The sequence below is a fragment of the Cinclus cinclus genome, chromosome 10, assembly GCF_963662255.1.
Source record: "Cinclus cinclus chromosome 10, bCinCin1.1, whole genome shotgun sequence".
NCBI classification, from domain to species: Eukaryota; Metazoa; Chordata; class Aves; order Passeriformes; family Cinclidae; genus Cinclus; species Cinclus cinclus.
The window spans coordinates 3,766,457-3,910,635 of NC_085055.1; the positions used below are offsets into that span (position 1 = coordinate 3,766,457).

Sequence of the window (144,179 nt, forward strand, 5' to 3'; positions counted from 1 at the left end):
GAGAGAGCCAGGTCAGCGGGCACATGGAAACCACTGGCAGAGGACACACTGCCCTCAGGCTGGAGTGTCACCTGCTGGTGGGAAAACCTTTATTCCAGCAAACACAGGGCTGGGGAGTGCAGGAGGTCCTGAGAAGTGATTCTGGGGGCTGAGCCTGGGTGTGGCTTTGTGAGCTACTAAACCCTGTCAGAAGGGGCTGCCTGCAGAGAGACTGTACTCTTCATGATTTTGCTTTTACTTCTCACACCTGGGCTTCCCACACCTGTGTTTCTCACACCTGGACTTCTCACACCTGTGTTCCTCACACCTGTACTCGCTTTGCCCTCTAAGCACAGCCCTCTCTCCTTTTCCAGTGCACCATATTCTCAGTGGCCCAATTTTAAGAAAAGGGACGATGCCCCAAGTGTCCATGGGATCCAAAAGTGTTTTCATGAGTCTCCAGCCCTTCACTGCCAGAAAAAAAATGGTTTTTTTTGTCAGTACTAGGAGAAAATAACCTGGTGGTAGAAAATTGCCCTCATTTGTCAGTCTGAGCTGATGACTTTCCCATTTCATTTCCTCCTGTGTAATGTTGCAGGGGACATATATGAGATATTCAGCAAGGACTGAAGCAGGGAAGTCTGCAGGAGTGTTTAGTGGGAGGTCAGGAATTTTTAAGAGGTATTATTACAAGGCAGTGTGGTTTGGGTCATGTTTCTTGTAGACATCTTGTCAGGAGACTTTTTGAATAATAAATTATAATCTTTTTATATATTGTACAAGCTTATTAAATTTAATCTTCAGACATAAAACTGAATTTTGAAAATATCATCAGACAAGCTCAGAAACTAAACAAACAACATAGAAACATAAAAAAAAGAAGAGAAATAAAACATATGCTGGCCAGAGTTTTAGAGACAGTAGCCACAGCACAGCAGATTTTAATTAGCAGCTACCTGCAGTGGCAGTGGCCTGGGATGAAATGTTTTGATGTGTGTAAATGTTCTATAAAACAGTTGAAGCTTTCTTAGATCCTGTATCATTTTTTCCCTGAGCTTTGTGGTTTTCCAGCATGGACATTTCACAGACTGGGATCTCAGGAAGATCTAAAGTCTTTGCTTTCTTTCTTTGTTTCTCCAATTGTAAATTGAGGATACTTACATTTATTTACTATGAAAGTCTCTCAGTGCTTCCAAAAACCCAGTATTTAATGGCTGGGTAGGACCAGCAGTTGCGGTAGCAATAGTTGAAGGCACAATCTTGCCATAAATCCTGTTCATACTCAGACTTGAAAAATAACTCCATATTTAGTGATACAGAATTCCTCTTTGAAAGATTTCTGCTGTGCTATCTTTTGTTAAAAACATTCTTGAGCTTAACCAGCACCATCCTTTTCAGAAGTGTAAAGCAAGCAAATTCTGTTCATTCTGCCAAATGCCTGATGCAAGTGCCAGGGCACTGCTGAGTCTGACTCACCCAAGGCACGTCACAAACAGAATCCTTAAAGGTGACTTGGTGACAAAAGCTCCAGTACTGCAGGGATTTCCTCTTGGAAGGACCTCATCTCTGGTTTGCATGTGGGGAAATTTGCTTTATCATCACCTCTTCCCATCCAGATGGGTCAGGACCACCTGAAATCATGGCAAAAAGCAGTGATGGAACTGCTGATATCACTTTGTGTCCCAAAAAGACATGGGATGATGAGGTGGGTCTTGAAGAGCTTTTGGAGAAGGAGAAGATGCCCAGCACCATGCTCATCCCTTGCTCATCCCAAGGGACTGATTTCATGGCACAGAAAGAGATGGAAAATCTGGACCAATGCAGTCTGTCAGTCAGGACTTTATGGTAAGGGCTGATAATGTCTGATAAAGTCAGGAGAAAGTCCACCTTCCTGAGCACAGCCTGATTTATATAATTTATAAAGGCTGAGCTGTGCTTGGAGTCCTCTACATAAATGCTGCCCCTAGTCAGGAAGGTGGCTTCTGATTCTGCTTAAAGGAGTGCCCGTAAATTACTGGGATATGCCCTAAATCATGTGCACTGTGGATCTAAATGGAAGAGACAATCTATTTAAGTATGTGTATGTGTGCCCCACCTCCTATGCCCATGATGGGCATTTCTGGGCTTGTATTTCTGCCCTGAATTCTCTGGAGCCCAAAATGCAGGATCCTGTCTTGCATCCACAGTTCCACCCACATCCCCAGGGAGGTCACCCCATACCATGGAGTCACCAGATGCAGAGGATGGACCATGTCCTGCCCTGATTTACTCCCTACACAGTCCAGCCTTGCCCCCAGCTGGCATCTGGTGAGCAGATAATATTTATAGAGATATAAATCACGGAGCCCCTTTCCAATGTAAATAGTACCAAAAGGATTTTACCCTAGGTACTAATTTCCTGTCTTAATCTGTAGTCTAATAGAGTGTTGTCATAAAATTCAGCTTTTCTTCAAAGGTGCCTTTTTTCAAACTCTTGATGGAGGTCGGTGAAGTGATGGATTGTGAATCTCCAGCCTCAGAGTGAGGGTGAATGTGATTTGGGTAATTATGTTCTAGGCACTGTGACATATTAGAGATAACTATAGATTTGTGTTATCTGCTGTGTCACATTTCATTGGTGGCTCTCGGTGTCATGTCAGAACTGAAGACACATAAAGCTTTTTAGTGGGAAATCTGGTCTCACCTGGTGTATCTTCTGTCTGCAGTCATTCTTCTCTATCCCAGGAAATACTTCTATTCATCAGTATCACAGCAGCTCTTGATGAGAAAAACCAATATTCAAGTGGTCATGAGGAGGTGCTAGAAGGCCTAGGATGAATGGGTAGATGGACAGGACAGTATGGGGGATATCAAGGAACCAGGAGTTTATTCTCTTGTGATGCTAATTACCTGTGTTTGAATTTCTGTCCATTTCTGACTATTTTTGTAAGTTCTCCAAGATACAAAGAATTGCACTGTATTGATACAGGGATGGCCATTTTGGCTCTTGTCTTATATTTGGATCTGTTGGTCTTCCTAAAACACAAATAATAACTATGGAATACTACCAGACACTGGGGATTCTTTAAAAAATTTATTTCAAAGTGAGATCCAGATCCAGGCTTAGAACAAGAATTTTTGGCACTGGCACAGAACAGGAAAGGGAATTGTATGATGCTTTAATTAACCATGGACCAGGCAAGGTAGGTTGGCAAATCCTACTGAGAAGCTGCTGATTCTAGCAATGAGCTACAAGGGGATCTTGCATTCTCCTGGAGGAAACATCCTTCCAGCTGCACCACACAGCTCATCAGCCCCGCATAACTGGCTGGATTTATCCTCTGCAAATTCTCATCCCCATGTACAGAGTCAGTCCAGTGTTGTTAAGCTTGTGAAATTTGATGGGCTCACAGCACGAGGCAGTTTAGCTGCTGCTATGTAAGCTCCCCGTCTGTGTTCAGGTTTATTGAAAACCTCATGTCCCATCTGTTTCTAGATGCTCCTTTCATGTTCCTCATCTCTTCAGGCTTTATTTTCCAAAGAGCTTGCTGGATCCATGTGGACTTAATAAGAGGTTTTGGTGTGTGCATATAAGAGCAAGGACCAAGATGTCTTATTTCATAAAAGCCTGCACTGATTTATTCTTCCTTCTGCTGCCCTGCTTCCTGTTCATTTCTCCTCGCACTTCCAGAGCAAGGGACGCTGTTTACATTAAGGATGTTTCTTGTGTTTACAGATGGGGCAGTATTTGTAAATGATTCCAAAGAGGAGTTGTTTCCAAGGAGCCTCTTCAGGCTTTCAAGAAGGGCTCTAACCATGTTAGTGCTTCATGCTCACTGTTTGTTTTAAATTTATTTTATATGTCCTAAAAATGTCCCACGGGACCAGCCAACTCCTGATGCTGTTATAACCTCCCTCCCCACCATCTTCTGGACAGCCAGGAATGCATGTGGACACTGGATCCAGCAGCATTTGTCTTCTCCTTGAGTGGAATCAAGTGTGACACTCGTTGGGGGGGTTCAGAAAGGCACCATTCCACCTCCCCTGTGTCCCCCACGTGTGTTGAGTCTCTACATCACAACTGGGAGCACTGAAGTTTTATAAAAGCACTGCTTTTTCTTTCAGGAAAGGGAACAAAACCACACTAGTTTTGTGTTTCATTTCTTTGTGTTCTCTGTCATTTGAGCTCTGCTTGAAAGACACATTTGTTGATTTGGACATTTTCAAGATAATTAAAAATATAGTCCAGGAATAGATCAGCCAGAGGCATGGCTCCTCCTGGAAGTCCTTCTACCACTCATGGTGGAGTGTGTCCTTCTCTTGACATCTGAACCGTAGAGGAATGCTGGAAATAAACACATTTATCAGCTAGATGTGCATGCACTTGTCATGGAAGAGTGGATACGAATTTTAATCGACTGCCATCCTTTTTATCCTGGGGTGCAGGAGGATGTATTTTCCCTACCATCTTGACACAGTTTTGCATAACCTAAAATAAAAAGCACATGTTTGCATGAAAGCAAAGTGCACCAATATCTAAACTGTCAGAGAGGGCGACCAAGCCAAATGTCTTTGGCTAAATGAGACAGGAATTCAAAGCTGAGCACTATTGATGAAGAAAATGCCAAAGTAATTGTCATTGCTTGTAGCTTTTTATAAAAGAGGAGCATTTTTGGCTGATCTCAGCAGGCAGATCTAACCTGAAGCGTTGCTGAGGCAGTGAGACCTGCATGTGGCAGCTGGCAGAAAGCAGCTGATGGCTTTTGGAAAAACTTCCCCTGACCAGGAGCATTTCTATGTCTTCTAAGTCATTCATTCAGCTCCTACTTGTTGAACACCTTTATTTAAATTATACTAGACCCAGTTTCTTGGATGAGATGTAAAACTGAGGTCTTAACGTCCTGTTTTACCATTTTCTTTTTCAATCTTATTTTAAACTTTACAATGTCCCAGTGTTCCTACTAAATTGCTAACACTTATACTCAGTCGAGTCCTGGGGGAATTCTTTTAACCATTTATTCTCCAAAATAAATTCTTCTGGGAGGAATTGAACTCAGTAGAAATATTTGTCTGAACAAGCACACTGGGAGAAGTTTTAAGACATTGCCCTTGCTGGAGCTTCTTATGCTTGTGAGAACTGTGGAAAGTAACTAAAGTCACTAAATAGGTATTTGAAACCTCAGTTTTAGCAAAAAAAAACCATCTCTATCTGGAGACGTGTACAGAGAAACTGTTGCAACCTGAGGCATGGAGGAGTTACGGAGTTTGTTTACTGAGGAATTTTGAATTAAACACAGAAACCTGCCTAGTTATGGGTTTAATACACACAATTTCAGTTTTAAACATAATCCATGAGCGAAATTTTAGGTAGAGCTGTTGCTGCTGAAATGTTATCCAGGAAAAGGTCTGAAAGGAGCTGATACTTCTGTGACAGTGCAGCTTTGGGTACTTCATTATCCTTTCCATTTCTGCTTTTACTATGCTCCATTACCAGTAAAATATGCAATGTCAGTCCAGCTCTACCAGTTTTGAAGTGCTGCTTGAGAATTGTAGGAATCTTTTGGCAGGAAAAATGTATTTTTCATATGAAATTCTATAACTATCAAGATAAGTTTTAAAAATATTTTCTTTCTCAAAGGACTGCAGATCAAGCACTGCTCTGCAAACTGACACTCTTGATGAAGCAATGAGCCCAAGCTGCCCGAAAGCAAAGTGAAAAGGCTACAAGTCCATAATTTTGCTGCTATCTGAGTGTCTGTCCAAAAGGTACTTGAATTGATTTGTATTCCTGAAAATACCATTTTCTGTGTCAACACCATAGGGTGATGCTGCCAGAAAGCCCCTCATCCTTCTGGGGAAAGTGGCAGTTCAGATGGGGATGTGCCTGAATTACACAAGCTGTTATCCCCACTTTTGTGTGGCTGCATCTCCCTAGAAGCTGCCAACCTTTGGGATTCAGTTCCTGCTGTAATGGATTTGAGCAGGAGGTCCTTAGAGAGCCAGTTTTCAAGCCCCCTTGCCCACCCGTGCCTCGAGTTTTAATATTATTACTACAAGCTCCTCTGACATAAAGCACCTTTGGTGTAAAGGGAAAGTTGGGTTTTCTCTCAGCCATTATGGGAAGTATTATCCTTCAAAAGAAGGGCAGCATTTACATCTCTAAAGAAGTCAATTCAAGATCAGAAACAATGACTTCCAATGCTATTTTTCTTTCAAGTTTTCAGTACCCTGAGCTATCTTGAACTCACTGAATAATGGTGATCACTTCAGCTGATCAGTGTCTCAGTAGCCTCCACCAAGATGTATTTGGGTAAGGTACCATGCAATATTGTTTTGGAGTGGGCAATTTTCTGATGTTTGATTGCCCTGGGTAAGATATTTTTGGTGAATCATTATACCAAAATGCAAAGAAGGTAACTTGAGAAAGATGCTTATGTTTCTGTAGCACTTTGCAGCAGATGTCTCCTATTTACTGCTTTATTTTATTGCTTAATGACTGGATCTCAAGCAATTGAGCAATTTGACAGATATTTATTTGTAAAACATGATTCATTTAGTCAGACATTGTGAAACAGTTTCATGCCAGTTCTAGATATTTTGGTAGAACTTTCTAAAGATGCAAACATTCAAGTAAATTGCTCATGTCAGTAGCACATCCACTTTTTACTGTTCTTTACTGCGCACAAATATTTGAGTTGACAAAAAAGCACTGGTGAGCAGACTACAGGGACTTCTGAACTTTAATCAACCACAAGCACTGGCAGGGTTCAGAAGTAATTTCCTAACTATGAATCACCTGCAGACAATGAATCACATTCTGGAGAAGATTGCCAAATAAAACAAGCCATCATGTATAGCTTGCATTGACTGGACTATGGAAAGGCCTTTGATTCACCTAGCTGAAAGAGAAGATGTGATGAAAGGACTGAAATAAAGGCATAAAAGAATGTAGGAATCCCAAACCACATCTGCTAGCAGTGAATGGCGACATTTAAGTTCGACAAGGAAGATAAAAGAAAGCAAGACTAAGAAAAATAGCAGGCAAGGAGACACTATCTTACTGGAAAAGACTTGCCTGGAGAAGAACTTCACAAAGCATTTCTGGGAAGAAGACCTTAGCTTAACTTCAACCATATGTGCAAGCTCAGATTTCGGCTGTGATGGAGCAGTTGTCTCTGCTGAACTGGCCAATGATCTCCAGGCGATTTTTAGGGGAATTGAAGTGGAGGGAGAGCAGGGAAGACAAATAGCAGGGGAAGGCTGCGGGAAGAAGACGCTGTCCCAGTTCGTCTGGTGCTTGCTGAGGTGAACAGAAAGCTTCTCCAGGGATGGCACTGACAAAACTCCTGCTGCTGGAGAAGACGTGTTAGGTTTCCACCTCAAACAGAAAGTGGCCAAGATTTTGGGTGCTAACAATACAAAAATCATAGGATCATGTATAATGTTTTTCAGAGAGAGTTCTGAATAAAGGGATAGTGAAACAGGAGAAGAAACCGAAAACTTCCTAGAGACTGCAAAGGATCACATATAAGAGTAAGTCCTACCACAAGGAAAAGAAATAGAAGAAGGGATAAAATTGACCTTTTTTACTATTTTATTTCTTTTGAGAAGTCTTTGGCCATGCTCTCCTGAGCAGTGAGACAATAGCTGGTGAAGCAATGACAGCAGAAGCAACGAGAGCCCTGCAATTATCTCCACTTTGATGATTCCCCTCTGGTTGTGCCAGCACTCAATAAACCCTCAAATTGCATGCTGTAGCAGGAAAGTGAATTTACTGCAGCCAAAATCATATGAGTGCAATGAATCAAGACAGCCTTTCCGCACTGCTCAGGTCTGGCTTGTGCGTTCCGCTTCACAGACTAACATACATTAAAAAAAAAAAAAGGAAATATGAATTCCAAAATCCTAACACTACCTACCAGCTAACAGAGCAGCACTGCCAGCATAAGGAGATAAAAATTGGTACCTCTGCCTTGCTTTATTTCCTGGGTGTTTCTCAGCTTCTCAATCAGGCAAAAATGAGGTGAAACAGAAAAGAACTGTGGTAGACCTGTGCTGAGGTACTGGGCTGTACAGGGGACTTTACAGACATCCAGCCTGAATATCCAGCTGGCGGCGAGCCCTTTGCTCGGATTTGTTTTCAAGAAGTGCGTTCTGAGCGGAGGGACCGTGAGCACTTCCCCGCTCAGCCACGAGAGAGCAGCCGGCAATTAGGGCTGGAGGGCTCGGCAGCGCCGGGGGCACATCCATCACCCGCAGAGCTCCGGGAATCATCCCTGAGAGCACACATGTGAGAGCACACATGTGAGAGCACATCCCTGTGAGCACGTCAATGTCAGCACATCCCTGTGAGCACATCCCTTAGAGCACATCCCTGTGAACACATCCCTGTGAGCACATCAATGTCAGCACATCCCTGTGAGCACATCCCTGTGAGCACATCCCGGTGAGCACATCAATGTCAGCACATCCCTGTGAGCACATCCCTTAGAGCACATCCCTGTGAACACATCCCTGTGAGCACATCCCTGCTCACCCGGTGCTCTTTAAACACAATCATCAGCAGCAATGCAAGCCTAACTAAACCCTGTTACTCGTTTTTAGCGCTGCCGTGGGTTGGTGGCGCATGGATGGGGAGGAGGCTGTGGATGCTGCCCCGGAGCTGGGGATGGGGGACTTTGTCCCCTGGCTTTGGGTATTCTTGTTCAAAGCCAAAGGCTGCCTAATGACTGCTGGCAACTTCAACAGCTCTGTCTCAGCCTTTTCACTTTACCTAAAAGTCTAAAAGTTAAGTTGTCCGTTTTCCTGTGCGCTGAATAATACACTCAGGCATTGGCTGATCAAAGCGCCTGCCCCGTGAAACGCAGCTGAAATAAGTTTTCCACACTTTATTTCTCACATATTAGATACACTGATTGAGGCAAGAAATGTCATGTGGGCAAGCAGGCATAGGGAGGGGTCTGTGGGGGTCTCTTGCCTGCTTCTGTCCCTGCCAGGGCACATTCTACTGAATCTTAGAATCATTTAGGTTGGGAAAAGACCTCTAAAATCATCAAATCTGACCATTCCTGAGGCTCCTGTGAAGAATTGCAGCCCTCCCAGAATATATTAAACTCTTGGTTATAAACTCAAACCCTTTTTTCAAAGAGCTTCTCTGCCACGAGGTTTGGGGTGGGCTATCAAGAAAGGAACACAAATATTGTCAATAATAGAAAATTATTTATGTGCCTGGACAATACTTTCAAACATGGATAATATTTAAGAAATGCAGAAATCCCCTGAAACCTCAGATCACATATGAATCATGTAGTTCACGAGGCACATGTTTACTTGTGTGGTTACTGGGGTACATATTTTCACAGGCATGTAAGAGCAACTCCTGGGCACGAGTCCGGGGCAACGTGCCCAGCCCAGAGCTGGGATGTCCAAGGCTCAATCCCATCCCACTGCCAGAGCCTTGCACACCTCCAGACATGGCCTGGCTGTGCCTGAGCAAGGCTGGGATCAGTGTCCTCCCTAGGGCAGGGGCACAGTGTGTGTGGCACAGTGAGGACCCTCAGCAAATGGGCTTTGGCTCTTTGGTTTCAGCTGTGGGGTGTTCCTGAGCTGGGGTTCCATCACCTGGGGGAGATACTTTGCTCCCAGGACTTTCTCTTGGGAGAAGGAGGAAGAGGAGGAGGAGGAGGGACAGTGGGCCTTAGGCTGAGGAGTCTGCAAGGGGATTTTAGTGCTTTGTCCCACATCCCCAAAGGCACTGAGCTCCCAGTGAGGAGCACCAGCCCACTCCCAGGTACTGGGAGCCTTACAGCAGAAGTAAAAAACCCCTAACAATAAACAAAAAAATAAAGTTATAAAACAACAAAGTAATTAACCAGCAGTACAGCCCTGTGTGTTTTTTTCTCTTTGGCAGCCCCTTGCAGAGACGGTCTGGCTCCAGCCATTCAAGCAGTTTCCTATCACTTGACTTCAAAACCAAACATAACCACCAATAACCAGCAGCTCTGCCATTACTGACCTTCACCGACCCTGGGACAGGACACACACAGCCCACCCAGGACAGGTGGGTGAGCCCCCTCACCTTTCAGCCAGGGGAGTTTGAAGGCACCTCCTCATTTTCCACACTCATTGTGTCTGCCTCTGTCCCTTAGGTGAGCACTTTCTCCAAATTACATTAATGTATATGCAATTTAATGCAATACTTATATAAAAGTACCTATTAATATATACAATATATGAGTATGTAAAGTACATAAAATCAGAAAGGAGTGAAAAGCAGCAAAATGAGTTTGAAACCACTTTAACTCCAAGGATATTTCCAGCCCTGCCTCAGAGAGTCAGCCTAATTCAGCAGAGGCTTCCTTCAAGTTATGCTGTTGTAGGAATACCACTAATTAAATCTATACTTATATATCAGAGAAATGGTAAGAAAACGAAATCTTGCTTTATACTTAATAATCACTGAATATTTAGTAGTTACTAAAAGATTTATGTCAATATATTCAACTGAGAGAGATCAGATAGTTGGTTCAATAACCCTGTGCTATGAAATGTAGTAGAAGGTGCCTTGAAGGACAACCACAGTGTTTGGTGGGGAAATGAAGAAAATCCTCCAAGTGAAATACATAATGGATCTATTCCTCTAAATAAATTTGGGGTTACTGATGGGCAATAACAGCCACTGTGTGGTGGTACCATAGGAAAAGCAGGGCCAAGCAGCCAGTGCTCAAGTTAAATTTTCACAGTTTTCTCAATCCCTTCATTTGATCATCCTAAAATGTTTTCAGAAGTTGGAATTTTTTCCTCCTGTGTTGTACCCAGTAAATGTTGTTTATATCGACTGCAAACAAATCTTAACTGAATCTCTACAACTGATGTCTGAGCTCAGCGAACAAAAATAATCATTCCAAGGAGTGTTTAAGGTGAAATCAGGCTAGAGTTGCAAAAGGCTGGTGGAAAACATATTGGATGGCATGGGCTGACAGTCAGGCTGCTAAAAACACCTTCTGGACTAGTTTTAGGAATTGCTTATTAACCACTTTAATAATAAACAGAGAGGCTAAGGGCATGCAATTAAAGAAAATCCAGTGGATATTTCACTCAATATCCTCAAGCATGACACATTTATTTCATTCAAAAATTCCTTGTTGTTGATTCTGTAATGCGATTCAATGTTTACTTCAGCTAATGATTTTTAGGGATCTTTCAGTGGCCTTTTGGGGGCTATAAATGCAGTGAAGATCTGCAATATGTGTAAGGGTTCAGTTTGTTTTTGAAATATAAACCATATCAAAGGAAGTTAAATTACTAGTTAACCTTCACCAAAAAGTTTCTGGAACACCATACACGCTGAAAGCATTGTACAGTGACACAGTGATGAAACATAGCAATGGGCTCGATGCTGCAAGGCAAAAGAAGAGTTTTATTCCCATGTATGTCTTCATCTGTGTGTTTGGGGTCAGCAGGAATGGCCCCAGAGGTGGATACTGCTCTTGGAAGATGCTGAGCAATTAATTACTTTCAGGGCTCTTCTGTAGTAGACACTGACTCCTAAGTGGTTTCTAGTTAATCCCCTAATGTGTGGGTTTAGAAGTAAATATGCCTATTTCCAGGTTTTTTTCTGAGGGAAATATTGTAGTGTATTTAAGGTTCAATTTGACTGCATTTCTGAAAGTCACATTACGCTAAGAATGGGCTGCTGGGAAAAGACAGACCAAGAAGTTGATCCTTCAAGAGGTTCTCATTTCTGCTCTGAGCTAAAATTTACTTCTCATGGCAGTTGGAAGCAAGTGAATAAAATGCAAGCAGTTAGCTCTTTTGTCATCCTTAAGAAAATAAGTTAGAGTGGGTCCTTGCAGTTTGCTGATCCAGGATTGTTTTAAGATACAATTGTTATACATGTTTTAAAAAGAAAAAAAGATCTTTCAAGAGCTCATTTCCCAGAACATTACCAGTCAACAGCCCTAAATGGGCTCACACCACACAACAATTGTTGACTAATACTATGTGCTTTGCAAAGAAAAAAAAAAAAAAGAAGAAATAAACTGTTATATGTTTTTTGTTGAGATATATTTAGAGAGCTTTCTTATTGTTAAGAGCTTTAGGAACAATAATCAGTGGTATGTCATTCTGGTATTGTTAGCAGAGTCCTTTCTATTGAATTTTCAAGATGTTGTAAAGTGAGATTATGTGAGTAGCACCTCTGGACACTTTTTCCCATCATTGTGTTGGTATCAATCGCTGACTTCCACTGTTTCTCCTGGTATTAAATGAAAATGTTGTTTCCCACTACGCTGATTGGAGGCTGTATAATGCATGACATAACTGATAACCCTACTGAGATTACACATTGTAAGATTCGAACTGCACGAGAAATTTGGACAACAAAGTAGGTGGCCACTTGGACTGGGAGATGAAGTTTAAAAGAAAATGTACCAGGATCATTGTTTCAGCTGAAATGAAGAAAATTATAAGTGGATAATTTACGAGGCTGGTTCCTCAGGTTTTGGGAAAATGCTTATTTTTTTCCCCCTTGTTGTTCTGTGGGGACAGTAGCTAGAATATATTTTCCAAGGGCAAAGTGTTGCCCTAAGGCACTTCAGCCTCGCTCACCCCTGGCAGAGCTGTATTAGAGCAGAAACCCACACCCTGCTGAGACTCCTGACATTTTCCAAAGAGGAAATATTAAAAATTCAGTGGCAGAGCAGAGGAGGAATAAGTTATACTTTGGAATAGTGGCGAGCTGGGAAAGCCAGATTTTTCAACTCTATAAGAAAACCCCCTGAAAATAATGAAAGGTTTTGAGCTGATTTCTGTGTTACACCCCACCAATATCTGGGCAGCATGAAGAGCAACACAGGGAGTTCCCTCATAGCAGGTTCTGGCTGGTGGCATTTCCCTTACACCATGTCAGGTTGTTTTGGTCCTACACTTGTGCTTCAGAAGGATTTTTTTTGAGATTGAGCTGGTCAATGCCTCTGTGCCATCCTGCTGTTTGCCCATGCCTGCTTCTTTTCTCCCACCACCATGACAAGGTTAGGGTGGTTCAAGATTTTTTTTTAGGGGTTCGTTTTTGTTTTTTTTTTGGGTGGGATTTACCCGAGTCCCTGCTCTACTTTGTTCTTCACACAGTGGCCTTCTGTCCAACTTTGCTGTTTCCTAAGCTAACAGAGGGTGGCATGTTTCGAGCTTGGCTTATAGCCAGCACGAGGGGAAGGAAAGGTCACTGGCATCCTGCTCCCTGTCCATCCTTGCAGGCAACAGAGAAAAGCATGGGGGGAAACTCAGCTACAAGCCATTCTCCTGCCCTTCAGCACATCTCAGCCTGGTCTCTATGTTCAGCCAGGGCAGGGACAAATTCAGACCTTACTCTGACACTCCTCAGCTGATGGGGTGTTCGGTCCAAAACATAGCTCTTGGTCTCCCATTCAAAGTTTTTATGGATGAGTGTAAAGCTGGAGGGAGTTGCTCCATGCAGTGGTTAAGGTTTTAATAGCTCTTAAGTAATAAAAACATCAGAACTGCTTCCAGGGAGTACCAGGGAATCAAGTCTAAATGTAATAAAGGTCTCTCCATCGTTACGGTGGGTTGCGAAGTGTTTTGTGGCTTGTGGTTACACAGAGCAGAGGGGCTGTGGATCCTTCTGAACCAAACACTTATTACACCAGTGTGATGGCAGTTGACTGAACTTCACACCTCTGGGAGTGCCTCCTGAGGAAGGGAGACATGGCAATGTACTAGGACCTCTCATTAGCTTGAGAGCAGCAAAGATTTTCCTCCCTAAAGACCTGACCCCGATGCTGGGTGCTAGAAAATATCCCTGGCCATGCTCAGACAAGAGATGAATTCAAGATAAGACCCACCAGACTGGTGCCCAACAGGCCCTGCAGCCACACGGGGCAGGGGACAGACTCTAATGGGGCTTGTGCAACTGGACAGGGAGTGATAGTTTTAAACTAAAAGATGATAGATTCAGACTAGACGTAAAGAAGAAATTTTTTTACAATGTGGGTGTTGAGGCCTTCTGGCTGCCCAGAGAAGCTGTGGCTGCTCTGGTCCTGAAAGCGTGCAAGGCCAGGCTGTGGAAGGTGTCCCAGCCCATGCAGAGGGGCTGGAACTGGATGGCCTTTAAAGGTCCCCTCTAGTCCAAACTATTGTATGACTCTATGAAATAGCTGGGTACAGTAAAACACTCGGTTCCCTAATTAGGAAGATCAAATCCTTCAAATATTTGTAGGAATCAGTTTTGAATTAGACCATTAGATTTTGTCCTCCAATGTTTTACTTTCATTTGGATTATGGATGACCTGATACTGAGTCTGCAGGGATTTTCATATAAATTCCTCTGAAATTCAGGGGAGGTTGAATGTTTAAATTAATTTCAACATCTCAGCTCATGTCTAAGATTTTTTATTTTTTTTTCCCTAGTGTATCAGTAGTTCAGATGTCCAAACAAGTCTTTTTAAATTTTGGAGTGGAGAAAGAAGTGTGGATGAGATCCTTGGAGGATTCTGATGTCAGGTTTGCATTTTGTGTGTGGAGAAGGCAGTTCACCACCTTTCTCTCTCTTTTGATGGCAACTTTAATGCAGGAGACCCCACAGTGAGCTGCTGCTGAGCACCCCAAGCTCTCATATCCATGCTGAAGTCTCTCACCCCACTTGTGAACTTTTCCAGGAGATTTTCAGCAGTTGCTCCACTGGCAACCCTTGGGAAGACAGAAGGGCTGGTGTGGCCTGGACAAAGGGGCTGCTTTGCTGCAGGGCCTCCTTACACCCCTGCATACCTCACCCCAATTAGCACGAGCCCGCCTGGACCTTAATTGGGGCTGACACGCTCCCGTTGAAAGAGATTCCCCAGGAATTAAAGCGCTACTTCTCGAGTTTGAGTTGGCTGGTGATGTGAAACATGACATGGTCTTGGAGAATTTTCTGTGCTTACCATGAAACGAGCCTGCCACAGGTATCAAGCGGGCTTTGTGTTGGGGCTATAATCAGATTACAAATTGAACGCTTCCACATGTGCGTGCTGGCACATCCACCCTCGGCTATCTCACATGTATCTGCCCCAAGGTACAGATGCTGAGGTCTTGACATAGCATAATATGGATCTAAATATATTTTCCAGATTGCCTTAGCACATGCTAATGAAAATGAGGAGTAAAAGGTCCGAAAGAAGCAGCTGTTTAAAATTTCCTCCAATCCCCGAAAATCAACTTCTTAATTACTGATAATTTAAGCATCAAAATCACCACTAACCCTCTTCTCCCACTAGACCCTCCAAAGCTGGGAGGCCTTCTTGAAGACTCCAGGGCAAAACTTTTTCTTAGAAGTATAGCATTTCATCAAATTTCTTTTACTTTTCTGGAATTAATTAGTATTAAAATAAAGCAGGGAAAAGGCAAGTGCCTGCTGGAGGTGCTTTCTCTCAGACCCCCCGCTTAGACTGCTAAATCTCCTTGTCCACAATACTTTCATATTTCCACAGTACCTTTCATAATAAAAGGTTTCCCAAACTTCCCCAAATAGATTTATAGATATAAATAGCTTCAATTGCCTTTAAAATGTTCACCCTCTTGGATCAAAAAAAAGCAGGCTTTGCTTCCACCCTGCAAAAGGATCTGTGTTCAGTCTGGTTTATGTTCATACCTAGGAGGGCAACCAGTCCCAAGCAAAGTTTAGGCAGCAGTTCTGGGATAAAGGCTTGCAAGATGTTCCATGAGTTCGTGGGTCGCTGTGTGGCAGTGAGGCCTCTTTCCAGGGATTATCTAAATGTTACTCTTCCTAAAAGCTAAATTCTGGGATAACTTTGCTGAAAATTGTTTTCCACTAGCAGCAAATGAGTTTGAATCGGGGAAAAAATAATGGAAAACAAGAGGGACACAGTGCTTATATTTTACTTATTATTTGATATTCAGCCTCTCTCCAGACTTCCCTAAATTACTCTGAACTTGAGTTGAGCTTTTCCTAAAGCTGGCACCATATTCTGTACAGAAACAGAAGTTGAATTAATTTGGCTCTTGCCAGCCCCAGACTAGGTGTACTCCCAGACCTACAGAGACAGTCAATGGTGGGAGAAAAGCTGGTTTTGGCCAGGCTGCACAAAACATTTTCCTGCTCACTGGAGTCCTGGCAAGGAACATGGGCTTTAACATGGAAAAAGGGGGTTTCTGTTTGCTGCTGGATACCTTTGTTTCGTGTAAATCATTACTGGAAGCATCTTTAAAACGGACTTTTCCACACCACTCTATGAGTGAGCAATAAAACCACAACTGGGACTAAATATAGCTGGAAGGAGGAGAGAGCAGCAGAGCCGTCCAGGAGCTCACAGTAAGCTCTACATGTGAGAGACCTGACAGAAAGTTTTAAAGCTCAAGACACGCATGGAGCAACAGGCCAAACTGAATAGCTGAGCAAAAGCAGCCCTGCAAATGCTTTTATAATAACTTCCCCTCCCATTACTCCACAAATGTACCCACTGGAAACAGCAGCTGACACAGGAACGGTGACTGAGCCCCACAGGGGTATTGAGGAGCTGGGCCAGGGTGAAATATTGATTAATCATCTTGTCATGCTAGGGCTTTGTTCAGTTCTGTAGATAGAAATTGAGAGGGTAATGTGCAGCTCCTCCATCTAGGAAGGCTGCTGGATCACATGGGAATGATTTGTTGACTTACAGAAAACTACTACAGAGGGGTGAACAGTAGGATGATGCTGAAATAAGCTGAAGGGATTTTTGAAAAGTATTGACTTTTTTTTTTTTTGCCTTAAAAAAATTTAAATCACTGTGGCAGAAAGCCAGAAACATCAGTCTTCACTCAGCATCTGTTTGCATCTGGACAATTGCACCTGTGTGGTCCATTGGGGAGGGTATGACACAAAGACAAAAAATATCCCCTTTTCTTTGCTTGCTGGGGGATGGGATGAATAATCAAATCTGGGTTTGCTTTTCAGCTATTCCTCTGGGTGAACAACTCTGGCACTGAGACAAGGCAACGAAAATCAAGGTCATGGTAAGGGATCTACATGGAGCTGAAGAACTCGTTGTGATATTACACAAATACAGTTGTCCCCTCTGGGTGGGATGCTGTGACAAGAAAATACCAGGTTCCAGAAAACCAATGGGAAAATCAGGCCAGGAACTGGTGGCAGTCACTCCCTAATGGTCGCCAGAGCTGGTTATGGGCAGGTTGAAGTAACCCCGAGTCCAGCTCAAGGAGTACATTCCTAACAGGTCTATGATCCGTGTGCTACTGTAACACAGAACATTAAACCCAGGGGACACTGCCCCACCCTTTCTCCACCTCCCAAACCCTCTTTCATCTAGGGCAGGTGAGGGCAGAGCTGATAAGTATTGTCATTGCATCAAATTAAAGGGGAAAACGATCTGGAAAGTTGTTTGCAGATAAAACTTGACTTGATTAATCTATTTGTTCTCTGTATTTGGCAGAAACCTAAAACCAAGTTTCACAGTGACTTTAACTGCACTAAAAATAATAGCCTATTTATGCAATTATCTGCATGTACCTGACCATTGCCTCAGGCCAGTGCAGTACAAGAATATGCACGCAGGATTTTTATTTTTCCTCTATTTACATTTTTTTCTAGGTGGGATTTAGGTCCCTGTATGAAAACCACTGGGGTGTAGGTCTCAGCTGGCCACCAACTTGTGCAGAAGGCTCTCAAGATGAAGGAGCAAACCAAACAAGCCTACACCTGGGCTGAAGACAAGACTGACATATACAGGTTATTCTGAAATATAACTTAAATATCTTATGAGCTACGAGAGGTCTTTGTGCACTAACACAGGCTGAGAGAGGAGCATCTTAGCCCTTCCATCTCTGCTGATGAGAAAAGCAGCAAGATAGGCATTCCCTAGGAGAACACTGGCTTTTCCTGACATCCCTCCTCCACAGGTTGCCCAGAAGTGGGGGTTTGGGTCTGATTTCAAAGGGAACTAATTAAATGCTGTCTTTTTTCCCCCTTTTAAGACTCTAAAAGGCTCATTTTATGCAGCTAGAGCCTCATTTAGCTTCTCAGCCATGGATTTTGATCGTTCTGGTAAATGAATATTTCACTATGCACCAGGCAAGCCACTGATCCCCAACATTGTCCCCACATGCAGCAGCGAGGCAAAACACAAACTCAGGGCTCTACAGCACCTTTAAAGGTGACCCTGCACCAACCTCCTCTATGAAATGACTTAAATATCCCTCTTTTCCAAGGTAGTATTTTGAAACTTAAAGGACTTAACTAAACCCCTCCACCAGTTGGTCTATTGAGAGGCTCTGGCTCATGTCCCACATTTCATGGCCAAGTCCAAGACACCTCCCAGTGCCCCATCCTCTGGTTGCCCTCACAACCCCACAGATCCATCTTTGCTGCAGAGGAAATGCTCATTTTTATTTTGCCCCAGCTCAGACAAAACCAAGACAAAAAGGAAATAAATCCCTTCAGTTTTGTAGTCCTTTATTATTTTTTTTAAGTTGATCCTCCCATAGTAATGTACTGAAATGCGTAACAGTTACATTGTACAAAGCATTTAAAGAAAGTACCTCAACTTGCCGATTATTTCGAAATGAGATTATAAACAAAAGGAAAAATAAATCTGGTCCCTCACTAAAGGCCAAAAAAAACCCCAAAAATAACTGAATACCTTCCATTATTTATTTATTTTTTAACATAAATTTGGAACACTTCATCTTACAAATAGGATTAACATGAACATAACATCACACAAGCTCGCAGACAACCAGCATAAAATATTGGGTACAGTTTTTTTTAATCAGAAGAATCATGCTTTCATGAAGAAATTATAACTGTTTATACAATCGAATCAATTTACTGTATTACAAAAAAAAAAAAAACAGAATAAAACTAAGTCGCGTCTATTAGTTATTTAGTTCATTAAAAGGCAAAAAAAAATAAAAGAGGAATGTAAGAAAATTTCAAACACTGTTTTGCACTCCCATATACACATATCAGTTCACCTCACTTTTTTTTTGGAAGTACATGGGTGCCTTACATCATAACGCAGTGGGGGACTGGAGCAGTGCTGTTTGTTACAGGAACAGTGCTATTGTAATCAACAAACAATCGTTTGCCAACAAATAAATACATGGTACACACAACACAAAGGAGAAATTAAGAGGGTAGGGGGAAAGAAAACAATACAACAAAATAGTGACGTGATTGTCGAAAATTAAAAATCTCCTTACAATGATTCAAACTAGTGGTGCTGTCGATGAACGTGGTGCTTTCACGGAATTATCTGGATGATTTAGCTTCTTGGAGTAGTGAACATTCATAGTTTACAATATACACAAGCCTCTTATGTATTGTTTCTCAGAGTTCGTTCTTTTTCTGTCATTTTTTTTCTCATTTTTCCTTTTTTAAACAATGCAGTTGAGAAGGCAAAAGAATTACGGAGAGAACAAAATATTCCCTGTTACTTCTTTCTACATTTACGATGGATAGTGTGCATTTGATAGAACTATTTTCTTTTTTTGAAGGGCTAAAATGCATAAAGCTTTAATGAAGATTTCTGTACATAAAAGCAACTGTTCCAAATCCTGTGTCAAACTATCTTATACAAAAAGAAAATCAATTCAGTTCCTACTTTAAAGGAGTGCCCATGTGTGTATCAATGCAGTCTTAACCCTTCTGCCCCTGCCCCTCAAAGCCGGGTGAACTGGAAGACACTTTTTCCCGGCCCCATTTACATAATCCACTGAAACTTTTTTTTTTTTCTCTTTTTAAGTCGCATTGATCCTCCAGAAGTCAGCAGCTGCCTTTGCTGTGCAAAACAAAATATTGAGAATAAATAGTTTCTTTCTTTTTTCTTTTTAAAATTATTCAGTTTAAGGTCACCAGACTTTAAATGAGTGACCCTGCAGATTTATAAGGCATTCTGCTCAGCAGTCTTTTAAATAGTCATATATGAAAGAGCCATGCTACTGGTTTGGACTTGGTCCCATCGTCGGAAGGACTCCGCACTGTCATACGTGGCTGATGGACTGGATGGCACTGGATTCTGCAGCGGCTCTCGCCATACTGTGCCACATGTTGGGAGAACTGTGGGATGCAGAATGAAGGGAGTCCTTGTCGGAGAGAGAGAGCATCATGGCATAGGCCTGGATGGGGACAGAAGAAGGACAAGGAGGTCACACTGCCACGGCGGGGATCTGAGCCTTGACCTGCACCACCCCCAGGCTACAGCCACTGGGCTCCACTTAGTTAAAAAAAACCAAAAAACAACAAAATGCTTTAGGTAAAACCACTGTCAAGCCTTTCACTGACACTTTTGACTCACTAATAGTAATAATAATTTCTGCTTTCATCTGGTTTCACAAAGCTCAGAGAAACCTTTGATAGTCGACAAGGCCCCAAAGTCTCCTTTGCCTTCAGATTCTTGGCACAGGAGGCTCTTTTCAAGAGGCTGAGGCATCACATTATCCCTTGTCTCGTCCTGTATTTCACCAAATATAACAGTCTCCTTTGCTGACCTTTCATACATGCATATTCTGCAGTTTCTAAAACAGGAATCTTTTAAAGGAGATAAAACACCCCCATTTTAATTAACTAATGTTTAGAAAACTGCAAGATATAGCACAAGGATACCATTTCAGTTAATGCTATTTGTAAAACATGCTGAGGACCTAGAGGTGGTACCATCCAACAGGCTATTAAAAGAATACCAAAAAAAGCCAAGCCAGCCAGAAGATCAAGTCACATCCCTGTTAAGCTGCAGCTAAACTCCACAGCATCAGTGTCAGCAGAGTGGGACTAGTTCTCACCATGGAATTTCTGTGGGCAGCAGGCAGAACAAAAACAGTAAAAAAAGTAAGAAAAAAGTATGGGAATCCTCTGCTCTCAGGGAGCAAAACCCACTACCAGGTCTCTGGGGTGCAGTGGGACGTTGGGTGAGCCTGAGGTTTGTGGACATGGAGCACAGCCCTGTCTGACAAAGCTGGAGCAAGCCTTCCTGACAGACTAACAGCTTAATCCTGCAGGTATTTGGTGACAATAACATTTTAACCGAGTTAAGCTTTTACCTGGGATTTGGATTTCCTGTACAACGGTTGCTTGAGATCCTCTGGCAGCTGGGAAGCATTGAAAGCTGCCAATTCAGCTTCACTGTATTGATTTTCTTCCATTTTCCTCATTTTGAGGCTATCTGTGAAGTGCCTTATGTGGTCCAAAGCTGAAAGTCCAGTCTTATTATACTCCTCTTCTTTATACCTACAGAAACACCATAGAGGTTTTAAATGTCAATTAAATGATCCTTTCTGCATTCCCTCATCTTCTCAGATTTACACATCTGAGCAATTTCCCCCTTTTTCATGTTCAGAAACCTCCTTGCCTGATGGAATGGTGATCCTGAAAAAAAAAGGAATTCCCTTTCCTTTTCTAAAGAAAGGGCAGCTGAGTGGGGGAGGAAGAGTTTGTCTCTCTCATGGTGTCTCCACAGCCTTTCACAAGGCCATTATGAGAGATCCAGGACGGTTCACGGAGCAGATAATGTCTCTCCCATGGAACTGTCTCACCCTGCTTCCTGTCTCACCCAGAACCTCACAATAGCTCCCCAAGCACAGTCAGTTTTCCTAACAAGGGCTCCAGACTGCATGAAGAGGCTGAAAGCAGGGCTGGTGTTGACCCAAACACAGACGCACGTTGCTATTGTGAGTGGGAAGCGGCTGCTCCAGACCGGTTCCCACAGCAGCCGGTTTGGTGCTGGCACTCTTGTATGGTTTATTGTTTTTATTCCACCCATTGGGCACACCAATACTCGGAAGGAACCAACCTGCCAGGGGAACTTTTGCAGTTCATGTCCAAAGTACTCGTTTCCTCATAATCCTCCTCGGGAGTGCCCTCATGCATGTCACTCGTCGCAGGCTCTTTGACTGCTTTCCCTGCCATTTCGCTCTCTTCATCCTCTTCATCCATCATTACTTCATCTTCTGCCTCCTCGTCATCCAACAGATCCGAGTTCTGGCTGGCTATCATGGCTTTTTCATCCTTAAAGTGGCTGCCATTCATTCTGAAAGTACCAAGACAAATGCAAGCTATAAACACAGATCAGATATGAAAGCTTCTCATCGGCAGTTTCCTGGAGGCAGATCTGAAAAGCATCTATCCCAGCAGAATAAAGTGATATCTGTATTTTATATCTTGCTTAGCTTCAGATATTCAGGCAGCATTTGAGAAAATTCCACGCGGAAATCAGTGGGACGTTGCAGCACCATCATGGGATTTTCCTGTTATCCTACTAAAACTACTGTTCTAACAGAGGCATATTCAGATAACCATTCCAAATTTTCTCATGAGTTATTTCATCTCAAGTTTCCAATCATACATGTAGTCTGGGCAAAACAACTCACTGCCTTTTAACCGAAGCTGTAGGGGCCAAGAAACTGAAAATCAGATATGACATTTTTAACCAAAAAAGGCATCCAATATTGCATTCATAGTTTTAAAGTCAAAATTGCATGCTTAATTAATTTTGCAAGTTACCACCCCTTTGAAAGCCATATTGCTTCACTCTATGTATGGATTTCGTACATGGGAACCTAAGGGACTTCAGCTGAAGACCTGAAGAGTGGCCTCCTATATTGCCTCTGAGCTGAACTAGGTTATTGACTGATTTGAAGGGTAAAAAGCAGTGAAAAGAAAGGTCATATGGCAATTTAAGTGCATTTATTCTTATTAAATGAGTAATTGCAGCAATACACACATGGAAAACCATTTGGTCTACACGCTGTTATTATGCTGCCCTTTGCTCTCAGACAATGACTTCTCTTAACTACTTCCTACAGGATTTTTATCAAGGACATAATACCCACACTGAAGTAGGGGCTCATTTGGTAATGGTCTCAACCCTGTAGGATTCAAAGCATCCGGCACTGCACTGTGTCCATCACATCAAATGAGAGCTAAAGAAATTCATCACCACGGCCTCAACAAACACCCAAGCAGAGGCACAGTGATGTGAATGAGCTGCACCCAGTGGAGCCCCCCCCCCCAAATTCATACTACCACTGTATCTGCCCCCACCACATCATGTAGCACAGAGGCCTTGATTCATCTATTGTTCTCATTGTGCAAAAGGTCCTTAATTCTTCCAGGAATACAGTTACAAAAATGGAAACCTTATTGTCCGCACGCAGTTTGCTTCAGACACCGTGTGCTTCAAACTGTGCGGGACAATATGGGATAGACCCAACGTTGGAGCAAGATAAGATGAACCCTCACAGCCTTGTTGGTGTTCAACATTTGACTTTCTGCTGTAACAGATGGATTTTCTGAGGCGAAAAGGTGGTTTCTGCCACAATAATAGCATCATTTTCCTAAACATATTAGTTTCATCTATGTTCTGAGCAAATTCCAGCTGACTGCCATCAGTTTAGTATTGCATTGAAAAAAATGCTCTAGGGAACAGTCTGTCTTTAGAACAGTATCAAGAAATCTGAGGTTGTGCAGAGTAGGGAGAGCTGAAACAGCCACCTCCCTCTAAGATCATCAGAGAAATATCTCTTTATCATCTTTTATTTAAATAGGCAGAAATAAGAAATAGCTGAGCACAGTTTGGGCTGCCAGCTTACTTGTTATGCTCAATTGAGGCTGCTAGAAATGAAAGGGAGATGGACTACAACCAAAGTAACAAAAGCCATGTGATTAAGAAAACAGATTCTCTAATTATGCTTTCAAATGCAACAATTTGCCAGGGATAAAATATCCGTCAAGAGCAGTCTGAAGTGCCAAATTTAGAAAGGAAACACTGAACAACCCAGCAACCTTTCCACTTTGCTGACTTCCTGTTGGAGGACATGTTGAGACCAGATGTGCAAGAAAAAAAATCCCAAGCCCTCATTGCCAATCAAGATGGAATGAAATTTGAATATGCATGTAATCACTTAATCCAATACTTTTGTGGAAATTATGTTGTGTCCACCCTTTTTATCCCTTCACTAAGGCATCTAGAAATTGAGGAGACAGCAAAGTTTGTTACCAGCAGTAAAAATTTTTTGATGTTGATAATGTAATGCCAATTCAAAAGGGAAAATAATGCATAATGCAACGCCTATCCCAAAGATATATGTGGGGCTCCATCCCACAGCCTTTTCTGCTTAGCTGTACTTTTATTAACTGAAAATATTTAGAAGCGGTCTCTCTTCTGTTAGTTCAGAAGAATTCAAACACCCATATACTTAATAAATCTTAGGAGAAAAAGCTCTCTCACATGCTGGAGCACTGTGGACTCCCAACACCCACCCACAGCCTCACAGGCTTTTGGCTACTCAGCATCTTTCTTGGGATTGAGTTACTTATGGGAAAGGACTTTCAGCTACAATCTTTAATTTGATCCAAGAATTTAGCTTGGTCTACTTTATTAATTACACAATTAAATTGCACTTAAATCCTAAGGCTCCATACATTCAGCCACAGGATGTAGAATTCACCTGTTCTGCCATGAATGTAAAGAGAAGGAATTTTTCAGCAGACTTAAATCAGCGGTGGGAGCCTGAAACTGAGAACTCCAGATACAAGAAGAAATGTGTTCACAGATGGAATCTCTTGTCCAGCATCTGCCACTTGGAACATCTTTATACAAGGTAGGGAGGGAATCAACACATTTCCTTTCCTAAGACACCAAGGTGGTCACTGGAGCAACCAGATTCTAAAATAACTCTGGAGCCAGGCCTCATCAAAGATGAACAATCAGGTCTGCAGACCTGGAAAAGGAGCAGTGGGCACCTTCTGAAGGCAGAGCAGACACAACTCACCTCTCCTCTGAGTTTCGGGGGGATTGATTGTTGTGGTTGCTGTTTCCAATAAAATTCCTAATTTCTGTGAAGTAAGAGTCTTCCTTGTCATCTAGGATTGCCCCTGTGCTTTCCAGTTCTGAGTGAGGTGACGATGTTGCAGTACCTTAAAACAAAACATACGACATCTGTTGCTGTTCCTTTACATTTTCTACATTTAACAATTTATATCAAAATGAAATTGAAATTCTAGTTAAAATGGCTGAGAGCCAAAAGTTGGTCAGTGTGAATTATCAGCTTTTGGCCATAAAACCATTAGTAATTATTCATGGGCAAAGGTAATTTCAAGCCAAAATGATCTGGTTGCATGCTGGGTACCATTTGCATGATTTATCATCACTTTTGCCATGTTCCTATTTCAGCATCTCCTTCCTGCTCCTTGTGATTCCAAGACTGTCCATTGATAACTGTCCTTCTTGGACCAATAGCTCAACTGAGCAAATGGAACTTAATTTTTAGCTATCAGTTATTCAGAATTGTTCAAAATATGGAGCAGCCATTGACATAATAACCCTGGTTCGTTACACTGAGAAACCAGTGTCAGATGCCTTTCTCTGAGCACTGGGGAAGGGACAGCTCTACATTCACTGCCTGCCCCTGGTTATCTCCATTGAGGCAAAATGCAGACTGAAAGGACTGCAGAGAGGGTTTTCATTAAACCCTGCAGACTCCCAAACCAGCCCAATGCCATCCCCTCCTGCCACTGCTGTGCTGCTGCACTGTGCTCTGCAGTAACCAATTTTCTTTGGGGCTTGAGAGGCACCATTAGCTCCATAATAGCCAGCACTTTTCAGCTCCTGACAGTGGGAATATTTCAGAAGGTGCCAGGAAAATCTTTTAGAGTGCCCCCTGAGACTCTAAATCTAGGACTCCTATTGAGAGCCAAGTGATTGCAGAGATGGGATTAAACCAGTTTTCCCAGTCTGTTCCCAAAACACTATGGGTTGGCTTAATTAAAACCAAAAGAAAAGACATCATCCAGTGGTCTTACGTTATACAAGGGGAGAGTTTGTGCTGGGATTTTCAAAGCACTTTAAATGTCAGCAGAACTTAGGCACTTACATATTTTGCCACCCCCCACCTGTCGGAGCAGCATGTGCCTGTGGACACTCAGCAGCTCTGACAGGGAATGGGCAGTCCCTGAACAGGGTGACATGGGGCAGGCTGGGGACGGAAGAGACAGGAGGGAAAAGACAGGACATACCAGACATGTTCCCGTTCTCGTGCTTTTTTAGATGTCTGTCAAGATTGGTTTGTTGACCAAAACACCTGTCACACAAGTGACACTTGAATGGCTTCTCTTTATTGTGGATGTTACGCACATGTCTCTGCAGGTTAGAGGATATGCTAAAGGATCTGTCACAGTATTTGCATCTAAAAAAAACCAACAAAACAAGTGGGTAGGAAAGAGTTTGTTAGTAGCTGGAAATGTAAGATTTGTCCTAAGATACATGAAGAGCCTTCTGGGCTCAGCGTCAGCACTCGACCCCATTTCCTTGTTCCCTACTGAGGCTCAATCCTCCCTGACATAAAGACAAATTCTGGCTAACTGGAGAGCTGTGCTCTTGGAATGGAGACATAACTTCTATGGTGGGGTTTTCAGCTTTAATTCACATTAGATTTTATATGTTAAATATTGCCTCTAGGAAAGAGCATAATATTTCTGAGCTAATGGCATCAAATTAGCTATGGTAATTGAGTCCCATGTTTTTAAAAATGTTGCATGCAAACTTGGGAAGTTTGAAAACAGTAGAGCAATAACTCTATTGTTTCATGTGCTGCCAATACAATACAATTAAACACTTTTGGAAAAAAAACATGAAACAGATCTCTTCTAATGCTCAAATAAGGTAAAAAGGGCTATTTCTTTTCCTATTCTAAATTATACCGTGTGATTAAATCTTTTCTTGAGGAATTAGCTTGCTTGATTGCTAATCCCAGAGGAAATTTGGTTATCTTGCAAAAACCAGCAATAAACAATCCCAAACTTTAATACTGTGCCAACGTGAGTAGTTTAGTCTATCACTCTGGTACCAGAGGCATCAATTTTCATACTCTGCAGCGATTTGGAGTCCCTAAAGCCTTTACTGTATTGCTCTTTAAGCCATTACTAAGTCATACTATAACTATTCCAAATTCTCTGGCTGGCAACTAGCCAAGAGTCTTCACCACTTTAGTTTTTCAATCTTTCACTTCTCCCGTGCCTCTCTTACACTTGTCAATGATGTCAAATTTTTTTTAGTGCTGAAATCGCCCATTATGCTGCTAATTGCTTGTGGCTTTTATGCAGTGGATGGGTATAATATACATCAAGACCTTTCTTCAATAAAATTAGATGTGAATCTCATTTCCCAAAGAGACTAGATGCAAAAAGCATATTGTTTCTTCACAAACAATGAGCTTACTCTGCTCTTTACAGCTCATAAAATACAGAGATCTGTGCATTTGTTTTACTGGAACATGAACTGGCCTCTTTCCAGTTTAAATTAGCCTTTCATTCTCAATAAGGTGAAGCTTTATATACATTTCTGCATGTGACTGTCCTGGATTCAGTATCACACACATATTCTTATCAACAGGAGAGTATACCCACATGGGTTTAGAACCTCAGAAAGGGTTCAGATTAGGCAGGAAAAAAATAAATACAGTAATGCCTTTGCAACGAGGACCTTTCAGAAATTGTATGACTGACAAATCACCCAAATTTAGGCTGCAAATAACACCACAGGACTACAATTAAAAAAACAACCTTTTTGCAAGGGAAAATACCTCCATGAGCCCTACTGAACATCACTTCAATCACACTGGTTCAGCAGTGCCAGCCACCCTTCCAGAAAAGGCAGGACTTGGGAAGTTCCCCAATGTTGGGAAGTTGCCCCAGCCAAAAGAACTTCACAGACCAAACCCCTCTCCCTTTCTGCAGCTTCACCCCTGAGAATCAGCACCGAATGCACAAAACTCTGAGACCAAAATGCAATGGTGGGTCCAAAGCTAAGGAGGAAGAGCTAGAGCTGGTCCAGCAGGGATGTTGAATTCCCTGGCTTTATTCACAGAAAATGTCTGCATTGTAAGGCACCCTAAAGCCTGGCCACAGCACAGACAGGGGTGAGGGGTGTGGTACCTATAGGGCTGCTCTCCAGTGTGCGTCCTCAGGTGACGGGTCAGGTTTGCAGATCTCGGGAAAATCTTGCCACAGTATCTGTGATAAGAAAATGTTTGATAAGACAACACAACCTTCAGTGTCTTCATCCCAGTTTGAGCTGCAATGGATGCACAGCCCAAATGGAACATCACGACATGGTCCTACTGGCATGGCTCTGGTGCAACAACATCTCAATAAAAGCATTCAGCAAATGTAAGGGGTCAATACAAACACAAGAGTGGGGCTGGAACTGCTGGCACCAACCAGTTTTGCTTGTGCAGAAGCAAGGGTTATATGAAAAATCTGTTTTAAAGATCACCCCAAGGTTCTAAGCCCACTGGATGATTATCAGCCTCATTCAGATTTGGAATCAAGAGAATCTGTAATTAAAGCCTTGAATTTCTGCCTCTGTGTAAGCAAATTTCAAGCCTTTCAACCAATTCTACGTGTCAGCAAAAGTGACATCGTTCTGTGCATTGAATAGGATCAGAGCAGACAAGACTCAAAGACCTAATCCATCAAGGTATGTTTCTATAACAACATGTCTTGAAAGAAGGCGACATGTTTTCAAAAAGATCAGATAAACCGATATGGCAGTGTCAAACGCCTGCACATTCTGGAGATGATGTAGAAACCTAAACAGTGCAATTTAAAAACCATTCTCCAACCTCGATAATATGTCACAAGGAAAAAAAATGAAAAAAATTATCGTGAGTTCTCCCCCTTAGCTCAAGTAATGTCTTAATATTCAGTTTATAATTGGCCCATTCTGTTGAGGACACTGAGCCCATTTTTGCATTGGGGCAGAGCACACACAGCACTCTCTTAAGTGGATGAGGGTGGTGGCTGCTCTGTGCGAAGACTTTGAAGATTGCGTCCCTTCACTTTTAACATCCCATTTATTTTTTCACAACATGATGTATAAGCCTTCAAAATACCCACACAGCTAATTCCACTCTCCTTGACAAAGCCCCCATTCATTTTGGGTGCACATTCAAAGACTATCTTCATTGTGGGGTTTTTTTTTAAGTCCATACACACAAGTCCTAATAAGTCATGTATTTTATCACTGATCCCTTTGGATATTAAAACCAGAAGCCCAAGAGAAAACACGTCTGTAGTTTATGATCAAAAAAATCAATATTGAAAGCACACTTTCATATATGAAAGTGATGAGAAAATTTGGAAAAAAAAGAATTGTTTATATAACAGTTTCCACCTCATTTATCAAACTGCTGTGATACAGGGTGATGCCCTAGGATTTAGCTTTTATATTTTTCAAATCCTGCACTGCTTTAATGTACAACTCTAAAACTCCCTATAGAGTATTAGCTTCACAATGGTCAGACAAAACAATTCCTCTGGGCCTGAAACTCAAGGACACCTTGCTGTTTCAGGCCCTGAGAAATGTTAACAACAGTGAATTGGGAGGGGCAAAGTTGGAGTGAATTACTTCATTACTTGAAATTGTAATTGGAGGATTAATCCCTGATGTGTAAATGGACTTAAAATTGTCTGAAAAACTTGTGACCATTGTTCATCTTAGGTGTAGCCTATAGGAGGATTCTGGCTGCCCAAGGTGTATCTATTGAAGGCCTTTAATAAACATCCATTTTTATTCTCTGCATCTTGTCTAGCCTCTCTTCTAGGTAGCCACTCCAAGGCATCAAGGAAGAGATCTTTGTTTTGTAACACCAATAATTTAATAAACAGAATCACTAGATTGGAAGAGACCTTCAAGATCACTGAGTCCAGCCCATGTCCTAACACCTCAACTAGACCACAGCACCAAGCGCCACATGCAATCTTTTTTTTAAACACATCCAGGGATGGTAACCCCACCACCTCCCGAGAGAGATTATTCCAGTACTAGATCACTCTTTATGTAAAAACCTTTTTCCTAATATCCAACTTAAATTTCCCTTGACGCAGCTTAAGACTGTGTCCTCTGGTTCTGGTCAGTTGCTGCCAGGAGAAAAGAGACCAACCCCACCTGACCAAAGCCACCTTTCAGGAAGCTGTAGAGAGTGATAAGGCCACCTCTGAGTCTCCTTTTCTCCAGGATAAACAGCCCCAGATCCCTCAGTCATTCACCAGCCTCTTTGCCCCCACTGGATGTGCTCAAGTATCTCAACGTCCCTCCTAAACTGAGGGGACACAGCTGGACACAGCACTCAGGGTGTGGCCTCACCAGTGCCAAGTACAGGGCAAGAACGACCTCCCTGCTCCTGCTGGCCACACCATTCCCGATCCAGGCCAGGAACCCCAAAGGGAAATGCTTTCCATGTTGGATGTCAGAGCAGAGGGGCTTGGGGCGGGCAGCGCGGGGTGGCCCCAGGGCTACCTGCAGGTGTAGCGCTCCTTGCCCTTGCGCAGCAGGGTCTCGGGCAGGGCGCTGGGCGGCGCGCGGAAGTTGAACATGGATGGCACCGACTGGATCAGCTCGCTGGCCTCCGGCTTCAGGGCGCTGAAGCTCTCCAGCTTCTCGGCCATGTTCTCTATAGCTGACACCTGCAGCAGGAGAGAGCACAGAGCCCACCAAGGTAAATAATCCCCTCGGCTTTCTGCCCCCACCGGGAACCGGGAATGAAGAGAACATCGACTGACAAGTGAAAGAAGAAAAGGGGAAAAAAAAGCTGCAGTCTTGAAAATTATGGGCCACAAAGATAATAATCAGCCAGTGTTTCTTCTTATTTTTAAGCCCCAGCTCCTATAAAATTCCAGGATTTTCAGTCATGCTCTGTGGTTCTGTGCCTACAAATCTATGCATCCCATCTAAATCACTGAATATTTATTACCAAATGAACAGAAATATTAATTGAATTTCTAATTTTATTTTTCTAAGGACTTGCAGAGGACACAAATTGCAGAGGAAACCTTATGAACACTCTAGATCAACCAAGGGCTGCAACAACCCAGATCCAAAGAGGCTCCATCAATGTCCCAGCCACATCCAACCATCTGGTCCAATGTTCTAGCCCATCATAGCCAAAGACCATTAGATAAACACAGAAGAAATGAAGCTTTGGTGGGTTTGGTACTCTGTATTCACATTACCTGTTAGATGTCTATGCTATTTTTCTACCTCTTAATATTCTTACTCTATCTTTAGTTGTTTGTAACTCCTATGTGCTTTGGGATGTCTTCACTCTTGATTAGATGTCTGTAATTTGCAGGAAGTAGGGATTAAATAATTTCTGGAGAGCAGTTTCCTTTAAGGTGTCTGGAACAGACCATGAAAACCTCCTCCAAAACCTCAAACATTGCCACTTGAAGAGTTCAAGAATGCTTCTCAGCCTACTGACAGGTGAGAATAACCATCCACCTCTCTATAAAACTACAAAAAAATGGAAAAAAAAAAAACAAAAAAGCCAAGCTCTCATCTACTTAGCACAAAAGCCACAGCACGAGCCCTGTACAAGATCTTGCTTGTAATGAAGAAGGAAATTATACAAGATGTTGAATCCTTCTCAGGTGGAACACCTCCACAGACTGTTCTTCAAAATCCATAAAAGGTTCCTCTGATTGTTGGAAAACTGAAATTTTAACTGGAAGAGCTGGGCATTTTTGCAGGTTTATTTAATTTTATTTTCATTGGCAGAATTACACGGTTGTCTCCTGGCATGACTTTTTCCATGCTGGTTAGCTCTGTCTTTGGGTTGGGTTGTTTTTTTCCCTTTAGCCTGTAGCCTGCCCTCTCATTTCATGCTCAAATTCCTAATGCTGAGTACAAATTGCAACGTACAGGGTACCACTGCCAATTTGCCAAATGTCTTTCATCAAACACAGTGGAAAAAAATAAAAAATCTCAGAGGGAAGTCAAGATACATTTACTTGTCAGGCAACAAATGTGAAAGCATTGCAAGGCAGCAAGGGCTGTAAGCTCTGGGGTTTGATTCATAATCACTCAGCTGCTAAAACATTCTCCACAGATGCAAGTGGACAGCACATTTGTCAATATGAAGGATTTTGACATGTACTGATCACAGGCATGAGATATGTAATGATGATGCTGCTAGGAGAGGAGGTAATTCTATCTCAGCACCGAGATGTCATTATCAACCCATACACCTCAATATTACCATGTATTTCTTTTTATATGACTTCACCTTCTCCTTTAGTTGGAATTGATTCTTAGAGCTTTTAAAACAGTTGTTCCACTGCCTTTAATTCCTTCTAATTTTTCCACACAAAAATTCACTCATCTGTTTAAGAACAGCTGAAAATAAATGGTTTGAATGAAAAATGCCCTTTGGCCTTCAGGCTGATTAGCAATGACAAGACAGTGCATGGGTTATGATATCACATATTTATGGTGAAGAATAATAAGGATACTGATAAGTATAATAAATGTTTTATTTATGTATATTTAATATTCAAGTCCATTTCATTATCTAGTGGGTTTAAATCATTTTTGGATCACAATTTCTCATGCACATGCTGCCAGCCAGTAATATTTTAAAGCAACTATTTTGCCCTTTACATTTAAAATGGCTTAGTCATGCTGATTTTTGTTTTAGTTATTTCCAGGATTTTACAGAGTAGAAACTGAGATGAACTTTTGTTTCATGCACAGCAACACAGATCAGCTCTACCTCCAAGACTGCCTCCAGGATTACATCAGTCCCAAAATAGGTATGAAATCAGCACCTAATCTTAAATCCCTCATCGAGAGGAAACACAAGCACTTCCAATTATTTTAAAGTATTACTCGCTTTCTAAAAATATGTTCCTCGCCATAGGAATGACTATTGTGCCTGCTGTTTTGCTGTTTAGTTGTTTGGGTTTTTTTAAAGCCTGACTTATGTGGTGAACCGGTATGATTTATATTTTTCAAGAACTGCACCAGCACCAATGGGAAGCGTTTGGCCCCACAGCTTTGCTGATCCAAGGCACTGTCACTCCATTGCTGTCAGGATAATTATAGCTGGTACTATCTGCTGCAGTTAGGGCTCCCAAGAACCAAAACCAGGGCATTTTCTTAAGAAGTCCTGTGTGAAGTCTCAGAGGCTTCAAGATGCAAATCCCTGTGGTAAGAAGGGTTCCTGGGCTGTGAGGGCATTTTACAGCTCATGAAATCCTGCAGCCTTGATCCACAACGTGCTGTCCATCACCTCCAGTGCAGGCAGGCAGCCCCTGCTCACCAGTCTATTTGTAAAATACCAGCTGAGCAGTAAGAAAATCAGGGGTTTTGCTTTCAGGACTAATGCAAACACCAAAACCAAGCAGGAATTCTAAGTCTGCGACGTGAGCTTTTGGGAGCTGGTACTCTGTGCCAAGCAGTGGCTCCAGGTGACAGCCAGGAGAGTGGGAAAGGGACAGATCTCCCCACTGCCACACCCCAGCACAGGGAGGTGCAAGAGCATTAACTGGAGGCTGCATCTCCGTTCCATCTCTGCTGCTCCCATTCACTTGGTTAAACCTTTTCAAACCCATTAATATTTCTGTCAAGGAGAGCTCACCAATTTAATTAGGTGCATATGAAAAGACACAGGCTTTTGTTCCTTCTAAGCCTTTTGTCTGATATTTTTTGTGGGGTTTTTTTAGTATTGTTATCACAAATTAATAACCATTCCTCATTCAGGTTCTGCTCACCATTCATGGGCTCAAGGGATTGGGGCACAGCTCCCTCAAGCATTTTTTTTCCCTGCTGAAAAAATCAAAATCTCCTTAGTCTCGTTTTGAGTGGAAGCTGTTCCCTACCTGTGATCATCATTGTTGCAATTTTCTGTGTCTCTTCTAATTCTACTATGGCATGTTTGAGGGGAATTTTAGCTGTATTCAAGACCTGAAGGCAGTATAACATAATGAAGCTTTCAATTCCTTTCTGCTAAGCACTCAGGTGATATTTTCATATAACTACTAATTTCAAGATCTTTTTCCTGAATGATAGGAGTTAAAAGTCACACTTTCCCCTTGATATTAGTAGGTAGTTACCGACATTGACTTTTATTGCTGTTTTAATCCTGGTGACTCAGCTTTCTCTCAATCTTCTGCAAAATCTTCATAGTCGGTTCTGGATTTGGCTACTCACAGTAAACAGTCACAAACTCTCTTCCTGCTCACCCTTCTTCAGACATATACCACAGCTGGGCGCCCAGTGACACCACTGGTAATCTTCAATGATTGCAAAAATTATATTTTGTTCTTACCCTTTCCCCTCCCTCTTTTTTTAATGACTAAATGTTAACCCAGGAGATGACTTTCCTTCTTCCACAATGAAACTCCCTCTTCCAGCTGAAACACAACTGAAGTAGCTCTTCTTCCTTCCAAACACTGTTAGTATTGATAGCAAAGCAAGACATGCCTCCACAGGAGCTGTGCTGGCCATGGAGATGCTACTCAAGCCACCAAACTCCTGGAGAGAGGTGTTGGTGAGGGTGTCTGTCCTGGGGGGTTGGGTCGGTGCTCATGGTCACCTCCCCTCTCCAGGGGACCACCAGGGAGGCAGGTGTGTGGCTAAAGCCACCAGCTGTGCTTTCAGGGAGTTCTGCACCCCAGCCCAACACCCAAGGGCTGTGGTGATCCCTGAATGGGGCACGGGGGGGGGAAAGCACTGCTTGACCCCAAGGATTGGATTAGTGGAATTGCCATGCCCATGGAGAAAGTTCTCGGAGGAGGCAGCAGAGGGAGAAGATCCTGTTACATATTTTACATACAGCTATTGCCTCACCACGTGCGCTCCTAATCTGCCATCAGTGAATGACAGTGTTTTATATAGAACAGCAACTTTTGATTTACATATATAAGAGTTGTTGATTCTATCTGTGTCCAGATGTCTGGAAAAGGAAGCAGCTTTCCCCCACCTCCCTGAGAGGCTATTAACCTCTGACTGACGCAAACTAATGTGCAGTCACAATTCCCCAGTTCCAACTCAAAAATGCAGACATTACCATAATCGGCTAAAACAAGTATTTATAAACTTTTAAGCGGGCAAGATATCATCAGCAGGGGCCTTGAACATTTGTCTTAAAATTTATTAACCAACCTAAGAAAACGTGGCATAAATAAAGCGAAGGTTTGCTGTTGCTGTTTTTTAAGAATAATCTGATGATATGAAATAATCTCGCAGACAATGTCATGAATTACATGACCTCATATTTGACAAACGTGACTCCTTCACTGCTACTATCACAAAAACAACTGACTTTATGGCCAGACCTCATGGGAAAAAAACTGTTCAAGTGTTTGCTTTCTATTTTTACTACTGTTATTTGGGGAACTCTTCAAAATCCAACTGCTAAAGCTCAGAATTTCTCCTTCCCCCAGCTGAAGTTATAATGTTGCCTCTAAAATCTGCAATTTGTGAATCACGCATGTATTTGGACAGCCAGCCCTAGAACTTGGCTGAGTTTTATTCACGTTCAAGGGACCTATCACATGCAGCTGAGCTTTATGAAGCAGTAGCGAGAAACTCCTGCTGATCTGCAGTATGGCTCCAAAATAACTGGATTTGTATGAATGCAGTTAGTGGGGAACAAGCTCAGTTAACAGAATGGATCATGTCCCAGAAATAAGTCCAGTAAAACAAAAGCTCCGTTAAGGCGCTCACCAAATTCCTTTCCATTTATTTGTAAAGTTGTTTTAATTATTTACAATGGTTCTTCATAAACCAAATATTATCTGCCTAAAATTACAGAACCTCCTTAGAGCAACCCTCTCCTGATGGGACCAAAATGGCATGAATAGATCAAATTCATCCTGATCTATTCAAAAGAGAGTGTTGCCCATTGATTTGCACCATAGGGCTCCTGCCAGAAAATGAAAAATCAATGGCAAATAATCTTGAAATATTTGGCACATGCAACTGGGAATTTAGGTGGAAAAGCTTGTGTGACATAACCAAATATCTCAAGATAGAGATTCATCCATGACTCAGCATCCTGCTCAGTCACTTCATGTTTGAAACACCTATTTCTGCTGGAGCTGCTCAAAGTGTGAGCACGGCCAGGAGACGCACACTCACAAAAGGAGCAGGATGATGGAAATGTGAGGACTAAGCCAAAGTCAAGGAAATCAGACAGAAGAAACAGACTGCACTGTGTTTTTCCACTTCCCAAACCTGATGAAGCAAAGCCACTTTTCTGAGAGCACAGGATTAAGGGTACCTGGACCAAATCACAAATACCACTTATGGCCCCTTCATGTTCTACAACGAATTTCCCAAACAAAATATTTGGGAACTGTTGGAAGCCTGGATACACCTCCTGTGCTCTCCAAGTCTGGCATCTAACCCATCTCCTGCTTGCTGAGCTCCTGCAGCACCTCTGGGTGCTCTCAGGAGTCGTTCAGTGCCTGCTCAGCTCCTTCCAGCTCAGGCTCCCAGAGCGTCTCTGCAGCTGCATAAAACAGCTCTTCCCAGGAAGACAGTTGGATTAAAATCTACGTGTGCACAGAAAGCAAAGGCCCAGCACTGCTCTAGAGGTGTGCCAAGGAGGGCACGGAGCAGAGGGCAGGGCTCAGAGCCCATCTGCAGGGGCAGCACCTCCAGCAGCCCCGTGCAGGGATGCACGTGCAGAGGAGCAGAAGATCTCAGTGCTCGCTGTGCAGAATTCTGGCTTTGCCTGGTGAAATGAGTCCAGGTCGCAGTGAGAGCGATGAGCAGCAGTGAGTCAGGACCCCAGCCCTGCCTCCTGGCTCCAGCTGTCCCCTCCAAAGCCCAAAGGCTGGGAAAATCTGGGACAAGTATTTATGGGTTCGGCGCTGCAGCTGAGGAGCCAGCAGTGCGAGAGCAGAACACGGTGCTTTTGGAGTTGCATCTGCAAAAGCAGTTGCTGTGGCTCTTTTCTTTTTCTTGTCATGAACAATTCAGATGCATTAAAAACAAGGTTTTATAAAAATAGAAGAGAAAGTCCAAATTTATCCCGTAACGCACTAAAAGCACAATTCCTGTTCGTGTAAGGAGGATGATGTAAGTATACACAGAGGACAAATTTGACCTAAACACAGCAAATAAAGGGGTGTTTTATTTCTGCTTTAAGCACTGCAATGAGCAATTAGGCTCAAAATTTCAAAGCTATTAGAGTGACTATTAAGTGACTAACTCCCACTTGAAGTCAAGTGAGGGAGAAACATCAAATCCTCCTAGACCCTGTATTTTAATGTAGATTAAATATTTATTAACTATTGCAATCTAACAAGATTTCAGCCTGAAAATTTCACTGCAATCTCTGAAGGAAAATGGCTTGGAACAATTTCGGTCACATATAAACAAAGACTGCATTCTGCAACCCTCACTCAGGTAAAGCTCCCATTGCCTTCACCAAACAAAACCAGCAGGATCAGGTGCATAAAAATAAAGCCAATTTGACATAAGAGCATATTTATCTGCTCAGCTGCAAGACCCTGTAGGAAAGAGTGGCATGCTCCATAATTGAGAGGTAAGTTATCTTTCATATTGTATTTTTCTTATGCAATTTATTTCACAGTGATTAAATCAAAAATATAAGCAGTGAACTTACCCAAATTCTTTGATCAGGCAATTGGAACTGGGAGCAAAATTGAAACAAAAACAACACATTATTCCTGCATTGGAATCCTTATTGCAATCAATCTACTTATTTAATGATACTAATTAAAATTATTTTCTGAATGATTTGTTGGAGATTGGTGTTATCTTCCTAAAAATACAATCCTTGTAATGGCAAATTATTGTGAAATGCCATTAAATGATCTAATTTTCATAGCTTTTGGGCACGGGGAGGAATTTTGCCCAGCCAGAGATAAGATACAGATGTCAGGGTTTATGTCTGTAAGTTCTAGTTCAGAAACCTATTTGAAAGATCCATCTCCTTGCTGTCATATTATCCAGTTAAGAAATAATAAATTCTTAGTCCCTGAGATGGTAATTTTCAGGAATGAATTCAACTACAAGACCACAAGCTTTTAGGACATGAACAATAAGTTTGTAAATATTTTAAATCCTGTCAGAAGAAAATGAAAACTTGCAGAGCACTCCCCACCTGTACTTTTACAGGGGTGAACAGGACTATAAAGGAAAAACAGCTCTTCTGGAAGCCTTCCCCAGCCCCCCATAAATACCTAGCCAGATTCTGCCTTTGCAAACAGGAGTGTCCTTTCTGTTCTATTAAAGTTTGCAAGAAAACATTTTGACATTTGCTTTTGTGACAGGACATGTGCTGGTGGTTTGGTTTTCTTTTACAATGTTTCTTAGTGCCTGTTACACTCCTGACCTCTGCATCGATCCAGCTCACACCAAGTTAAAGACATTATCCCTCTCACTCAGGTAAGTGATGAAACCAAAGCTGGGCTGTGCCATGGACTCTATTCTGCTGCACAGTGAGAAATGTGGAGGAGGGGGTTCTGCAGAGCCAGCCCTCCCTCCTGCCCCTGGGGCTGGCTCTGCCCCACTTGGGCTGGCCCTTGGTGACAGCTCTGGGACCTTCCAGGGCCACCAACAAGAGAACTGATAACCCCCTGGGACAAAACACGATGTGTGGAAGCCTGACATCACTCCCATTAACAGGGAAATGTCCAATGTCTCCATTTCACCCACACATCCTCACCCGACTCCCAGTTCCCCAGGGAACTCAGCTACACGAAAGAACACCCAGCTCCTTTCCTGCCCAGAACAGCCAAACTCCAAACAGTGAATTTTACCCCAGCAGCCCCTCTCCCACCCCCTGACCACCCCAGCTACCACTGGCATCAGTCCAACCTGCAGCAACACCTTCAGAACCCCCAAATCCAACAGCACTGAACCACTCTGAGTTACAGCTTCTGAACAGCTAGAGAGCACTAAGCAAAACAATCCTGCTCTTTCTATCAATGTAGTATCTAAAATGTCCTCATTTAAATAATTTGCTCATAATTTACAGATCCTTAGCTGCTCTAAGAGAATCATTGACTCGATGGGGAGGAACCAGCCATTTTTACAGCAGGGACAAAAAGCACATTGAGGTCCTTTGTGCATTTGTGCATTAACACTATCTGCTACTAAAGGGGAATTTTCACTTGTTTTGCCAAATCACCAGATTTACCTTATTTAAGGTAACTCAGCAGGAGGTGTTAAGCTGCTATTAAACCTTGCACTTAAATTCTCAGTAATTTTAACACATCTTAAATTCTTATTTAATGCTTATAAATACATACATAATGCCATAAATGCTTACAGCATGTAAATACTACTAAATACTTTAATACTTGGATCTTTGTGCAGACATTGAAATTGGAAAGGGGTCTTTTTGTGCATCTGCAACCATATAGGCTACCAGCTGCTCTTCCCAGTTCTGCAGAAGTGCCATATTTCAGAGTGTATTCCATGCAAGTTAGGACATAACAATTTAGGACTTCATTGGGGGAAAAAAAAAAAAAAGCAATTGGTAGCAGAAAATTGGGCTGTTTTCCTGGGAATACAGAGAAACCTGAACCAGAGACAGCAGTTCGAGGTTGTGTACTTAAAATAGAGGATGTGTAGTGGGTGCCATTACTAAGATGAAACAGCCCACAGTCAGCAAGGAGTTCAAATCTGTAAATACCACAGAGAATTTTATTTCATGTGTGAGATTTAACTGAGATTTTCACCAAAATCTCCTTGAGCAAGGAGGAGGAAGACAAAATGAGGGTGCAGTGCTGGTGGAGAAAAGCAATGTATAGTTTGCATATAGCTCTTCTTGCTATACCAAATAGACATCACAGTTGTTAAACTGTTTTGGGACACACTCTTAAATGTTTTTCATCCAGGATTGAGGTCTGTGAACGATAGCCCTCATAAAGTCTCTCTTCAGGAATGGAGGAACAGGGATCCTTCACACACTGCACACATTGCAGCTACCACAGCTGCTACCAAAGAAACCATGGAGCATTTGCACTATGAAGCTTGGAAGTATCAGGTGGAAATTTTTTCACTTTTATGAGAGTCCTTAAACAAAATAAAATCCCTTTTAAAGTGGGATGCTAAGCTTTGCTGGCCTTACTGCGGATCTGCATCTACTCCTTGTAGTCAATACTGACTCTCCTTGCTCAGAGCACAGGAGAGTGCTGAAGACATGAGTGGCTGCAAATGTTGGTAACTACGTTATGGTTTTGGAGGAAAATGACTCTAAAAGACACATTCAGTTCAAATCTGGCTTCCTCTATAATCAAAACATGTTGTTTCATCTGCAAAACATCAAGAAGCTCAGAACAATGCTTATGCTTTTCCACCACAATGGTCCAGCAAAAACTGTGTGCTTTAGGAAATCCAAAAATGACTAAGACTGCATTCATTTCTCTGCACCTGCTTTGAAGCATCAACAGGCTTGTTTACAACATCAAAATTCCCAAAATACTTACTTGTGGATGAAACAAGAATCCCGGGGAAGGTCTCAAGTATTTCTCTTTTAAAGCTTCCAGTGGGTCAGTTAGCTTTCTTTTTTCTACTCTGTAAATGTTAAAATTAGATTTGGTTGTGATGAATCAGTCTCAGATATTAATAATCATACAGCTATTCAGGTTTAAAACAGGCAACTACACATCAAACAATTTGTTTCTAGGAGATAACAGTAAAAGTTAAGGATGGATACTCAAGTCTCAATTCCCACACACAGCTCATTACTGCCAGGGTGGGGCTGGGAATCACCTTCAAAGCAGATTATACCATTTATATAGGCAATAACCCATTTAAAAGATTGATAGCCATTATAATAGGAACCAATGACTAGCTACCAAGCATTTCCATAAAGAACTAAGACAGCTGAACACACTCAGCACTAAGAGGAGAGGAATTCAAGGCAACAGATTCTTGACCAAATGGTCCCTTGCCATGTGTCCACACATGACATCACAGCCACCACCCTGGAAACCTCCCCTGTGCACAGCCAAGGTCAAACAGGGCTTGTAGGAGCACACTGAATCTGAGGTGCCAGCAAATGCTGCAATTCACTCGTGGCAGCAAAACCCAGCCGGGATAATTCAGAAACAGTGTGGAAATTTGAGGGTTTTGCTTTTTCTGTTACTGATGTGCGTGGTTTCATGGATGAATTATGCTGTCTATGTGTAGAGGTAACTTATGGCAAAGGAAGGCTCAGAAATAACTGGCCTTGTGCTGTGCTGCCAGAATTTGTAGAGATTTCATTAAAATCATAGCAACGTAGGCTCACGGAATGGTTTGGGTTGGAAGGGAACCTAAAGATCATCTAGTTCCAACCCCTCTGCCCTGGGCAGGGGAGTTTACAGTGCAATTTAATTAGCTGGTAATGCAGGGCCATAAAACACGGATCATTATTTCCGCTGCTTCAGGCATTTTAAGTGAATATGACGCAAAGAAAACTTATGGTCTAACACAGATATCAATCTGGCATGAATAAAGCCATCTCAGTAAATAGCATCATATCCTGTTTCTTCACAATGCAGACTTGTTGTCTTATGCCCCAGCACTCTCCAGAAACTTGGCCCACAGCATTTCTTTTTCAGACAAAGTAATAAATTAACATAATTTACATGGCAATGTCCTTTTCTTTTTTACAGGAGGCTGTAAAATCAGTCATTTATATTACAGATAAATATTTTTATGGCTAATATTTCTCTAAACTAATTTAGATGCATGACTTTGACTCGTTACAGATATAAGAGCAGAAAGGGCAAAGGGGGGCTGACACACCCAGGGTGCAGGTGAAATTCACATCCCAGTGAGATCCATCTCAGTTCTGCTGAGAAACATCAGGAGGTCTGGATTTTACCACTGGTTTTTAATATCTCTGCTCACTGACAGTGTGTACCTTTCAAAGCCAACAGTGAGGCTCCCACTGATTTCACAAGGATGGGGATCTGCACAGCCTGGCAGAGTGGAAGGTGCCCCTGCCCATGGCAGAAGGCTGGAATCAGGTGATCTTTAAGGCCCCTTCCAACCCAAGCCTTTCTGTGATGATTCTATGACTAAGGAGCCCACTGGTGAGATTTTGTACACACAAGGGCGCTGTGCCTTCAATTCTACAAATTAAATGCCAGAAGAAATCCACCCGGTACTCAAATAATAGTAAAAAAAGGCAGAAATTATTCTCAATTTCCATACTTTTAATACACTTTAGGGCCAATGTGTTTCTTTGTTGTACTTGTGAGAAACTCCTCTTGAGTTCAAGAGGACCTGGCAAAGTAGAGTACAAGAGGTACCCTGGGGAGAGGCACTATCATCTCCAGGGTAGGCAGAGTTTTGGAAGAAAATTAATTGCAGGCAAACCAGTGACATAAAATACAAATCAAATAAACAAACACTCAATATTGATGCCAACTCATTTATGGGTAAGAGAATATATTCAACATCTGCATGTCAAGTTATGACATGTCATTCAGGTTAAACTAATGACTCCTGGCAACGAGGGCTTGCTAATTACAGTATTGCCAGTCCTGTGGATCGCTTGGAGCAGTTGGGATGAGAGGAGGGACATGCAGGTCAGCATGTGGCCTGGGTCCCCCATGCCCTGGCAGTGCAATGGCACCTCCAGGGACACTGGGAGGGGACAGGCTAGCAGCCCTGGCAGACCTGGCTGCCTGCACCAAAGGATGCTGAAAGGCAGCAGAGGGTCCTTTACCTGTAGATGGGATCCATGAAGAACGGGGTGGGCCTGGCGTGCTGCAGAGAGGACTCCGAAGCTTTCCTCTGCTCGAGGTCTCCTCCTTTCTTCTCTCCAAAGACGTGGTTCTTCCGAGGCTCAGCTGGTTTTGTGCTGCTGGCTCGGCTTCGGCTGCCCATGCTGAGATCCAGCGGCTGGTCCTGGCTGGATGCAGAGGGGGCTGCTGGCTTTGAGGGGATGGGAGTAAGTGGCTTCTCCTCCTTACGTTTTATGGTGAGGTCAAAGGGAGACTCAGAGCTTCCCTTTGGGATCTTCTTAATTTCACTGGGTGATTGGGGCTCCACTTTCAAGGGTAACGGTCTCAAGTCTCTATCAGGAAATGGATACATTGATTGAGAGAATGCTGGAAAAAACGGGAGGGGAAACATGGAAGGGTAAGGTAAGGCTCCGACTTTTTTGTCTTGCAGCCCCACAAGTCCTGTTGAACCAAAGTACTTTTCAGCAATAGAAGCAATAGCCTTTATAGAATCATTCACCGCTCCTGACACCGCAGTCTGCTCCTCTAAGGATGGTGAGAAAATGGAATGATTGCTGTGGTCTTTCTTATTATTTATTGACGCCAGGCTCTGCAGAGAGCTTACTTTTTCTTTGAACATTTTACCATTTTCTTTAAATTTCTCTTTCTCACTTTCAATGTCACTTTCCAGATCAGAGCCCGAGGTGGTTTCCAGGTCACTGCCACTGGGGGTACTGACATCGTCAAGGTCAAGGTCACTACTCTCTGACTGGTCACTGAGTTTCTCATGCGGCCTCTCTTCAGAGGACCCTTCTGGTTGAAGCTCCACTGGCTTATTCTCCCCTACTGATGGTTGTTTATTTAGTGCCTTCAAAATATCCTGGGTGGCTGGCAGTATCTGAGGATTTGTCATGAGGGGACTTTGGCTTTTGTTTGTCTGATCTGCGCTCGGAAGTCCTTTAACAGGAGAACTAGTAGGTAGCAAAGGTGGCCTGTGGTACAAGCCTGAAGGAAACAGACCGGGGAAGCTAAAAGAAAATCCAGGAGCTGTTGGAAAGGTAAGACCAGCAGGATGCCTATTGGCTCCAAAATAGTCAGCAAGGCCCGGATTTGCATGATTCATATTAACCATGGACGTTTTATCCATAGCTGGGGTTCCAGGAAGAGAAATGCCTTGGCCAAAAAATCCTCCTGCTGCAAAATGGTTCTTGCCCTCACAAAATCTCCTGTGTTTATTTAAGGAAGACGTAGTGCTGAACATTTGTCCACAGTCTTTGCACTTGATTTGGGTTCTGCAATCAGCATGCATGCGCTTATGACGACAAAGGTTTGAAAACTGAGTATAGGATTTATGGCAGACCTCACCTGTATGTAAACAACAACAACAACACATCTCAGGCTTTGTAGTAATTGCCCCCACCCTCAAAGCTGTGCAAATAACACCACTTTTCACCCACCAAATGTCAATGAGGAAGCCGTAGGGAGAGGTCTGGGCGCACAAATGTACAAAAACAAAAAGAACTGTACTCTCCAAAACAAGGCGTCCGAGCACACAAATGCCAGAAGGCAGCACCAAAACCCATTCCAACCAAGCAGAAAAGGTCTGGAATCACCAAAAGACACGCTCTCCTCATTTGCTCTTTGCATTGCACAGTGCTGCACATTCAGTACCATTATTCCATGTTGCATTAGCCCCCAGAGCCTCTCACAAGCCACAGCCCTGTGCTGTGATCCCACATGAACCTGTGTGAGAGCACAGGTGTCTTCAAATGGTATCCATTTATGTCACTATTCCCATGTGGAAATGAATCATTAAAATAAATATTTGCAGGGCCAGACAGAGATGAAGCTGCCTCACAGAGCTTTCACTCTGCAAGAATAGGAAAGAGGTGAAGGAGGAGACAACCAGGTATTTACTATTTCCAAGTATAATTGTAACAAACATTTTCTTTTCCCACTTACAATAAAAAATTTAAACTCATGGAAGTCCAGGCTGGAACCTGGAAAACCTCAGTACTCTCATATGTCCAATGCATTTCTATTCATGTAACACATACAGTGCTTATGGGTGCCTGGGATGCTGTAAGTCTGAATTCCACATCTTAACTCTCTTAGTCATAATATTGCTTCTTTGCCTCTTGCACATGACAAGACAGACCATGTTTCAACAACAATTTCCTTTAAGAATAAAAATCTCTTTATTTGCATGTCTGATTCTCAGTAAGAACCTGATGAATTTCCTTTAACTCTGGGATGAGAATGATTTCAGTCTCACAAATGCAGCATTTGGGAGAAAGCCTGGGAACACACAGGGGAACAGATCTACCTTGAGGTCAGGGCCTCATCTAGCCTGTGACACTGCACGTTGGAGCTCAGCTTCCAGCAACCTTCCACAGTGGGGGTCAGTCACATCACTGAGGCAAACACTGATTTTGCAGGATCCTCATTTTCAGGCTGCTACAAATCTTAGGGAGCAAATTGGGGCAGCAATCAAGTTAAGAGTCTGCAAGTACAAGTGGGGTTTGGAAAAGGGCAATGCTTAGCTCCCTATTTATGTCCCTTCTTGGCATCTTTTGGATGAGCAGGAGCATCAGGCAGCTCCTAAGGCTGTGCTGTGTCTTGTACTCTTCATTATACCAGAATTTGTCTGTACCTCTGCACTACCTTGCTTCTAACAGTATCAGCTCCAGACTTGTTTGAAAACAAGGCAGCACCACTATCAGCAAGCACTGTTATCCTTCTGCAATAAATTCTTTTTTTTCCTTTTCTTTCCCCAGCCAGGAAGAAGTGTGGCCACTTTATTTTTATTTAATTTGTGTTATATCATAAACTCTCATCTTTCACACATCAAAGCCGCACAACAATACGCATTGTGTATTCTGAGGCCTTTTTAACAATCATTTTCATGATTTGAGACGGTCTGACATAATTTACAATGGCTCTATTTTAAGCCTGCAGAGGAAACTGAATTGAATGTATCCCATCCTGCACTCTTGGTTCCCATGAACTGCAATCACGTCCTCTAACTTCCACTTGCACCGGGGCCCACGCTAACCTTCCTGCTCCTCCAAATCCCTGCCCTTGAGAAACTCCACCGCTTGTTGTCATCTCCTAACTGTTTACCTCTTCAGCAGCCTGCTCCATGCCTCACCAACAATGCTCCTATTGTTCCCGGGCCTGATCCTGCCCCATCCACCCGCTCTTCCCCTGTTCACATCCCACACTGACATCCCCGGGACAATTCGGGGGGTAAACGGTGCAGGATCGGCCCCAAACACAGGAAATTTGCAGCGCAGTAATTCAGGAAGAAGGTTTGTTTCTGTGTATCAGTTACTGTTCCTGCTGGAAATCTTCATTCACAAGGAAAGGCAAGAAAGAAGAGAGAAAAAATCAAAATATAAAGTGAAAAAAAAAGAGAGGAAAAAATATGGAAGAGAAAGAAATAAGAGGGACAAGAGAGATGAGATTATTCTAGTTTCTTGAAAATGGTTGATTTTCTCTTGTTAAGTAGATTTTGCCCCTTGAAAAATAATTTACTTGCCTATTTAACATAGATATATTTTTATTTAATATAAAACTATTTATCATTCATTTTTGCAATCATGAAGCTTTGATTTTTTTCTGCAATTTTCTCCTATTTTTAATCTAATTGCAGGCATAAGATTTCTGTTCCACACTTCAGGGTACAGAATCAGGCCCCTTACCTTCACTCTTGAGGCTTTGCACAGCAATTTGCCCCAGCCCCCATCACACTGCTCACAGAAACCAAAATTAAACTGACCCAGATGGTGACTTGAGTGTCGCATCCATAGGTTCACACAAGCTCCATCTTGTTTATAATTATCAACCTTCTCCTCTCCCATTTGTAAAGCAGGATAAACCATATGTATTTTTCCAGAAAAAGAATTACCTCAAATGTATGCATTTCCAAGGATAGACTATGGTAGAATTAAAAAGAAATAATGTTTTATGAACTTTTGGTCTTCTACCAGGTTGAGGTCCTGCTTCTTATTCACACAGCTTGATTTAAGATAAGGTTTTGATCAGGTTGGCTAAAGTTGCAAAGGACTGAAAAGAGGGCTATTGGCACTGATTAAGTTTTCCCAAAATCTGGGAAGTTCTCCCTTAAAGAACAGTGGTGCATTATTAAACTATTATTAGTTTAATTAGTATTATCCATTAATAGATTCCAAAGTCAACAGAATCATGAAAAATTCTACTCTGGAGAAAAGCAAAAATAAGCACTTAAAATTTTAAGATATCTTTACAGGCTATTAAGGGAGACACAAATAATAATTTTGACTAAATGCATTTTATCTTTCATTTTTTTTTTAAACTAAATTCAATCAGCAGTGGCAACACCATTAAAATATGTAAATATTTATTATTATAATCTCTGCAATTAACAGCTGTACCAACAATTTACCTTTTTGGGCATTGAAGTTATTTAAGACTATTTAATGAGGTGCTGCTTGCTCAAGGTGCCTCTTGCATTCAACAAGCAACATCCTATTTGATCCACAGGCTCTAAGGGTTGGCAAAGAAATTTTGTTCCCAGGTGGAAGTCCTTGCTCCCCAGAGTACTCTTCCTCTTGGGGACTGTCACCTGAAGCCTGGGTGTATCTCAGCATCAGTGATGGGCACACCCAATGCCACGGGGATTCTGGAGGAGACTCTGTGTCTAAACTGACTGTGACACTTCCATGGATATTCCCAAGAGCCAGATATATTTGTGTTTTAAGATCTACCTCCTTTTCATCACATGACTTAAACTTTAGTAGATGGGGACTGGTTATCAACTTTAATTGTTTCCATGTATGAAAGCAACAGAAGCTGGGTTTGATTTCTGCTGTTACACCGTATTACACCCTTTAAATCTCACTGCCATACTTTTAAGCAAATAACTTGTATGAGAAGCTTCCCTCCTTGCAGCTTTTATTGCTCTACAGACCCCAGGTTTAACACAAACCCCCAGTGTGGCTCAATATTGCAAAAAATTAATCTTGCGCCTACACACACTCTGTAAGGTGATTGTCTCTGGACCCCAAATTAACCAGCAGTCAAGACTGCATATTTTCTGCTTATTAAAAAAATTACTGTAAGTACTATTTAGAATACGTTCAGTCTATTAGGGCATGTGGTTTCTATTTGGGGAGGCTGGAGATTTTGCAAAAGCAGTGAGTAATTACCTTAGTGTTGGTGAGTTTTCACTCAAGCTTGGGCAGCGCACTGTAATAAGAGACAGTTGCCATAAACAGACTGGTACAAGTAAATCCTGGTGTGTGGCCTTCTGGTGGAAAGCAGATATCTGCTCTAGGTGACCCTACCTCCCTTTCACAGCTCAGCAAAGCTGACCAAACATGTGGTTTCCAAACCCTTTTGTTCTGAAATTCCACGGCTGCTATCCATAAGTTGCTCCATGAGGTTTCATCCCTCACACTACGTGTGAAGAATACCAGTTGTTGTTTTGATTTATCAGGAAAAATAGCAACAAAAAGCATTTGAGAGATTATTTCGTTCATGAGAGGTTCCACTTAGAGACTTCTATGCAGGATGTTGCAATAGTCCTGTCTAAGGAGTCCCTACCTAACCAGAAGTTCATTTTCTAATTAAGTGTAATCATTTAATCTGCAATCAGCTTTAAAAATATTTGTGATATTCAATGCTGGATCTATTTATACATTTTCTCATTGAAGGAGTCCAACCCAGTCCAAACCAAAAGTATTACTCACCCAATGGCAGGTTACAGATTTTGCACAAATTAGTTGTTTAAGCCAATACTCCTTCTCTTGAGGAAATATATTAGCCAATGCTTTTCACAGGTGTGGTGAAGATATTTTGGTAAATTATTGTTGAAAGCAGGAAAAGATCAAGAGGTTTGCAGACAAGTAGGAGAGATAGTCAAGGTACCTTTCAAGTCACAGCAGGTGCCTGAAAAGGCTGTGGTGGACAGCAGCACTACCAAGAGCAATATTTTAAAGTATTTTTTGCCTCTGCTTCCCTGGTGAAAGGGAGGGAAAGCAACCTGCACCCTTCCAAAGCAGGTCTGGCTCAGCAGCAAAGGTAACCTGTGAGGTGCTGAGGATCCCATTTAAGCCCAGCATAGAGCCAGACTCATATCCAAGGCAAGTTTTGCTGCTGGAGAAGCCGTCAGTGAAGATCTAACAGCTCAACTCAGTCCTTAAACCTGGGGCATGCAGAGGAGCCTCGAGGAAGGTGGCAAGATGAATCTCACTGCCTCTGAGATTTGTTTTCCAAGGCCAGCAAAAGTCATGGCATCTGCTGTGGAAACTGCAGCCCAAAATCTGCTCCTAAAGCAGGAGGAGAGCAGCCAGCCCAGCACAGTGCTGGGCAGTGAGGCTGCAGTCAGCAAGCCTGGTGTGGCTCCTTTTGGCTAAATCCCACTTCTCACTTTGCATCTGTGCATGGAAAAACATCCCTGGGACAGTAGGCACATTTATATAGCACACAGTGTCTGTCTGAAAAGGAAAATCACATGAAAATAACTCCTTGCATTGGTCCACAAATTACCCAGAACTCATTCAGCAATTCAGCCCTTATGACACGGGGTGGGAAATTTAAAGGGAGAAGAAGACAACCTCCTGCTTCCAGACTGCGCTGCTTTACGGCAAGAGAAACAACACTTAATCAAAGAGGTTTAGTTGAAGACTTACATATGAAAGGTTTGACACTGCTGTGGATGTGTTTATGCTGTTTGAGGCCTGAAGAAGTGGCAAAGGTTTTGCCACACTCTGGACAGGCGTGAGCACGAGCCCCTACATGCTGGGAACGAATGTGCCTCTGAAGGTTGCTGGGGTCCGTGAAAACCTGCTAGGAAATGAGTACTGATTAACCAAGAAACTTGACTGCAGAAGAAGCCAGTTGTTACAACATCCTTTTAAAATTCAAACCTTGGAGCTATTTTGGGGAGTATCCTAAGATTACAACCCTCGCTAATGGCCAGCAATGGGAGCTGTGCCTGCAGGAGGGGCCTGTTTCCCAGGATCATCCTGGGTTGTGTGAAATTGCTCTTTGCAGAAGATGCATTTGACTTTGCCATTAGATATTGCACATTTTAGGTCAGGGTCTGCATGGGAAATTAGTGAAAATGTGGCTGCTTGAAACCTCTAAGCGTTACTACAATAAAATTACTTTATACTGATACCTGAATGTATGACAACAAGTAATCCTGCACATAGCCCAGAGCCAGAAACCAGGGCTTGGTTGCATTTTTAAGCATTGGCTCAATTTGAAATTACCATTATTGCAGCAAATCTAGCTAAAACCAAGTAAGTCCTCATGCAAGAGGGCCAAGCTTTGGGAAACTGATAAAAAGCAACGCAGAGTATCACATCCTATACAAATAATCCCCACAGCAAGCCCAGTGCTGGGACGTGATGGAGATGGTTTAGAGATAAGAGGTGTACTCAGTGCAGCTGGGGTGCATTGCTATTGCTTATTTTTGATTTATATTGCAGTAGTGTCCTGAAACTTCTGGTCCCAGCAGCTGGCACACAGCCTAGGGAATCCTCTGCCCTGTGCTTCCCTGGGGATTCTTGCCCCTCACTGACCCTCTTGCACTCCACCAATCCTCCCAAGGAGCCAACCCCTGAGTCAAGTATGCTCAGGTGCCTGAATTAGTGCCCATTTCAGACTCCACAGACATGTCCAAAACAAAAAAAGGAAAGAAAAATAACATATTTTCAAAGTAGAAGTGAAAACCCTTGAGAAACCATCTGGAGCATGGCAGAAGCTCTATGCCCTCCTGCATCCCAGCCTCGGGCACTCCCACTTCCACACTCCCCTGCATCCAGCAGCACAAGAAGTGCCAAGCAACCTACAAATTCACTGTACCTTGGCACAATTCTCACACTCATAGTGCTTCCCACTGTCGTGTGACATTTGATGACGTATCAAGTTGGACTTCCAGTTAAAAGCTTTGGGGCACTGGTCACACTTGTACTCTCTCTCCTCACTGTGTGACAGCATGTGCTTCTCCAGGCTGTGGAAAGAGGAACAGGGCTCAGTCAGATGTGGGTTTGTAGGAAGAGAGAGCAGAGCACATAGTTACAGACAAAAGAAAAAAAAAATAAAAAGCTTCAAAGGCCCAATCCTGACAGAAATAAAGTCCTGTGAGTTCCAGGCTCACCCCAGCCAGGAGGCAGGATCTCCTTCTCCCCACCAGAATAACACATCCTCTCATGTTTTGCCAGGCCACTTGCAATTGCTCCAGGAGATGCTGCTGCCATCACTCCCCAAGGAGATTATTTCATACACCTCTCAGTATTTCACTCTGGTAATTCTTCCCTGCAGTCTGAATTATTTCTGCCTTATGACTTTCCTGCTAAACACACCTTGGATGCCACCACCTGCTATAAATCCACTCCTTTGATGGGAGTCAATTTTTCTTTCAGCAGGAATAAATGAGGAATAGCTCCTCTGGAGTAGGACAGGATGAGTTTAAGAAGCTTCTAGATAAGGTACACCACAACTGAAGTTATTCTTGATGATTATTATTAACTGTACGCAATTGTGTAGTTGCTTAGTCATTCATTTCTTAGTGGTTTATTCAGTCTATTATTAGGATATTCAGTGTCCACCTAAATTCTGTTGCACATCTTTAAATTATTTTTGTCTCTGAATTTTAATCATTCATTTGTAGCAAATATGTATTTTTAAACACTTGCATTGCTTGGTCACATACAGGGTCATAAGTCACACCACTGCTTGAGGGAAGATCACTATATTATGCAAGAGTGGATTCAGAAAAAACCCACTGGAAAGTGGGAATTTTAGCCTGGGATGCCCAAATGTTTTCACATGAAGCTCCCACTGATCTCTGCTGAATAAGTGACAAAACCTGCTGGGGTTACAGCCTTGTTTGGGTTGTTTAGCCCAAATAGCCATCTCCATTCTCTGCCACAGGCAGTGGAAATGCTTTCACACTTCTACCCCTCTTCTTCTTTTGGGGAGGAAACAATAATTCTGACTTCTCCTCCTACTTATTTTGTAACAACTGACTTTCCATCATGTAAACAAATTTTCCATAAGACCTAGAGAGATTCTTGTCCCTGGCTGTGGCAGCAGCTCCTGGACTCTGCCATGGCTCTGTGACTGGCCATCAGCATGGGGCACTCCTGGACCCAACAATCCTATCCTCCTGCTCAGCTATTTCTCCATGTCATTACTCACACCCTCAAGCATGGCTCATTTGGGCCTTTTGTTTTATATAATCTGGATATAGCACACTTTGGCACTTTTTTGCAGTGAACTGTCTGTGTGGTGTATGAGCTGTTCAATAATTCAGAAGTTCAGAGAACAGCTGCATTCACTCTCATTTTTCACTCTTTCTCACAGTACTGCCCATCTATTTATGATGACTTGTTCTTTGTTTTCTGCCCTTTCTCTTCAATATTTAATATTTTAAGCTAAATTTACATTTCCTCAATGATTCCCATATGTTAGATATCATCCTCTCATTCGCAGGGAGAAAAGAACTTTAACATTGAATAACTCCCAACATGCAAAAAACCTCACAGACCAGTGTCCTGCCTCACCCAGGCTGCTGGAAATTCTTCTGACTTGATCTGCCCCCATCAGCCCCTTGGAATTAATCTCTCCGACTGAAAATCAGACAGATGGAGCCACACACTGCCCAACATCAGCCAGTGAACAAGACCTTGTGCTGGCACAAATTCCTGCTCAGCAGGGTGCCCTATGTTGGGGAGTGAAGTTTGGCACATCATGTTTCAATTTCAGTGTTGTTAGTTTTGTCCAGGGATCATCCTCTGATCAGAGACACCCCACATGATGCTGGGGTACCTGCTCCATGGAGAGAAATGAAGAAGAATTTCTGTCTTGGGAGAAAGGGCTCTTATCTTGCAGAACCAGCACCTGGAGCATCCAGGAGCAATTATTCAAAAGGACCAGCTCTGGGCATGCAGAAAACCATGCTAACCTCCAACAGACACCATGAGGCCCTGGATCACGGACTTGTGAGGATTTCTGTGAAACACACAAAATATCTAAATTGACAAGCCAGCTTTTAAGGGGCAAATGATGGACACATTGCTGTCCTGAAAAGGGCAGTTCACAGTCACTCTGGTTGTGCCACAAAATGCAGAAAAAAAAAAGAACACAGGATGAGTGTGGGAATGGAGGTAAGACTCTGAAAACAAGAGATCCTAGATATAAACCAGCTTCCTATAAAAGGCACCACCCCATTTCAGCAGAGCATCTGGCCCAAGACTTTGCTATTGAGATATCTCAACATTACTATCAAACATTGGTTGAGGTTATTCTTCCCCAGGTCAAGAAATCACCAAGATGTGAATCTGTAAGGGATGTGCTGCAAAAATTCCTGTGTACTCTCAGTATCTTCCACCAACTTGCAGAATTTGCTGGTAATCTGCACTGCAATATTGTGTTTTAAGTAATCACAGAAACTACAGTGACACGAAAGTTGCACTGTTTACATTCTATGTCTATTTTGCACACAGGTCTCTCTGTTTTAACAGAGAGATAAATTCAAGAAAAAAACAAACCCTGGTGTTTCATGACCTTACAGCTAAAAATAAATATCAACATACTGACATATTTATTACATCTAGAACCCATCCCTAACTAAAATGGCTTGTTTGCAAAGACAAAATTGGTAACATCAGTGAACAATACTCAGAGATGTTTCAAATTATTTCTACCTAAGATTAAGGAACCCAGATCTCAGTTGATGTGAAGTAGAATGATTCCTGTGATTTCACTGTAATCAGCCCAATTCAGACCTGATTAATAAAAGTTCCAGCTTTTTATCTAAGGTGCTCACTAAGGGCTTCAAGCACAAGGACCAATCTCTGATTTATTTAGACTCTTGCTTTTTACACCATAAACCACCAGCTGGCATAGAAATCCTGCCCATCTTCGTCTTTGGTTTCTGTAGAAGGTGAATTTATCAGGTTCTGATGCCCTGCATGATCCAGCTGAAGCCATCAGAGAATCTGCCCCATTCAATCACGTTTTAACCTTCTCCTACCTTTGTAAGTCTGGGAAGACTTGGTCACACTCTTTACACTCCTGGATTTCATGCACATCCTGAAGGTCATTCTCATTCTCGAGCTTCTTCTGGAAGTCCTCCTCCACCATGGAGAAGGCAGAGTGAGGGGTGCTGCAGGGGAACTTCTGGTGGTCCACCAGCTCAGCCTTGGACTCAAAGAGCTGGTCGCAGTCCTCGCAGCGGTACTGGCGCTCCTCTGCAACACACAGGGGTTGGGCACAGGGACACCACTTCAGTTTTCACTCATTTTTAACCACCACCCCACCAGAAACTGCATGATGGTGTGATTAATGAATTGCTCCTCAATAAAAGAAGAGCAGAACCTCAAAAGAAATAAGGATTCATAAGAGTGCTTTATAATAAAGCTTTGATTCTGTGTTAACTGCCACTGTGACATCCAACAGGAATCCCTAACACTGGCTTAGGACAAAAGTTAAAATAGCAAGGACAAGTGTTTAAATGCCACTCTAAATGGAATTATACTGGGTCTAACATGGATATCCAGCAGACACTGCGAGTCTCTGCATTTCTCAATGAAAGGGACTGACTCAGACACAAACACCAGCATCCAAATTAGCCAAAAGGGTGTTTAGAGGTTTTAAAAGCCCCTTCATTTTCATCACAGTCCTTCTGCAGCACCCAGCCCTGTTCAAAGTAAGACAGAGACACATGAAGTTAAATGTTTTTGCTTTAAATTTCAAAAAATCGGTCATAATTCCTTACTGACAAATGCAGAATATCGGTAAAGTGTTACTTTGGAGTGAGTACTGCATTCCCTTAACTAGTAATTTCTGCAAAAGTATAGATTAGCTGAAGAAAATCCACCCAAAAATACCTTGGAGAAAAGCATCCCACAATGGGGTTTTTTTCTGCATTTCTACTGTTGGTCCATACAAGGACCCAGACACCCTGGTTTGGTTCCAGATATAAATGCCCCAAGGCTCTGAATCAGAAAGGTACTGGGTGGAATCCCCAATGAATGTTCTTGGTTGCTACTTGACAGTTGAGCTCATCCAGAGAAAGTGTCATGAGGCTCTGTTCTTGGCTGTCCATGAGCAGCACTTTGGCTCAGTCTGCTTCTAAATCAGCCCTGTGGGACATGATCCTGCATGTGACTGCAGAGATTTCCTCTGGTGTCATTTATGCAATAACTACTTGACCATGGGGACTAGGCAGGGAGAGCAGCGTACTGGACAGGGGACACCTTCAGCAATAACTAAACAAAGTTACCACTGGGGGGGAAAACCCAAACACAAAACCAAATGGGAATGAATGTATAATCCCCAATTTTTTTCTGAAGAGAAACAAGAAATACTACTTTAAATGTACAAGCAGTTACAAGAAAGTGGAGACCTTGATAATTCCTTCCCTGTGCATTGTCCCTGAATGCCTGAAAATTTGTAAAATGTCCCTCTTGGCATAAACTGCAACGTGCTGGGAATAAAGCAGATACCCCACACCCAGTTCCTCCTGTGGCTGATAGCCCACTGCCCAACAGGGCAGTGACAAAAAATAACTAATAACCAGGGACCATGTGCAGGAGCAGCACAGTCTTGAGATAAGGACATGGATGTTGTTCTTTTGCAACCCCACAAAACCATCAAGTTTCAATCAGGAACAGGAAGGCAGAAGAAGAACAAATGCAACCACAGTCCAACTCTCCTCCCTGGCTGCAGTGAAGCCATCCCATATTTCAACAGAAATAAAAATCTGCCTAAATCCTGGGTTAATTTCAGTGATACTTTCTGTCAGATGAAACGAGAAGAGGCTAACCGTGGATGTCTGGAGCCATTGTCTCATGTGAATAATCTTCACTCTTCATGAACAGTAAGAGCTCCTCTCCTGGTTCAATATCCGCTACCACTCTGTAGAATATCTGGGAAAAAAAAAACCAAAAAGCAGGAAGAAAAAGCAAGGTAAGCACCACAACAGGCAAAGAAGCATCAACCTCTGCTGGCGAGTGTGGCAGACCTCATGAAGTGCTGCTGGAGAGGAGCTGATTGACCGTGGCAGGTCTGCTCCTTCCAGCCCAGAAGTCCTTGTGTTTTGGGTTTTGTAAGGATATAAAGGATTGCTTTCAACAGCCTCTGCTTCAAAATGAGCTCTGTGATGACTGCAGATATCACCAGCAACTTGTCTGCTGAGTTATACCAAATCCAAGTACAGAGTAGACATAAAACACATCCCTGAGTGATCCTGGTAAGGGAAGGAACTCCTGTTACACTGGGAAAAGGTGCTAAAGTAATTTTAATGCTTGGACTCAATTATCTTAGGCAATTTCCAGCCTTAATGTTTCTATAATTCTAAAGCAGACGTGAGGAGATGCTGATGATTAAGCCATAGGCATCCAGCCCCCTGTTCCAACAACCTACACAGTCCAAAATGCTGCGAGGAGAGAAGCTTGTAAGAACCAGTGTACCTGGCCATTCCTTAGTTTCAAATGGAAACCAAGAGAAATGTCAGTCCTGGATGAAGAAACACCGTGAGCAGCCAAAGCTGCTGGTGGTGGCCCTGGCCTGTGACACCTTGTCCCCTCATACAGGTGATGCTGGGCTGTGGGAAGGAGCCCTTTGGGGAGGCAGGAGGGGGGGAAGGCAAAGGGGACACCCTCCCTTGGGTCCATGCACCAGAGGAAGCACACACCAGCACCAGGAGACTCTGCCGAAAGGAAATTCCCAAAATCCATCTGGCTGCTTTCTGTCTCAGCAGGAAATGTGAAGAGCACTAAAAAGCTCCACGAAGCAGCTCAAATAAATATTAGTAACTTCCCCTGGCCTTGTTAAACAAAACCACATGACAGCTATGTTTTCTACACTAAAAAATGATGCCTTAGCTTTTTCTCAGACTAATGTATTTCTAAAGGGTTTGCTCCCAAACTCTCAACTCTCAACACTCGTTGCAGTGCAGCAAATCACCTCCAGTGCTCAAAGTCACACAGATGAGATTGTCACAGGTAGGGACGGGTGTCTGGAGGTCAGTGGGTGCCTTCCCTGCCCGGTCACACGTGGGCTCTGAGCCGTGCTGGGTGCTTTCCTTGCCCAGGCACACACACACCAGCACTCACCAGCACATACCGGTGTCCTCCAGGAGGTGGCTGTACAGCCTAATCCTTCCTGCCTGCACAAGCTGTGCCCACGGAGATGGAATAAATGCCTAAAAATATCGAGTTGGGATACGTTTCCTCAGATTTGGGTGATTTTTTTCTCTCCAGTTTGTCCCAAAAGCCACTCCAGAGAGCAGTGCAGGGAGTGGCAGGGGAGGTTGCCAGGGCGTTTCATCCCACACCCCTGTGCTCATCCCTCACCAGGTGACAGAAGTGCTGGCAAAATACATCAGGCACAAGGTGCCAGTGCCACAAGCCCCTGCTTGTGGCCAATTTTCCCCCTAAAAACCAGGAGGAGTTTATGTTTAGTGTGATCCACCCTCCCTCCTCAACCACACCACCAGCCCGGGCTGCTTGGGCTTCCCATCTGTATTTTTGTTGAGGGGATTTCAAGCTCCATCAAGTGTTTTGGAGGCCAAGAGAGCCTGGCAGTGTCCTGTGTATAGCTCTTCATGCAGCCAGGCAAATATCTGGTACCACAACCCCCTGTGGATCCAGTGCTGCTGTCGGTGCTAAAGGATTCCTGGTGGGCTTCAGCGTGCTGGGGCTGCACTGAGGCAACACGGCTCATCCCATCAAAGGCCAAACCACATTTAAATGAAGCCAGCTTTTACCCCCTGCAAATAAACCTGATGACAGTGCCACATCCAGTGAATATTTGCTGCAAGCGATGCTTGGTTTCCCATTTGTTGTGATGAATGTACTGAGAAGTGGATTTTTAGTTCCAGAAGAGTAATGGCCTCTGCATATCTGAAAGAGAAGCTGCAGTCAGGTCTGTGGAAGACAGGCCCAGTTGCTGGCTGGTTTGGGGTGAAAATAATATGTGGAATAATGATATGTGCACACTGACTGAAGAGACTTCTGGAGACCTCCATCTTGGGGTGCTAGCAGAAGCAGGATCACCACACAGCCAGGAGGGACTTTCACCATCCCAGAGGGACTGTGCCAAAGCTTCTGCTCTGCCCAGGACTGGCTTCTGCTCCCAGGTTTTGTTTCCCAGTCAGGTAAACGCTGCTGTTCTTCCTGGGTTGGTGCTGCATCCAGACCAAGGAGCGAACAAAACCACAGTGGAGCCTTCTCCAGTATTTTCCCTGTCCCATCAAAGGTGTTTGGACAGACCTTTTCACCTCCCACCACAGATTGAGGACACATGGACTGGGGCATAAAGAGGGTCTTGTTCACAAGTGCTGGGGAGCATTGCTTCTCTTGGGGAAGGCCAGGACAAGGCAGCATCTTTCCTGCAGCTGTGGGACATATCCCTGAACAGGGAGCAGACTCTGCAGCCAGTTGTCTTGTCTGCATTGGATTTTAAAAATCCAGAGATGATCCAGCTACCTATCAGAAACTGCCTGGCCAGCCTGTCTGTGCCTCAGCAGGGAAACAAGAGGAGGGTTTAAAAAAACCCGATTTTTAAAGTTGACTAATGTTTCTTTATTTTGCATCTCAGACCTAACATTGTCCAAAACAAAGGCTGAGTGGCAGATTTCCAGCCCTGGTGTTTTCACATTGTTAAGAGTACTAACTTTAATTATCATTAAAAATAATTTTTAAAATTTCTGTATTTACAGAAAAAAATTCACCTGCTCTAACCATTTATACACCAGTTTGCATTGCAGTGAGAATCTAAAATAAAACATATTGAAGTTTAAACCAAAACTATCATGCAAGTAAATTGATTCTAATTTTAACGTCTGTCCTTATTACTTCACATGAATAGCTTTTTTTCCCTTCACTCTTCCCACCTAAAACCTCCTGGAATTACCCTGTTTGGGAAAAAGTGAGAAGCCAAGGGTTGAAATGATCCACACTGCTTGAATTTTGAGGCAGCAGCAGATGACTGAAGGCAGGCAGGGAGGGGAAGGGGGTTCCTGCAACCCCCAGATGGGGAACCTCACAAAGTCCCCCCCAGCTCCACAGGTACCCCTTGGGCTGCCTGTGTTTTGTTAAGAGCAGCATCTCTACCACGGGCAGTATTTTTTGTATTAGGAAATGCTATCATAAAATAAGTGGATTTTTCAATTGCAGAACTGGAAGATTTCTGGCGCACAGTCCTGACTCTACTGTAATTAATGAAAGGTTTCGATTTTCTGGCTATCATTTCTCCAGCTGACTGAGCCTGCTCCATTAACCAACTTTTTTGGGTTAATCTGCACTGGTCTGCTTGAGAACAAGTATAGGAAAAGCTCCTGCACAGAAGACAAACAACCAGAGGAGGGGGGGAAAAAAATAAAAGCGAAGTCCAGATGCACATTTCACATGCCCTGGGATCAACGGTGTGTGACTACAGTTTATGTAGGAAGGGCAAAATCGGATTCAGGTCTGGAAACACTTTCAAAGTTCAGGGGGTCCGAGGTGGGGAGAAGTTGGGGGAGGCCTGGCTCATCAGTGCTCTGTGCCTGCCCACACCACAGGTCACAGATCTGTGCTACCGAGCAGAAATAAAAGCTCCCAAAGCCTTAAAGGGAAAGGGGAGGGGGGGGGGGGGAAATGGAACACGCACAATTCACTTTTAAATGGATGAATAAGGCCTCATTGTTATGAATCCCAGTTTACTTTTCCTGGTCAGGCACTTGAAATTTTATTTATGCTTAATAGACTGCATTTGGCATGTGTAAAGATGACAGAAGCGTGAATTATGAACGACCTTCGACCTGTTCAGGAAGTTGTAATAATTGAAATAATAGCGAAACGCGCTCCCCGCGAGCTCGGCTGGGGCCGCGGAGCCCGTGTGCTTTGAAGCACCCCAGCCATCCCCTGCCCTGCCAGCCCCACAACGCCCTGCCTGGACCCCCCTCTGCTCCCATCGGCATCCGCCAGAACCAGGAGGGGTTAATTGAAGTTAAGGTTTTGGGGGGGAAAGCAACAACTCAGTCAGTGCAAAGGCAGGAACTGCCCTGCACGCATTTGTTGTGCCCCAAAGAGGAGTGGTGTTCTGGTACATCCAACTAAACCTTTTATTCCTGCCTACAATTTTGGAAAACGTTGCATGTGCCCCAGAGCTGCCTGGGAAATTCAGATTTTAGGGCAGGCTAGAGATGTTGCTCCAAGTTGATGCAGTTTGTCCTTTAACACCCAGGCCACATGCTGAACTCCCAGCTCCCACTACAGGGGGGGAAACCAGGGATCCTGTCCTGCCCCACACTAGTGCAAACAGGAGGACCCACTCTGCTTGGGATGGTGGGATGGAAGAGAAGACCCCAAAAGTGGATGGCTCCCTGGTGAGCTCCACCACAACCCACATCCAGCACTCACTGGACCACATTCCATGGGTGGGTACACCCACCCCAAGCAAGGCAGCCCCATCTCCCAGTTCCTCTGGGGAATGTGCCCCAAGAGGCAGCATGCATGCTGCCAACTGGCACCCACCTCCACACTGCTTCAGAGCAAGAGTGGAACTTGCTTGAAAAGTAAAATAAATTAAATGCCCAAAACTACTAATGAGCATTACATCCAAAGAGCTCCATCAAAATCAGGAATTATGCCCGCCAGATAAATGAGAAGGACAAACAGACGCACAAGCTGTAATTAAGAGTTTGAAGGGAAAAAACAAGAAATAAAAAGGTCCAGAATAGTACAGCTTCAATTTTAGCTCCCATGATGAACAATTTGTGCAGCTGGAGAACTGTGTGATGAAACCTGAGACAGATTCTTTTTGCTATACTCAGGCAAATGATAAATTGAAACAAACTGGAGTTTTTTCAAGGGCCAAGGTAAAGGAGTCCTGATTTGAGAGTTGTGCTAGGCCCAAAGAAAACTTCAGCAAAAATCCAGAGGTGAAACTCAGCAAGTGTCCGCATGCAAGGGGCTGTGGGGGCACAAGTGGGAGCCCAGCAGGGAGAAAGGACCCTTCCCTTCCCACTACAGAGAGGACAGAGGAGCACCACAGTGCCTCAGCAGCAGGGCTGTGAATCCTTCCCTTCTTCATTTCCAAAATGCCCCAAAATCTCTATGCAGGAAAGACTTGAGGAAGGATGTTCCAGGAATCCCCATTTTTCCACCTTGTGAGGGAAAATGCACCTCCATCTCCTCAAAACAAGAAGGGAACTGCAGGATACCTCTCTGCAGGGCACCCTTTTTGGCATCTTAGGGGGGATGCAAGCCACCTCCAGTACCACTCAGGTCTTCTTCCACTGTCTGAATTTTAGTTTCTGTGAAAGCCTTGGTTCATCCAAGCTGCTCTGGTCCTGCAGAGCCTCTTCTTTGGGGGTCACGAACCACTGACACCAGACCCCAGCTTCTATCACCCACCTGTTGTCCTGAGCTGATCTAACCAATCTGTTGTCCTCTAACACCCAAGAACCTGCATTAATGAGCCACACCAATATCAAGCAAGGTGCAGTCTTGTCCTGGCTCTGTGGTTGCCCATAATTCTCTAGACTTTAACAAGCAGATGAGTAGGATTTGACAGCCCTCATCACAAAAAATCCCTTATCGCTTTTATGGAACATGAATCATCAAGAAAAAACCTCATCACCTCGAAGAAATGGCAACAACAAGTTGCTAGGTTTTGTTCTGGACAGTTTATTGTAGGTCACATCAGGACAGTCCAATGCTGAGAGTGGTAACGCCACAAGTGCATCAAATTCCAGATAACACAGGCAGTCATAAAGCCCAGGCAGGAATGTCACCCACAGCCTCAGCTCTAACTGCAGCAAGTGGAAAATCACACTGAGCAGCTCTTCGTCCCACTAGCCCCAAGCTAAAATATCCCTGCTCCACTGGAGACAGATTTTCAGTGGGAGTTGGATTAAGCTTTATTTGCTTAATAACCAACAACTCATAGGAAGACTCATGACAGAATAGGATCCTGTACGAGCTCAGCGTGTGTGTGCCCTCCTGACCCACAACAGCCAAAACCTTAATTTCACTCTCTGACAACAAAGCCTCAAAACTATTCCTTAAATACACAACTTTTGCAGGTGGCTGTGCAAGGAGCCCCTGCCCGCCATGGACGGGGGGCCACGGCCATAAAACCTGAAACATGAAGCTGTGCTTGCAGATTAAAAAAGTTTGTAAAACGTGTAAGGTGGGATCAGATCTGGTGGAACCTACAGCAGTAGGTTCACTCCTGAAAGTTTATATCACTGACATTGGGCACATTGTTAAGAGTGTGATACTACTGGTTTTGCTCCCTTTGCAGCGGCACGTACTTGAGTACAAGGCAAGGAAACAAAACACACACACAAAAACCCACCAAAAAACTATTTCAGCACGCACAGCAATCTAAAACCTCAGTAAAGTGATCTTGAGTCACTCTGAGTTTTCCGTGGATAAACCAAGGGGACTTCTCAGGGTCTGTTTTGTTGTGGAGAAAGAGACCTGGAAGCTCAGAGCAGCTACACAGCCCTATGTGTCTGCATCACTGTCAGAACTCTGTGAGCAATAAACAAGATAAAAACAATATTCAGGGGTTTTAACTTCAACAGCTACCAACAATCTTTCTAAATATAAAAAAAGTTTTAAAAAAATTTTGTAGTTTGAAGGTGACCGTGATCTCAGCCTGGAATGTGCGACAGCCCCTGCCATGCCACTGCTTGATTTGCAACTGCACTTCCATTAACAGACACCTTTAAAAATAATGCTCTTGCTGGGCTGACAGCACTGCCAGAAAGCCTAATAGAGCCAGTCATTTTGATGTCATTAAAAAGATGAACTAATAGGCATTTAACGATAACAGAGAGGAGTTGTCCAGGTTAGCAGAAACTGCTCTAGAATCCTAAACTGACTCTGAGCTGGTAAAACACATTCCAGGACAAGAACAGTGACAAGACTCTCTGCAGCTCTGCACACACTGTAGTCTCTTTGGGATAAAGAAAAAAACTGAGCACCCTGTTTGTGGAATTTCATGTTTGATATACACCTAAAATTACATATGTTCAGATTAGATTGGGTATGACAGGAGATAATAGCAAGACAGCAAAAAGAAATCCTAGATCGACCTCATTTGAATTTTTCTTTCAAAAGTATAAAAAAAAATGCAGCTTTTAAGCCCTATTCCAACTGCAATCAAATGAAACATGAGTTGCATCCAGCGTGCATGTTTTGACTGCATCCCACCATTATCGAGCTGTTCATCTCAGCAAAGCTCATTTATACAGTCATAAGAAAGAGCTCAGGCCTTTTGTAAAGTTGATCCTAAGTGATGAAACCTAACCTCAGCCGTGAGTCAGGGGGTGGGGTGGTATGTCTCTGAAAAAACTTTAAGAGAGAAAACGACAAAAAAATGTTTTTCTTTCCCTCTTTTTGTTAAATACAGCAGGTAGAACACAGCAGAGCAACCAGATCACACATCGCCCTGAGTTCATCTCAATCCTGCCTCGAGCAGTCTGGGAACCATACCTGTCTGTCAGTCGAGCTTGAATTTAGTAGTATAAACTTGTGGGCAGCATGAGGCTGGGAGTGCTGGCAGGATCTTTTACCTTCTCAGGTACAGCCCAGTGTTTGCTTGTGAATTTTACAGATGAGTTGAAGCAATTAGAGGTGAACAATTACTGCTGATCGGGTGTCTGTGGCTCGGGAGCAAGTGCTGTCTCCGCACTGGGGATGCTCCCCATGCAACCAGGGCTGCTGAGGTGCTCCTTGTCCCTGGGGGAGGCAGGAAGAACTGGGGTGTCCCCCCCACATCTGCACCCAGCACTGGCTGTGGCTCCAGCTGAGCTGGGGTCTCCTCTACCAGCTGGGCTGCATCATCTCTGCCCTCCAGCTTCTAGCTACAATCCTCAGCTTCACCTTATTTTTATTTTCCCTTTTTCTTGTCTTCTTTGTTTTTTTTTTTCCCACCCCCCCCTTTATTTTTTTCCAGGAGCTACGGAGGCTGACTGACCCCAGGCAGCCTCACACAGTCTATATGTGCACACTCAGCCCTGTCTTGCATTTGTCACTCCTTGTACATGCACACGTTTGGCCATGTAACGTCCATTTCCCAGTTTGCCTTCCCATTATATTTTATATTACCTCTGGTGAACTTGTGCCAGAAGAAAGCAGAAGGAGGAGCTGTTAGAAAGACTTTCTTGCTTTAAGATTCGAGAGCACATTTTTAGCATTAACTTTTTAGTCTCTGATCATAAAATGTTGGAGTATGCGGACGATTTTGTGGGTAAATGTGCAGCATTTCCAGAGGGCCAAATGAACAACAATCTCTTGCTGACAGCACCCAGATCACAACATGCTACTTGAAAGACAACCAAATCTTAATTTGCAAATCTCAGCAACAAAGCTCTATAAAAATATGGAATTATGAACAGCATGATACTGTGCAAAATAAATAACAAGTCTCCAGTGAATGAAGGGAATTATTGGCAGCAGTACAGCCACCATTACCAAATGTCAGAAATGTAAACACTAAAAAAAGAGAAAGTTAAAAGCGCCATAACTTTCTTTCCAAAAACGTCAAAGCACGGGTGCATGTGTGAGTTCAGAGGAGATGCTGATGGTTCAGCCTTGCCTGCACTTTCAGCTGCAGATCCCCAACACCGACCCAAAGACAGCGAGTTGCTTGGACCAATGCACACAATTTCACTTCCGATCTTTCCTACCTACACCAGCTCCTGCTCAATGTAAAATACTTGAATTTGAGGTTTCAATTAATCTACAGTTTCCTTTTCCTATCACTGTTACATAAATGCTCTGCATGGAGAGAATTCATCGTTTTTCAGCACAAAGCATATTTCAGCTTGGAAAATGTAACTTGCTTTTACTAATAACTTTTATGGTTTCTTTAGTTAAACCAGCTGCTGTATAAAAAAGAAATTATCTCTCAGTCCGCTGGCTCGTCCTATGCTACATGTGCTCAAGGCTGTACTGTAAAAGTTGGAAATGAAAAAGATCTTCTCTCATAGTTTCTGAGAAAGTTATTTAACCCAGTTTTAATCAGCTATCTTGCATGAGTGAAATACGTAGCACTGGGCTGGAAATAGCAGACTCCCTCACATTCATTTCCTATATGTAAGGAATTTGATTAGAAAGAATGATTTCTAATTGAAGCTTTGTGTCTGGTTGTGATTCTTCTTTCAATACTGTCAAGGCAATTAAATCAGCTAAAGATAATCTTTAACATTCACCTGATGCAGTTAATTAAGTGGTGAAAAATGAAACACTGATTAAATGATTCAAATCCTATGCTGCAGGTATCAAAGTTTAAATTGGAAACAAAAATTCACAGTCAGTTGTTGCTTTGCTGTTTTAGATATTTTACTTTAAAGCAAAGCTTCCTCAGCCTAACTTCGCCTGTTAAAATATTTCATAACGGCCTGTGTTATCCGCAGACAAAAGCAAACCCTGATTTAGGAAACACCTAATAACTCATCAGCATAATTGAAAACAAAATGCTTTACTGCATTCTTCCTCTGCCTATCCCAGCCTTTTTTCCAACACACAAGGATAAATAATGTTTCAGCCCAACAAAGAGTGGATTTAAGTGCAATAAATGAAAAGAAAAAGAAAACCACCAAAGACCCTGATTCAGCACATAAGTGCTACGAGTTCCAGCAAAGTGGGAAGGCACAATAATATCCATGCACGTGTGCATTCAAATTCAAAGCCCCACACATGCAAGTACACTGGTAACATTATCACTTTTGTGTCCTCCCCTCTTCCCATTAAATTCATGTTACAGCTTCTGACCAACTCAACGATTTAACATAGCAACAGGAGCCAGAAAACGCACCTAATTCAAAATCAGCACATAATGGCTTTGTATCCCTTAGAAAGCAGTCCTGAATTTTATCAGATATAAGACCAAAAAAATAATTTATTAATTGAACAACGAACTGGAAAATAGAAAATTCATATTTTCTACCGCCCATAATCAAAATCATTCCGTTCTGCATTTCCATCTGTACCTTATCTTTTGACATAACAGCAAACAGGCCAAAAGATGTTGTGAATAGCTGTTGCTTTTTTTTTCCATTGACACCTGAATGTTCCTTAGAAATTAAGCCCAGAAAGTGAACATCACATACCTGATCACTTATTTGACATGCAACAAGGTTGTGCTGATTGTAGCATCCAGCAAACTTGATATATTTGAGCCAGTTTCCTACATCTGGTTGACTGGCATCTATGCAGAACTTCACATTGCAAAACTCATCCAAGATCTAAAAAAAAAAGAATATGAAAGAGTAAATCTTTCTGTTGCAGGCTGAGCATTCTAATCAAAAGATAAATCACAGGTTTCCAGATAAACAAGTGGATAATAATAATAATAATAATAATAATAATAATAATAATAGTGTGTTTATTCAGAAATATGTTTCCCTGCTGAGATTTTTTTAGGAACTGTGAGAATACGTACATAATAATAAAAAGACCATAAATGTTTGGAAAAACATCTTGACAAATATTTACATGTAATTGAAATGTTGTCAAATTTTTGCAATGAAACACTGTTAATTTAAAAGCCACCTGATTTTCTAAGCATTCATCAATGACTATGTCTGAAATTATTATTTTAATTAAATAGGACTCTGATAGGAATATAACAAAAATATTAAAATAGATGGCATTGGATTCATTAAGGTTTCTGTTTTGTTTCAGGATTTATGTTGATTGCAGCACTCATTTAGAATTTTCATATTTGTTGCTCTGAACCAAACTTTATCTGGTAGGCAGAGTTATTTATCTTGTTTTAATATTACACATCCCAAAGAGTCCTGTGCAACACTTAAATCCCTCCCCTTAATCGAAGCGAATAACAACTCCTTATGTCAAAATAAAGAGAATAAATGAAAAACAATGTAAACACTCATGCAAACCATGGCAGTATTCAATACACACCAATAAATGGTTCCAATTATGCAGACAATAAACAAATATAATGAGACTGCTCGTGGACAAGCTAAAGACGATATTCTATTCTAGAATTATGACAAATAACTAATCATTACTGCGCACTGAATATCATTATTTGCAAGCTTCACCATCGGCCTATCCCAAACTTCCCACGGCCTCCCAGGGAGCTGACTGCTAAATTGTAACTTCTTCTCCTCGGCACCGGCAGCAGCCAACCCCTCTTTAGCAGCAAAAATAAACGAAACAACTTTAAACGCCCCAAACGAAAAGCGAAGGGCGAGGGAGGCTGCGCCCCGCCGGGGAGCGCGTGGAGCCGCGGCCGGAGCGGGCGCTGCCGCTGCCCGGCCCCCGGGAGCCCAGGGAAGTCCCCGCCCGGAGCCCCGGCGCTCCCCGAACGCGCTGTCCCCGCTGTCCCCGCGGGAGCTGCTCCGCTCACCGGGGATGGGGATCGGGCCCGGCCGTGCGGTGAGGGGTGCGGTAAATGGGTGCTGAGCATCGCCCCGCCGCACCCGGCTCTACCCCCGCCTTCAAAAGAAACGGTGGAAAACCTCAACCCCAGCCCGGAGGTCCCAGAACCCCGCAGACCTCCGCGCCCCGCGGCCGCTCCGGGAGAGCTCGGTCCCCGCGGGCGCGCACATCGCCCCAGCGCCCGCACCTCCGGCTGCTTTGGGGAAGGGGACGTTTCATTTTCCCTTTCAGAGAAGCCCCCCAGGAGGGAAGGGGGGCTGAACCCGCACTCCCCGGCGTCTGGGGTCTGCCCCGGGGCTGGCGGCGCGGTGGCACCGACGGGGCAAGGCGGCCCCGTCCCGCGGGGCCGTGGCAGCGCGGCCGCCGGCGCTCGCCGCTCTTACCTTGTGTCGCCGGGAGCCCGCGGGGGCAGGGAGGGGGGGAGAGGGACAAATATCCTTCAGGCGGCTGGAAGCAACATCTCGGCGTTAAACGCGGACGGAGGCCGCGGCCGTCGGGGTCCGGGGAGCGGCGGGCGCGGCGCGGGGCGCTCCACCATGTGCGGGGGGCGGCGGGGCCCGGGCGGGGGCTGCCGGCCCCGGAGGGCTCAGCGGCTGCGGGGCTCGGCGGGTTCCTGCCGGCTCGCCATCACCGTCCCCTTTCGGCCCCTCCTGGTCTTATCGGCTGGCTTTGGGGCGGTGTGTGCGAAAAAAGTTACCGGGGAAGGGAGAGGAAGGGGAAAAAACAAAAAAACCAAACGACCCCAAACCCACACGAGCTTCTTCAGGGAAAGCAAAAGGAGAAAAAAAAATAAAAGGAAAAAGAAAAACAATAACAACAAACCCCACCGCGCACCGCTCAACAAAACAAACTTCTTTCACTTCTCCGCCGGGGATGAGAGAAAAGTGAATGCGCGTGGGAGGGCGGGCGGTTCTCCCGCTCCCCACGCCCGCAGCCTGCCCGCGGCGCTGCTTCCCCGCCGCGCCCCCGGGCAGCGCCCGGCCCGGCCCGGCCCGGCCCGGCGCGGCCCTCTCCGCCCCCCCTCCCCGCCCACCCCGTCGGGCCGTGCCCTCCCGCCGCTCCCCTTTCGGGCACTGTGTCTTTAAAGCGGGGCAGCCCCGGCCGCTCCGGCCGCCTTTCCCCCCCCCCCCCCCCCCTCCTCCACGGCCCCCCCGTCCGGGGCGGCGGCGGCGGCGGCGCTCCCGGCGCGCTTAAAGCGACAGCGGCCCCGCGGCCGGGGGTCACCGCCAGGTCGCGGAGGAGCGGCCCCGCCGCGGGGGCTCACCGGCAGCCCGCGGGGGCAGCCCCCGCCAGCCCCCCCCGGACGCATCCCCCGCCCGGGGTCGGCGGTGCGCTCTTCCTCGCCGCTCGCCTCTATTTATTAGCCGCCGCCACTCGCCCCGGTGCCCGCAGCCCGGAGCGCCGTGGCGGCCGCCCCTTAGCGGGGGCTGCGGCGAGCGGGAGCCGCTGCGCGCTCGCCCCGACGGCTGCTCCCGGCGCTCCCGAATCATTACCGCGTTACCCGAATCATTCCCGTCATCGCGTCACTCTGGTTATTAATAACGATTTTTAATGAAATGCAACTTCTTTTTTTGTTTTTGTTTTGCTTTGTTTTCTTCCCTCGGCCAATTTCGCGACGACCCCGTTTGGTACCGCGGAACCACCGCGCCGTTTGCCGCCGCTTCCTAAACGATTGTTTTTTTGTTTTTTTTTTTTTCCTCCCCTTTATTTCTTTGGTAACGAATCCCATGAATGGAGCGGCGGGAGGCCGGGCTCTACCTGCCGGCGGGGCCGGGCCCGTTCCCTGCCGCGGGCCAGCGCTGTCCCCCCGGCTCGGGGCTCTCCCGATACCGCAAACGGACCCGAAATCCAACCGCGCCGCAAAGCCGCGAACGTCCGCAAAGTTTGGAACAGCCCGGGCTCACTACGGCGAGATCCTCGTATTTGTGCTTTGGGCAGGGGAAAGAGTCAAAATAAGAGGGCTGAGCTGTGTCTTTTATTGCACTATCCAGAAGTGCCACCCACTTTTTTTTTTTTAAGTGCAGATATATTTTTCAGACTAAAAGGGAATTTTTCTCCCCTGGGGGGCCAAGAGAGGCCGGGGAAGGAGAGCGGGGGGGGGAGGGGGGGGACGGCGAGAAGCCGAGTGACAAGAGATGCTGATGGATTCGTCTCAGCGGCCCGTTATCTGTGACATTGACCTGTTAGCTCAGATAATGGCTATTGTCCGAGGGGAGAGAGACGGGGGGGTGGGGGGGGAGAAAACTGCACGCCGTGGTGGTAGGTAGGACAGGAAAAAAATATTAAAGAAAAAAGGAAAAAAAATTCCTTTGTCAATAACCTCAAAAAACCCGGTGGGAGATTCCCAGAGCGCCCGGGCCTGGGAACCGGCGCCCGCCCGGTGTGCGGGGCCGTGGGTTCCTGCCCTCCCTCCACTCCCCATTGTTGGGGATTTTTTTTCCTTCTAATTTTTTTTCCTCTCTCTCTCTCTCTTTTTTTTTCTTTTTTTTTTTCCTTTTTTTTTTTTTTAATTTAGCCATAAATTGGCCCGCCTCGCGCTATGAGCTGTTCTATTTTCTCCCTGTCAGGATGAGGGATTTGCTTTATGATGCATTGTGTATTAAATACAAGTAATCTGGGAAACTGATTGCTCGAGCCCATCGGCCTGATCAGAGCCCCCGATAGGGAGCCGGAGCCTCCCCTTCCCTCCCCCCTCGGCCGTGCCACAAAGGGAGGAAACGCCGGTGGATAAACAAAAGCGGCTCCCGGTACCGGCGGAGCGGGGCCGGGTCCGGGGCCGGCCCGCTCCGGGGCTCGCCCGCCGCGCCGCCCGCCGCCGCTGGGTGGCGCTCGCCGCCGGGACACCGCGGGACGCGCCCTCAGCGCCGGCGGGGCCGCTGCTCCCCTTTCTGGGGGGGAAACCCCCCCTTTTTTTTTTTTTTTTTTTTTTTTTTTTAAATAGTTGCCCTTCATGCAGCGCTCCCAGCGGTTCGGCTGTAACCCAGCGCGGCCAGAGGAGGAGGAGGAAGAAGAAGGGGAGGAAGGCTCATGCCTCCAAGGCGGAGGGACTTGCGGCTAGGAGGAGCGAGGGGTCAAGCCTGGGCCCCGCCGCCGGTCGGGGCCTTCAACATCCCGATACGAGGATGTGGATACACACATCAACACGCGTCGATGTATTTCTTCTTTCAGGCGAAAATCTTTTAAACATCTCTTGCCGCCTTTCCCCTCTCCCGTGGGACGGTTCGGTGGGCGCTTCAAGAGACCCAAATATTTCCACGGGGTCCCGTTGGCAATTGTTTATTTAAAACAAGTCGCTCTATTAGTGGAGCAGTCAGGAGTTAGTACTCCAGTCTGCTAGCAATTCCCACCAGGCTGTAAACTGATGCCTCTTTTAAGCCTTTAACTTCATGGTCGTCCCAGAAGTAAAAGTTCTTCTAATGGAGACCCTATGGGCATCGTGCATTCCAGCACATCATTAAAGCAAAGCAAAGCAGCTCGGCCACAGCCAGATGAAATAACGGCACTGTCCACGTTTAATGGGCTTCCTGGGGCCAAACGCTGCCGAGGACAATGGGGGGGAAATCAGAGTAGTCACTGGTGATTTTTTAAATACCGTAAATGTTCATATTAGGCTTAATATTAGCCTTTCGTTTGTGCACAAGCCATTTCACAACCACCTTTTTGAGAGGGGTTTAATGTTATATATCTCAAGGTGACTAAATACAACACTGAGCAATCCTGGCTAACGCGGTGATGAGTGCTTGAAACACTGGGCAAGTGCATTAATGTGGAGAGAGAAACTAAAAGCAAAGTGAAACAAACACGCAGAAAACAACGGCTCTCTGACATATCCTAATGCTCCAGGACTGACCTGGGAATCAACAAGAACGAAAGGCAACAGTTTCTGCGTGTCAATTTCTCCCACCCCCTGTTGTGGATATCAGCTTGAAAAAAATATAAAAACAGGTGACAACATAAGTGTTGTGGCTGATTTCAGGGGGAAGAGTCAGGTAATTTCCAGCCCCTGATGAAGGAGTGGGGTAGGCATCGCAGTGCCCCCCACGTTGGTGCCCTGTTCCTGCTGCCCCTCCTGCCCTCACACGCTGCCTGGCTCATCCCTCCCAGCCAAAAGGCAGTTTTCGAGTAAGGGAGAGGAGGAGAAAATTAAAGGTAAAAAAATGTAAATAAGAAATTTCCCTTGGTCTGGAAATGGGCCCAACTGAAAGCATGTTAATCTCCACCTCAGTAATTTGGTTCTCCTGGAGAAGACAGAAGCCCTGCTGCTGTGCCCTGCACTTCATAAATCACGTCTTTATGTGGACAAGGTCAGGGCACCTAACAGCTCAGACATGGGCCTTTGCAGTGGCTCGGAGGACTCCGGCATGTTTATTCTCTCGCACAGATCTCTGAGGAGCAGTCCAGCACGCTTCTAATTACTTTTGATTATTTTCATTTGCTCGGGTCAGACTGGCTTTGCCGGCACTGCTGGAGGGTGGGTTTCCTCCCCCCAGCCTGGCTGTGGGATGCAGGGGGATCAGTGCTGTGCCCTGCACCCCCTTTCCCAGGGCAGTGCAGGGCTCGAGGGACCCCTGGGGCTCACCCCACCAGTGGAGGGGGTCCCCTTTTGGCAGTGAAGCCCGGAACCTCCAGCTGAGCCAGGGACCCCCACAGCTGCCCTTCCCTCCCTCCCTCCATAGCCGGGCAGGGCAGGACATTAACCAGTGTGAAATGAGGGGTGTGCAGAAAACACTCCCCCCCCCCCCCCCCCCCCCCAAAGTACCTACTGCCTTTGGGGAAAAAAATAAACGATCCCGTATCCTTGCAAAAAGTTACAGTGGTGCATGTGCAGGCAATAAAAAAGTTGAAGGACCTGTGCGATGCCTGTGGGGACAGAGCTGTGCTGCGCAGGGAGCTGTGGAGCACACGCAGCCCCAACCGAGCACAGAGGCAGGGCATGTGTTGGTCTGCTCTGCCCGATTGCTGAGCAGCCACAGCACAATCCATCGGGAATGCACAGTGCCCACACAGGGTGGATACACGGTAGGGACATGTGAATGTCCCTGGCAGTGTTGGGTGAGGGTGAAGCTATCCCCATGTGGCAGCTACTGGCAGAAAACAACTACCCAAATATTGAGCAGAAAAGCTCTACTTTTTCTCTCCCATTAAAATGAGGACTCTAAAATAGCATACCCCGTTCTGAGCTTGACAGCCCAACCCTGTAGTCTCATCCTGGTGTGAGTGATCCCAGCAGACCAGTTGCCCTCGTGTCCTGTACCCAAGTGTGCCAGCGTCTCCATGACATTGCAAAGGTGAGGGTGGGTGTTGGTGCCATCACAGCTGGTGGTACCCACACTCCTAAAGCACGGGCTGCCTGGTGGGAAGGAGTTTTCTGGCAGACACCAGGTTGTGCCACTGGGTTTTGAGACTGAAACTTTTTGGATATTGGGTGTTACTGCTACCAGGAGAAAGGAAATCGCAGCAGATTTGTCTACTTCATCAATCAGGAAAAGGTAAAAATGTGTCAGTGGCTGGTATCTGGCTGCCTGGCTGATTTAACTCCTGCCTTGGGAAGGAAATCCTGCAGACACTCTTCTTTGTGGCAGGACAAGATGTTTGCCTTACTGCAAACAAACCATGGCCCTCACAGAACACCCCAATTTTGATGCTGAGGGATGCAGTGCTGCTGGTCCACAGCTCTTCTGTGAGCACACTCCTTGCAGTGCTTTCCTCCTCCAAACCTTTCCCTAGCTGTCCCTGCCAAGGCACATGCTGTGGCGCTGGATGCTGAGAACTGTTGCTGTTTTCCTTTGAAGTGTTCATTACTTCCATTACAGAAGAGTCTGGAAGCCCTCAAATCCAGCCAGGGCCATTTTCACACTCGAGGTTACTGTACCCACAGGGTGAGACAGCTCCTGCTGGATGAGTCTGGCACAAGTTAGGCTACGGTAAAAGTCTGGGGAGAAAAGCACACTAGCCAGCTTGTCTTAGCACCTATGAGAGCCAGGGCAAGGCAAAGCAAGTCTGACTGATGTGAGTGTTGGCCTCCTCTCCACCCAGAAGCTGTGTTTTTCTGTGCTTCACCTTTCTCATATTTTGAAAGGAAGCCAAAATCCTGGAGAATCTGGGCAATTCCATTGGCAATGCCCTTGTTCTGCATTTCCTCCTGTGCTGAGCAGCCTGGAAGGCTCTTTTCTGTCTTAACCACCTAGAGAGTAAAAGATCTTGAGCATATCCCTCAAAATCCTACCCACATGACCAAAAAAGCACCTGTTTGGGTTTTTTTATCACTCTTTCTCATTCATCCTTGTTGAAATGCAACTGAATAAATCCCTCAGGTTTGTACCCACTCCTGTTTCCCATGATATGCTCATCTGGAGGTGGAGCAGTGGGACTCATGAAGCCAGCAGAGGGTCCACATGGGGTGGCCAGAACTCCCACTCAATGCAGCTGCTGCTTCTCTGCCTGAAAACACAACTTTTAGCAGAAGCTGCCCTAAAAATGGAAGATCCCTAAGAAACACTCTCTAAGAAGGCATCATATCCAGGAGGTAGGAAGTACAATATAAGGATTTTGCAGACTTCCTTTGTATGTGCGTAAAAATTCAACAAGATTCAATTAACCCTCCATTTCCTCCAATTTTTAAATTTTCATGCCTTTTCATTTGGCAAATAATTTGAGGGCCTCCTTTGAAAGACTCATTCAGGTCCCAGAGCCCTCATGGCACTTGAAGAGCCACCCAAGGAGGTTGTGTGGGAGCAAGTCCTGGGGAGCCATTTGGGTTTAGGCACGATTCATGATCTGAAAGCAGAATTTGCAAGCCAAAAGGATGAAGAAGAAAATATGGAAGCAGGGAAAATGCCAGGCAAAAAGAGACTGAAGGGGTTAAACAACAGAACTTTACACAACAAGAATTAATGTGATGCATAACAGGTAATTCTATTTTAATAATCAATTTTAGGAGTGACTGGCTATTTTCAAAGCATTCCTGTCGTAGCCAAAGTTTTAACTAGGCGTGCGAGAGTGGGCATAAACACCTGTGGACTTTATAAGAGTAAGAAGCAATTTATCACCCAATAAAACGTCAAACACTCATGTTAAAATTTTCAGGTTTGCATTTGCTATTTTAAGTGTCACATGTGTGGATGGTTCTAGGGGAGGTTCAGAAGAAGTGGATACACATTCTACGCACAGAAACACACGTGCACACAGCCAACACCACCAGCTCTACAGCAGGGAAGAAAACCTGCCTGGAAGAACCAATGTTACAGTTTCATCCCTCCTATGTTTTGTATTAAACCCGTCGTGATCATCGACCAGAGTTGTCTAAAACCTGAACTAAATGGGCATTAAGTCAGTTGCCATATGAAATTACTGCCATTCGATTTTCGGATAAGCCACAAAACTTGATGAACTAACATTGTTCCAGATGAATTAACTCATCATTCCCAGGAAGAGAAGGTTGTGGAGGAAAGTGAGGGCTCTAATAACAATGATTAATCCTTGTTCTATTGCAAGGCACTTGCCTGCAAGTAGAGAGATGCCTTACTAAAGGCAGAAAGATCCACAGTGCCTCCAAAACATCTGCCTTGCCAAACCTTGACAGTAGTGTTAAACATTATTTACATGTGGGTAGGAGAGGGAGAATTTTTTGTTATAGGCTGGTAATGAAACTATAAATACACTAAAATCCCCATCAACGGTTCTAGTCATGCTTGGTAGATAAATCCAAGGACTGAAATTCAGGAATGTTAATTTATTCAGCTAGTGGAGGAACATGCAAAGTTGATCCTTATCCCATACTCAGGCAATCTCCCTGGGATTAAGCCATAGAGTGTTTGGGCAATAGTGCCCTGTGAGTGACTCAGGCTCCCCAACACAGGCAGGCAGAGCCCTTTGTGTCCCCCACCCTGGCTGTGCTCATGGTCCTGAGCAATAAATGCTTAACTGGCCCCGTGAGTGCACAGCAGCCCACCTGGGCATGCAGGAGAAGTGCTGCTTCACATAAATTAGTCACACATGGGCAAAGGTGCCTGATGAATTTGGAAAAATCTTACCCTGAGAGCTACCTGGTTTGCTCTAAAAAGATTTTGCTCATCAGTAAAATTCAGGGCAGGGAAGGGGGAGAATATATTTGATGCAGGTGTCCAAATAAACCTGTCCTATAACCCATGGATCACAATGGGTTATTAATGAAATAGCTGTGAACATCAGCGTATCCTTGTGGCAGATTTCTTTCATAAATGAGTTGAACATTTTCCAATTTCAGGAAAGTGCTGCTACCTATAAACTCGGAGATTAAGGGCTTTTTCCCCTAAGACTCAGATCCCTCGAGGCACTTGTGTTCTGGCATGCATCCCTTATTTGCTGAAGAAATTTCAAACTTGGTAATTTAGCACCATACTGATAAAACAAAGGGGGGTGGGGGGAGAGGAAAAAAAAAAAAAGCAGCATTTGGACATGCATGTGAAGTAGAAGAGAGGTGAGTGGTACAGCTTCAGGCATATTTTTTCTGTTTATTTTTTTTGTTTGTTCTTTTGTTTTTTGTTTTTTTCTTATCCACAAGTCATACTTCAGATTTTTTTGTGAGATTCATAGAGAAAACATTCCCAAGATACAACATATAAGATGCATATCAATCTGCAAACTGAGTTTTGCAGAAGCAAAATGACCTGCAGAATTTGAAGGAGGATGAAGGCTGGTTTATAATATTTTTTTCCATATAATTTATTTAAGCCTAAAATGGGCTAAATTTGCCACTAGCAGAATTATGAGTATTAGTATTATTAGCATTACAGCAGCACCTACAGGCCCCGCTGGAAACTGGGACTCTTTGTTGGCAGAAAAATAATAAACATGAGACTCTATCCTGAAATCCTACAGTTGGCATGAATGGGATAAAAAGTGTGCCAGAATGGGGAGATTGCAATTTTATTTGTACAGATTAAATACAGAGTTCTGGTCATGAAGAAAATCTGTGGCAGATTCTCGTGCAATATTTTAACATGATTTTCATTCATTGAGAAGTTGTTTTTTATTCCTTTTCTTCAAATGCAATGAAGAGAAACTCCTCTCTGTCTGCTGGTGCTTACAGCTTCTCAAGGATAAATAGTGGGAATCTGCTTGGTCACTGCCAGTTAAAACAGGTCTGCATGCTTTAATACGGCTCATCTGTAGGAGAAATTAAACTTTATCTCCCCTTTTTTAGCTAGGAAAATATTTTAGCCTTGGAAATGAGACGTTGATTCTTTGCAATCTTTAAATGCAACCACATTGTGCTGATTGGTGCCCTAAATGAAAGCTCCTCCTATAGAAGCAGTTTTGGGGAGGACACATCATACTCTGCCTTTGACTTTTGTGGCAGAAATGTGAAATGGAGTTCATGATGTCAAATCCTGTTGCTAGGAGTACCCCAGCAATCATGCAAGTGCTAAGCATAAGATGGATCATGATGCCCACCAGGCAGAGGGGGAGAAACTGCCCCAACCACTCCACTGTGTGCTCCTAAACCTCACTAAGTGGCTGCAACAAGCAGCAGGGAACAGGGGTGTGCTCAGCTGCAGTTTTTTGGTTCCATAGAAGCAAAATGAGGCAATGTGTTAAGAAAAGATGTCTTGCCACCAGGAAGGATTTCAGAGGCTGCACTATCTGTCTTGAGAACCCTGTATAGTAAATACAACGCTTAAGATAATTTCTTTCCTTATGCTTCCATGTGCTGGAATCCTCACATGGTACAAAGCAGGAGATCCACTGGGTTAAGGATATTTTGGATGAGGAAGGTCATCTTTCATTCAGTGGGCATTTCAAGGAGTCATAGTGAGATCAGGGTTGTTACATATTCCCCAGGGAAACACCTGCAGCTCCAGCTCCTGAACACAGCACTGACATGAGAGCATTGTCTACCTTGGGGCTGAACTGGTGACCAGAACTGTTGGTCAAGCCCAGACAGAGTCCCATTTCCACACAAGATTCCTGTCACTGGGGTCAGACAGGACACTCAGACCAGACCTGGGCTCTCCCAGGGCTGTAGATGGAAGAGCTGCTCCAGCTCCATACAAAAGTCAGTCCTGGATCCTCCCACTGCCTTTAGCTCCAGGACCAGAGGGTTGGAGCACAGGATTTTAGTGCTATATTTGTGAGTCCTCCAGAAATAAATGGGAGCTAGAAGCTGTCCTGCCAGGCACTGTGAACAGAAGCTCAAGCTAGTTGAGTGTTGCACGAAGGACATCTGTCAGCTTGGGTGATAAAGTAAGAATATCTGTCATGATATGAATGACCACTAATTTTCCCTAGATCTTGTCGTGCATTTAACAGTGCTATAAAAGATGAAAGTAGGAGTTATGAGTGCTCATTAGCACTTCAGAATTACTTAATTATTTCAATCTCTAAATTAATCCATATATTTTTGTCTCAAATGGAAAACAGTAGGTTTAGATCAAGGCTGCTGTGGACCGGGAAATACTTCTGTAGAAAGAAGAAACTGGATTGGTTTGAATGATTTATAAAATGTGAGGTTTTCATTCCAAAATATCATTTATATGCCCAGAAATCTACGCAGCAAATCGAATCCAGCAAAGGAAAATGAACATTCTCAATCCATGAATAAAGATGGGAAGTAATTCTGCAGCAGATTCAGCCTGTGCCTACCCATGTATGACAAGTAACTGATCTGAAGCCTTTTTACACATCTGTTAGGTTTGTATTTACCTAGAGTTTAGGAGACAAAATGTGGGGACAAAGAACATAACAATAACCTTGAAGAAAGCAATAATAATGACAGCTACTCCCCACACTAAGTTAAGCACATCCTTCTTTCCTTAATGCATCCACTCATGGGAAAGAAGGAGGAAGGCCAATGCCAGAGGCAAAGACTGACCAAAACTCCCAAAACTCCAGTAAATCCTGTTGCTTTTGATAGAGTGCACCTCTGCCAGTTTAAGGGGTACAAAAAGAATAAGATATAATGGGGTTTATATGAACAGGATATAACAAAGACCTTGTTGACCTGATTTCCAACCAGCCACACAGAGTGTGGTGACCACGGATGATGTTGTTCCAGGTGATTCATTGCAACTCCAGTCAGTAGCCAAGAGTCCAGCAGACACATCTGAAGTGCAGTGACCTTGGCTTGCATGAGCGAGGCCAGTAGTAAAAGCAAATGGAAGTTAAAATGAAAGATGTATATTTTTAGAAGAATTTGTAGTGTTTGGACTCCAGCTTTAGATGGCTCAAGAGTATTTTGTAAGCCAAAAATCTGTTCTCCACTTCTGGTTTGTTGATTAAATATACTTGTTACCAAGAACTTCAAGGAGGAAAAAATTTAAAGGAGACTTCAGCTAAGATATTGTCAGCTTCAGCTGCAGCACTGAACAACTAAAACGTAATAGCTCTTCAGATCTCAAGTTATTTCCACTGACTGCCATATAATCAGCATGTTAAATCTGGGCACCTCTTCAGGCACAGTTATTTGTGTGATATATACAGATCAATACCTATTGATTTTATAATTTTGATTCATCTCTATGCAGTGATTCAGTTTCACATCATCTTATTTATCAAGTTTTTCTCCATGCTTTTGCTTCCAAGCTTCCTTACACTTCCAGGCCACTCCAGGAGGGTCCCACCACAACCACCCCTTTTGCTCCTGCACCCAGTGTCAGTGGGCACACACTTTGTCACATTCCAAGGAATTTTGTATGCAAAGAGCACCATACACAGGGTACCCAGGGTTGTTAATGCATGAGAATAAAGTTCATAAACTTCCTTTGCTAATGCCATAGTCCCACTGCCCCTGCTGGTCATGGAACCACTCCCCAGCTTTCCCTGGAGGCTTTGCCACCCCAATGGACAGAGTACAGCCACGTGTTTCTTACCCAGTGGCCATGCCTTCAAACTTCCCTTTGTGCTGGCTTATGAAGACATGAGGGAGATAAAACTTTGCACTGAATATTACAATTTGTTCTTTTTACCCCTGGAGCTTTTTTGGACCCATGCTGGTACCTGAAGCCCCTTCCTGCTGCAGCTGCTCCTGTGGACACAGCAGCAGACTGAGCAGAGGAGCTGGTACGAAATGCTCGATGGCGACTGATCAACAGCGACCTGCTTGACACACTGGAGGAAACCAACCCCATTGTTGCCACTGACAGGGCATCAGGGAAATCCTGTTAACCTCAGTACATTGCATATATGCAAATGACAGCAGATTAACAAGTGTCAGCGATGCCGCTGTTCCCACCGTGCTCGCACCAGTTCGCATCACAACAAATTATGTCTGGAAACACAAGAGACGCCTCAAATAGACTAAATCATGATTTAGCAACTCATGTCTGCCCAAACTCTAGCTCAATGGGGCAACCCAGGTCTCCAGTGGTCTGTCTGCTGCTGGCAGCCTGTTTGCAGCACAGTGGTGGTCGGCGGTGACAGGATGTGGAGCAAATGTGGTTAAAAACCATCCGCTGAAATTCATGTGGTGAATGAATTTAAGGCAAACAGGAGAAACTTTTTATGTTGAAAATGCCCAACAAAAAGAACTGAGCTCTGTTTCAATGCAACAATTTCCAAATATTTTCACAGAAGGTGCTGAAGGTAGCTGGGATGTACTGCATCCGTGAAATGGGAGTTATTAGGGTGGATGCCTTTGGAAGGAAACAAAAATGATTGATGAGGACTAAATATTTTAGGGGGGCTCACACACTCCAGCAAGATGGAAGCATGGGCTAATTACAAAATAAGACCTATCACCATGCAAAAATAAATGACTTCAGAAATAGCTTTAGATATCATGTTAAAAGCACCTTTGGGAACAAAAAGATGCTATGCTAAAAACAGGAGATCTAAAGAGCTGTTATTACACATCCATTATGTTTCCTGAGCTGTCGCATTTCCTTTTTGAAGTTCTGTACACATGATACAGCAAGGCAAAACATTTTATGCACCGTAAGAAATCTGAAACAATGTTTAATGTTGAGAAGATAAAGTTAACAAAACTACACTTCAGTGACTTTATTTCTCTATTTTATGACCTTTCGAAAACTAAGAGTAAAAAGAAACAAGAAGGAAGGATAAGCAACCATACACTCCTGCTTGTTTTTTTCTACATTGCTGATCAGAGCCCAAGGCAGAAATCATAATAAAAAATGTCTTCTTTTTAATGTCTAAATAGGAGCTGTTGAAACACTGATGGTACGAAGTGTTTCGGGATGGAAAGCATTTGTTCCTTTTGCAGCTATCAACAGTCATATGTTACATGATTTTCCGATTTTTCTCCCTGAAATTACAGAAGCCCATCACGTCTTCACGACCATTTGGAACAGTTTTTCTGCCGTTTCTGCTTTTTCTAAAACCAAAACCAGCCACAACGATGACTCGCAAGAACTATTTCTAGAAGCACCAGGCAATTCAGATTATTGACATTTTCTCTGTTCCTTCTAAATATCCTTGGTTACATCTTGATGACCTCAATAGCGATAAATTCTGAATTTACTGGGCAGTGATCCCCCCACAAACTTCCATCCTGCTGGATGCTAAAATGCTCCTGATGCAGCTGATCTGATCACTGACATTATAGCACAAACACACACACAAAATTCACTTCCTAATTCCACTTCAAATTCAAGTTGTTCCTTTCCCTTGGAAGGAGAAGGCGACCACAAACAACAAAAAAAAGTGAATGTCATGGGAGATTGATGTGAGTTTTAGAGCATGGCGTAGTTCACTAATTTATTGGCGTAATGAAGAAAAAATTGACATCTGAGTGGCATGAGTTACACCAAACACTGCATCCTGCCAAACCTACATTAGATGGAAACAGGTGTTTAGTTTAAACTGTCAACATTTTCCAGAGTAGAACATGTATGCTACTTGTTAACAGAGGGTCTGGTGTAGAAAGTGAGGGATTATTTCTGCTGGTTTCAGGAGGAAGATGCAAGGGAAATAGCAAGAATACCAGCAAAGTTTTATAAAATGTATTTCACAACATATCTTGAATGAATAATCATTGAACTTTTAAAAAATCCTATAGCCTAAAGACTATATTCAAATATATTTTGAACATTTCTTACAATTTTTTTATGACATCTGTTATTTCTCTAAATGACAGACTTTTCTTAAATTAGATCTTTCAATGGGATGCCTTCTATTACAACCCTACAGAATTACTATCTGCTATTTGGAGGTAAGTCTGAGCAAATCAGAAGGGATTTTAAGGTCTAGACTATGTACCTGCAATCCAAGTTCATGTGGTCAAATTCATTCCTGATATAACTTCACTGAGCATTTTGGTGCTTTTTTACTAAGGGAGATTTGCACTTGGATGGATTTAATCCTGGCATGAATTTCAATGTCTGAATATAACTACTTAGGGTGACACCCTTTGACTAAAGTCAAGTGTATGGGGAAAAAAGATGGGTGAGTGATTCGGAAGCAAGTTGTAGGTATTTTGAAGGATGATATCCATGCAGGACAGATCTACAGCACCTCCTTAGCCGATATTGTGGCTTTCTAAGTTTGGTAAAGGGTACCATAAGTTGGAAGGTGCTTATAGCAGAGCTGCACAATGGAGCTCCCCTCCCCTGTGTTTAAGACCATGGGTGTGATGGCAAGAAACAGAGAAAAAGACCCACCTCTTCAGGAGCTAATTCATGATCCTCAGCCGTATTCCTCTCATTTCATTGGAAAAAATATTCCAAGTACTTTAACAGTAAACTCTACAGGGAGCTCATGTCATTCATGACTTAACAATCAAACAGCCTGTGGATGGGGCAGGAACAAGTGAAGTGGGTCCCTCCAGGACCTCACTGGTGGTGTAATGGGGTTGGTGATTACCTTGGCATTTCAGGTGAACATGGAGTTAATGTATGAGTCTTTAAGAAAAGATCTTTAATGACCCACCAGCCCGCTGAACTTTCCTAAATCTGAAAGCACAACTCAGTACATGTAACCATTACATGGGTTCAACATCAACCTGGGGAAAGTGTCACCTCCTGAATCACTGGGGATGTTTCCAGTAACATCAGTATTTTCCATGGAGGTCCCCCAGCCAGGCCTGCCTTGTCCCAGCCCTGCTTGGAAGGTCTTCCAGGGCTGTAGCAAAGGTGGTATGGCTGGAGACCAAGTCAAGGCATTATTTTATTTTGTTTTGGTTAACAGAGTTGATATTTGGTCAAAGGCTCCTAGCTGTGAAATGCTGAGGAGCTGCCAATTTCTAAGTTAAATGTTGTACATTCATATCCTGCTACCACTAACTCCATTACGATTAGTCAGGAGTGCACTTAGAAGGTTCAGAAATAACGTTTGGATAAACATCCCCAAATTTTGGATGCTTATCTGAGCCTGACCCAAACCCCCTGAGTCTGCAGAACTGAGCTGAAAATCTGGCAAGAATGTTAATTTCCACACTTTTCATTTCTCTCTTGAAGGCTATATTTGCAGTTTAAGATATTTCCTTTAATTGGAATTAGCATAATACATTATTTCCCCATGGTGAGAACAGCTTTTCTGTAGTTACTTTGCCTGTTTGGATACTGGCCAAGGAAGTACAAAAGGGGATGAAAGTGAACACGAAAATCCAAAGTAAATAAGTGAACCAAACTCTTTAAACCCCACAAATCTGTAGATTCTGCTTAAGGCTTTCCCCAGAATAAATTACTTGGTACAACTCTAAAATGATGCTCTTCCTTTTTAATGGTGCCTCTGTACTGGTGCCAGCCATACCCCTGTCATATGTGTTTTGTAAAAATCATTAATTAATAATAAATAATTAATAATGATTTAAACTTTGGGGAATTTTGTGCCCTTTCTTTTCTGGGGTATATCACTGGTTCATTTAGCATCTGATTTGTTTAATTCCATTAATTATCAACACCTACAAAAATATTGTGCCAGGTATGGTGAGTCTTTGGGGAGCTTGGAGTTACAACCAATAAGTGTTTGACCTTGCAAAATTTGCAAGTTATAAGATGCCAACTCCATATATATACTAAATTCTGTGATATTTTCTGTGCAAATGCAGTATTTAAGTGACCAATGGAGCCTTCAGATGAGAGGAACTTCACATCCACGTTGCACGTGGGAGGCCCAACCTGCTGTTGGGAATACCCAGCCTGTGCAGGTGTGAATCCAGCTGTTAGACCTGACCTCACTGCAGACCTTGGGGTGAAAGTTCTAAAATGAAAACCCTGCAAATACCCAGAGTGAGGTGCTTTTCAAATTAACCTCTTTGCAAATCAGCTGGTGATGCGAGGTGCATTTGGAAGGACACAAGTGACCTCAGACCCTTTCGGAGCGCGGGGCTGGGAAGGTCGTGTCAGCACCCAGCTGCTCACCCTTCCTCCTGCCACTCTTCCCAAGCAGAACTAATTACAGCAGCAGCCTGTGCGTGCATGTAGAGGGATCAGCACAGCACATGGATCCACGTACATCCACAGACCCAAATGTTTGCTCATATTTAACAATGAGCAAAACAAATAAAAATGAGTATTGACATGAATGCCTGTTACCAAACGCTCCCAGGGAAGGAAAGCAAGGCCAAGTGTTACTCTGGAAGCAGTACTCAAAAATATTCCTCTCCAAGCTCAAATCCAGAACACGGCATCGAGACCAGCTTGAGCACCAAAACAGAAACCCAGCCTGGTGTTTCCCAGCTCCCTGCTCCTTATCAGGGAGATCTGGGCAAGCTGCCGGGCAGTGACTGAGGGCTGTGCCGCTCCTCCCTGCCAGCCGGGACGGGGCCACTTGGGAAAGGAGAAAATGTCATCTAGCCCGAACACAAAGGGCAAGATGGTATCTCACTGTTGGTGTGGTGAAGTCATGTACTAGGAAAAATATATTTAGCTGTTCCTGGGCAGTCCCCAGGAGACTGCAGAGGTGGTCTGATACCAGCCTTGTTCACCTGCCCCAAAGTGTCCTGTGAGACATTCGTGGCTGTGGCACAAAGAGGCTCAGAATGACAACTGGCCCCTTGCCAGTGACCCCCCAGGAGCACCGTGGAAAGGGGGACACACACTGCTTACACAGCTGGGGACGTGCCAATATTGAAGATGCCATCTTGGTCAAAGCAAACAACCAGGATCATACAGAGAGATCTGCTGTAAAGTCACCAGAAACATGCCCCAAGTGAACAGTGAGGCATGAAATATTCCCATCATGGAATCCTGACTCCACACAGGGCAATAGAAGAACCCTGACTGCCTTTTGGACAGAGAGGGCAACAATTCAAATGTTTGTTTAGCCGTCAGAAAAGGAACATTACTTGGTGTACAGCCCACACTGCTTCGTGATAAACATGTTATAAAACAGATATTTTCACAGACTGCATACAATGGGAAAGTCACAGGGAAAGGTGGGGTTGGAAAATGGGTTTACAAAATTATAAAAATGCCATGGAAGAGCACAGGCTGGAGGATGGTGGCAGTTCTGTTCTCCTGGCTCAGCATCCTGAATTTTGTTGTTTCTTCAGTGGTTTCTTCTGTCACGTTACCATAATTTTACAGTTGAACTCATCAGCTGGCATTAGCCAGAGTCACCCTATTTAACAGCACCATAAAACAAACAATCCAGAAGAATTTGTCTCTGCAGCCATGTGCTTTATAAGACATAAGTCTGAATAAATATGTAACTGTTCACACCCTTTCAGAAGTGCTGGAACAGGAACACACTGAACCCAGAGAACTGATTTATATCTAAGGCAGCATTGACTCCAAAATAAGAGTGAAAATGTAGGTTAGATGAATAGTAGGTGCGACAAAGAGTAATTGCTCTCTTGTTTTACACCTTAAAGTGCTGTGTGGTGTGGGCAAGAGCCCAAGACAAGATAGAAAACAGCCAGCTTGAGTGCATGGACTAGAAACAAAGGACAGTCACAGCTCATCCTACCTGATTGAAAATACCATTCAAAATCATAATGTGTGCTATAAATCAAGATGAAGGGTGGGAGGGTTGTCTCTCAGAAGCTTTTCTCTACTTTCCTGGTAAGACATGGAACCCTTCCAAAAAGACACCAGCTCTGCATGCAACGCCTGAATGGCTATGTGGAACTGCACAGCCACTTGCAATGCATGAATCCAATCAGCTGAAAGGACCCACTGAATTTAATCGTGTTAATAAAAAGAAAGATATGCATCCTCACTGACCACAGGGGGAAAGTTGGCAAATGGTATGAGATCCTATCTTCATGATTTCTCCTGCACAGGCTGGGAGGGCAGAGAGGATTACTCCTGGGCAGCCCAGCAAGCTGAATTTTAATAAATGAGCAAGCATACAGGCTGTGCAATTTTGCATAAACACTGTGATTTACTTTGTGAAATTCACATGACAAATAATAATTAGCCATTGCACTACAAACCCTCATTTCCCAATGCTCAGTACCAAACCGAAGTAGCCACGTGTTTAAAGGCATCTATTCTTAATGTCAAAGTGTTAAAAAAAGAGTTAATTTGGGAAGGGAATTATTAAGGTCAGGTTGCGTGAGATTCACTCTGATGTACTCTAAATGATGTGTTAAATGATGATTTCCAACACAGCCTGTAGAAGAGAGTTTGTTTGGAATGACATTTGTTGTGGCACCAGTGGCCACTACGAAGATGAATTTATATATACACTTAAAGCACCTGCCTGCAGAGGTGTCGCAGAGAAGTTCTGCATGAGCAGATGACAACAGATATTTTGCAAGCACTCACAAACTGAATTTGTGCTCCAAAATAGCAATGAAATGGTTGTCTAGAGAACTTTCTCCACTTCTTTCATGAAAAGCATACAACCACACTCTCAGCTGCTGTTATTAAGCATTACATGGTGGTTTCTTCAGCAAATAATGCTCCTTTAGCAAACCAGCCACATTGTTGGTTTTTAGTCATGCAGGTTTTGCAGAACTGCTTCTCTTGGCTACATGTTTGTGAACAGTGACATTTACAAAGGAATATAATGTTTGAAATTCTATTCAGAGCGTGTTTAGGCACCAGCATCTACACAAACAAAGCTCTGATGCTCTGGGATTAGTGGAATACTGATAGAAAGATAACCTATGCAAAGGCTGAGTAAGGAGCAATGATGGATTTGAGCACTTTTCCTTCAGCTCTGTTAAGGAGCCCTTCCCAGTGAAGTCACTTCTTTACCCTGCAAACATTGAGCTCCAGTTTTACAGCCTTGTGATTTTAGATAAATACAACAGTGTCCATGTCAGGAGAGAGATGCCACCTTCCCTGAGGACAGTGGTCACAGTCAGAACTCCTTTGCTGGGGATCCCTTGGTTGTTTGACCATCAGGTCTCATCTGCTTATCTGCCTTGCTTTTCCTTCCCTCTCACACATCTCAAATGTGTCACCCTCACGTCAAAATAGTTTGTGGAGTTTTCCAGCTTGTTACAGTGAACAGGACCCAGCAGAATGCTTTCCACCAAACCCTTCCCCAGTTTCTAAGGCCTGAGAAGATGCACTGGGTGAGAAAGTAATGGGTTTATGTGCTGACAGCCCTCCTAAAACACCAACGGTGGCTGCCAGTCCCTAGTGATTCCCATGGGATTTGTATGGCAGGAGCAGCTTCCACCAGGGCACAACACCAAGTGGTTTCCCAAACAACACCCAGCAATGGCCTTTATGCTAAAACCAGTTGTGTCTGAAATGCCTGCTGGGTTCAGCTCATACACAGCCAAAAATGAGTCTAACTTCCCAAATGCTGTCTTTGCTTTCAGATGCTGATTTTTTTTTTGTTTTACTGGTTTTCCACTGTCTGGCATTTACAGTATACCACAGAGGTGGAAAAGCTTATATTTACCATTCTTTCCTATCAAAGCTACTTTAAATTCAAGGCAGAGTGCTTTTTCCATTTGGAAATTTTTTTGCACAAGCCATTTACAAGACCTTTACAAGCCATGGTATGCCAAGATTTCTCCAATTTCTCCAGTTTACTGCAAAGGAGCCTGGCTGGCATGAAGAAGGCTCTACCATCCCACTATCCCACCCAAACCCCAGCTGAAGGACAGTCACTGCTACCTGTGGACAGCCAACCTGCAGGTAGGGAGAAGGGAAGACTGGGAGGCAGTGGAGGTAGGAATCAGTTTTATATGCTCCAGAAGTCTTTTTCCTGGGACACACAGCTAGCCTGGATTCTGGCAATATTTTCCAGTTTGGATAGGATTGATGGCGGAATGAACAAGTTTACTCATTAAGTCCTAAATACATCTGAAAATATATAAAAATATATTAAGATGTCTGTTAATAATGTAAAGCTCTTCAAACCTTGGTACAATTTATTTCTTAGCTTTCTGCCACTCTCACTGCTACTGTTTCCATCATCTGGGATGGGACACAAAAATGACCTTCTACTATAGCCCTGGCTGGAAGAGGTTTGGTGCCAGCTTTGCAGCAAGAAATCATCATCTAATGGCCTTAACTAGGGCTGAAAGCCAGAATTTGCTGCCATTTACTGTTGGCCTGAAATGGTTACTTCTTCTTCTGTGAGCAGCACACACTGCCAAGCAGGGGCAGCACCAAGCACACAGGAGCTTTTTGGGAAGCTGGAGAGGATTTGGGTACTCAGTCCAGCTGGCTCTTTGGGAATTAAAGAATTAATACCACTTGGAAAGAAATTAAAGTAAAATCATGCCATAGCAAGGATAATTGAAGAGGAGTAAGAGGTGGGAGGGCACTAGGAGCAGCAGGAGAAAGGCCAAGGAGGGCTCCTGGAGAGAGCAAACAGGGCTTTCCCGGGGCTGGGCTGGGCTCGGGACCACTTCTGGCTGCACTTGATGGCTTCACAAACACCCAGCACAATACACAAGTGTAACATAAGCCTCAACTCCTTGAGATTAGCCATGGCTGGGAAATAATGTTATCGCTCCCCATTATACTTCAGCAGCCCTTGAGAAAAAGTCCCCAAAATTCCCACGATCTTTAAACGAAGGTGAGATTTTCCCCTGTGCCCATCTTCTTTTCCTAGGACATCTTGTGGTCTGCATATGTCACATTTTCTTAGTCCTTGCCCAGCCAGGCAAGAGCTCAGCCTTTTGCACAGTAGTTTCACTGTCTATGAAGATGCTGCTTCTCTTTCACCATCTCTCACTCTCTCCTCCTCTAAAATTACGGATCTAGGATTTTCCTGCTGGGTCAAAACCCAATCTCCTACCTCAAAAGGGCTCAGTTTAACTACACATCACTGTGCCAGACAGTGACTGTTAGTACCACCCAGTTTCATTAGTTATCAAGGGCTAAAGTTGCACTTTGAACAGTCATCAATCAGTAGGAAAAAATACGCACTGAATTAAAACTCTCAGCAAACTCCTACACCTTAGGGCTTTTTCCTTTTACAAGCAACATTTTCTTCCACTGAAAACAGAACTACTTGTGCAGGTGGTTCTTAAACACAAACAGCTGCTCCATGGAAATGCAGTTGGGGAAAATTATTCAGAAAAAAAAGGAAAAGACAAAGCCATGGGTGTGGAGCAAGAATCCATATAGCCCTAATTCCCAGGGAAATATAGGAAAGGAAGAGAAACCTAAGATATAAACAGTAAGTGGAATTTCCATTGCACTGGTCCCAATAAACACGCTGGTTTTGGGAGAAGGAAAGTGGGATCAAGGGACCAGAGTGGGGCAGTAGGTGTTGTGAGGGAAAGCGTGGTGGAGGGTTACGGCTCATAAAAATCCGCTTCATCTTTCAGTGTCAGAACAATGCCCGGGTGTATGGTGGGCTGTGTTATCAGCCAGGGAAGCAGAGCAAGGCTGGGATAAACAGCACCAGACAGCCAGGGGTTTGTGGTCGTGATTTACTCCTGCCTTTCCACATAGTTCCTCCTTTCTTTCTGCTTAATTTCTGTTGATCTATCCATCTTTAAAAAGGTCCTGTAGGACATAGCTGTTGTTGGCACCGCCACCATAATTTTAATTACCAATAAGTTTTTTGGCTACACAGATTTTTTATAAAGCCTCAGTAGTTGTATTTTGACCAGAATTACCAGAAAATATTGCTGATCTTTTCTTATTCCATGACTTTTCCCTGTAATGTCCCTCTTCTATCTATGAGCTCTTCTGTCACCTCATTCTACTATGCATCCCCTCAAGTAAAAACTTCGTTTTCAGACCACCTTGGTGTGTGCCATCCTCATGTAGGGACAAAATGTCATCTCCTCTTCCAATTACAGACTGCAGAGGCCATCCTTGAAATGCTGCATTTTCTCCACCCCTGCCCTCCAGAAAGAGGAGGCTTTCCCTGCAAACACCCCCAAAGTTATTTCACCACTTTACTTCCAACTCTCCTTCAAATTCCTCTTTGAATTCACAAGGATTAATCTCCTGGTATTCTGCAGCTGCTGTCAAGATGACAAGTTCTGGGTTTCCTCCTCTCTTATATGCATCCATTAATGTTCTCTTGGACCGAAAGATCCTAATGCAGAAACCATCTCTGTGCCCTTTATTCCCCATCTAGGACTCCTGGCTTTTTCTGTACTTGTGGTGAAGCCCCAAAAATGTTTGAGTAAAGAGTGAAAACCGTAATCCCTTAAATTTTGTACACATAGGAGAGTAATGAACTCAAGTAATATGAGCAAGCTCAGAGCCACCTTCCTACCCCAGCAAGTGTAATGTCACTGCAATAAGAGCCCCAGTATCTTTCCAAGATTGTATGAAATACCTCATGAACAAACATGAAGATGGAGTCTCACCTTTGGAGCTGCATTCCAGGAAAATCACATTTCCTAGAGAAGAGGTGCAATGAAAGCCCACATGGAACTTGTTAGTTCCACCATTATTTTTCCCTTTCTCTATACTGTATTGTGTGAATGTTCTTTGGAGGCAAGGATTTTGCAACAGGATAAGCTCTTTTATCAAACTGAATCAGACCAGTAGTATCCCAAACTGAAAGAGTCCAAGTGCCAGATAGTCCTGGAACGTATGCAAAGCTCGCAGCAGACAAATCAGTAGCAACACCTTAAACATTCAGGAGGAACACAGAATAATCAACTGGAATATTAACATGCTGGTAAAATGATTAAACTTTGGCGTTACACATATTTTCAAATGTACTGACACTTCATTCTCATAAAGACCAGCTCAGTTATGTTTGATTTGTATTCATATCCTATAATGTGAATATATTTGCTCAAAATTGCTCCGTAGTAAATCACCATCACAGAAATAAGCTTATATTTATTCTTAGTATTCATGAAATGCATGGTGTTGGACCACCATATATTTAACACCTCTGAAGAAACCCAACCGCAACTTTTGAAAGCAACACCTTTATATATCATTATGGACATTGTTTCCTTAACAGTTAATCACACACTCTCCAATCACATGGTTTTTACCTTAAGAGAGAAAAATGAGTGACTCTATAGCTTGAAATGCAAAGCCCTCTACTTGACCTTTCGATGTGAAAAACCCCAGTGGGCCAGGTCCCGAGAGTGCTGAGCACTCTCACCCGTTCACTGAGCACCCTTGGCTTCCACTGAAGCCAGCAGAAGTTGAAGGCATTCAACAACTTGCTGGATCAACCCTGTAATCACTAAAAGCTCTCTCCAGAGTGATATAAATAAGGACAGTCACTTCACAGATTTGGTCCAGCATTAGGGTTACTTTAAAACCAAAGCTGTCGGAGAAAATGTTGGATCTATGATATGACTTTGAACCCAGGTCACTAAAATCTTTCCCGACGCAGCATCTTCTTTGGGATTCTTAAGAAAGCTAAACCTGCAAAGACAAATATTATGGCAACAAAAATAAATGCCTGAGTTTTTAACCTTTTCAGGGAAAGTAATTCCTTTATTGGCTGCAGCTAAAACTTCCTACCTTTCTTTCCCTTTTTGTTGTATCTGTGAGTAATTTCTTCAGTCACATTGTTTATAAGAAGTGAAGTTATTCGTAATCATGCCTTAAGAGTATGTACACAAACTGGACATCCTAATAGAGCACTATGTATTAAATTCCTGATTGTTTGACATAAATTCTCTCTCTTTCTTTTACTCAGACAGGAAGCTTCCCATTTATTTACGAATAGGTTAAGACCCTAGTCATGTTCTTAACTGTGTTCCTAAGTGCTAACATATATTAAGTAAATTTAGAGCCTCTTCTGCATAGGAAACAAATTAAACTGGTTAAACATGGAGAAAGACTAAATGTAATCTATCTTTTGTCATGTTTATGATATCGGAACGCATCTTATATGAATGTTTCAGTTTGGCTGTTACAGCAGATGGGTTGCTTATGATAAACCACAACTACAGACAGAGAATGTGATAGTATAAATCATAAAGAAGATAAATAATGAAATTCTTTGAAATAACCTTGGTTAAATATTTAGACATTTGGTTTCCAAGCTTGCTTGCATATATGAAATAGTATTCTCTACCGATGGAAAGAAATGCTCTCAACAATAATCATATTGGGACAACTAATAAGGTCTAAAGGACATATTTGCATTTAGAGATCTCTTTGGATTTATAAAAAAATTGTATACACAGGGAAGATATTGGTACTCAGGGGAATAGTCTTAGATGGAAACCTGTATAAAAAAGTAAAGACAACTCATGATTGAGCCATTTTTCCACAGGTCAAGACACGCTGGAGTTCTCCTCTTTGTGCTTCTTTGTGCAAAGTGCACAAGTCTGGGAGAAAAAGTGAAGTCTTGTCTTTAACCTCCCTTATTTATAGCTGGCCTAGCTGAGGCAGGTAACAAACCTCAAAATTATTACCAGGCAGAACTTCGATTTTCCAATTCATAAAAGTCCTAGAAATCTGATTTCTACAAGTAACTTAAGAAGGAAGATTAGTGTGCAAATCCAATGAGGGATACATGCCACAGAGCTTACAACTGCATCAAAGAAAGTAATCCACTCTCAGGGATTTTATTTTTACTGGAAGCTTTACACATTTCAAAGGTGGATATGAAGTCCAAGTTCCCCTTAGAGAAAGATCAGACTTCTTGAATGCAACCCTCATCATCCTCCCTAGATGTCTAGAAAATGGTGCATTTCCCCCAGGAGATGTTCCTCTTTTTGAACTGATGGTCAATTTAAACCACTGAACAGTAGATAGCTAATATAGGTCAGATGTCTAATGATGGCATTTTATGGGGCTGATGATGGAGATGACAATCTTGGTGTTTCAGTTTTAAATACCGCTTGTGTATTTTGCTTGTGAGTGCCCAGAAGAACAAAGCCTGAGCACACAGCAGTTAAACAGAAAAACATGAGCTGTGTTAGAAAATGAAACTAAACCCATGCCTCCTGTCATAAATAGGATACCTGCCCTTATTTTATTGACAGTAGGGCTAACACTTCTCTTCCTCTGAGTTTTCCATGAGACGGAATTTTACCCCATTTGTGGTTAGTTCCTTTTAATCCCTACAGCAGTGAAAGCAGCTGAGGCATTCATTAAAAAAAGATATTGGTATATACACATTGGCATAATTCCTCTGCCCAAATTCTGGCATGACTTACATCCCAGGCATCCAAAGGCTGCAAGGGCAGCCCAAAGCCAAGCGCAGGCAGCCAGTGGTCCCCTCCCAGGAACTGATGCACAACAAAACGCACAGAAACTGGAGCACACGTGGTACCCCTTTCTTTTAAATTAAGGATCTTGCCTTTTAAAATGAAGTAATTATGATGAGGGCAGTAGGATTAAGAGAGGACTGAGGCCTTTTGTGCAGGTGGTTTCCCTAATAGGAGACTTTCTAACAAGAGAGCACTATATATTCTTCAAGCTCAAAGCTAAACTTCTATTAAAGCCAATTAATTCATTGAACAGGATTGTATCGCTTTACAGTGCCTGGGCCTATACTTAAAAGAAATCAATTGTATGAGTACAGCTGAGAAATAACCACTATAATAGATGTTTTAGCTCTTGCTTTTACTTTTCTCTGATAGCCCTTAAGGTGGTCAGAGGTAAAAGCTAAAGATGCATTGTAGCCTGAGGGATGATTGAATGAAAAAATGGGGGATGGGAGCACAGCTATGCTGATAGACCAATTTCCCACCACTGCAAGCCAGCGCAATTGATTGATGAATCCTTGCTCTGTCAAGAGGCAGCCCTTCAGATTTGATCACATAAATACTCATTCAACTCAAATTCTGCTTGACAAGCCTCAGACAGCTTTGTTCTGTCACAGATATCATTGGAAGGAAAATGCTCCATTAATCATCCTTAATTAACTTTACCATAGTCTGCTGGAACCAATATGTTCCCTGGCTAAATCCCTAAGACTTAGCTGGATTTCTGTAGTTATCAAATAGAAAGTTGTTTTTAAAGTTCCTCTCCCTCATTGCTGCTAACTACAGGAAATCTTTCCCTGCCTGTTTTCTAGGAAGGCACTTGCATTGATCAGGATGTGGCATAATCCTTTGACACTTAAGCTCCTTTGCCAGAGACACACAATTACAACTATTTCTGATTATAAAAGATTACTGATCTCTCCACAGTAAGTGCTAAGGTGTTGTGTTTCCAAAGTACCCCCTTGTTCTCAGGCTGTGGGAGAACCTTATAAACACAACTGAAAATAAAATGAAACCCAAACCAGAACCAATGTGCAAAGAGGGAGCAGGAAGAAACACAGCGATTTAGTTGGATTTGGGGGATAACTAGAAACAATAAATAGTATTTCAGGTGCAAAGAAGGGGAAATCATGAAGACATGCTCGTCAGCCAGGGTTGCCACTATCCCCTCTCACTTAGCAGTTTTCTTCCTCTACAGGGCTGGAGGAAGCCCTGGGACCATCTTTTATCCCCAAGAGAAAGGATCCTCAGATAGCAGATAGCTCCAGCTCTTGGTGTGTGTCCTCCATCCAAAGGGATGATCCTTAAGCACAGGGAATGGTGTTTACCCCATACAGTTCCCCCCTTCCTTTGGTATTGTTACACTGATAATATTTTGTTCTTTACATCTTGCTTTTTTTTTTTTTTTTTTATGTGGCAAGAACCCTACATTCCTCAGGGATTTTCTGTGGGACCTGAGAGGCCTAAAATCGTCCTGGTTTGGGGTCTTGCTGCTCTAAGGTGCTGCACAGAGGCAATGGGACCAACAGACTTTGCAGATAAATTCCTTACTCATTCATTTCCATTGTCTGGGATACCTCCCTTTGAAAGGATTCACTGGAGATAGCAAAAGAAAATAACATGGAAGCATTTTGACTAAATAGAAATAAGTGTGGGAACTTTTTCCTCAGTGAAATAAAGCCTGGAATTGTTCAAGGCCAGGTTGGATGGGGCTCTGAGCAACCTGGTCTAGTGGAAGATGTCCTTGCTCACAGGGATTAGATGATCTTTAAGGTCTTTTCCAACCCAAAATATTCCATTATTCTATGGTATTTGTTAATCTCACAGAACTTTTCTCATATGAGGAGTCTTTATTCCTGAAAACTCTATTACTGAAAGCTTAGGAGGACACAGGCTATCTGTATTGCTAAACATTTATGTGTAAAGCTGGGTGCAAGCAATGAAATATAACCTAAATTGTTGAGCAAATTTGATGGTAAAAGCTCAGGCTTCTTTTGTTATGAAAAAATAGTATTTTAAAGTAAACACTGCAGTACAGAAGGGGAAAAAAAGATCATACTCTATCCCTGTGTACATCACAAATCTTTTGCTTGCTCTGGAGAGAAGTCACTTTGTGTTATGCTCTGTACCAGCCTTGGACTGTGGTCAATTTAATCAATGCTCCTCCTGACGGCAGCGCTGCTCAGCCGAAAATGGAAGTGACCGTTTCAAGCTGTGCACTCCGAGCAGCCAGCTGGCCTATTTTAAACTCTCTGGAAACTTGACATACTAATGTTTCCTTCACAGCACCGAAGGAACCAGTTATAAAAGCATCTTCTCAGGTTATACAGCAGAAAAAGGCAGACACATAGATCAGGGCAGCCAAGCCTTCGCACGCTGAAGGGCCAAACCAGAGAAGCATCAGCTAGAAGAAAAGTGAGAATTACTTTGGGTGCAGAAATGAGAGATATCTACATTTAAAAATGGAACAACTTTTATTTTCTCTTGTTCTCAGAAAGAGCTGAAGTCTGAAGGCAAAGTTGGGACCTTTTTAACTCATGCAAATCTCTGTGGGCTGAGTTTGCTTTGCCATCAATGTTCCTTTCCCCTTTCTTTCCTTCTTGCTTCCTTCTCCTTTCTCCACACACGTCTCCACCTATTGCTTTATATTTTTTTCATATTTTTTTTCCCTTTTTAACCAATACTTGGCAAAAATGTTTCTTCATACTGGACTGGGACCTTATCTGCCTCCCCAGCTTGCAGGGTTGAGTTAGGTTCCCCTCTCACCTCAACACAGAGGTGGTCAGAGACCAGGATAAAAACAAGATATTTAAGGTCTCAGAGGGAAGAAGTTTCCTAGCCCTAGTTCCTGCCTAAATCTGCTTGGAATTTCCACCTGGAAAAAAAATGATAAATAGGATTTATCAGCACAAACCTGGATTTTTCTCTTAAGGCAGGTTGTAGGGAGGTGGGAGCCCTAGTGATCCTTTTCCTTCCAGCACTGGGATCTGTGGTTGCTTTTCTTATTCAATCTTGCCTCAAAATACAACCATGGTGTAAACTGATGGACAAAATGTACAACAGAAAGAATACTTGGAGCAGAAAACTTAAAAAAATAATAATCATTGTATTATCTAGACTGCTATAAGAACGTCCAGTCCAACTTCAAATCACAGAACAAAGTAAACAGGATCAGATGTATAGTGAAAAACCTGTAAATGTCCTTTCTCATTATGGAGGTCAAAGAATACATTAGTTATTTTTAACTAATGCCTTATTCGACCCCATGCAAACTTAAATCAGTTTGGGTCTGACTGATTCAAAGCTGTTCTCTGGTTCCCTGCTCTGCTGTAATAATTGACTAGGCTAGACTTTAGAAAGGTCAAAAAAGCAGCCCCGCTTCATATTATTTCAGCTAATAACTCAGTTCTTAAATCAAAATTTAAGAACTAATCTCTCAAAGCACTATTTCCTCCCCCTCCATTAAATCCATATGTAATTTCAAATTAAATGATAGATGTCCAAAATTGTTACTTTTTGCTTAATTACTTTTAAGTTACTGGGGGGCACAGCATGAGGGTTTGTTAGAAGATCTAGGATTCTCCAAAAAAAATCGGAATTAAGAAAATCTAAGAAGATCTCAGAAAATGCAGCAGCGACTGATGAACCATAGTAAAAAACAGCAGGCACTGGACAATCTAAAGGAAAAGCAAGTAGACACATTGCAGCATCTAAGGCAGGCTCAGAAGTGGCTGGGCAGCAGGTCTGTAGGGTAGGTATGGTGCAGCTGATAGGGAACTTGTCAGCCCAGATGAGATGTGATTGTCAGGACAGACTGGGGGCTTTCATAGAGTGGAAGACAACAAAGGCTCCACATTAACCCATCATCACTCTCTAAATGCATGAATTCCAGGAGGGTGCCAGGATATGTCTTACTGAGTGCAAATTTAAAGATTTAAAGATGTCAAGCTTTTAACATAAAACTTAACAGATAAGTAGAGCATTTTTACCAAAGATTTTGATATCAATTTGTAAAACCCCCAAATCCAAGCACTTAAATTTCATTACATTAGTTTGTGATGTTATAGTCACTCACAAAAAACTTACTCCATGTTCAATACATTCTCAATTAATTCTGCTATCCTTATCTGACTCCCTTCGATGGAAAATTGGCCTTAATCCCAATGCAGGAATGCAAGATGAAAACTGTTAGCAAAGAGTAGTGTGAACTAGGGCTGTCATTCCTCCAAGCTCCTTGTAGTCATATTTTAGTTACAAAAAGAGAAAAAAGCAGCCCCGTTTGCACATGAAGATGAGGACAGCTTTGTCCCGTTGAAAGTCACCTCAAAAACTTCTCCTGATTCCCAAGGGAGAAGATGGAAGGACGCTTGGCTGAGCGCATCTGCACATCTGAGGGACCCTTTTGGCACACACCTGGTTTCCCCACACATCTCCTCTCACCTCAGTATCACAAGAACAGAGATTCCAGTTGGACACAGCACAGTCAGACATCTGTTGTAGTCAACCAGTTGACATAACAATGTTTTCTCTCCCTCCAGCTCTTACCTCCCCCAAAACGCCTTTTCTTTTCCCACTTTCAAAGAGATGTTTTTTAAGACACCAAACACTGGGTTTTGACTGCTGTTTATGGGATACTTATTTGGGACTGCAATAAACTGCGAGCGGTTTGAGGTTGGCTCCTCAAACTGTAACTACTGTTGGGTTTTTTGTTGTTTCTTTCTGCCGAGGGAGCCTTTTCTTCCCTGCTTCCCCGCGGTCACTCTGTGCTGTGCTTTTGTTTAGCCTCCCGGCACAGAGTTGTTTATTTGCACTAACAGTGCCAGCCCTGCTCCCTGTGGACTGTTTGTCCAGTGGCCTGTGGAGCCTCCATGACTTTATTGTTGACAAGTGATAGGTGGGATCCAAGTTTTTGTGGTTAAATTGTTTATTGATAATTACCTGTTAATTACCACTGCTGCCAGCTTCCTATAATTTATCATGATCACTTTTTCTTTTTGTTGCTCTTAGAAAAAATAATGTGAAAGAGGAGGGATAACAAAGAAGGAAAAAGAATGAAGAGGGCCAAATTGCAATCACTTCTTCCTGAGTTTTAATACTGCATCATTTGATTAATTTAAGGTCTGGCCAGCTCTCATCAGTGTAACCCATCAGTATGACAAGGGCATCCCCTCCCCAGGTGCTGCCAGATGGGTCAGCTCTTCTCTAGCATTCATTTGGTGTAAGCATTTGGTGTAAGAGAACCCAACCACACTTCCCTTGGGTCGTGGAAAACCAAACTCTTCAGAAAACATTTTTTTTTGTTTTGTTTTCTGTTTCTTTTTGGATTTTTGTTCAGTTTTTTGTTGTTGTTGTTTTGGTTTTTCCTTTTTTTTGTTTTTTTTTTTGTTTGGTTGTTGTTTTTTTTGTTGTTGTTTTGCTTATAGAAAACAGAAAACTGTTCCCTGCTGTGTCTGAAGAGGGAGAATTTTTTAGGGATTTGTTTTTTTGGTGGATTGTTTGGAAGCTGACTTTGAGCACTTAAGATGTCACCATAAGACATCTACAGCAAGACCAAGTGGTTCCCTCAGTTGTACCACTACTGCTCTAAACGTAGAGTGTCCAAACCAGGACAAGCCAGGCAGCCACATGCCCCAGCTGTGCTGCAGCTTCCCAGTGAAACAGGAAAGGAAGAACCTGCCTGGGAAGAGACTTGCCCCTTGATCACAGACCTCCCTGGCCAATGCCTGAGGGCCAGTTCCCTCTTCAGAGAGTTTCTGGTGGCCACAGAATTTCTCTCTGAAGACCAAAATTAAAACTAAGCCCATGGATTTATTTCCTTAAATGCACTTCCATGCCTATGAACTCTGGCTTAACTCTGTGTTTAAAGTCAGAGTGTTTGGTGCAAACACATTTTCAAGGGGTCACAGTGATAACCACTATCCCTTCTGAGGTGCTGCCCAACTGTCAAATTAAGTCTGATGAATAATACAGAGCATGAAAACCAGAACCATCAGAAGCCTTGGATATCGAAAACCAAAAGCAACCCAATGCCAAGGGCACCTAATTAATTTTTCTGAACACCTTCTGCAAACAATTAAAAATTCTGTAAATAAAAACCAACCATATTTTGGTGAGTTGACACAGCTCCCCCTTTTAGAAGCATTACAGCTGGGAAGGAACTGTGTCTTCATTTCAATACATTCATAGAATTTATTCTAGGTGCCTATTTACACATTTCCTGGCCCAAACAATAGCTCCCCCCACCCCTTGTGCCATGTGTGCATCAGTCACTGCCCGGCATCATCCCTCTCATGACTCAGGCTGTGTACAATTGTCCAGACAACTCACAACAGTTTATCATCATTGTTTGGTATAATTAGAAACAGAAGTATTTATACACACCCGTGCACCCTACAACTAAATTTATAAAGGCAACTGTCTCTTTTAATCTACAGCATAGCCAGGGTAAACAGTAATTTGAAGGAATATTCAGATTTATTACATTACTTTCTTAAAGATCAATGTTTAAAACGGATATATATTGCATTAATCCAAACACACAACAAATCATAAAGCTATTTACACAATAAATTTACAATTCCTGCAGACACTTTAATCCTGTTTCTGTTTCCAAGGAGTGCTCTTGTCTGCACACACACATATCCACCCACAAACATACTCCCACACACAGAAAGTACTATTGTAATGTTGATTAACCTAATTTATAAACCACCTACTAGACCTGTAACCTCAGCACAATATACATTTAACCATAAAGATGTGAATTACAGGCACATTAAGGGGAAGGGACAAAAGGAAAGAAATTTGCTCTGGGGCTGATGCACGATCCCGACAGCCCTGGCACCTCTGGTGTCACCTCTGTGAGTCAACAGCATCACTTTGGGCTTCAATCCTGCTCATCTCACCTTCCTACAGCTCAGCCATACCCCAAGTTATTTAAACTTCATTTCTGTGGTTTAAAATAATATCCCATTGACGTGGGATCCAAAACGCCTTCAGAGCTAATAAAATGTCACCCTGCCAAACTGAGGTGATACGTGCCAACCTTTAGCCCAGTGTGAAATTTTATAACTGAGTTATAAACCCCTCAAAAAAGAGAGCTTATAATGGAAAGGTTGACAGATTCTTAACTATACAGTTTCCAGTGGGCTTCTGCTTAATATACTGCATTTCTTTGCCTTGAAGATATTAATTTACTTTTTGAAATGTTCATTGCTAAGATTAAGCATAGGGTTTTGAAATGTGTTCATAGGCAATTTATGCAGGCACACAAATGTACTCTTCTCCAGATGTAGAGAATACTAATTTGAAAATGATTTATACGCTGCGCAGCGCTGTACATCCATCCCCTGCTCAGAAGGTTTTCCTCTGACACAACACTGGGATCATCTCATATATTAACCCTCTGATAGCATTAGAAATTCATTGAAAAATTGATGAGGATTTTGGTTGATGGCATGGGCTGGAATGGATTTTGTGGATTCAGCAAAAATTGTCAAGAAGGGCAGAATCGACATAGAACGGACTCATCAACAAGTGAATACACTGGAAAATAAAGGTTTATTCATATAAAATAGATATTCCTGTGGGAGTACAAGCAACAGAGAGGCTGAGAAATGCTGTGAAAAGACAAAAAGTTACTAAATCCTTAGGAGAACCAGTCCTTAACCCATGACTTGGCATTTGGCTGTGTATGTACACCATACTGACCATGGTATTTCCACAGCAGCCCCTGGCTGTGTACAGAAGACTGGAATGATCCAGGGAAAATGTAGTAACAGGCCCCACAGCTGACATTAAAGTGAGCTTACAGACTTGGCATGTGAATATTTAGCAACAAACATTCCTTCAGAAATTGAAAATATGTTTAAAAAACAATTGTATTCTTAAGCCTCGATCAGGAGTGTAGAAGCAGAATTTTCCTCTTTTCCTTTCCTCACTTGGTCCCCAGCTCCTCCACATGCAGATGTTTGAGTCCTGCTTGGATGTCTGCTATGTACACATCAATGGGTTGCTGCCCAATATGACCAAAAAAACCCCACACATACACTTGAAAACAACGTATCTCAACATTTTCAAAGGAAAGATCTTTTCTTTGAAGCTACATGAATGCCTAAATTCACTATAAATACGGGAATATAAAATGGATAAAGTGATGAAAAAACACACTTGCCTTTGAAGGGTGAAGGCAAAGGAGAGGTGAGCAGGATTTACTTTATTTTTGACCATAGTAAAATTTCCTGAGCTTTGCAGCCCCCACTCCATCTCATGTGGCCTCTTGGAGCACCATAAGAGAAATAGCACTGGACACCTGAAAGCTCGTTCAACACTCACAGGAGATGAGAGAGGGAATTTATAGATAGAGTGGGTGAGATTTCTTGTGGTATATAGTCTGCTTCATCTCTACCTCAATTTTATCAAGAATATACTGGCAGTCAAGATGAGTGGTTCCCTCAAGAGATAGAGGGAACCCATAAACACATGACTCTAAATTGCCTTAAAGTAAAAGGGGTAGAGGAAAGCTTTGAACCACCCAGGAATCCTTCTGTTGTTTGAATTACATGTTATGTTGTGGACCTTCATAAAATTAGTCCCCTGCTATGGACAAGCAGGCTAAACCAACCAATTCATTTGGGAAATTAGCTCATTGGAGGACTGCTAGAAGTGATGCTTTTGGTGATGATGAGAGGGGATAAGGTTCCCTTATTCCTCAGGGAACAGACCAAAATACTCCTCTGAAGCTCACATGCTACTTTTATCTTTCACCATAAAGATTTTTATGCACCGCTAAATACCACAGACAACAGAATTTAGTATTTTTGCCAAAGAGTTGAATGTAATTATGATTTTAGAAAAGATACTTAAGCTATCCAGTGCAGGAGATTCAGTAATTTGTCCTGTCAACTGGGAGAACAACTTTAGTAGAAAACTATTTCATCTGCCCCTGCTTGATATGATATATTTTATTTGAAATAATTTCCTCGGTTTGTGTCTGGAGGGTGAAAAGTGACTTGTTCTTATTTATCTTTCTTTTGGGACCATATGAATGTCAGACTCATGAAAGTGAGCGACTGACAGCAGTTAAGCCAGGCAGAGCATTGGCAGGTGAGCTCAGAGCTTCCACTCTGCTGCCAATGTGTCTCCACTGCAGCCCCAAATATCTCTATATTCCAGGGAATAGTCAGCCTTTAACAGGCACTGCCACTTTTAAAATACCAATAACTGTGATCTATGACTTGGATTTTCTATGGAATGGCAACTAGATTGGTTTCAAAAGTACTTCTCCCCTACCTGCATTACAGGTTTGTTGAACACCCTTTGCTGCAATATCCAAATGTTAATTCAGGCCATTCGTTCCCCAGCATGGACACTAAAACGCTGGGTGCCCACACTGTGGGAGGGCTCCGAGGGACAGTGAGGCAGTCAGAAATGTGCCTTGATTTAAACCCCAGAGGGGAAAAATGCAGCACCCACAAAAAGCAGGAGAAGCAACCAGCTACAGGAGCAAGGACTCAGCGCTGAGAAACTGCAGCTCTCAGCGCTTAATGAGGAACCAAAGAATGCCTAAAACAGAGACGGAAACGTGGCTTTCCAAAACCATCTCTTGTGGAAATCCAAAGCATTTTGGCATAATTCTGCCCTACAGTTTCGCCAGAAAGAGCTACAGGCAAGGTTGAGGTTGTTTCTGTGCTGTGAAGTTGAGCCCAGCCTCACAGGTGCTGTTGAGATGTATTTTGGGGGTCCATTTTCCAGTAGCCGCTGGATTTGGCCCTACTTGGTGTGCTTAGTTTAAACAAATCACAGTGCAGTTATTAAATGACAGCAGTTTCAATTGCCTGGAAACACCAAAAGGACTTTACTGGAGCATCCTAAGGACAATACCACAGCTCCTGGTTAGGAAACACTACAGAGACCTGAGTACCATTTTTTAATATTAACTCTGGGTTTGGAGGTTTAGGTTCTCACTGCATGGAGTATTTACACCATGCTGTTCCTCACAGCCCACATTCTCCAGGAATAAGGAACAAATAAGATGATCTTTATCTTCTATGAATCATAAACTATCAGTTTTCAGTGCAACCTTTCCTCAGTGCTCTCCTAAGAACAGGGTTTTTTACAGTATGTGAAACTAAGGCTTGTAAAGAATCGTAGGGCAGAGATGAATCAGTTAGGAAGAGCCCATTAAACATGAATCCATGGAAATCCTCCTTTTTTGTTGTTGTTGAATATGCCTACAATAAACACTACAGTGTGACTTGCAATTTCCTCAAGTTCCTTTTCTCAGAACAATGATGGTTGGCAGCCGCTCAAGCTGCTTCAGTAAACTTCGCAAGATAGAAAGCAATTTAGTTTCCCTTTAAGACTTCATTGCTGAAGTTATGCCCATTGATTTCCAGCCTCATAATTAAAATTCCTCATTAAACATGCTTGACAGCTGAATGTGATTCCTTTTACCTGCTACTGCTAACTTTTTTTTCCTTCTGATACCATTTCATTACAAAGGAACAATAGATTTCCTTTCAGGGTAATATAAGGGCACGGTGAATAATGTACTTTCTATCCTACAGAAGGCCTAATATTGTTAATTTGCTAAATCAATTAAAAGAAACCACTTTGGAGCACGACTCAAGTCCTGCATATGGATCACATCAGCCATAATGTGCTGGAGTTCAAAGGCTGGCATTTCGCCCCAGTTGGCACCTAACAGTTTACTCCAATCCAGGGAATTTGGCTCTTGATTTCAAACAAATGCATCCTGAAGGCTTAAGGCCAGGAGTTGCTCCGTGTGATTTATGTTTCATATTTTCTCATAGCACAAAACCTAAAGAGCTCAAAAAAAAAAAAAAAAAAAAAAGAGTTGTTATTACAGGGCATTTACTGCAATGTTCATGTAAATACAGAATTACTCAACTGCCCCGTGCACCTTGTGTTGTTTAATACGAGCTTTTCCTCTGAGTGGCTGTTTGATTCCCTAAAATTCCTCCTCCTCCTGCCAACTCTGACAATCCAAAATGGAAATGACCTGTTTGTAAATGATTTTGCTCTCCAGGCCAGGCTCACACACAAAGGCAAGCAGCACCTTTCCCAGCAGGAGATGTTTGCCCTGAAATATGCAGCCAGGAGATGGTACTGGCCGCACTGGAAATATCCCACAGAGCCCCAGCTGTGAAACCAGCTGCAGGACTGGGGAAACCTCACATCTGCTCTCAGCCCAGCATCAGCCCCACCTTCTGCTGGCCACCACAGGAGGGTGGATGTACCAGGAGACTTACCAAAAAACTGAAGGATTTTTACAGGGTTAGCAGACCTGACCTTGGCAGGGGCTGACTTCAAGAGCCCTCAGAGCACACCAAGAATTCTTAGGCTCAAGCACTTGGCGAAGGAGCAGAAACTCCCTTCCCAATCATAAAATTAGCAATGAGAAAAGTTTAAAATGACAGATTCAAATTTACAGGCACAGTTAAAACATTTAGTACTGCATAATATGCCAGGTTCCTGGTGCAAAACACATTGTCAGAGCTGATTTAGAAAGGAAAGAGGGGAATGGATCCCTGCTTACAGAACAATTAACTTTCCACAGTTTAGGAGAGCAATTAAATGCCTTTTTTTTGTTGTTTGCTTTCTCTCATTTTCAGATGGCTTTCCAAATTCCATTAGGAAATTGAGGCATCGAGAGAGCCAGTCACCATTCCAGTGGAGCACTAGGTAATTAGCAACATATTGCCATGCAGTACTGCAGTGCTGTGTCTTTTCATGGAAAACAAATAAATATGTTGTATAACAGTGCACTGCTGGTCCCCAAAGTTGGTAAAGCCCAGCCCTGCATGGATTTTCTCTCCTGCACATGAACATAACACTTGTTTATAGCAATGCCCAGTGACAGTTAATGTGCTGTCAGCATTTTCATTACAAGCCCTATTTTTCTATAGTTTATAACTTGGATATTTTCTCCTCCCAAAAAAATGTGGATGTAATGCTTATGGACCTGATAGTGTGAATATTTTAAGCCATACTAAGATGAAATTTGATACCACAGGCTGTGAATGTGAAAGTGAGGGATATTCATTCTGACAGAGATTGCAGAAATGAAAGCTTTAAAAGAAAACTACAAATAAGCATCCAAATACACTGGTTTTATGACAGATATTGCTAATTTTTTCAGGTCACAGGTGTGGAATGTGGGTAGGTAACAATAACTGCTGACACTTGTCCTTTCTCTGAGAACTTCTATCCACTAAAAAGATTCCAGGAAGCCTAAGTGAAAAGATTCCATTGCTCTCACTGCTGGAAAAGTACAGACATCGTGTACTTGGCATAGAAAACCTCAGATCAAGGTTTAAACATTACACCCCACAAAAAAGACTGGGGCATTTTCAGTGTTTGCACTGCAGAACCACCACATTAATGCAATATGTGCCTCTTCAGGACCAGTTTTGGGCAGGATCAAGGTAGGTAGGGGGAAGGCTCGAGGCAAAAGGGCACCATACATGTTCATTTTGAGTGCACACACTGTAATTTTTGGACCTTTTGGAGGTAGAAGCAGCAGCCACCAGGCAAGTGATGAGGACTGAACATGAAAAGCAGATGCCAAGAGCTGCTCAGGAGATGTGAGGACAGCAAAGAGAAGAGGTGGCATTGTTACAGTGATGCTGAGCCAAAACCACCCCAGAGGCTACCAGAAAAGGCAGTGCTGTCCCTTCTTCCACAAAAACCATCAGGTATCTTATTTTTGAGCCTGTGTCCTGCTGAGGAGCTATTTGGCTGTGTCTAATGTGGGTGATCCTGCAGTATATCAGGGAGGCACAGGACACATCCCATGTCTCCGCTCTTTGTTTTTTCTGGAAAGGAAATCCGTCTGTGTGGTCCCCTGGGAGCCATGGGACACTCCGCTGGAGACCTGATAAGCATGGGACAAGGACCTTTGCCACTCATTGATGTTGGCTGAGCTCAAAGCCAGCCTTTCAGGAGGCACCTTGAGCTGTGTGAGCAGCAGGACACTCATTCTGGTTTCCTTGAAGGATGAACTCACCCAGCACATGCTGGTGGAACCAACCTGGGCTTGTCCCTTTGGGGTCACAGGAGATTGTGAGTGACTGAGGAAAGATTTGGCATGTTGCAGACAAATTGTCTGTTCCAAGCAGCAGGTTTGCTGAATAAACTCCCAAATAGGTTGGGTAGGTCTGTTAGGGAAAGGTGGTGCAGAATTCCCTGGTCAGGAGTGTTTGAGATCTGGAGTTAACCCTCCTTTGGACCTGCAGTGCATCCATTGTGCACCCACCCACTCAAATAGGAAATGAGAGAGAGTAAAGGAAGAGTGGGAATGCTCAGAGGGTGTCAGAAACGACCCCACTCCCCAGGCTCCAAACTCCTCTTTCCCACAGAAAAACACATTTTAGAACAATTAATGCAAGGTGGAAGGGGAGAAGTGCAGGAGGGAAGGAGATGGGACAATGTTTGCAGGCTCATCTCTGACCATTCTTCAGCATTATTCATTTCCTGGAGCTGCATCCATGGGAAGAAATACAGTCACTGCTCTTTGAAATATCCAAATGTATGAGGCATGAGGGAGTTCTCTTCATTACCACATCATTCACATTTTTGAACTCTATATCATCCTTATGCTTTAGGAGAATCTTCTTCCAAAGTAAACAAATTTTGGTGGGGCTTAGTGGAAATCTTTTGTGGCAGACAGAGTGATTTAACAAAATGGACATTTATGAAGAAAAGCTCCCACTTTTTGAACAGGTCTGTGAATCAAATGAACACAACATAACTAAAACCTCTGTAGTCTCAATATTTTGTCACTGTGAAGAGGGGAAACACAAGTTTTGAAGGTGAGCCTTGGCATCCAAATCCCTCATTAAAATCTGTCAGTTCTTGGCAAAAGCTGGATGTATTTTGTTCACATGAGAACAAACCTGGGTCTACAATTATCTGCACCAAACGAGGACTCACAGCAGATGCCAGCAGACACTTCAGACCTCCTCTCTCTCCACAGGATGCTCTCAGTACGCTCTACCTGCCATTTTTCTTCCTGTTTCCCATCTATCCACCTGTCTGTGTGATTTCCTTCCTGTCTTCAGAGCCCATGTACAACCCAGAAGACCTTAAATGTCTCCATCAGTGCAACTGGGAAGCACTGGGGTCTTTAAGTGACACATGGGATGTGCATTGATCTGGGACAGAAATTAGAGCACAAGGAGCCTGAGCTGACGCAGGCAGAGGAACACACTGACTTTGGGAAAATCCTATTTTTCTGATCCATTTGTACACCTCAAGCACAAAGAAATGTTTGTTTGTAGTCCTGAGGCAAAAATAAACAGCATAGATTATCTCTAGAGAGAATCAAAGATTAATTTGATACACGAGTGTTTACTAAGGATAATTTGAGAGAGGTGGCAAACACAACCATAGGCAAAGACTTCAAATTTACTTCAAAGCAGATCTGTCCTAGAAAGTAATTAAAAACATACCCAGCTGTTACAGCCATGTAAGAGCCTTGCTATTCCTATGCAAGTCAACCCCAAGACACTCCATATGGGATCCTGACCAGTCACATGACTTTTAACACCCACATGATGGCACTAAAATGGCCTATTAGATTTACAGTGTCATTAACCTTCCAAAACAAAATTACCGTCCTGGTGAAAGAAAAAAGATAAAAATAAAAAAGGAATTAAATGAATAAAAATAAGGAAAAGACAGAGAATGAGAAAAAAAAGAAAAAAAAAAGATGAGAAAATTAAGAGAAGAAAAAGGAAAAATAGAGAGAAAAATAAAGAGAGGGGAAAAAAGAAAATCTAAAAGAAAAAAAGGACAAAAAGAAAAAGAGACGAGAAAAGGAAGAGTAAAAGGAAAAAGTAGCCTAAATGCTGCTGGGTTTCGGGTAACCAGTCCGTGAGGAAATGCTGACAGGGGTCACTGTGGCATAATCTTTCATTCAGCCCCAAAGCTGTCACATCCTCCCCAGATGTCTGAAACATAGATATAAATTTTCATTATCCAGCAGAATAGGGGCAGAGGTACACAAAATTATTTTTTTAGCAATCAAATTATGGCTCATTGTCAGATTACGTGTAAACAGTAATTTTGTGAAGTTTTCCTGTGGTCATTTATCTACACCCATGTTTAGTAGCTCTGCTGAAGCTGAAATAAAAAAGGAAGGTTTTTCAAATTACATTATTGTCTTCGTAATCAAGTTGAGGGACCATAAAAACTGAATAAAAAATTAATACTATTATGGAGGAATTTTGTCTTACCCAACTAAACAATGAGATCTCAATTTTTTTTAAATGAAAGCAGAAAGGATACACCCCTTTAAAGGGATGAAGAAAAACTGCTGGTGGTGTATCAAACTAAACTGAGGTATCTTGCAGAAGTCTAAAATGTCAGTATTTTCCCCAGGCTGAGTGAGCACATGGTCACACCAGGGTGCGCTAAGCAGTTTCTTGGGAGCTCTGCACTGGGAGCCAAGGGCTCCAATGGACAGTCCAGTCCTGGCCAAGAGAAAGATGAGACCTCTTCCACGTGAACCAAGGCAAACAAGTGGTTTACAAGTGGAGATGGAACTGTATTTCTTATGGAAAGAAAAAACAGGTAGAGTGCCCTAATATTTTATGACTCTTGAAGGTGAATTCAACCAAGTATTAGAAACATACAGCTTGCCTAGATCTTAGGCAGTTAAGATTAACATCTTACTTATTGGCCACCCCTGGTGGCAATAAAGACTGGATAACCTGGCAGTTTTAACAGGCAAAATATTCCTTACAGGTGGTGTCTTCACAGCAGTGTTAAAACATACACTTGGCTCTCTGGTCCTGCTCTGCCTTCAAAAAAGCTGAAGAAATAGTTGTGCTGGTGGCTTAGTGCACAAACTCATGGTAAAAATGCCATGTTTCATTTGTTCTTGTTTCCAAGACAATGATATTCATATTTCTTCATGCAAGACAATGGCACCAATAGTTCTTTGTGTCAGGAGGAAGTTATGAGGCAGGATTGCTGCAACGTCTATGTGAAGGGCTGGTATGCTCAGAAATGTAAAGCCCACAGCATTATCTGCTTTATTATCTTGTTTTGGGACTCTACCAAATGCTCTGCAAGTCTGGATCACTGTCACCCTGTTACGATGAAAGAAGTGCCTTCAGTTATGAACTACTCCGGAGACACCAGATTAGAGTTCAAAGGCTATTCCTTGCATTAGCAGCAAATGCAGGAATTCTGAAGCAAAGTGATATACTTAGTGTGAGCTTTTGCATATCACTCTGCTATTTCGCTCCAAAACCACCATGTAGTAGTCAGAGCTACTGTTTGAACCTAAGCTCCCTATGAGTTGAAAGTTTGGGGCAGGTTTATGGGATATCCCAGATTCTTTTCTAGTAGCCATCAGCAAACACTTTGTATATGTCACAAGCCTCCCACTGCCTTCCAAGAGATGGGGATTGGATGGAAGGAGGAAGGAAAACACAGCTATTATAAATTTAATACATCCCCCGGAAAAAATAAAGTTTGCCCAACTTCAATTTCTTATAAGGAATACAGAGAAAACTCAATATTCTCATTTAATCTGGGAAATTCCACTTGGAGAGGGAGCTTTATGGATATCAAGAGCCAGATTTCCCGCTATAGCAGTCTGGCAGTGCATTTCTCCTATCTTGGACTCGGGCAAAGCTGACAGAGCCAGCTTGGTCACCTCCCTGAAATGGTGCTCCCCACTCTCCCACAACAAAGTACCACATCAAAAGTTGTTCCAGCCAGGGAACATCAGGAAATGTGTTTGGGCAAGAGGAGTCTGAGCAACCCCACCCCCAGCTCACACTCCCTGTGTCCAGGGACCTCTGTCCTGGACCTGTGATTTTATTAAAAAATCCCACAACAAATTCCTGCTTTTGGTACTACGCAACTGATGAACAAAATGATGCTGGGGTCTGCTTTAAATTAAAACAAAAGTTGCAGCAGATAGGATCTCTGATACATACTGAGTTGCTTTTCTCATCTGAGAGTCTTCCTCAAACAGCTAAAAACAATTAGGATAAATGAGTAGATATAAAGGTCAGCAGTACAAACAATTCTGGGAAAACCAGATAGCTCACTGGATAGTTCCTTTACTTCCGTCACCACAGAATGAATAGATACAAGTCCAAACGCACTCCCAGCAATCTGATTAGAAAGATATCCAGAGCTCTTAAACGGCTTTTGTGGTTTCATCTCTTTTTTTTTCCCTAGCTGAATTGCCTCTGTGCTGCCAATCCACCCCAGATCTGGCGAGGCTGAGGCTTTGCTGCAGCAGGAATTCTTGGGCTGTTTTTGCCACCTTATGGTGGAAGGTGCCGAAGCCCATACGGGAACGCCGACATGTGGCATTCTGGCACGTGAATGGCATTCCTTGGGAATATTAGTCATCCCTGTAATGTCTAATGACATCACTCTGGAAGGAAATAGAACAAGAGAAAAATCAATGGACAGCAGATACCTACCTATTATGAACTATAATTGTGCATTTACCAGTCTGCCAAGCCATAAATCTAGTAGTTTAAAACCCATTTTAGCATACATTCATATATGTTAGGAGGCTATTAACACAGGGGTGAATTATAGCAAACAGGCTTCTAAGCAGAGTCGGGATATGTATTTTTTAAAATAATTATAGAGTTCGGCACTGTAGTTAAGACTCAAAAGGGTTTTGTATTCCACCAGCTTTTATCCCTAACCAATCACAATGGCAATGAACACATCGTCTCAGATTGCAACTTTTCAACCCTGAACTCCTTCCTGGCAGCAAATATTGATCATGGGGGGCAATAAGCAAGGCTCTTGTTAAGAAAAACTAGGAAAAAATTATTGTATGGGGTTAGGGCCAGACTTAGTTCTCACTGAAATGAGGGCAAGCCCTTTTACTCCTTTTGTGCTAGATTAAACTATTTAAAAGTCTCAACTCCAAAATGGACAAGTTAGAAAAGCCTGAATTAGGCCTCCAGAGATGTTTGGAATAGTGTTGGCTTTGGCCAATGGGCGGTGTTAGTAATTCAGGCTGATGGAGGAAAGAGCTGCAGCAAATGGCAGATTACATACCAACAGATTAGGAAAAATTGTGCAAATACTTCTGCTGTGGTAGCTCAGGAAAATTCCCTTTCTTCTCCTAGCAGTGGTCTGTCATGTAAGAAATCCCTAATAGTTTTTTTTTATGAGCAAATAATAATGATTTTTGGTCAAAACAGTACAGTTTTGAAAATATTATTTTTGATGAGGAATTTGTGGGAAATGGGTATTAAAACACCAGAAAGATTTACTAATGACAGAGAACAGATACCCATGGACATTAATACATGGTCAAAAAGCAGCCAGAAATGAAAAAGCAGCAGCAGTAGTGCAGGAAATCTCAGCTTTTCTTTTAATATTGTTACATTCATCCACTCAGTTGAGTCCACCATAGACATCAGAGAGGTTTGAACTGCACTCAGAAAGTGCTGCCCATGTGCATAGGCCTTTGTTCTGATTGGAGTGCTTGACTTGGCTTCAGCCCTAACACTTCCATGAACCATAAGCTGCAATTCCTAAATACATTACTGTTGTTACATATGGGGAAATACAAGATTGTCCTCTTCCATTTTCCTCAGACTGCAGCCCAAGGCCACCATCTTTAAAACCTCTTAAACAGTAAATGTAGGTTCTATATAATCTTCTGCCAAAATGGCTAATTTTTTTCCTAGATAATGTGACAAATTACTTTAACTCAGAACAAAGGTAAATTTAGTACTTCAGTGATATCTTTTTGGCTTTGACAAAACTGCAGCCTCTGATTTAATTTATTTTGAGTCAGATTACTACAAATTATAAAGAAACTCCAAAAGTTCAAGGTGATCTTAGCCCAATTCTTCCCTACCTTCCTTTTTATTATTGTTTTTTAAATCTTGTACTTGCTGATTTTGACAGTACTATCAGTTCTTCCAGCTGCTCATTAAGAGGTGGCAATCAGCAGTCTCACAGTTGGATGAAATTACTTCAAAAACTCTATTACACTTTTAAAGACATCTATAATAAAAATGTGAAGCTTATCAATTAATGACAGGACTAAGAGAATATCTCAAAAGTGTGTGAATAACAAGGGAGAAGGTGGTGAGGAAACAACTGAAGTTTCAGGAGATGTTGCTTTGTCGTCCTTCAGAGGACGTGCTCACTGAAATGTTACAGTGGGTGCCATGAAAACAGATATTTGCACAAAAACAAATAATAGTTCTCTTTATTGCAGCAGTTCTTTCATGGTGGGTAGAAAAAGAGGAGAAACTTTACAACACGTTTCCCCACTGCTGGAGCTCAGTGGCCTGTTTTTCACAACACCCACTCTATTTCTCTGTTATTACACGATCTTCCTCTTCACGCCACGGAGCTGAGCGCGCAGCCTCCCCACACACCCAGCCTCTTCCTCCCAAATACTTATCTCAGATTGATGATGTGGTGCAGGGCCTAGGGCTGACAACATATGCATGAACTCAGTTTCCACATGGTTTCGCCAGAATACGAACACTCGCTTTTGGGGCCAACGATTTAACAGCAATAAATATTTACTTGCAGTATGTGGATTCCTAAGGTCATTTTGCAGCTCCAGCAGTTGCTTTGCTGAGTAAGTCTGTCTTTTAAGGACGTCTCTTTGTGAAAGACATCATCCAGTTTCTAAGTTCTAGGTTTACATTAAAATGTACTGGGAAGGGTTCTTAACTGGACACGTTGATCCCCAGTGCCAACACTCCTTTAAATCAGAAAGAACTTTTTCAGACCTATAAACACAGGCATAGTAGCCCAGATTTAGGCATCTGTTTTTAGAAATTTTTGGTGCATTTCTTAACAGTTCTTGTCTTTTTTTCAAAAGTAAATCCCACCCTGAACCTTTTCATAGGTTTTCAGTTCCTAACTCAAGCATGAAAATCTCCAGGATTACTCCACACCTGCTCATCTCAGTAACTTTATTTACATCCTAGTGAGGTGACAGCTCTCCCATCGTGCCATCTCAAGACTGCTTCTCAGCTGTGAGATTTTTGGAAAGCATAACTGACATTTCTGTAATACACCAGCACAGCTTTGCTATTTGCTCCCTTTCCAAAGAATACTATGAGCAAAGCACAACCAGTGTTTTCTTGGGAGCCAGGTTTAACTGCTCGAAGAGTGATTCTGAAGGATCTGGAGAAATCAGACAATCTAAATATTGTAGGATGGAACAAAATGCCAGAAGCGGAGCTGGGACTGGAGAGAGATCGATCTTCTCTAAACAGGCAGTAGAAAAAATTTTAAGACCTTGGCTTGTGTTCTCCCATTATTGAACTGCTCCTGCCATAAGAGCTTTGTAATTACGTAAACATAGAATAAAAGAGTTTGATCTAAATCCCTGTGAAAGACTCCTTTTGACTCCAGTGACCCTTAGATTAGCCCCAAAACTAAGAGATGGCAGATTCTTGGGATATGAGCATCATCACCTCCAATGTGCAAGTATTCCCATCTTGTGGGGTAATGTTGCCAGTTTTGTGCAACTGGAATTAGAAATAAAATATACTAATGGGATATCTAATACGTCCAGTACATTAAAAAAAAATTACAAATTCCGGTTTAATCCAGTCTTTTCCAAGTGCCAAGGTGGGAAACATGTTTGTATTTTCATCTTACTCTCCCAAAATTATTCCAATTCTTTCTTGATTTTTTTATGAAGCCCGTGAGTGCAGGTCAATTTTTAACAAGCTCTCAACCTTTTGGCACCTTCTGTTCCTTTTCAGATCATTTTGATATTTTAGCTATTTCCTGGCCTGCTTTCAGTAGTGGTGTGCAGGTTTTCATTTGCTGAGTTGTAAATAATTATGCTCTGCCGTCCTGGATTTGTCTTCCACATTCCATCTGGGATGAGATGGGCCAAATAATTTCCTGTTTTCTATATACAAATGATAAATGCCCATATTTGACATAACTTTCAGTAGTTTTCATGCTGGAAACTTTCCTGATGCTTCTCTCAGTGTGTGATATATAAGGTGTCACGTTTTATTACGTGAATAACTCAGTGCTCTGCTCCAATGGACAGCATTTTTCTCTTTTTTTTTTTTTTAACCTAGAGAGTCCAAATGCTTTGCCAGTTGGAGGATTTAATATTCTAATAGAGGGCAGGAAGCGAGTAAAGCTATGTGACAGAGCAGACACTGCCTGCACTCTAAGTGTGGTGAAGGACAATAATTATCACTCCACAGGGAGTGATTAAGCCCACTGAAGCTTGAGTGATTACCCTTTCCTTTGCTGACCCTATAATCAGACCTAGATCTCTAAAGTTATGTGCAATTTTTAGCAGACAGACTCTTAAGGAAAGCATGACTGGTTCTCACACACCTTATGCATAATCAGACAATTCCAGAGGCAGAGCAGCAAGAGCAAATACCTAGTATAGAGTATTTATATTATATCAATACCATTCAAATTCTGTTATCTGTGCAATAAACTCTTAATAATTCGTAGGAAGAAGAAGAAGAGTAATGCAATAGGACAGAGCAGCAGTTCATACTAATAAAAAGGTGTTATTTACCAGCACTGGCACAGGGTACACGGATTTTTCTCACGAGGTTTGTACAAAGGAAGAGAATGGCATTATCTTAGGCAGTGGTCTTGCCAAAGTATTTCACGAATGCTGAGGTTTTCAGTAGCAGTCAGTGGAGTAAATAGGCCAAAGCACACTAGTGAGAATACGTAATCAAATTACAAGAAACTGTAAAATGGGCCAGTTTGCTTTCGGGGCCTTTTCCTCCTATAATATCAATTATTTATTCAACAACATAAGATAAGAATTGAGAACACAATTGTTCAGGGGAAGTAAAAATGTTCCCTTTCACCAATTTCTTTAGTCAGTGCATTGAGGGAAAACCATGGCCCACAGCACAGATAAACCTCACTGCATTTACCACTTGCCCTTACCTCACTTCCTTCTGACAACAAATCTAGGGTGAGCAGATAAGATTATAACCCATCTGCTCCATTTTAGAGTGACAGGTGTGTACCTTTCCAAAGCCAAAATGCAAAAGCTCTCAGTCAGCTCAGAGGCTGGCGGAGCTGTGTTTATGATAACGGTCCCCACCCAAGGATACAGGGAGCATTTTAGCTGCCCTGTAAACTCCTCATTTTTAACCCTAAAAAAGCATAATGAGATAAAGATGAAGCTGTAGGAGGCATTGGATGCACTTGGGAGATAAGCCAGTCAATTATCTGTAACATCTGAGCAGGCTCTGTGCACAGCAGCCTCCAGCCCCTGAGTACCTGCTGGACACACACTGAAATCATTATCTCAGAGCCCGTCAGTCTGCAAGTCTGGGATCAAATACTCCTCTGCCAAGATTACAAGAGTTGGTAGGGAATGTAATATTTGGCCAGTTTAAAGCACTTCACGAGTTAGACCTGAGTGGGGGGGACGCTTCAGATTGGGATGTCATTTCCAGTATTTCCCCTGACTCCAGAGAGACTCAGATCGTGGCTTTCAACCCCAATTTCTGAGAGCTCCTCCAGCAAATAATCACATTCTCTAGTCTCAGTCAAATACTTGTAGGAAGGTAGACAAGAAGCATTTGTCTGATGTCTTGACTTGGGACCTTAGCAACAGCCAGAGAGAATGAGAAAGAAAATCTGTTTGGATGAAAAAAATCTTCATTCTGTTTAGCCGAGGAACAAATTATGCTACTGTTTCATTCTTCTCTTGCCATTAGCTCTGTTATCATGTTGCTGGCAGTATTTCTCATTTCAACCTGCTCACCATATGTGCATGTGCTTTCTGTGTTGCTAATTGCCTCTTTTTGACAATATCGTCTATACATGCACACCATATTGCCATTTTTATCACTCTAAGCCTATTAATGGCCAGACTTATAGTTCCCAAAGGAATTAATATTAACCAGCTCTCTAAATATTGCTCACGTCTTTCAAAAACTCCTGACTTTTAGAGCCTGTCTCTGGTGTTGTGTAATTGGGCTGCTGTATTTCATCCTCTGGGGCCTGGTGTCTTGAGTTTTGAAAATGTAGCTCAAAAAAATTTATGAGAGCAATATTAATAACCAGGAAAGGCAAAACCTTAGGAAAAGTAAACAACTCATTGGTCGTAGCTGTTTGCTTACCTAGGGTCAAAATCTGCCCTCAGATATACATATGCAAGTTCAGTGGGTCCCCTACATACAGATTTCTGTGGAAGGAATTTGGCCTTAGATGACTTCAGAGGTTTCTTTGTCAGCCCCATTTCCCAGAGAACACTGAACACTCCTACATGCATACACCAGCTTAGGCTTCTCTGCTAGAAAGAAAATAGTTGTAAGGAGATACTCATTTACCAGTGCCCAGAGAACATGACAGCATTTTGACGAGGAATTTTATACCCCTAGTTAGGCTTGAAAAAATAAATGGTATTAACATGCCACTCAACAAACTGTCCCTACACTGCTGGGAACCGTGCAAGGCAGATAACAAACGTGCAGCAAATGAGGACAGTGTCATGATTCACTGTAATTCCCAACAAGACAAGATTCCTAAGAATATATAACATTCCATGTAATCTGGAGTGGGAGAACTCCAGTCAGCAGATGACTGCTTTCCCCATGGAAGAAACATGAAATTAATACAATCAAAGGGTTTTAAAGCAACTTAATCCTTTAACCTTGGGAGGCAGAGGAGAGGAATTCAACATAACACACATGTCATTGTGGCCCCTGATGGTGAATGAGGATGGATGGAGCATGTTGGCTTTGCAGACCCCAGCTGGGGGCACCTGGCAGGGTCTGGAGGTGCTGGGACACTGTTAAAGGAGTGGCTCACTCCTACACAGCTACTGCAAAGCCGTTGCTGGAGCCAGACACTTCATGATTAGAAGTTGAAGACTCCAATACTGCAGCATCTAAATCCTTCTCTGGAGCTGGGTTTAAATTGAAGACCCTTTTGCAATTTTTAACCTCTTTTTCATGGAACCATAGAATGGTGCAGGTTGGAAGGGATTTTCAAAGGGCACCCAACCTCTCTGCAGTTGCTGTTAATCAGCAAAAATTCACATTTTCTATGAAGTCTGTGAGTAGACGTGTGTTGGCATTAAGATCTACATCTCCCTTATCAAACACACAATGTTTCACTCCACATCCTACTATTTCTGAAGGGGAGTAGAAAGCTGGACAAACACTGAGTGGCTGAAATTTAATCTAGAAAGGATGCAACTGGTGTGGGCAAGATAAAGCGTTTTGAGGACTATCAGCTTGAGGCATTAAAGCACTGATTTGCATTCCCCTACTGTCTAAACTGCTGTTTTCCTCCCTTTTTCTGACCAGGAGATGAGTCCCCTTCTCAGGGGTACAATTCAAGAGAAGACAAATGGAAGACAAATTCCAGGAATCATGTCATTGGGGACCATAGTTTATCATGAAGCAAAGAAGCAGTTTAGGAAGGGAAAGAAGGCCTCTCAATTTTTTTTAATATGGAGCCTAATTAGTGCAATGATCCTTCACACCATTAGAAGGTGTGCCAATATTAACTGTGTTCCATGAATTAGTTAATGTCCTGCATTAAAAAACAGGCTTCACTCTTTTGTTTGGCGTCTTTCTGAAGAAAGGGACAACTGGAAGAAAGGAAGGGTGCCATTTTTCTTTGTATTTTTTTCTTTTTCTCAGCTCATGAGGATTTCTTCACTCATTTATACTCACCAGGGCAAAAGTTGTCTCAAAACAGCATTGAGGCTAACAGAAAATATTTTAGATAAATTGATGTCTTAACCGGTATTAATATTTGTTTTGCTTTGCACTTAAAAAAACAAAAATAAAAAAATAAAAAGCAGATAAGACACCTTTGCACATGTAATTACAGATCCCTAATGGACAAACCAGGAGCTTGCAGTGAGAGTGTGCCCTGCTGACTCAAGTTGCTGTTAGGGAAGCCTGCTGAAATGAGAATCGAATGGAAATTACTGTTCTCTGATGCAACAGGGTTTAAATGTGGGACAGTGATCTTGATTAATCTGATCTGCATACATGGAAAACTGATTTTGCATGTAAATACAGTGAAAGGAATGGGGAGGACAAATCAACACTGACTCATCCAAGAGAAATAAATGGCAAGATCTACTGGCAAGAAGAAGGATCTAATTCTGACTTGTCCCATGCTGATGAAAATTTTCTGAGATAAGCTCAAAATTCATTGTTGTCAGTATCCATCGAAGCCCTAAGATGGAATCAACCTCAGTTACCCTCAAATGACACCACCAGAACCAGCGCTGGAGTCTGATCTGTGTGATGCTTGTGCAACCCATCTCCCGCCTTGGTTTATGCCAGGGAATTAAACTTAGGCTGCATTTTGATGCTGAGGATGTCAGTATGGATCCACGTGGGTGTGTGGTCTGCTCAGCGCTCAGCCTGCTCACTTTCATCCACGCTGAACCTTTCACTTGACTTTTGACCTTTCACTTGGCACTGTCCTGTCATTTCCTTGGTTTCACAAATTTTAGTCTCTCACTTGACCTGTGAACTGTGACCTTTCACTTGACCTCTGATCTCATAAATTCTGGAAGCTCATACACGTAATCGTGGAACAAATAAACAAAGCCTCTGCGAGATGCTGCCGCCAAATCAAGCCCAAGGGGCTGAGGAGCAGAAGCCCAGCCCCAGCATCCCACTTCACTCCTGGACATGTCCCTTTGTTCCAGCCAGGGCTGGCATCTCATCAGTGGGAAGTGCATCACACCCTGCCATGGCTGCACATTAGTGCCTGTGTGCTGTGTCACGGCAGTGGAAAGGGAAGTGGGATTGCACAGCTTCCAACTCTGCTAAGGATGAGCCTCATCACCTAACCCATGCTAAATAGTGTGACTTCCAAAGCCCTGGGTCAGTTTTACCAAACAAAATCACCCAAATGAGTAGAAGCCACTCATTGTAGGTGTCAAATTCTCACCACAAAGCTCCCCTGAGCTCTTTTCCCCCTCCTTGCCAATGCTAGTCCTAAAGACTTCAAACACAAAGCGAGGTGCAGCCATCAGTGTGGTGTGACAGTGCATGATAAGGAAACTCTTGGGCTGGCTGAGATGGTGCTCTCAGCTGAGAACAGCTCTGTCTGTACCAAATCCAGAGCAGGGCGTGCACAGGGGATGGCAGAAACAGCAGCAAAGATTGCAGCAGGATGAAGTTATCTTTATTAACTTATTAACTTATTGCAACAAAAATTAATTGCCTATACAAAGCAATAGTAAAGGTGAAGTTTCAGGGTCAGTGGTAGCTTTACAGAAGGATGAGGTCTTCACAGAAACTTCCAGCACATACATCTTCATATGTATTTGTCCTGGTTTAGAGCATAAGGTCCCCCTAGGACATTAAGTAACCTCAGTAACCTCCAGATATTTGTTCTGTTGCACAGTCCAATTCTTTTCAGCAAACCTCAGATATATAGCATGAATATTGCAGGCACAACTTATAGCACTGCTAACCCCAGAGCAAACCCCAAACTATGTGTTTTCTCCTCTTTTTTTTTCTTGGTAGAGGGAAAGACAGAGATTGGAAGAAGGCTCTAATATAAGACTGCATTTAAGGTCAGGTGCCTTGAAAGCAAAGCAGCTTCTCTTTGATATTACAGGGACCTAAAGCCAAGCAAGTGGCCAAAGCAACTCACATGTAGAGTGTAATTGTACATGAGTAGGAAGCAAGGTGACATGGGAGACAGACAGCAGCAGTGCCAATCTGCCAAGCCACTGCAGAGGAGCTCTCTAACAAAAACCAGCTGGGGGACCTCTGATTTGCTCTGACACATAATGTAATGAACCAGTGCATGCTGTCACTTCACTTGAATTCACTGTGATTTTACATTTTGGAAGCAAACTATTTTAAATTCATGGGGAGAAAGACTATGCAGAGAAAGCTACTGGACAGAGAGAACGGTCAAAGCTTCAGGTTCCTTCAGTTATGGTAAAAGATTTTGAATTTTAAAGTGGAATTTTGCGTGTCACATGAAACAAAGAAGTGCACCTCACTTGTAGGTGAACAAATTTTGTGTGACTTTCAGAAAAACACTTAGCAAAGTAATAAAACATGTATGTTACATTTCCAGTAATGTAGGTTCATCTTCATTAGTGCCTTTAGGGGAACCTCTAGGCTTTTTTGTTTCCTCAGGAAGACCCTCAGATCTGGTAGGTCTCTTCTGGCTTATAAAATCTTGAACTATAATCTTACTGCACACTTGGATCTGCAAATCCATGCTGAAGACTAAGCAACACTTGCATTCATTCCAGGATTTCTGTTACATGATTTTCAGTTATCTTCCACCTTGTGTGGAAATGTCAAGTAGTTGTTGCTGGAAGGAAAAGGCGAACGCTACGGGTTGAAGGAAGATTATTAATGGAATTTTCTATCGGGCAATTTTCCCTCTGTGCTTGTTAAATCCTTTCATTTGTGATTTTATCTGAGAGTAGGGCTCTGTAAACAAAAAGTGTATAAGGTGTTTGACATTTAATAACAGAAATAGCAAGTGATCTGTTACAACACCGAAACTCATCCTTCAGGATTGAGAAAGGCTCATGGAGTGGTGATTAGGGATGACTGTGTGGTATCAAGGAGGCACACCTTGATAAGGACCTAAGCATATCTCCATGAATTAAGCCAAGGGTTTATTCACTGTGTTACACAACACTGCTGTGTTCTCAGGGACAACGCGTGCGACTGAGTCACCCGCAGAGAATAAAACCCAGCCTGGAACAGGTTTACAATAGGGTTACTTGGACAGACTGTCTGTGAGAGGGAACCAAAGGAGCCTGGATTGTTTAGTTTAAGAAAACAGAAGAACCTGGCAATTCCTACCCAGCTCTGCTTCCCACCAGCCTCAGTGGGAATAAAGGCTGCTGGTTTCCTGACTTTACTGGGGGTTTTGTCGTTGAATACAATGGGAGCAGAATCAGATCTTGAAGAAGAAAAACAGAATTGGACCCAGAGGAGCCAGAGTTGGGAAAGACCCAGCACGTTCTGGTTTAAATTGAGCAGGGCTATAAAAAGCTAATAAAACTCATATTGAAATATGAGCTAAAAGAAGCGCATATCACTGAATTATGTTGGTCAAGATAATTAATTGAGTTTAGTACTGGATATATATAATTTTTGACATGCTTTAATTTATCTTGAGTAAGTCTATGTTGTTTTCTTGTGATTAAACCTATTTGTTAAAAATCATCTTGCCCACAGAAACAGTAATAAAGAGACAAAGCAACTTTTTCCCACGCTTTGGACTCAGAAGCTCTTTCACTGCAGTGTCAAAAGACTGGAATCCCATTTCCTGCCCCTAATTTCAATGACCAGCTCAGTAGTGTTTTACTGTGTATATATTTATCAAGCAGAAAGTAAATTATTTTGTTAGACACATCATTCTATTTCCAAGATAAATCTCAGTAGTTAGCTTTTATGGAAACCAAGACGAGAGTCCAATGAGGCCCATTTAAAGCCTGTAAGTGCCTGAATCCTGTTTGCCTTTTTAAAACTTCCTGAATATGCTCAAAATCCACTTTCATCCAAACCCAAATAAAGCACCACTGACTGGTCCTCCTGTGCTCAGAGCAATTAGAGTCTAACAGCTATGATATACACCTGAATTCCTCTTGCTCCCAGTATTTAAATGGAAGAATTATTTTGTGCTGCATAAACACTCCCACACACCTTTTAGAGCCTGACCCTGAAGATGCTCCATTCAGATCCTCTGCAGCAGTTTTTGATGGAGAATGGACAATTACAGCTTTTAGACACAATGTACAAAGACACAGTCTGGATAAATATTGGCAAGTCAGTGACTAAAACCTAATGGCAATGGTGATTGGAGAATATAACTATGAGATTTAGCAAACACATCTATTTGCTTACAACCCACTGAGGTGACAAGGCTGTCCTTAGGAGCGAGGTGGACACCAGCTGCAGAGGAAGGCAGATTGCTTCCTGAGGCATCGGGGGTGGCAGCAGCAGACCAGGGGTCTGGGAACACAGGGAGCAGCCAAAACTCAGATCACATATTCTTGATTCAATTTAAGCAGAAATATCTGACTCGGAAAACAATGAGCATCACTTACAGCAAGCAGGAGCACAAAGTGATCCAGCCAGGGAAGTTTAATCATTCTAGGATATTTCCTGGGACAAACTGAGTGCATAGATAGCTAACTGTTTTCTATCAGCTGCTATGCTTTTAGCTCCACTTTCCCCTCTGATTAGAGCTCCAGCTGTAGGTGACACGGGGGATCACTCACTCATGGGATGTGGGATTTGGGATCATGCATGCATCCTCCACAAGATCCCTGTTTTCCAGGTCCTATCCACTGCACATGGCTCTGCTCCCATCCCCTTCCCCCTCCCAAACCTCATCCCTGCAAGCCCAGCCCTCACAACAACACTGACATAAAGTACAAATAAGTTAATGAAACCGCAATATTTCTTTTCTATGTAGACCTGGACTGTTTCAGCCATGAGCAATGTGAGCAGCCACAGGTGTTGCACTAAATAAAGTAATAGAAAATGTCTCCATTGTAACAGTGGAAGCCCTGTTTCAAAATCCTTCTCTGCTTTTTATTAATAGTTGGATTCCTTTCTATCAGCAGTCATAACTGCATTTACCTTATTTTTCAGTGAAAATGTTTTGCTAAGAAAAGATCTACTAAAAATTACTACTGCTTTTCGGTCAGTTTGTGCTTGAGCAAGCTTTCAATCTTTTCACAGAAGGGGAGAACATAAACTTGTGATTCAGAAAAGAGAGGAAACCAGGGGTTACAAAGGTTGGGAGGCCAAGTAGTATGAAACAGACCCCCTCCATCAAGTAAAAAACTTGGCAGGATAACTAGAAACAGACCAACCCTAAATCCAAGGGTTCATGAGCAGTAACATAATTAGCTGGAATAAAACTAATATTCTAGTGTTAAATTTCACCTCAACACAGACCAGCACTTATTAGGGAGAAACTGGTGAGAATGAGGAAAGATGTGTTTCATTTAAGAAATTTACACCGAGTGGGAATGTACACACAGGGGTTATTTCCTAAAAAACACATTTGGGTGCTCCAAGCAACTGTGGTCACATCAGCTGACCTGCTCCAAGGTAGATGTGTTTGTCAGCCTTGCCCAAAGTGTCTGGTAAAGCCCAGTCCACCAGAATCCTGAAACATTTGTTCCTGGGAAAAGAACCACAAATACACTGGAAAAAACGTTGAACAGGAAATGTTTGACCACGGCTACATCACAAGATATCAAAAGAATTTCACATTGGCTACTTCCTTCTCTGATGGGAGGCAGGGGTTGCTTGGCTTGAAAATAAAATTACCCCAGAGGCCCTACCCAAACCCCCCAAAAGAGCTGAGGTTTCAACAATAGTAAACACACTTTCTCATTTCCTTTATTAGCAAAATGGTAGCAAAACCTTCAACAACAACACACATGGCAAATATTGGTGCTGAGAGAGGAGATAACAACACCAGTCATCCGCAGATCGGGCACAGGAAATTCCAGCCATCTGATGAGCTGTTGGCTTAACAAGCAGCTCTTCACATGTCAGCATCCAGCAAAGGCTATTTTCTTATTTTGCTGGTTCCCTGGAAAGGCATAGGAAAGGCAAGGCAGGGGCAAAGCAAAAGCAAGGCGAGGCGTTGGGCAAGGCATGGCAGGGAAGGAAGGCAAGGCTGCCCTGGGGCAGGGCAGAGGACGATTTGGTGCAGAAACAAGCGGAAAACCTGTTGCTTTCCGGAGACAGACGGGTGTGTGTCTGCCCCGGAGACTGCAGCGCTACAAATTCCGAGCTGCTCCCGCAGCCTTGTCACGGCCTGGCCTCAGGCAAGCCGCGTATGGTTTCTTTTTGAACAAGCTATCTTTTAACACTCACAACCGGGATGATTTAACAGAAAGAGAGCGTCTCAATTTTTTTGCGAGCGACATCCCCCCTAGACTCTACCCAAACAAAGCTACTAATGTGTGGTCATTTTCTTGGCAGCGTGGCTGCATGCTGATAACACCGCTGCCTGCTATTCTCCCAGGAGCGGGGCTGCTGGAAGACTGCTCCCTACCTCATCCCCTGATGCTTCTGATGCGGGTGATCCTCCGACTGCACGGCGCCAACCACAACATGCTACCCACCGTGAGAGAGCAGGACACAGGCTGCTCTAGTCAGGAGTTATCGTCTATCATACTGATTGACGAAACCAAGAGTGAGCAGAAAAAATAAACACGAACAGAGGCTGCAGTGTATGGGGCAGTCAGCTGGGAGTTTTAGTATTTGGCCTTGGTGATCCTACTCTCATGGTAGGTTATCTTTTCCTTGTGCTATCATTTATCATAACTTTGAGGGCCAGAGGGAGAAACAAACCTACAATTTTTCTATTGGTTACATTCATTAAACTCTTCTTTTTTTAGCACCACTTCCTTTGCCCCTAATAACAATCCCACCCCCTCGATCTGTATTCCCTAAAGAACAGTGAAATCAAATCTAAGTACAGTCCTCCCCTTTTACTCCTATTACAGCAATAGACCATTGCAAGCAATTAACCTCTGTTATTCCATCAGACCCAGGCCTCAGCCGCACGCTCACCCGGCAGTGCCTAGCTGCAGCCAGCATTAACTCCTGCCTCAGCTCCCTCCATCCTGGCCCCCAACGTTATTTGGGCAGAGATGTTGGTTTTGTCACGACCATCTCCTTTTCAAATAACGCCAGTTGACTTTTGCAGGCATGGCCCAAGTTCTGTATTGGGCCTGACAGCCACCATAAAGCACTCCCTGAAGTGTCAGTAACAAAGATGATTTGTATGGGGCTTGCAGTCGTCCCCTCTTCTAATAGCTTTCTCATTCCAGCACAGAAACACCGAGCAGAGAGCAGCTGCTTAAAGCTGATACAAGCATTTCTTCTCTCAGCAGGCCATTCTTGCATAACCATTTATTTTGCAGAGTTTTAAAGTGCCTGAAGGATTTAATTATGTACATAGACAACCCCTATAAACTCTATTCTGGGCTTTTTATTGACTTTTGTGCCAGGCAGCTCTTAGGCATTTCAATTAAGTGTTTCTTTATAAGAAAAGCAACAATATAGTAAAAGAATATATTCTTTATAGATAGTTCCAAACAGTTTGTGCCGATTTAATAAAGTTTATTTAATTGACAAGGATTTAAAATATCTTTTGCTGCAACTTGGAATACATGTTTTTTTGGACCATGGATCTGTTTAAAAGGGCCTGCCAGGACCACTTAGGTACCAGGGGAAAACAGCTTGGATCTGATTACTTAATCCTAATAACGTGTTGTGAAACTTTAGGAGACTACCTGTCATTTAGCATCGTGGTCAAAACTGAAGTGGTAAATAGCTAAGAGATGAAGTTTGTCATTGTCTCAGTCGGGGTTTTTGGGATCCTGGAGCAGGATAGAAGAAATTTTCCATGTTCCCAAATTTTCCGGAAAGGCCAACGTTGCCTTTATCTGCTTTCTAAATTATTTACAAGGCTTCTGCAAACCTGCCTTCATTATGGCATAGGATATTTCAGTCCCAGCAGGTGGCCAACAGGAGAGCAGGTCTGTTTGTGAAATATGTAATACCCTTTTCATATACTTTAACCAGAAATGTGCACCTCAACAGCCCTCCTAACCCTTCTAATTTCCCTTTCTCCTCTTAATCTGCTCTGCAAGCCATGAGCATGCATTAAAATCTCCCTAAAACATTTCACCCAGAGGCAATGTAATTCCGCAACAAGCAACCAACATTTCACAGCTCTGGAGTAATAGATTAATTTGAACCTAATGTTGCCCGTCGTTTACTGCTCCAAATGTTCTGGTGTAGACATAGCCCCGAGGCGCAGCGCTGTGGCATGCGCGGCTCCTGGAACCAAAGCTACAGTTGGCTTCACATCTGTGCATCACATTTGCCATGTGCCTCATTATCCCGCGCCCCACTGTGCCTACCTGTCCCAATCAGCTTCTCAGCCACAGGCTATCCAATTTTTTCCCCCCCGACTAAGGATCTTTGTTCTCCTTCTCACTTACTAAATTTTTGCGAGACCTCTGCACCCGAGCAGTAGGGATTCTGCGCATGTGAACCTCCAAGCTTCTCCAGGTTCTTAATTCTCCATTAGGAACAGGAAAATTACAACATTAAGTCTCCGACATGTCACTGCATAAATTGTACCATTTGCAGAATCTAATATAAAGTCGGTGACTAAGCACATAAGCATGTAATAAAGAACTGAGTTGTTTGTTTTGACTTTAACAAGTTCGGTCTGCATCAATTATCTGTAAGTAAAGAAAGAGTAATTTCCAATTCCAGATAAAAACCCCTGTCACAGAAAGAAAAGATTATTACATCCAAAATCAAAACCAACTGTTCCCAAAAGTTTAAAGAGCCAACCTTTTAAAATTCATTGATACAAGAGCAAGAATACATATATTTGTGTGTTCGGATGAAAATAAAATCAGCTTTTAACAGAAATGTGTGCCTGTTTTTGTATTTAAAGCTCTGTATTTAATTCTCTATTTATAAAACATGCAAAAATGGCACAGTGCCTTTATCGCAAGCCACTACATAGTAAAGAAGAGAAAGTAGAATACAGTCTCAAGCAGGAGCAGGGATTTATCTCAAACCAAACATATCAGTCTGAAACCCAACAGCTCATCACTGCATTAAAAGGTTACTTTGTTTTTGCTTCAGTGTACAAAGCACTTGAGTTTGCTTTAAGTTTATATCCTTTGGATTTTTTCCAGTTAGGAGAAATTACAAATGCTTTTGGTCTAACAGAGCAATGTTCAACCTCTTAAGGAGATGCAGGGGGAACTGGAGCCTAATGGGCACTGCTCTGTTTCCTCCCAGCAGCACCAAGGGGCCTCGACACAGGTAGAACACCACATTTCTACCTACCCACAGACCCTTCATGCTGGAAGAGGACCTGACATGACTGAAAGCCCCTTATCCAAGCAGTGCTGAATTGAATAAACTCTGGTGGCACAACTGACTTTCTCATCCTGTGAGACTCTTGCTGTAAACTTCTCCTGACATCATTTTTAACAGCAATTTTTACCTGCCCTTCCCTGAGTAGCTGTCAGTTCTGCCACCAGTCTTACCTGCTGCAGTTTACAAACTATATTAGTTTTCTACACATAATTCCAATGCACACACTCCCAGCACATTTCATTACATGCTTGAATTAATTTATTCTATATGGAATTTGTTACCTTTACAATAAAAAAAAGAGTTCCTATTCATTATTGAGAGCAGACAGATGGAACATGTTCAATTTAAGACATCAATAAGAAGGGAGGAGGGGGGGAAATCTTATAATCCGTGTGGCACAACCTATTCCATCTGGTACTTCCAACTTGTCTGCCAAGACTTTTTTCCTATATAAAAGTGAACGTTTCTCTTTAGAGTTAACGGAACATTCTTGGGCATTAAGACTCTGCATCTGATTTACAGATAACAAGCAACAACACACACTTAACATACAATATTTGGAAAGTGTAATCTGTTTCATAAGGTAAAGGTTGTGGGCTTGACCTAGGAGAAAACAAAACAAAACAAAATGCACAAAAAACCACAAACTCCAGGAAACTGTGTTTATCTGAAAATGTTATCTGGGCAGTCAGAACAGAAGCTGGAGCTTTTGCTTTAATGAACCATGAAAGCGATTCAGCAAACTGCTTTGGTCTCTTAAAATGAAATATTAAGCAACACCAATGCTAAATTATACAGCAACAACAACAAACAAGTTAGCCATCTCTCAACAGGAAGAAAGAGATTTTTAGCACATTCCTAAAAACATCCAGCATCTAGGAGATAATGCCAAAATCAGTGAGGTTTTGGCACGTGTCAAAATCAATTTTAACTGTTGGTTTAAAGGCTACTCAATTAATGGAAATTTATTTCCAATGAATGTTAAGATAATGGAGCTAAAGCAATAATTTTTCTTAGTACAACTCATTCCAAGAGTGTTTAATCAAATAGGTGGGGGGGGGGGGGGTGCTTTCTACTGTCTTTTTGACAGAGCACTAACAGTACATTTTCCATACGTTTCAGTTCCATTCTTGAGGCATGTCCCCTAATTCCTGCAGTGCTCTGCATTAAGCTGTCTCATTATACCAAAGACATTATGTCACTTCTCTGTTTATGAGCACACTGGCCCTCAGCCCTTGCAGTAACACCCAGCCACAAACACCCACTTCTGGCAACCAGCCTAATGACAAAAAAGATTGTTTCAAACCAAAAATGAAGAGGAATCCAATTATCCACCTAAACCTTACAGGCACAGGGGAGCACAGTAATTTGGCATAATCATGTACCAAAGGTTCACATTTATCTTTTACATCTTGGGGGGAGATTATGTGGGCAGCCACGGAAATGAGTGGTCATGCTGGAGAGCTGCTGGGTCTCATGTGGGTGCACTTGGTGTGGAAAAGCAAAACAAGGAGCATCTGCCTTCACGTGTCCAACGTCTACCTATCGCGTCCTGCATCTCTAGCACAGAAAGAAGTGTTTTCATTGCTAATTTGATGGGATTTGGTTGCAAATATCTAATATTTGCTTTCTTTTAATGCCACCAACTTTTCTTGTGTTTTAAGGAGAAACCTATCTCAGAGCAAGGCATTCCTCTGTGGAGGGACCATGCAGGGATGAGGTCTGTGTCAGTTGGAGGATACCTGAGCCCACCACAATCAGAGAGTTAAACATTCCTATCTGCATAAAACTGGACTAGCCACGATTATTCACTGAAGATATTCAGGATTTGCATAAAAATAAAAGAGCTCAGCCTCACAGGGGTTTTCTGGGGTATTGGTGAAAGAAGAGATCTCACCCATGTGCTGGGGCACCAAGGTCCTCACCCACAGCATCCTGGCCCCCCATGGGCACCCCAGGGAGGCAGGTGGGAAGGATGCACAAGCAGAGAAGAAAAAGGCTGGGGAGTATTGTGAGGATGTTTGAGAATTAGCAATACATTTCTTTTTGCCTTTGGTCATGTCTTTTTTTTTTTTTTTCCTTCTGACTTTTGGTCAGAGTTTACTCTAAGGCCAAAAGCACTGCGGGGTCTTTTTCCCTCAGGGAAGTTACTGCGTGCAGGGGGACATTTCATTCCTCCTGACGCCCAGAACCTGTACATGATTAAAGCTGAGCTGGGGCAGAATTAACATTCTGCTAACAAACCCCTCCTGCCATGGGGATGTGGGCCGGGAGGGCCATGGCCCCGCAGCCGCTCCCCTGGGTCAGGGCATGCTGGGAGGGGAAATAAGCTACAGAGCAGACAATTTTCAGCTTGACTGGTTTTACTTTCTCTACCAGGCCTCACGAAAACAAACTGACAAAACAAAGGACACAAAATTAATGACCCATGCCTTCTGTCAATTGACTCTTAGTAACAGTGGCTAGTTCACCTTAATTTTATTTTATTTATTTTTTTTTCCCTTCGCTTTGAGTGAGTCACCGTAGGCAGCGGTTAAGGTTCATTTAAAAATTCTTCAGAGGCATCACTTGGTTTTCATTAATTTGGTAACTGTAGTTTCTGGTAGTGATGAACAAACAACACAAAAGAGCTTATTCGAACAAAATAAAAAACCAAACAAACCTCTTAGCCACTGCATGTGTTTTTGCAGTAATGGCTGTAAATAATGTCCTATCTACATCCCAGGGAAAGACACACTACTCAGGGTCTGCCATCTCCTCAAAGCATTTTGCCCTCTTCATTTCCTTTTGGAATGCCATTATTTATATGGCTGAAGTTTCACTTGACATCTCGCCAGAAAGCCAAGTTGCAGCAAACCTTTCACTGTGAAGCAACATTATTTCTGAGTTGGATTAATTCATGTTTTCAGCAGAGATGGATTTTACATCCTGGTGAATCCCACTTAAAAAATGCTAATATCTTGATCCCTCTTGCACAGCACTCTGTTTCCCAAACCTCGCTGCAATCACAGGTTTTCCTTTTGTAATTCCTGGCACTTGGGAAGAAGGCTCCTGATGCTCCAGCCAGGAGCACTCACGTCCTTTAGCCCTGCATAGCTAAAGCGCTGCACAACTTTTTAAATATTTACCCCATTATATAAATGTCCACTGAAGGGCACTTACATAAACGATAAGCGCTTACAGCAAACACTTTTAGAGAGCAGGATCTGTGGTATGTAGAGGAGATAAGGCCACTTCCTGCAAATCCTTATTCACAGATTTAGTCCTTAATCAGGCAAATAGACTCCCTGATATCAATGGGATTTCACATGTGAGCAAGGGTGGCAGGATTGGGCTCTCAATGGGACATTTGAAAAATTCATGTCTCTTCCCAGGAAAACCTGTGGGACCTAATATTGATTTTAGTGGCAGTAAAAGCATCCCACTGTGCACATCCTAAACTGTATCCAATATCCATACTGTACAACCTGGTATCCTCCCCTCTAAAAATGTAGTTACATGTCTATGTAGATTAACACCATTATTCACCAAGAGACCCTTTTTTGGTTTCTAAAAGGATGTGCTCAGTGGTGATCCCTATGTAGAATTATTAACAAGTATGTCACAAGCTAAAATATATCCAATGGAAAAGGCAGCATTAAATTAAGGAAAATTAAGAGTACAAAGATGCTTCTTACCAAGAAAGAAAACAGCAAATTAAACAGTTGTAAGGTTATAGAGATCTTCTGAAAAGGCTACTACAGGTAGTTCCTGTGAGAGACACAGAAATATGAACCTGATTTTACAGGTCTGGGCAGTGAGCTGGAGCAGTGGCATGTCTTGGAGCAACTGCACCAGGCTGGGGATGGGCCCAGACCCCACACTGGGGCAGGACCACAGCTCCTACCTTTGAATTTGAACTTCTACTCATGCACCAGAGGAAAAAGAGAACCAGAATTGCTAAAAGTCTATTTCAAGACAGCCTAACTCACCACTCGCTGTCTATGAACTTCCTAGAAAGCTGGAAATATCATAGTGCTGCTCACTTAGTGCCACTTTTTGTGCTGTTTGTCAGCATTTCCATTACAAACCTTTTTAAAGGGTTTCCAGCTCAGCCACAAAAAGCCACTTCAGGCTGGAAGCTGGCGTGCAGCTTCCCAGCCTGGGAGTGAGCAACTTTGTCAAGCTAAACAAAACGTGGTTTATCTCTCTTAAGCAAAGGAAAGGCTCTGGAAGGTTTGAAAATTAACAGAAGCTTCTACTCATATAAAGCTGTATATTTTTGTCCTATTTTCTACAGCATTAGCATATAACTTATAAATTGCTGAGGGATTTTTTTTTTAATTTTTTTCAATTACAAACACACATAAATACGATCTCCCTCTGGCTATTTTGGATGAATCAGGGAGATTTTGCCAACATCCCTCAGTTAGACATTCAGCTGTTGGTGACAATTAGAGAGAAGGAAAGAAAACCTTTTTTTTTTCCCCTTAGTCTAACTCTTGCAGCCAAGTTCTGTGAATCACAGGGTGTTGGTAGCTGAGTATTGACCAACCAGCTCAATCAACAAGCAATAACACACAGCAGCTTCCTTTTATCTGTAAGTGCCAAAGCACTTGAGAAAGGGGCACATCTATAAGCAACTTTATTTTACAAGATGACTGAGGTCCCTTGAGGTTGCTTTACCCTCTGCATGGGAGGAGAAGATGAGGTTTAGAAAGAGGTAAGTGCCACTGCCCTGGTTGCTGGTTTGTGGTGGCACAGTGACAGACCTGGCACTGCCCACAGCAAATACACCAGGATTAGGAATTGCAGCCCTGGGGTGCACTAGGGCATGTCAGGAAGCTTGAGCAGAAATCAGCCAAGAGGCACAATTAGACAAGTTAATGGACCTGAAGTCCACCCAGGGCTGTAATGAAAGGTATCACTTCTGTCTTGGATCACTGGAAACCTAAACAGTATTTCTAAGGAAGGGTCACTCCAGCCTCACCTAATCCCTAAGTCATTCTCACTGGAATCTGCTACTGGTGTTACCTGAGATATGGGATGGATGGGTGGATGGATAGATGGGTTTTCAACTGGACAGGAGCTGAGCCTTTTCTCATGCCTTTCTGCTGGTGCTGATGCTGGAATCCTTGTGTAGGGGTTCCACATGCCTGGGGTTGCACAAGGGGCTGGCAGGGATGTGCAGAGACACTTCAGGGCATGGGACCACTCCCCAGGCTCAGGGCAGCAGGGATAGGGAAGGCTAAGGCAGCCATCAGTAAGGAATAACTGTGATTATCCACTAAAAATCTGCAGCTCACAGCAAATGTGGCTCAAGGACTGCCCTGGCAAACTGAAATCCCCACATGTGCCTGCTGCAGCCCCCAGGCAGGTGGAGGAGCTCAGCTTTGCATGGAGGCAAAAGTGGCCATAAGGGTTTTCTTCTCCTTTTTTCCAGTTGCAAAGTCACCTGCTTCAGCCAGAGTTGTCAGTAAACCACACACTATGAGACATATCCAGGGCTAGCAAATAGTTCGTTCCACAGCGAGACAGGCTTTTTTATTAAAGAGAGCTGAGATGCTGTGTGTAGGAATGCAGAGGCCATACAGAGTAAGACACCAGAAAATCTGATAAAAAAAATGCAGGAGTATTAGCAATATAGGAAAAAAAAATAATACTGCTTGTCCATTTGAAAATGCCTTGAGAAGAATATTTCACATTTTAAGAGTTTGGAATATAAAGGGTTCCATATCAAAAAACACGGATATATCTGCTCCTTTTCCTTCTTCTGTCTCCAGTATACTCGTTCAGTGAACGGATGCACACAGCAACCACTGAAATAATGGGATACTGGTTTAAATGATCACTGGATTAGGCCTTATGGTCCTCATTCAGCAAAGCATTTAAACATATGTTTAAGGTTAAATACATACTTTTCATGCTTAACTCTACATGAATAAGCTTAAGTATATGCATCAGTTTGAGCAGACACTTAAGAGCTCTGCAAAATCAGGATGGACGTGCTCAGACATGTGTTAAGTGCACTGTGTTCCTTAACTGTTGCCTCATGCAAAATCTCTGGTGGATTCACTGAATAATGGAAAGTGCCTGTATCCTGTGCACAAACTCTGACCCAGGACAATTTTGGGCCATGCCTGTGGGTGCCACAGGTGGGTCCCTCAGGAGCATTGAGAGCTCTGTGTGGGCAGTAAAACCTGAGGCTGAGAAGTTGCTGCAAAAATGCTGGGTGGTCTCTGGTCATGCTGGAGCAAGGGTTATTTAATACCATTTGTAATGGTTGCTTGAGGCAGGTGGTGCTCACTGAGGATGGGCTGAGGCACAAATGTTGCTGTATGTTATGCTGGTAAGGCACAGAGCACACAGTGAGGGATTAGTAAGGATTTGGTCCCAGAGAAGAACTTCACTTCCCAATGCACTTGGAAAACAAATTCTGCCCTAAACTCATGTTATTTTTAATGATGCACAAGGATGTAAAAAAAAAATCAACATTAAAATCAGTAATTATATTACTCAAAGAGCTTGGGGTGGGTTTTTTTTTGTTTTTTTTTTTTTTAATCTGTTGTATCAAAGGTATAAAGAGAATTCACTTGATCTTAGAATTCAGCCAATCCCAAATATTTAGCCTTAACTATTTCTGGAGTTGTCAGAAATAAAGGTTTTGCAGAATGTTGAGCCTTATCTAATTTCACCAGATTATTTTAAAGCTTAAATCAAACCAGTATAAATAATGGGTAGAATTACTAACCTGCAGGGGATGTCATCACAAATTTCCTGGAGTTTTCCATGTAACTATGAGCATGACTGGTCTATTTGCTGAAAGTAGTATATACTGTATAATGTTCAGTGAAAACTCATGTAACTCATGCAATATGATAACCACTAGGGTGCTACTGTGACGTAAGGGATATATTACAATTTTATCCAATTCAAACAGGGGAAAAAATAGTTTTAATCATCCTGCCCTGTAAACAAATACTTTGTCTGTTCTACTGAACTTGAATTCAAGGTTATGTATAAGTCATCCTGCAATAAAAATAATGTTATGGAATAAACAAGACTGCACTGCGATATGATTTGAGTCTTCAATCACTGAATTTTTTTGGAAATATTTATATGAAGTGAATGTGCTATGTGCACCAGGATTTTTTATGGTTCTTATAACGCAGTTGCAATGCATCGTGTCGTTATGTGCAAAAGCTCTGGTGACAAGCACATAGATTCCAGTGCCTGGGCTGGCTCTGGCAGGAGGAGATGTTTCATGGAGATGATGGGTTTAGCCCTGCAAGGAGCAGCCTGGCTGCAGTGCTGTCTCAGCCCAGCATGGGAATGCTGGAAGAGGAACCTCCCACCACCCATGGCTGGGGGAATGGGACATCACTTGTCCTCCCACCCTCGTGGGCTGAGCTGTGGGCAGTGGGTGCTCTAGAAGGAGCAAAGTCCCTTTGGCAAGTTGAGGGTATCACAGCTTGGGCACAAATGCCACAGCAGAAGTAGATCATGCAGTAAAAGCAAAATAATTTTCCTGCTGTCACATTGCAAAATCTGTCCTGCAAAGGGGGAACCTCACATCTCTTTGCGCTGGAATTTGGTGTGATCAGAGGACATTAGTGTGAAGGGAGAGATGTTCCCAGTGCTGGACGAGCTTCTGAGAGGCACAGTTACATCCTACCTTGGGTGCCTTTAATAACAATAAAATAAGCAAAATGAAAGACAGAAATTTGTATGCAGCTCTTCCTCTGTAATATTTTCCCCTCTTTCCAGACAGAGACCATTTAGATATGGTCACCTCCAATGATGGGGAAGGTCGTCCTATGTTTCCAAATTATCACCTTCCAAAAGTCTGGGAATTGTTGCCTTCCCAGGACTGTCATTGTGAAATCTTTCATTCCCTCACAAACTGCTGCCCAGGACAGCCACCCACATTCACAATCTTTCCAAGGTTTTTGGACTATGCATAAAGAAAAGGAGGAACCCAAGGTTTATTCAGCAGAAGATACCTCCACTAATTTTCTTTTATATAATGTGGTCTCCCACTGCTGTGGAAATGAGACTCATTTCTATGTTCTCACATCAACTGAGGGTTACCCCAATTTCCCTTCACAACATTTTTTTAGGCTTGTGACATTATTTAGTATCTTCTCTAATTGCTTGTGGGAAGCAGCATCCACTTGGCACCCCCAGCACCTCTCTTTGCTGAGGGCTTGTGAGTCACCCTGTGCCAAAACATCAACAAAACTGAAGTGTCCTGCAGAAAAAGCTGCTTTTTACACAGAATTTTGGGAGTCTGGAAGAATTTGGAGCATTAGGGATGACTGCTGCTATCACCCTTCTGGTGATGGCATCATTCCCTTCATAGCAAGGGATGTGCTCCCCACGGCCATTCAATCAACCATTTTTGCTTTCCACAAGGGTTTGAGGAGAAAAGCAGAAGAGTGACTTGGTGAAAACATGTCTATCAGCAGATGTGCAGCCCCTCTGTGTAGCTACACCCTGACAGGCACTGGGTAAAAACTCAAGTGTATCTCCTGTAAATGGGACCATTTCCTTTCAGACACCCAAGGGACATTCACTCTTCACCTAACACCACCCTAAATGTGCAGGAGAGTATCAAATAACACAAAAATAACAACGTTTCATTCTGTAGGTCATAAAAGCGTCATCCTTCACTGCTGGCCTGCTACTGGAAGTGATGCGTTGCCATCAGCCACTGAAAACCACATGATGCCAAGAGATGCCCATCACAGGGAGCTTGTGTCACCCACAGGCACATGTGACATTCAAAGCAGCATGGGAAGATTTCCAAGGCAGGACTGAATTTTCACTTGGCTCCTAAGCACACAACTCCACTGCCAATGTGGGTTTATGGATGTAAATCCCTATTAACATCTCAGGAAGGCTCACATTCGAGTTGCAAACACTGCTGAGGACCAACCCCTGCTCTGCCCCCTGTCCCTGAGCTGTCTGCTCTTTCCCCATCCCACTGCAAGATCCAGAGAAACATTTTCTCCCAGAGCCTTATCACAGCAGACAAGCCAAACCAAAACCTGAAGATTTACTACCAGAAGCCCTCATCAGAATATACTCTGTGTCTCATAAAATAAACACGGTAATGAAAACCTCTTCCACCAAAGCCCTCAAACCTATGAGCATTAGCAGCTGCTTTCTGTAAAGCTGGTGTTGATGTCAGGGGGAGATAGACACCATCCTGGGAGAAGCTGGGCTGGACTCTGGTGGCGTTAAACCCACCTTGGCTGGAATTTGCCATGCTCTGTAGCCCCACACCCATAACAAGTGTGTGCATACAACTCAAAACTCCAAATACCTGACGCTGAAACCCAAATCTGAGTTTTAATTAAGTGCCTTTTTTGCATAAACAAAATCAGACTGTCTTGTGCTTGCTTTAGAAATTGGGCTAATCTTTGACAGGTTTTTCTCATTTTCCAATTACCCACTAGGGAATGCACATTGGCACTCTGGCAAATAACTTTTGGCTGTGTCCCTTGATTGCAAATTGTGTCATTGCTCTTGGTTAAACCTGTGAAAATTATACCTCCAGCTCCTCACTGCTGGATGCCTGCTAGAGCATCTTGTGTGGCTTGGAGTCTGATTTCTTTATCAGGCTCCATATGCTGCCTCAGCTAAAAGCTACAAGCAGGGCAGAAATCTGCTGTTCAAGGAACTACCAATTCTCTGTGCTGAGCAACAGCCTGAGCAGAAGCTGCTTTTTGAGTTCCCATGAACAGAGTTTCCCTATAAAACCAGCATCATTCATCTGCACTGCTGCCACAAGCAGTGGCCAGGTGAATCCATGGGCTGCTGAGAGGTGTTGGCATGAGTTTTTAGAAATCACTTTCCCAGTTGTATCTGTCTGGTTTGGAAGAGGTAAAATGTTTCAACATGGTAGATGGAGGATGGTTGGTAAGAAGACAAACCCAAAAGGTATATAAGCACGTGACTGATTTAAACCAGCACATGCGACTGCAAGTGGAATTTTTTTTTTCTTGTCTCTGTTTAAATATTTGGCATCAGGGAGAAGTCAAAGCGATGGTTTTTCACCAGGATTTTGCTTTCAAATCCTCCACCTTTGCTGAGGATGAATCCAATAATAAATCACCTGCAAATTTTTAAAATTTAATTTAAAAACAGACATGGCAGAACTTGTAAACTCTAGGGGCATTGGATTTTGTACAGCAACGAGAAGGCTGAGCCTTCATTTCTGCCTGGGGTGTGCAGAAGCTCCCACTGCACAAGCAATGACTAGCAATGGCACAAACCCAGGCTGCTGCTGGTTTACACTTGGTACAACCAAGCCCTGCTCCCCCCCAGACAGTACCCTAAAGTTCCAGAGACAAAGGACAAATACACACAATATCAGTCACACTAATGAAATAAAATTACATTTATGGATTGGTGTAAGCCACTCATTGGCTCTGGATTCTACAAGATCAGCAGCTTCCTGTAAGTTGACTTGATGCTCCTGAGCACCAGGGGATATTTAGGGATATGCCGAGGTGAAAAGCAGGGAGGAAGGGAAAAAAAAGAAAATAAGTGGGGGAAAAATAAAAGAAAATTCATGCCTGAACATAAAGTAGAAAGGTAACATCTTGTTAGCTTAATAGCTGAAGAAACTACAAGTGTGCATTCAGCCTTCAAATTCTAAAATATGTTCAAAATCCTTGTGTTTAAATACCATCTTATACTCAAACTACTATTCTAACTACTCAAAGCTGAAGGAAAGAGGCTGCTGAGTGCTGTAGCCATGCTGGGAAATCCCTGTTCCCCAATGCACCAGTGGTACCAGAGAGGAATGAGCAGAGAAGGGGTGGGAAAGGTGCAGTTGGAAGGGCAGGACTGCAGCATCCACCCTCTGCTGATTACAGTGCTCTCTATGATTGTACTGTGTCATGTTCTGGGTGCCCAGCAAGGCCAGAGGAACATCCTGCCTCCAGCCACCTCCTGGGAGGGTCCGCAGGAGATCAGGGTGCTCCTTTGAGGTGCTCAGCACTGGGCATGAGGCTGCAGACACAGCCTGCCTTGCCCTCAGGGAGATTTTTGGAGAAATGTTTTCAAAGCAGATCCCAGAGCAGCCCCCAGTCCTTGGAGACTGAGGGCTCCAGAGGTCCCTTGGCCTCAGTTACATAGTGATGCCACAACTCTGCCACAGTGCATTTCTGGTACCAGGAACAACATTGTCATTTGCTCCTCATGGGGCATAAAACCTGAGTGTTTTCATATTGTTTTGCTGAGCTTTATGGGTGGTGAATTACACACAAAAAAAACCCCAGAAATGCTACCAAAAACCTATACTTTAACTTGAAACAGTCTAGCTGAGACCATGTATACTAATATTTATGGAGCCAAAAGCAAGTAGTTTATGTAGTAATTTGATTTAAAGTAAAATATAAAACCTTAATGCACTTTACAGTCATAGGCACCCCTAGCCACGTGTCTCTCTGTAGATAAATAGATGCACATGGGTAGATACACACACATTTATAGCACTGGGGTCCCTCTAATCTGCAAAACAATCTTACAGTTTTCTGTTTTCTTCAGTCAAAATGAATTAGATGAATTAATTAAACAAATCAAACTAAACTTAGCCACAGCAGCGCTCATTGCCTAAAGAGCCTCATAAATCCCATGAATGATGGGATGATGGCAAATACATCCTCATTACCATGCTAAACTCAGTTTGCTAAATAAATTAGTCATGTCATCAATGTCATCACTGCATTACTCTGCCCCAGCCGCTGCACAGCTGCCTCTGCTCCCTCTTCTGCTCCCCCAAAACCTGCCAGCTTCAAAGGGGCACTTGGGGGAATTAATGAATCAATGTTTGCAAAGCACCTTGAGATCCCCCAGGTGAAAGGTGGTTTATAATCCCCTCCAGGATTGTCCTGACTGTGTCAGCCAACAAGAGAGACCAGCAGTGCTGGACCTGTAGGGTTTTACTGTGGCCTTGGAGGTGCCCATGTGCCATGTGCTGGCATGTTGGGGTGTGGGACAACCCTGCATATGGTGCTGGGAGCAGGGTCAAACATCACCCAGGCTGTGAGTTCACTTTGCCACCATGAAGAGAAAAAAATTCTTCTCTGTGAGGGTGATGAGGCCCTGGCACAGGTTACTCAGAAAAGTTGTGGATTCCCCCACCCCCAGAAGTGTTCAGGGCCAGGCTGGGTGTACTTCTGAGCAACCTCCTCTAGTGGAAACTGTCCCTGCCTTGGCAGAGGGTTGGACCAAGATGATCATTAAAGGCCCCTCCAACCCAAACCATTTTATGATTCTACAATAAACATGGCAAGGTTTATGGGGCTTGCTGGAGGACTCTGCAAATGAGTTCCTTGCTGGTGTTTGCAGATCTGCCCCATCCGACCTCTTGGCCCAATGCTCATCCTTCTCCTTGCTATTTCTCCCGAGGATACACAATATTCCCTCAACCTGCAGAACAAGTTCTGTTGCTTTCTAATGAGAAACATCAAATACCTCCCTTTTCTTTCTCTGCTTGTGAATTTTATTTTCTCTTTTTTAATTTCTGCAGAGCAGGGAGACACAAGGCAGTAACATCCTCTGCCACTGAATCCCTCCACCCTCCAGCCCAGCATCCTGTTCTGTTCCCAGCAGGGACAGTCAGCCGGAGCTCACGTCATGGTCCTGCACATCATCCCATCACCACCCATGTCCTCCAGGGATCTCACCAATGCCTCTGAGCAACAAGTGACAGTGATACTCTGATATTTTGAAAGCTTTGAAAGAAAACCAAGGGGAAAATAATTCAAAGCAGCTACATAGGTATTAAACTCCTCCTTTGCAAGAAGCTGCCAAATTTCAAGTGAAATAGTTGGCATTTTCTCTCACAGTCTAGGAAAGGGGAGAAGAAAAGCAAAACTTCATTATGTAACTTTGAATAGAATGAGCTAGGCCATCTTTGGTTCCTGCTCTGGCAGAAGTCCCAGGTAATATTCCAGGAAGCTGCTTTTATAGGCAAAGAAACCCGTAAGCAGCTATCTGAACTCACCATGTGTATGTGCACATCTCATTTACTTCGGGGGAAGTTGCACACATGCATTTGCAACTAAAACTTCTCTTCTAGGTGCAAATTGAACAAAAATATCCCTGAGGAATCTACCTACAAGCACTGGGATTTGCCTTTGCACTCGGCAACATTTGTATTCCTCGGTGCAATTTTCAGCTGCGCATTGCAGGAGGGAAGGCATTACTCAGCCTGCTTTATGTTCATATGAATGAGGGTTACTGTAAGAGGGAACACTGCTTTTAATATTGGCCCTGAAAAGTACAAACCAGCAGATGGCAGTTTAAACCACATTCAGTCAAAACAACATCATATTTTAGCCAGAGCCATTATTGTCAGATCATTTCAACACATATATTTGAAGATTTGACTGTGAGGATGGTAACGAGATGAAAAAGAGTGGCTGGGGTTGCTGGCAGGATTGCTGCACCCCTGTGGAAGAAGTTTGCACGTGGGCTGTTCCCTCTGGTGGGCTCTGCAAGGCTGTGGGCTCGTCCTCAGGTTTGGATGAGCAGAGAGGGGATGGCAGTGCCAGAGGAGCTCAGTGTGCCCACCTGTGCCCCTGTGGGTGCAGCCAGGTCTCCTCCATCGCCCCTGCCATGCACACACCCCTGTGGCTGGACTGTGGGTGACACACGGGTGTGACTGCCCATCCCTGGAGGGGTGTTTGTGCGCTGGTTCTTCCAGGGTGCTTTGTGGATGTTCATTTTAGATCTTATTTGCTGCAGAGAAGGTGTTGTCCTAGAAATGAGGTTTGCAGAAGGCCCTAAAAAATGGCCAGACTTTTGCCTGGTCTTATTTTCCTTGCTGCATCAGTGAATCTCCCTCAGTGCTTGCACTGTTTCACTAAGTCCAGGCAAGCAGTTAACCAGGGCCAAGTAACTTTGCTAATTCCTAATTCTTAACTATGGATAAAAAAGTGGATTTGCAAATCCAAACCAAAGCATTCCTGTTCTTCTGCGGGGTTTTGGCAGGAGGGAGCACCCTGCAGCCTCCTGCTGTGGATGGGCACACAGCTCCCCACACATTCCAAGATGATAAACCTTTGATATGCCTTACACTTCACTGCCCTGAAAATGCAACTTTCCACATTTATGAATACAAACAACACTATTATCTCTACCTTTCTAATATTTAACTAATCTAAACACTCAGGTAAAATGTTATCTGAAATGGTACTTCTATAAATGCATTAACTTTGTCTTCCTTTGACTTTTAAGATATCTTTCCTTACTAATACAGCTGAAAAGATTGTTTAGAAAGCCTTCGTAAAGTGGCAGAGCAAACAGATGAAGGGTGTTCTTTAGTAATTCTTTATTATTAGCTTTCAAATGATACTATCTTCTTGTACTTTTCTTAACGAGAAAATAAATAGAATTTGTCTCACACACAGCTGTGTTTTTCTTTAGCTAAAGAATGCACAAAGGAAAATTTAAAAATCATGCATTATCAGTGAACAAGCTAGTTAAAGTAAATAGATTCCAGCCAACTTGCTTCTAAAAGATTAAAGGTTAATGATGGAACACTCTGGTCAATAGATTTATGAATTATAAAAGTCTACAAAAAGTACATCAAATTTTCTGGCATTATCTGCCAAGCAAATGCTAAGAACAGACACACACCATCTCTCAACTGAGCTCCTACATTCATTTTCTGTCATATCATTTGGTGCTGTTTACAGATCAACTGGCATTTCAAGTGCATTTATTAAAGCAGTTATCTGACCACAACTGATTATTTTAAGGAATTCAATGTCTGATGCAGGATGCTAGTTTAAATATACAGTATGATGTCCCAGACCCTTCTTATTCTAGCAGAGATTATGTGGCAAAGCACTGAACTGAAGAGATGCACAGAGCTCTGGTACCACCTCCGTAGTTCTCACTTATCGGTGTCTTTATACTAAATAAATACGTCTGGATTTGCTGAGTAGCCCATAAAACAATTACCCAGCTCTCAGTTGTGTCTGAGCAACTCTAAGACAGCACACCAGAAATAGCATGAGCTTGTTAAAGTCAGCTTGTAATCCCTTTCTGGGACAAAGAGTACCAAGGTAAGATGTACCTTTTGAAGTGTGTAGAAGGTTTGTGGCAGCCAACCCCATAAAACCAGGGGCAAACAGTCTGGTACGGGTGGATTCCTACTGCCAGCAGCCAGGGAGGTTTGAAGTCCACAGTAGCTGTCCCACTTCAGGAAAGCTGAACTGGTTTTGCCATAGCCTGGCATTTACTGATTGCATTTCTTATATAAATCTTAAACTTTAAGAAAAAGTGTTTACCCCAACAGGGCTTCTGCAGGAACATCAACCTTCCTCAAGATAGTTAACAGTTTAACTGAATCTGAACACACTAGGGTGGAGACGTTACTGCAATTATTTATTTGTTTGTTTGTTTGTGAAATCTACCTTAATCCCTGTGTCTCTGTTGAGGAGCATAAAGGCATCAAAGACCTAATGTGTTTGTGTGCCATTCATGGGAAAATGAATATTTTAACTCTGCGCTTTAATGATCCTTATGGATTTTTAAATCCTGGCCCATATATCCTGCCTGCCCCTAGGAATGTATGTTTTAATGACATCAGTGAGAGCTATAAGCAAAATTAAAGTGGAATTAGGTCCTTCAGGAATTAATCTACTCAGAAGATGAAATTGAACCCATCAGGTCAAAATATTTTCACTGGAAATTCAACTCACCTCAGTCTTCAACACCCCTCTCTCCTCCTCCTCTGTTCCCTAACCACTGCCACCTCTTCACCCTTCCTCCCTGGTGATAAAGTGAACAGCACGATATAGGGCATCAATTTGTTTTAACACAGGAGTGTGTGACCAACTTGTTTATCTCTGCACTAAAACCAATACCACAAAATGCCACAAACCCTTTGAAAAAAATCTTAAAAACAGAGCTTGGGGCCTTCAGTGTCCAAACTTCCAGCTAAACTCCAAGGAAATGGAGGAGCTTGGGACAGGAGGCAGTGAGAGCCTGAGGATCTGGTGCACATGCTGGTGGCCTGGGGCTATTTAATACGAGTATCTTAATTAAATGGTAAATTCCAAAGGAATTTCCAACTATTCCTAATTGCCTATTACTTTATCAGGCCAATATGAATGGGAGAAAGGAAAATCCATTGGAGCATGCATTTTCTGCTGTTTATGTGCCATATGAACAGTGCTATTAACCCATGCTGGCAATTATGATGGGATTATGGCATGCCCATTATGGAAGAATTTAATTGTGGTTATATCAGATTTAAGGCCCTTTCACAGATTATTTCACTCTAGGCTATAACACAAGCCCTGGGTATCACAGCAGCTTTGGGGCTCAGGCCCTGCAGCGTGGGAGAACATCAGGTCAGTTGTCACACATCATTGTTCTGGTGAAATTTGCCCTGCAGCCACACCAAAACCTTATCCTCATATAAACTGTGCCAGTTCCAGTTTGCTGGAGCCCATGGAAATAAAAAATCAGCATTATCTGGCCGAGGGTTCCATTGCCTCAGCTCGGGGAGCAAAACCCTTGAGAGGCCAGTGGATCTCACCTAAAATCACATGAAATCCCACTTGGCTTTGATTTGAATTGATAAATCAAGACAGGTTTTACTGGAAAATGAGCTTAGATTTGTGCAAAATGTTTGCAAACCTCAGCCTAGACAGCTGCCTTCAACAGGCAGCATTTTCTGTGGGACTTCAGGTTTCCTGGCAAATATTTTTCAGGGCTCTGGCTTCTCATACGTATTGCTCCTGGCCTTCTCCACTATGGAGTTACATCATGATGAGATGAAGTAGAAATCTTAAGACATTCTCGTTTTCTTATAAAAGCAGCTTGATTTAATAGCACAATGTGCCTGTATCTATTCCCATTGAGAAAGTATTTATGAAAGAAATTGTTCCATAAGTTTCAGAGAAGATGCCAGAAAGTAGATGACTGCAGAGGGGTGGCCAAAGGAGCATTTAATTTCTTCTTTGGTAGAAAAGAGTAAAAATAAATAACCAATACCAAGCTATTAATTTTTTGCAGTATTTAGAGATGCTGCAGTATTTAGAGATGCTGCAGTGAGGGAAAACCCACATCTCCTAGATGTGAACTCAGGATTTTTATTCCCCACATGCTGCTTTATTCACTCTGGATCCTGTGGGCATGAAGCCCAGGTACATATAGATTTCCAAAATGAAACAGGAGAGCAAAGAGACTGAATGCCCTCTTCATGGCAGGTTACAAACATTGATTTTTCTCTTATTTTACACAATTTGCACTTAACGTTTTCTATTAACCCTTTGATTCTGCAGTTTTACAATGTTAAGCTCTGAGGCTGCAGCACAGGTCCATATTATTAGGTACAGCCTCTGGAAATCCTTCAGCTCAGTTCATCTTCAGCTTCCTCCCCAAAAATTATACCTGTTTCAAAGACACTTTAAAGCGCCTTTAAAGGTACCTTTAAAGGTACCAACTTTTACTATTTTATCTTAATTCTCAAAACACTTGGTATTTTTCTTTCTGTTGGGGAGTAGCTCTTTAATGAGTCTGGAGATGTACCCAGACAAGAAAATTAGTATTTGAATGCTATGATTTGAAGTGGGGAGGAGGAGGTTGAGGGGGCTCCTCCTTGGGTGACAGTAGTGAAAAAGCAACAGTGAGCTGATTGAGATGAATGCTGCCTTTAAAAGAACCAGAAGCATCTATTCAGTGAGAAAATAGGACTATTCCATAAAAGAGATGGGAATCAATTACAGCCTCTCATGAATACAAGGCATGAGCACTAGTTAAAGCAACAGCCCTTGACCCACAAGGATAACCTATTTCAGAACCTCAGATCACTTTGTAAGAAAACATATGTCAAAACATGCATCTGAGATGCTGAAGCTCCTTTCTTCGTCAGTATTGAAAAAAAAAAACCCTCTGCAAGAATACAAATTACTTTGTGCAAAAATAAGAATGATCAGTGCAAATTACAGCTGCCCAAA

General features: G+C 43.0%; 1 protein-coding gene across 5 annotated transcripts; it reads right to left on the reverse strand.

Annotated features, from left to right (window-relative positions):
- Positions 1 to 19,661: 19,661 nt before the first annotated feature.
- MECOM (MDS1 and EVI1 complex locus) lies at positions 19,662 to 55,329 on the reverse strand. 5 transcript variants are annotated; one of them, XM_062499061.1, is made up of 14 exons: positions 55,266 to 55,329; positions 53,472 to 53,688; positions 50,297 to 50,444; positions 49,117 to 49,270; positions 42,445 to 43,807; positions 40,211 to 40,298; positions 37,378 to 37,404; positions 30,261 to 30,427; positions 27,896 to 27,973; positions 25,979 to 26,148; positions 24,736 to 24,880; positions 21,756 to 21,992; positions 21,007 to 21,193; positions 19,662 to 20,085 (listed from the first exon to the last, which is right to left on the reverse strand). In XM_062499061.1, exons 1-14 carry the CDS (start codon positions 55,312 to 55,314, stop codon positions 19,951 to 19,953), a joined length of 3,165 nt encoding a protein of 1,054 aa, XP_062355045.1. In that variant the 5' UTR covers positions 55,315 to 55,329; the 3' UTR covers positions 19,662 to 19,950. The 5 variants fall into 5 exon arrangements, with proteins under 5 accessions (XP_062355045.1, XP_062355047.1, XP_062355049.1 ...); XM_062499063.1 differs by having other exon boundaries at positions 49,117 to 49,273; XM_062499065.1 differs by lacking the exon at positions 37,378 to 37,404 and having other exon boundaries at positions 42,445 to 42,829.
- Between the last annotated feature and the right edge of the window lie 88,850 nt (positions 55,330 to 144,179).

Bases quoted from the DNA above. Each gene is read 5' to 3' on its own strand.
- MECOM (XM_062499063.1), bottom strand. From the start codon at position 55,314: ATGAAGAGTGAAGATTATTCACATGAGACAATGGCTCCAGACATCCAC. The intron at 37,405-40,210 runs GTAAGTATTTTG...TTTTGCTCCCAG, and splicing joins GATTCTTGTTTCATCCACAA to TTCCAATTGCCTGATCAAAG. The intron at 26,149-27,895 runs GTACCACACCCC...GGTTTTTTTTAG, and splicing joins ACTGGAGAGCAGCCCTATAG to ATGCAAATACTGTGACAGAT.